Source organism: Sphaeramia orbicularis, chromosome 24 (assembly GCF_902148855.1).
Source record: "Sphaeramia orbicularis chromosome 24, fSphaOr1.1, whole genome shotgun sequence".
Classification (NCBI taxonomy): Eukaryota; Metazoa; Chordata; class Actinopteri; order Kurtiformes; family Apogonidae; genus Sphaeramia; species Sphaeramia orbicularis.
This window is the reverse complement of record NC_043979.1, coordinates 10,646,789-10,790,967: the sequence shown is the minus strand read 5'-3', so window position 1 is coordinate 10,790,967 and position 144,179 is coordinate 10,646,789. Positions and strand designations below refer to the sequence as shown.

The following is a 144,179-nucleotide window of genomic DNA, read 5'->3' as shown; positions in this document are numbered from 1 at the left end:
CTGTTGGCTCTGAAATAACATGGCTGGTCCCATACTAACCTGGTTGCAAATAAAATGTATCATCAGTTTTTTTTAGTGAATTACAGGGTGTCTATTTGCTGCCATCAAAAAATTTAAATGGCTGAAAAATGGGACTAAACAAGACATATAATCACTACTAATTTAAAAACGCTAACAGCTAAAGTCTTTCCTCTTGATCTTGGCAAGTATATGCTAAAAACATGCATTTGTACGTCATGCTGATTAGAGGTTGGGACATATTTCTTGCCATGTTCTGATCGTGCAACCTCAACACTGCTGCAGCACAGTTGAAATGATCGAGCCAGGCGGCTAATTCAGTCACTGGAGTGCAGTCCTTATTTGGCCTGAACAAATTAAAAAGGGCAAATAGCTGTCTTCATTATTTGGCATGAGGTTTGCTTTACAAGTATGAGTATTAGGCATTCAATCAAAGCCTTTGAGTGTGTGTCTGAATGCAGCAGAGGAGCTTTAACTGGGGATGCAGCTCCACTCTGTCGCCCTGTGCTGTCAGGATGCTGCTCGACAGGATCAGTGTGTTGTCTGATCACCTCTGCACGCATGTCACTCCTGCAAAAACACATGCATCTAAAGATATTCAACCACAAAAAAAGGCCGGTATGATGACAAGCACGTGCATAATACGTGGTTATAGTTTGTGCCCAATGCAGCCACACGCTAACCCACCATTCGCTGTCACTAGGCAAAGCTGGGATTCAGCATTCAGTGAGGGAACAAGGGAGGGGGCAGGGAGGGGAGAATATGAGGGTAGAGCGAACGGGAAAAAAGAGAGAGGAAGACAGGAGGACAGAGGAAGAAACGAAAAGGCAAGACAACAAGGGCAGAAAAAAAACAAGAGGTGTGCTGCATTGCAGACGAAGGAACAGAGGGAGAGAGCAATCTGAGCAGAGCGACAGCAACCTAAACAATGAGAGCAGGAGCAGACACACAACCGGACGGACAGACAGACACAGGGAGTCTGAATGGGGCGGGTGGTGCTGGTGGACAAAGAGACAGATCCGGCCTCATCTAAACAGCTGCTGTTCTCCCTAACATTGCACCTCAGCTCCAAATTCCACAGGCAGCCCAGCTATGAGGGGCTGGGGCCTGAGTCAGCACTTTCTCACACACACACACATACACACACACAAGCTCAAAGCAGCCAGAGGGATGCGGTCACTACAGCATCTACAGAGGAACATAAAGCAGCCATGTCTAGAGGTTTGGCCTTCACCTGAGCCTTTGCACACAAACTAAGGAAAAGTGATAGGATATACTTAAAAATATAAACAAGGAGCACACATCAATCCAAACAAACAATCAAATTTTATTTATATACCGCCAAATCATAAAAGTTATCTCATGACACTTTACATATAGGGCTGGTGGAAACCAGACTCTTAAGCCAATTTACAGAGACCCAGCAGAATCCTCCGGGAGCAAACACTTGGTGACAGTGGCAAGGAAAAACTTCCTTTTAACAAGCAGAAACCTTGAGCAGACCCCGACTCCTGGAAGATGGTCGTCCGTACATGTGGTACAAATAACCTGTACTACAAGTAAGGATCTAAATATACTTTTATGATATGTCTACTGCATCACATGCAGGTGTTAGCCATATCCTATCACAAATACAACATCTGCGTCTCCATGGAGCTTAATATCTCACTAGCAATCTGAATAACAGACCAATCAAAATGAAAACACTTTGTTTAATCACCTCATTTGGAAAAGACTGGCCTCAACAGGAAGAATTCCAAATCAGGTTGAGAAGGGTGGTGTAAACCTTTGCTAATCTGTTGAGCAGGAAAATATTAGCACCCAATAATAAATAAATACGTAATCCAATTGTATTTCTTTGGTTGGAGTAAATCTGTTCTTCTTGAGCATGTGTTTCCCACGTGAAGGTAAAATTGGGTGCTGGGTTGAGTTTACGGAAAGCCTACGTTGTCTGGCAAAGACCTTAAAAGATTTAAGGATTGTTGAAAACTTCCATGGTGAAAAGGCCCCAAACAAAGATCAATGCATTTGGGAAATGAAAGAAGCAGAATGCATCAAATACCAAGCAACTGAAAGAAAAATGCTGGAAAAGTTAGATGGTCATCTAACACTTACCAATATTTTTCTTCTGTTACAGGTCAAGAGTGACCAGAAAAATGTTGTCAAAAAGTTCTATTCTGATGAACTGGATCTAACCACACACCATGTCAGATCATTTAACTTCCAGGTAAGCATCCTGGTAAAGTAAGGTATTCAAGTTGGAATCTCAGTTATGTGGAAGAAATATTACTCACCAAACTGCAAAATTTGGTGTCAGTTTCTGTTTTAAAATGAACTGATTTCAGAACATGGTGAAACTTTCAATAAACCAGAAAAGGAGCACTGTAGAAGGATGACACAATGGCTGCAATTATGACTGTCCTCCTTGGTAAAGCTAATGCGTAACAAACAAAAACTAGCAGATGACATAAATTTAAACCCTGTTGCAACCACAAAAACTTATTCCAAAAGACTTCCAGTAAGTATTAAGTCTATTAAAAGATAAACATAATTTACATACTGAAACTAAACAAGTACATGAGGGCTAAACTAGATTCCTTGGCATCTCCCCATACCATATAACCACAGCTGGGAGAAACAGCCAAAAAGCCTCACGGTCTCTCTGTCAGAGAAACATCCTGCAACAGAAACATGCGAGAGGACAAAAGGAAGAAACACTAAAGGCCAAAGAAGACATACATGTTGCTGTTTCCCTGCATATTATTTATGAATCTGTGCACCGATAAGGCTCCTGAGGGCTCCACTTTTAAGAGCAGCTAACAGGTTTTATCCTAGGATCGGAGACAAGGGGAGAAGGGGGAGGGAGTCAACAGAACACACATATCGATGCAAATACATTAATATGACAAAAACATTCAACTCTCAAGCATTTTGCCTTTTCCAGAAATCTTCCACCCTCATCTCTAAAAGACTGCTGTAACAGAGAACATCAATTCCATATGAGAATACTACACAGATAATAGAATAGTATGTAAACACAGCCTGAATGGGATCCAGCAAAAACTATGTGGATGCCAACTGTGTCCATGGCTGCTGCCCAGAAAGTCTTAGATACCCGAAATCTCTAGAATTAACAGTGGCAGAATGCAATATTTTTAAACTTCTTTCCATATTAACAGGGTATTCCAATACAAAACACATGAAATACACCATTGTGACTATGTGCAGTACACTGGCCATGTTATAATAGTCTAATGTATAACACCATTTATGTTATTATGAGGAGTGTAAAAAATATTTTCCAGTTCATTATCACATAATAACCACAGTCTAAGCAATTAATGGGAAACATTCTCTGTCTTGATTATCCTTCGCATCATTCATTATTTCATTTCCCCAATAATGACCCACAGTGGAAATAGTGCTTTCATGTAATATTGTTTTGTCACTGTGCAAATAGATAAATCCATCATCTGTTTGTACTAGCAATTTCATTTTCAAGTTAAGTTTACCAATACCACCTAAGCCCCTGAGAAACCTGCCCTGGAAGTAGGGCTGTGCAGTAAAAGATTAAGAAAAAAAAAATGTTCCTTGGTTTTCAGGATTTGACTTGTCTATACCATCAGCTAAAACACTTACTAAATGTTTAGTGTTTAACTTTAATCTCTAGGTTTAATCGCTCAACAATCCATTCAGCTTTATTAGTGCAGAAGCAAAAGAAGTCAGCATTAATGATGTCTTTTTTGCTGTTCTGTTTTCTGTCAGTGAAGATGCACTCCCTTTTACTGACTTCCAGTTTAGTATAAAAGCACCTCTAGAGAACACATTCACCATTTGGCCGTGGGAACATCTTACCTGAAGCGGTCGCAAGGGGCAAACAGCTTTCCAAATTCACACTTTAACAACAGTGAAAGGAGCACAATGTTGCTCTGTCTGCTATGTGTGCATGTGTCTATCCCTGGTGTAGACTTTAGCTGGCAGACGAAAAGGAAGACCTGCTAATTGCTTCTGAGGGAGGGCCAGCAAGCATTTTTCTTTCAATGTGTACAAAAAAAAAGATGAATTATAAGATGGGAAAGAAGCACTTCAGCCTTTTGTGGTGTCCATGAGATTATATTAATGTAAAAGGAAAACACAAGGAGTCTGCTACTACAAAAGTAAACATTACATACTTAGGCTACGTCTACATGTAGACGGGTATCTGGAAAAACTGAGATTTTTCTCTGCATTTGTGCCTATTGTTTCAATGACAATGATGGCCACGCCCATCGAAAACAATGGTTTCTACAAACTGCAACCAAAGTGGAGATTTCGGCGAACCTCTGTTTTCACATTTGCTTGTAAACAGAGGGAAATAAAGATCTTGGATGGACGTAACAGTTTTCAATGGAAATACACTTGCATCACAAGTGTGACATGTGCGAAGTAACGGAAGTAACATTTTGTTCTGATTCTTTTCAGGATTGTGATTGGTTAATGGTACTCAATCGTCTCACCACACTGGCATCTACAGGTTTGGCATGCTCTTGACGGTGTAGATACACGGGGCCACGTAAATGAAGATTTTTCTGTAAAGGGTCACATGTGCACAGGGTTTTTTTTGTTTGTTTGTTTTTTTAATGGAGAGGGGGAAATATCCGTTTTCCAAAATATCCGGTTACATGTAAACGTAGCCTTAATCAAAGTCATGCCGATTCCTGATCAGGAAGAATTCATGAGACGCTTGACAATAGGTCATGCATCTTTTTTGTAAGTATGAGGTTCTATTGTGAACATCCAACAAGCTAAAGTAGGCAAAGAAAGACTGTAATGAGCAGAAAGCAGCCAACCCAGCAGCTTCATTTTCATTTTGTCTGTAAACAATGGGCGAAGTGGCGGACAGACAGCAGAGCAGAGAGGTCAGCCAAAGCCAACTCGCTGCAGGCACGGCTGAAGTAAAACAAAACAGAAAGAGGTAGAAAAGGAGAAAGACAAAAAGAAGATGAGAAAGAGACGGAAGGATGAAAAGAGAAGGTGGGGGGAAAAAAAAAGAAAGTAGTAGTGGGGAGAGCCATTTGCAGTCACATCCCGAGGGGTCCTGAGGGGCTGGCTAATGACCTGCCTGCGCTACAGTTTGTCCTCTGGGAGCTGGAGAAAAGGAAGTCAAGCCTTCCTCTGCCACGTTCTGATGACACATCACAATTAGCAGCAGGCATTTCATTGCCTACAAAAAGCCCCAGACACACTGACTGACTATGAAAATATTCACATGCTGAACATGCCGTGCACACTTTCACATGTGGTAGGCTGCTAAGCACCCCGGTCATCTTCAACATGATCAGCACTAATGCCACATTAGACACCACAATAAGAGGAACATAGTTTATCAGCTGATCTACTAACTCAGAGTCATAAGGACTTATAGTCACTCTATTTGGTAAAACAAAGCTGTAAATTACAAGTCAAATGATTTGTTTGTTTTTTTTCAAGCTGATATGAATATCATTCTAATTAATCAAGGAGACTACGAACTGACATTTGGATGCAAGACTGAGCAATACTGAATTAATTTGAGTTTTGTTTTGTGAAAATGTTTAATGTTTGGTCTTGGGACTATGTTTCTTCATTCATTTCCTACCAGTAATGTTCTGCTAAAAAAATACAACATATCTGGTGGCACTGATGCCCTTGCCAGTGCTGCTTTGGTTGTTATTGCTGCTTATTGAGAATGTCCATATTTTGCATCTAGATCAAATTAGGGATCACTAAAAAAAAAAAACGGTACTAAACTGGCCCCGGTATAACTACTTTTTCTAAGAGTACTGAAGAAAGAAAAAATAGAAAAATAGATCTCTTATCTATTACAGCAACATGACAGTTGTTTGGCTAAACTTTGTCATTAATTCAGGCTCTAAGACATTTATCTGTGATACATTTTAGTAATTTTCAGTCCAGATGAGAGACTTGGGTTCAGGTCATCTCCCTGTTACACACTGCAGCTTCAAGCAGTTCAAACACAGACATCATAGAGACAGCAGCCAGTGTTCACTGAACACAACATGGGACAGTGGACACTTCAGTCGCCGACACAGAGCAACAAGTCTTTTACATATTCAGGCAGGAACATGAACAATCCAAGTACAGGGTGGAGAAATGCAGTTTGATGTGTGACTCGTAGTTCATCTGCCCTGTTTATGTCATGTACCACTCTGCTAGCAGCCTGGAACACAAATATGAAGAAGAGTTAACGATTTAAAGTGACCAGCAGCTGCTAATTGCTTCTCTATGGGTCCATTCATAAATTTAACGTGAAATGGTCAGAATATCATTTGATGTTTTTCATAGATTCAGAGCAGAAGGAATTAGAGAAATGGAGGCTGCAGGAAAACCACTACATTGTCAAAATACTGACAGCACTGAATTCAGTTTTGTACTAAAAAATGATGAGTGAAAGACCTTTTTTTGCAGTAAATAATCACATTTGTTTCACACTACTCTTATCACAAAATCAGTCTAGAATAGTGATTTGTTCAAAATAATGCTGTCACACTTTCCTTTTGTAGAATATTAATAACATAATAACTGTAACCCTAACCAAAGACAGAACAGACTAGAATACTGTTAAAATTTCTGATCGATACGCAGTATTGATGAGTGTAGTAGTATTAATAAAATCTTAAAGATACCCATCCTCAGATTTAGCCTAATCAAGAAAAAGTACTTTTGAATTGTGTTTTCTCTTAAGTCAATGAGGACAATTGAAAAATCAATTTAAATGTCCATACCACAGGGGAAAATGATATTTAAGTCCCTACATTGGATTGTCTGTATTTTCTATTTTGTCACAAAAACTCTTTAATTCTTTTAAAAAAAATTATCTAAAACTGATCTCACTAATAATAGCCTGTTACTGTTGTTAATTATACCTGAATGTCCTCATCACAAGCTGAATGATCTCCTGTACTTAATGGTTTGTATTCTTCCTCTGGCAAGTCTGTCAGGCTATTGGTAAATTAAATATGGCAAGCCAAAAGAGTATAATAAAGTGGAAGTGGCTCAAGGCTTGCTCCCTTTGGGACACTTAACCATGTGCTATGAAGTAGTGACACTGGGGAAAGGAGAGGATCTATGTGGGCCCCTCTGCTATGTGAGATTGTTTGTGACTCCACTTAGGACAATGGAAAAAGCTGTGTGTGTGTGTTGCAGAGAGGGATGGGATGGGGGGTGGTGAGGCTAACTGTGTGACTGTGTGTTAAAGAGAGACAGAGAGCACTTATGAATGTTGGAGTGAGCAAACAGACATCTGCTGTATGTGAGTTGGTGTGAAAAGAGAATTCAACAGCAAGGAAGTAAACATGCCGTCCGCTGACCTTGTAACTTCTCAACAAAAACCCACAAGCTGGACACAAGTGAGCAGCCAATGACACAATGAGATACAGCTGTCCGACTTCCTCATATGACATCATGTGCCCGATGGGTCCGGAGTACCTCACCAAGTCCTTGTGGTTCCTTCCTGTTCCCAGTGCCCGCCTGCGCCACGGGACGGCCAGACAGGAAACGACAACCACAGTCCTAACAAGGATGTCCTGATCAGAGCCAGCACATATAGAACATGGACTGTGTTCAGAATGCCACACTGGGCAACACATGCCACAAACATATAAACATATACACCAGGCAATGTATTAGGCAGCGATCCGTGCGCCCATGATTTGCAGTTAATTTTCGAAAAGCACAGTCAAAAAAATGGTGCATGGCTTGCTAAAAGCCATGCTAATTATCAATATGTTGTTCTCTTCCCTTGTATTACCATGTTGAAATGCAAGTGGTTGGACTACCAGAATGTTTCTCAACAGGGGCGGTCCCCAGTGTAAAGACCCCATATAAGTGCAAATTTGTATTCAGCTGGGAATACTGTACACATGTACACACACACACACCCCTCTCTCTCTCGCAAATTTGTTTTCGGCCGGGAATACCATACCTCCACCAGCTATGACCATCGCTTTTACACCCGCTGGAATATTACATACCCTGTTTTGTTTTTGTTTTTCATACACCCTGTTCCTCCATTTCTGCCTAATACACTGACAACAAGGGTGTCAAACATGCGGCTCACAAAGGTTCCAATCCATCCCTTGCGATGAATTTGCGAAGTGCAAAAAATTAACTGAAAATCTTAGTAATCAAGGATGTCAAACTCATTTTAGTTCACGGGCCACATTCAGACCAGTATGATGTCAAGAAAAATAATAGCATAAAAACCTGCTAATAATGTCAACTCCAAATTTTCTTCTTGGTTTAATGTTAAAAAAATATTATGTTATAAAAATATTTACATTCACAAACTATTCTTTAACAATAAAATGTGAATAACTTGAACAAACATGAACAACCTGAAAATTACGTGTAATTTTATCAATATTCTGCTTGTTACTATATGTTTCATGTATTTGTGAATCGACTGTGATCTGTAAGTTGTGTTAATAAGCTGAGACGTAATATTGTAGAAATTGTTTTTATTTTAGTTCCATATTCCAAACCTCATAATTTTAACAATATTATGACTGTTACCAAATGTTTGTGTAACATTGTGTGCAATGCACATATGTACAAATATTAAGCTGAGGCATACTATTGTTAAAATTGAGCTTATTTTTCTTAAGAAATTTCAGGGGGTTTTGCAGGTTATTCACATCTTTTTTGTGAAAGGATAGTTTGTGTAAATGTTCTAATATTTTAATTTTTTTTTTTTTTTTTTTTGCACTAAAACAAAGAGTTGTCATTATTTATAGGCTATTATTCTACTGGTCTGACCCACCTGAGATCAAATTGGGCTGAATGTTACCCCTGAATTAAAATGAGTTTGACACCCCTGATACACACTTCTACATCACACTTTCCAGTGTAGCATAGAGGGCTGTATGCAGTAACTGAGATTCACCATCATGTAATCAAATGATCACCAGGCTTATCATTATTTGTATACAAATTTATCATAGCAAATTGTACCACAGCAGTTTCATGTGCTATATCTCCCCTGCAGGATATGGTGACTCCGTCCACACTAATACAGATATTTAGCAAAAATTCCCAAATTTCTCCCTGATGGCGTATGTCTATCACATGCAAACTGTGTTTTATGTCATAGAAACTAAGATTTTAATGAATCTTCTAAAGTGATTATTTTCTAATAGGTGTGTATTTGTGGTGACATAGATGGGAAAAGTTATGTCTCACCACAATTCATGCCAACTCTTGTATCATGAGCATTCACCGTAAACAACACAGATGTATAGGCTATGGATTCTTTACATCCATTAGATTTCATTCTTAATGAAAAAAAAAAAAAAAAATCTACATTAGTGTGGACATCCTGAAATGTCCTGAGCTCTATATTTAATGTAAATAATGAACTCTGCCCTATACTCTAGGAGAGCTGATGGCAATGAAGCCAGTTAAAAACGATGTTCACCCCATTATTTATCAAAAGAAAAGGATGACCATAATGTATTGATGGATGTAATAGACAGAATAGACAGATCTGACGCGTACTGGAGAATTTTTCAAGACAGCCTCAGTAGTTTTGGCACACTGGAAAGTTTCAGGCGTGTATATAGTATTTACTACATATTACTTTTTGTCCACCAGTAGTAGATACCATATACCAGATACCATACCATCATACCAGTAGTAGATAGTAAGATATTTTCCCACACAACCTTGGTCTGTTACTGGTAACTTTCCAGATGATTAGAACTTCTTCTGACACAGACTGCTGGTGATCTTATCTTGTACTTTTACTGCCTTGTCTGTACAACATGCTTCTAACCAGAGTAGTTTATACCATAGAGATTAGCTTTTGACATCAATGCAGAATTCAAAACCATGTGATCAAAAATCTCTTCTGACTGATATTCTTCTAGGTGTTGTGGCAGCTCTACTAGTCTTTTCAACAATAGGAATAACAGGGAGGGACCCCAGTCAGCTTACGGCGAGATAGCCTACTTAAGCAAAACCACCATAATAAGTCTGTTTAAATTTGTGTGTGTTTTTGTGTGTGTCTCCACTGTGAGTAGTGTTTGAGGCATGCTGCCAATGAAAGCCTTGTAGGGTGGAGCGCACATCAGCTGCAGCTGAACAGCTGGCCGCTGCAGGCTAACGCTGAGTGCGGATTGAGAAAAGGTCAGGCTGCCTCCCCCATGTTTGCCAACTGCGGCTGGCATGGCTGCCCATTTTCATTCAGCAGCCCAACAACCCCCATTTCCCGAAAGAGGAATGAGAATCAGATCAGTCTGAAACAAAAAGCAGGAAGTGAAGCAGGAAAACAGGATGTCTATAGGCTCAACACTTAAAGCGACTAAAAACAAAGAAACTGAAAAGGAATTTAGGTTTAGTAAGATTGATATCATGACAGCTGTGGATTTCATAAAAGTTCCCAATATGAGCTGTGAATCAATGTGAAACTGAAAGAATTGAACTAATTATTTGACTTCTGATAAAGATTCAGTTGTTTTACAGAAAAGAGAGTGGGTGTAGTTCACCTCTTCATGAAGAAAACTTCTTTGTGGGACGAAGGAAAAAGACATGATTATCCCTGGCTGCAGTGTAAAGTTACTATGAAGTGAGTTCGCTACTTTGTGATACTGTGAGAATTATTATACTGGAGTATCCACGGTAGCGGTGTGAAAGGTTGGTCCAGTTATTATAGCTTAAAAATGCTCATTATTTTTAACTGATTCTTTTAAGTGTAGTTTTTGATATCAATGTAGCTTTAGTTCATGTTAAAATTTAAGTCTTATTTTAAGCCACTGACTTGAATTTGTACAATGTTTTTGCTGCAACACAGCCTTGGTTGACGGAACCTGATGAAGACAGTTGCCAAATTAAACAGAATCCATAAAGTCTGTTATGTTTTACATTATTCTTTATTATAGATCACATATTGCACAATGCCATTTTATTCTTGTACAAAATGACCCATTAAGAGTGCTCAACCCACGGTAGAGATCCTTATTTAGCAACCAGCACCAAACTTTAAAAGGTGATTTTTACTGCAGCTCTATTTCCCTTTCACAGTGCTGCATTGTTTATTCTACTTTTTATATCATTTTCATTTTTCAGGACTTACTACTAGTTTTAGTCTTAGTCTTTTCCCTCCATAGCCTGTGCAAACAAATATATATAGCACTTTGATATTTCTCAAAAATATTTAACTTAATGGTATCTAAATCATCTGATAAAATTAAAAAAAATAGGCAAGATATTGACATAAACTGGTTATCACTGTAATTCACAAGCAATGCAGGAAAAGAATGAGTCCAAAAGCAGGCTGGAGCTGGTGAACTAGGTCCACACATAGTGACTGTGGTGGTGTATGTCAGGAATCAGGATACAGCGTACTTTCCCTGTGTTCGTTTCCCCCGTGGCTGCGGGTCACGAAGGGGTCTCTATTTCAGCTGAAATGAGGTCACCAAACAAGAAGAAAAGCAAACCCAATACAAATGTTTTTCTTCTTCTCTGGTTCATATACATCATCAGAAAGAAAAGGGAACATCGCTGCACCTTTGTCACGACTGTGCCGCTCCGTCAAAAAAGGGTGCAAATGCCAGCCCACAGACTCAGGTAATATGAGGTTTTCTGTGGGAGCGAGGCCCTCTCACCGACTGACAAAGGCAGATCACTCACATGCTAGAGATGTCTAAGGTTTCATGGGGCCCATCTTGAACCGTTTTCCTGCATGTAGGATTAAACTGTGTTTTGAGTGTGTGTTAACTCACTCTGTCTGATCCAATCTAGTTTTTATGAGCTACAATGGCATGCTGCTGGCATTTAGATGGAGGGAAGGTTTTTAACAGTTTAATATCATTATATAATTTCTGCAGCTAACAGGTGCAATTCTTCTTTTGACCCCTGTAATGATAAAAAACACAAACCTTTACCTGTATGTACCGTATTTTAATTGTTAAATAAATCCTGACTGTAACACTACAGTCAGTGCTGATACAAAAGCATCTGAATCTTTCCTCATCATATTTATCTCCATGGTCCAATGCTTAACTTAAGTTCTTCATCATGGTGACACACCTAACATTTCACAATAAAAACAGGACTGTGATAAAAATAAATAAATAAATAAAATTTAAAAAAAAAAAAAAAAAAGGAAAGGAAAGGAAAGGAAAGGAAAGGAAAGGAAAGGAAAGGAAAGGAAAGGAAAGGAAAGGAAAGGAGTGAACCTTCTTATCTATGAATTTTCACCAGCTGACAATGGTTGTGAAGTAGTGTTAAGATCTTTTTTCTGCTTTTTTTAAGCTGATCATTCACCATGAGACTACACGTTTAGACCGACAAAAACATGTCCATAAAGTAGGGAGTGACCAGCCCATTATCTGGAAGATTAGCACATCTGGCATTTTTATGTTTAACATTTCACAAATCCAATAGTCAATAAAATAAATGAACTTAGTTTTCTATCACTACATTTATTTACTCTTGCCTTTCTCATCCCGTTATAACTTTTTGTAATTTTAGATCTTAACCTCTCTGGATTTGTTTGCCCTTGCACTGTTGCGCTATTATACATTATCTTCTGAGTTTCCTATTTGTACTGTGTCTGTCAAAGCACTTTGTAAACGGCTGTTTAAGTTATAATTATTATTACTTTTGGCTTTAATGCAAATGCCTTTCTATGGTCTTAATCAACATCCTGCCCATGCCCATCTGATTGGTTAGACATTATGAGGAATAGACATTTCATTTATTTATCTACTGGTGTGTATTTATGTTCCCTCCAATTCAATATGAAAAGTCACAATAAAAATTGGTGAAAAGTTCCTGGATCGTAACTTCTTTGATTTGACAATCAGCTTTAAGTCAGGTTTATGTTGGGATTAGTCAGATCCAAATATCAATTATTGGTCACTTTGAATTCTAATAGTCACCACTGGCCCTGAAAAAACATTGGTTGACCACTATCATGCAAAAATGCATTGCCATTCTTCAATTGTACGGCACTAATTAAAATGGTGTATGTATAAACATGGTAAAGCCAGCCCTTTTTCTGCTGAGTCCAAATTCAGAGATCACAGATAATCCAATAAGTGACATACATTTTGTGGGGTGATACAGTTCTGTCTCAAGTTTATGGCGAGAGATCTTTAAATATAAGAAGAAACCCTTTCAAAAGAACTGACAAATACAGAAACACCTGAGCCTCTTGGATGATTTAACGCATTGTCAGTTTAACCATTCAGGGACAAACTGTACAGCTCATTTCAGTTCATTAATAATAACAGTAGAAGCTGTGGGATTCTCATACAAATCCCTCAGGACTACAGTACAATAACAAGCTGCGACATGGGACATCTTAGACACATCTGCATGTTGTGTGTTGTGTCTGGCCGAGCTCAGTCACTGAGTTTCTAGTGTCAACACAGGGAAATGTCAGGATGAAGTCACCACTTGGCACCAAAGTACAGGACACCTCTCTCTAAAGGCCAAGCCACACCAGCATTGTTGCAAGGACAGAGATAAATGGGCAAGTTTTGTGCAGCTGATCATGACGCAGCCGGGTACTAACAAAAACTGTGTGCTACAGGAAAAACATGGGTCAGTGACATGAAAACTTTGCAGAAAATGTTTGAGAACAAAGTGCAAAATGACAGCATTCTCAACAAAACATTCAGTGCAATTTGGCATAATATTACAGTATTATACATCCTAAAACAAAAATCTTCTCTATTCAGTATATGAAATACTGTCATAAATTCCAACACAATAGAGGTTAATAGCCCCACTGGAAACCAAATTTATCAAAAATTGCTCATAGTCAGAAATATGATAAAAAGTCAAATGTAACTCCACAACAACTACTAACAATAAAAATAAGGAAACAATCACTTGCATTTCAGGATCTGTGCTGAACTAAAAGCAAATACACAAGCCCAGAGTCTCGTTTTTTTGCAGAAATTGTCACATGACAGAGATGCAATGAATCAGGGAAGGGTGGCTAGCTGTCATTGTTTCAAAAAGTCTATTATTTTGCCCATCCACATCACAAAGAAGGTCAGAAGTATTTCCAGAAGTCTCCAGTTTAGAGAGGTTAACTTGCCAGAGTAGTAAGGACACTAGATGAAAATGTAGAGAAAGTTTTACAACTAATGCATATTATGGGGGGTTGGAGATGGGCAATATAGCCAAACAACTCTGTCTTTTTTTTTTTCAATGTTATGGACAATTTATCACCTTAATCTATTGTTTTCTGGCTACATGAACTGAACAACAAAACATGGTTCAAAAATGATCATTCTGAAAAACACATTAACAATTATTGTATTCCATGATGCAAAGAGGAAACATTCTGAATTTCTGTTGAGCACTAAAGATCTCTGGAGGAAAAAAAAAAAAATCAGAATATGCACTTTTTTTTTTTTAAATCAACATCTTAGAAATTATATGAACCCAGTATATATATTTTTTTTTAAAAATGTGTATAACAAGCCAGATTATACCAAACTGACTTCATTACACTTGACTGACCCATGTATATGTAATGACTAAATACAGCTGAGTATGGTAGGAAAGTACCTCTTTAAACTCATGAAGAGACCAAAAAAAAAATAAAAATCACCAAATCCAGCCACTTCCACTGTTTTACAGCCAGTATATCTCCACTTTTAGCACTTTGTAAAATAGGTTGTCCAGATGGTGGCTGGTGAAGTTGCCAAAACACACCACCATTTTACTGATTTCACTACCATCCTGTCTGCCTTTGACACTGCCACTCTGTAAACTGCAGCTACAGTGGAAAGACTGTAAAGAAAAAGGTGCCGGTGCACTTGACAAATGGCATTTTCCTTCCATTATACTCATGTTTCTTATCACTTGCTCTATTATTAATTCGTCTCAACCTGTGTTCCTGCCTGTGAGTGCAATGGTCTGTTCCTGCACTGCCTCAAAAGAAAAAAAAAAAAATACTGCAAACCTTCTTTTGGGGCTTTAAAAGACAAGCAGCAGGCCAAAGCCAGGCATGCTCCGGCAGCTAGCTGGGCCTCTGCGTCAGATAAAAAAGGTGAGTTGTTCACATTCCTGCTTCATGCACAAACCAAACCCCCTGTGTCACACACACACAGTCCTTCTGCACAAATGATTGAGTTGTTTGTGTGCGTTTGCGTGTGTGTGTGTGTGGTCCTCCTGTCTCCTGTGTTTTTCCTTTAACCAGGGGGGTGTGGAGAAGTTACAAAACTTTTAAACTCTTTGTTATAAACTAATCAAACTCCAGATAAACGCTTTCGAGGGAGTAAGGCGACTCTGCAACAAAACCCAGCTCTTTTCATTTTATGACTTTGTGCTGATAACACACAAACACACACAGACAGCTCGGCAGGTTATCAACAAGCTTTCAACTTACACACCCATGGGAAAAAGGAAAACAAACTGGTATTCAAAACAGTTTGGGAAACTCAACTGGACTGCAATGACAGACGTATGCGAAAATACATGTGCATGTTCAAGGGATTAAGTGGTAGCTAGCAGGACATCTTTATGAGATCTTTCCTGGATTCATATCAAAACTCTGAGTGGGTCTGTTTAAGCTCTTCCTCACTACTGTTAATGTCCTTCTGTGTGTTTGCTTATCCCTTCCCATTGTCAACCCGGTGCCACCTTTCTTAAAAACATATCTGTTTTTGGTAATGCCCTGTGTCTGTGTTTATTGTAGCGTGTGTTCTCCTGGTTGTCTTGCATAATACTTCCCCAAAAACATATAAAACATTTAAGTGCACAAGAATAAAAAAAGAGGGCCTTGCTTTTAGTTTCAGGGAGGGTTAGCTTGACAAGACAGCAGGCCAAGTGAGCCCCACTACTACTATAAAAGGAATCTGATGGGGAAGGGAGGGCCACTGCACCACCAACATTATAAGCCTATCATCTTACCAAAAAGACAGGCTGAATGCACAAGCCAAACAAGAGGCAATCAAAAAAAATAAGATCTCTTACCCCATTCCAAAAACTCCAGGATGTTTTTCTCTCTTCTGAGCGGGGAGTTGTTGCATTCATCGTAGAGGCAGACCAGGATATCCAGCAGCGTTTCCACACTCAGGCACTGGCCATTAGACTTAGCTGGTCCGTCCACGATCAGCTTTTCCAGCTTCTTCAAACGCACCTCTCCCGACATGATTACTCCGGATAGTTGGTTTCTGAACTAATGATGATTGAGAAGGTGAAGAACAGGAGCAGGAGGTGATGGTGGAGGTGGAATGAGCAAACACCTCCTCGGCCTGTTAGTTAGGACAGAGGGGCCTGTAAAAGAAGTTCTCTCACCTTGAATATGTCCCGAAAATAAGAAAACTTTAAGTAGAGGGCGAGCCGGGGCTAATTCCACGTTAAAACCGAGCTATTCATGATCTCCCTCTCGAGATCCAGTATCTGGGAGGTGGAAAAGACGTGCAGCACTTCCCCATTTTGTTATACCTATCCCCACAGGGCACATAAGAAAAGAAGTAGTCACAATTACAGACCCTGGCTGCCCCGGGCCGGCTGATTTTTATGAAATCCCAACGTTAGCTGGCAGTTTTCTGGTCTTCTCTGAGTGAAAATAGTCGTTAAAGCCGACTCGATGCGGTTCAACAGATCCCCCTGAGTTGTTGTGGCAGATATGTGGGATTCTCCATTCTTGCAGCAACCCAAAAATGCAAGGCAGATCTGCAATGCTACAAAGCCCCAGCGCCCCTCCTCTGCTCCAGGAATGGAAGGGCGACACAGGCTTAGTTAGCAGGCTGCTAGGTTAGCTATTTAGCTAGCCAGCGAGCTAATGTTAACGTTACTTTTCTCCGTTTCTTAAGCCCATTATTGCTTCTTTTCCCTAAGAGTTAACTTATTTAGTACAGTGTGCTAACAGGTATGGACTAATTTCGCCTCCTTTCGACTGTATGGTTATATTTCGTCCAAAGGGAAGATATCTCCTTGTTTTCCTAACTCAGTGCTGGCAGATATGTTCTTTAAATCCCATTCTTCGTTCACAAACCAAACGTCTGTTGAGTTTCTTCACAGTTCAAGGCGACGACTGGGTTTGTTAAACTCTAACAACCTTTAAGTCAGCCGTCACAAATGCAAATCCGTTTTCTGAAGGTTACAGAGGAGCTCGTTTCATGTCCAGAGAAAAGCTGTACTGTAGTCTTGCTTATTCCAAATACGGGACACAGCCTAAATTCCCCCTGTCCTCTCCTTGCCTTGCTGCCTCCCCCGCCGGTCGGTCGCTTCTTGCCGTCTTTGCTCAATCAAGCTACCAGCAGCTTGCTGCCAGATACCCTCGACGGGAGAGACTGGCATGAGTAGAACTCTTTCGGTAACATCGCGCTGGATTGTGGGAAGCAGGACTTGGTCGTAAAATATGAATGGGTCACATATGGATGCTCAACACAAGACGCCACAGAAAAACTTCAGAACAAAACTTTAACACCATTTTGTTCATGTACCACCTCTGCTTTTAATCATGAGTGGTTTGCCTACAATGTAAAACAGGTTGAGTCGCTCTTATGGAATACTTTTGAAAGAAGGTCGATTTTTGTCATTTGTCGCGCATGCGTACAGCACTAAACCCTCCAGTCAGCCATCTTTGCTGTGCAGAATCTCTGAGCTGTCGGTCTTTCTACGTCGAGATGCCACTCTTTTGCTGTTTTTACCATCTCTGGCTACTGCTGCTGCTGCAGGCAAAATCCCAGATCATCATCATGGCGCCCGTCACAGCATCTGCTGTGCGGAGCGGGTGGGGGTGTGTGGAGGAGGTGGGGGCTGTCAATATTGTGAATGGAAACTGCGGGCTATCTGTCAGTCTGTTGGTGGCGCGGTGCGGAGAGGGGACACATTTTTTTCCCAGACTGAAATAACAATGACAGGTGTCCCCTTTAACTGGCTGTGTATAGAGATACCTACGCAGCAATGTGCGTCAGTATAACTAATGCTGAGTCAAAATCATCGAGTATGTATTTAGAACTTTGCTTTTGTGCAGATTTAATTCTGAGGAGATATGGACAACGACAGCTGTATTTTACCCCCATTGGAATAGCTCTACACCCATATGTATCTAAACAAAAAGTGTGATAATGCCATCTGAAATATTACAACAGCCTGTCTCCAGAAGTCACTGGGATTTTGGCACTGTAGTGCATTTCCTAAAGTCTGTTCTGCCCCTGAGACACTGATCCTTGCAGGATCCTAACATCAGGATGTGTTTGTGCAGGGTTTTCTGTTTCTTGAACTGTTCCATCAGGTGACAGACGTTTAAGGCTGAGAGCAAACAGGCCTGAAGGCAGGAGTTACATGTTCAGATGACAACAAAGGCAGCTGCAAATCCACACTCAGAGGCAATGGGTTTTATATATTTGTCAAACCTTTACTGTTTTTCTTCACTATTGTCTTTTAGTGTGTTCTCATCATATGCACTCAGTATGTTGCATGACCTACCTGTTCTTAATAATACTGGAAAATTAAATTCTAGTTACTGTACTGTATTTTGCATTCACTTCATTTTTACTGTAGGGTAATTATTCTTATGACTTTATTTGTGGTGAAATGCCTTCATCATCTATTTTATTGTGTTTTGTTTTGTTGTTTTTTTTACTTAATTATACAGAGACAGAGCTGTTCTCCTTGATATGTTCTGCATATTAAAGTATAATTAAACACAGACAAAATATTTGTAAATAATGTCTGATTTGCAGTCGTTTGGCCATTAATGAGAAAAGATGCTTAAACTAGAATAGTCCTGCATAAAGAATTCAGTCAAAGGTTCTACGTGATAATAGTGTCTGACTATTTAAGAAAACATCTAAAGGGAAAATGCATGAGGTTTTTACACCGGGTGTCCCTCTGAACTAAGCCTTTTCTTTTGTTTGGAAGAGTCCCATTTCTCCCTTTGAAGTGAGGTGATTATCACCGCTCAAAGTACATCTATTAATGATTAATGATCCACATAACAGTATCTTAGGGGGTGGGGAGGGCACGTATAGAGTCCTGTCTGTGTCACATACTCTGGCAGAAATCACCTTCATGATTCTTAACTGCAAATCCTTTTTTTTCTGACAAATAGAGTAAATCTATAAATGTTAAAGTACACAAGAACATACAGAATGACTTAGCGTATAATATGTTAAGTCTTGCATGCTAAGTGACCAAGAGTAATGTGACACCTTTGGTTCGACAGTCAGTAAATTGTGTATTCTTCAATGTTAGCACCATTCCAATATATTCCAGTATATGAGCAACCATAACATAAAGACAAAGATTAAAATTGTACTGCTTGTCAGTCTTTTATGAGTCTGTCTGAAGTGCATGGCCCCAAAGAACCAGGTAAAATGCACTTAAAGTTTTGTGATTCTTTTTCTATATTTTGTGCAGGCTGGTATTATTCTGTGAATGTAGTTTACTGCAGATGGCCACACTGATGGTAATGTCTTGACAGTGAAAAATGATGCACATATTAAAACCACGGTAGAATTTTAACTTTGAATGCATTCTTTTGGTTAAAAATGTATCTATTTAGATATTTGACAGCTGTTAAAACACCCTAAATAGAAAAATAAAATAAAAATTAAAAATCTGCAAAGAGGAAAAGATTATTTTCTAATACTATTTTAAAATAAAAAATTTTTTTGCATATACTACACATTTTTGTACATTATGGCTGCTCTGAATAAAGTTTCAACAATTGTGAAAGAACTTTAGGCTTCAGTTTCAGTGAAATATATTTAATCATTACAGCTGTTACAGTTTCATGTTTTCATTAAAATAAGACAGCAATAATATTGTTCAATTGTAGATGGTTTTTTTTTAATTTCCAAAAACAAGTTGCGTATAACCTGAATAAAACACTCTTCTTGCTCTCTGAAGCATTAAATGCACACTAAACACCCATTTATTAATGGAAGACAACATATGTATATATTTTTAAAAGATGTGTAGATTGAAATATTGTATAGATGTTTGTTTTAAGGGGAATCTTGTTCAAATTAAAGATAGGGTTAAATATCTCTCTTGTCTGTTTTCAAATAAAGCTTGTATAATATATGCTGGAACCACATAAAGGTTCCTATATTCATGCTATGACTCCCTGTCATTTTTTGCAATTAAAACAGTCTACATAGCTGTATCTGAAATAATCTAGTGGGTCTGTTGGGTGATATATTATGTTTACCATATCAGCTGTAAACCTTTGCAACTGGAAAATGAATACAGGAAAATACAGGGAAAAAAAGAGAATGAATTAGAGTTGATGTAGCAGACGATAGAAACGGGTCATATTTACTTATCTCAGGAGTTTTTGTCTTTGCAGTTCTTTGCTTTTTTTTTTTATTACATTATATTTCATTTATTGTTTGGTTGCACTGCATTAACACTAATAAGATAATGCCTTACTTTAGCCTGTGCTGGTGATTGTTGCTTCACAGTTACATATTCACTTTTTTCATCTTGTATCCATTTGTCTTCATTCCTCTTGATAAACAGAAATTAATACAAACCTCAGTTTAATATTAAAAAAGGGGACAGTGATTGTAATATTGCCTTTGCATGAAACATCTCTGGAGCAAGTCTGGAACGAAAGAGAATAAATTGCATGCGGAACATAAAATGAAACAGAGGGCGACACAAAGAGAACGATGAGCTCAGCTCCTCTCTTCAGGCTTCTATCAATTTTTGGTATGAGCATATATCAGATTTGTGCATTCATTATATTCACATAATTCATCACATACCCCAGACATTCACTCTCAATCAACAAGATAAATAAGTTCCTACTCTATGGAAAAACCTACATCTTTATAATGCATTTATGCATTGTCCTTAATTAAAAACATGATTAAAAGGTCTCTAAATGGTGGCGATTAACACCCAAAAAGTTTAAAAACAGTCAATAAATTCCCATCAGATCTGAAAAAAGAGTAATTTAGTCAGTTTAGATACTCTTCAATTTGTTTTTACACGAATTCCGTTTAGATACAACACTGTAATGGTTATATAGGCAGGTAAAAAAAAAAAAAAAAAAAAAAAATCACGCATATGCAAAAATGTTGTTTTATTGAGTGATATCTAGATTTTTTTTTTTTTTTTTTTTTTTGACACAGGACATTATTTTAGAGTGGATGTATTCGTTAAAGCAAATGTAAAATGTTACCACAGCTCCCTCTGGTGTCTAAATCGTCTCCCTACAACACAATACTTCATAGGTTTTTATTTTTCCACATTTCGTTGCCGCTTTTGATCGTTTAAAAATCATATTTCGTGTGGATCAAACAATTCCCCATCTGTGTAATACTTTTATTTATAACCTTCTTATTCATGCGTGAAATCAGCCAAATTAACCATTTCTTCTACTTCTTTGTGAGTTATTTATCACTCTGTTTATGTTTATTTTTTCCCCTGCACACCAAAAGTCTTCATCTCATCCGTCGGGTAATTATAAGTGAAGGCCAATATTTCTCATTAGTCCTATCTAATCATGTCTGATCCTATTTGGTTAAGTCTACGCCGGGATTAAATCCTCCTGTGTGTCTGATGGAGCTGTGGGAAATGTAATTAGACTGTCCTGTACCATTGGGCAACAATTGTGTTGCTGTTGTCTGTTGTCTGTTGTCGTCCCTGCACAGGTCTAGCGCTTTCAACACGGACAATGATGACTGATAAATGATTATTGGGTGGACTGATGGAGGAGGACTGGGCTTCAAAAGAAAAAAAAAGAAAAAGAAAAAAAAAGCCGCACTGTATGGCCCATTAAGGTGCAAACTAGTGCGGTTCATTCATCCAAATATTTGATGTTAAGATAAAGTAGAGTAGATCAGGAAGTCGTGTGCATAATGAGGACTTTACCCTGACCACCAACACAAGTTCAATATTGACTTTCTCCGCCTCGTTTCTATGGAGACGCCCAAAATGAGACGCTTTCCCGCCGCATTAATGCAATAGAGAAAACTGCAGCTCTTTCCTCCCCCTAGAATATTTATTTTATTATTTTTATTTATTATCCAGTTCCATACTCATATAAAACTTCTGCAAACAGCAGCTCGAGAGAGAGAGAGAGAGAGAGAGAGAGAGAGAGAGAGAGAGAGAGAGAGAGAGAGAGAGAGAGAGAGGAGAAAAGAGGAGGGGGAAGGGGTCCATGTCTCACAAATGGAAGGGAATGGCCTATAAATTGGACCGCTTTTGAATGCAAATGGTTGGATGTTAATTAACACCTGTGTTGTGGATTGTAGGAGCTTATTGGCCTTTGATTGAAAAGAAATGGCACCTGAGAGCATGAGATGTAGCTTTGAACTAGGCAAGCTGTCTTTGACTGGCATGGGAAGGAAGGAAGACTGAGAAATGTGACACAAAGGGCATCTTAATTTAAGGGTTGTCATGTGAGGGAGGGGATGCCATATGTATTTCAGAATCAGAGACAGTTTAAACCATAAAGAGCCAATGTTACTTTTGTGGCAGTTCCCAAAAGAATTTTTCTCTCTGTTTAGCCTTTCTTAAGTGATTTATCACCATTTATTGTAATATTATCCTCTGTATTTTCTATTTTTCAGTGTAAATCATGTATTTCCCCCATATTTAATTAGCTGATCATGTAGATGTTCATGAAAGCTCGTAGTTAATTAAAAGGTTTTTATATCAAAACAGAAAACTGAAGAAAAAGTTACTTTTTCGGCAAATCTATCATTAACTGAACATAAACCCAGTGTACCCATCCACTGTCATTTATGGGTTTTACTGGAGGATTAATGTTGGAGAAGATGACGGCGTTTCCATGTTCATTACAGAGCCTCTGAATGTCCAAATTGGTCATATCTGATGATCATGAAAAGATGACAAACTGTGTTTTACACAAATTATTTTCATGTATTGATAGGATTAGTCGATCAACACTTATCAAATATTTTAGATCAGTAGATGTTTTTGGTCGCCAGTGGATGTTTGGGTGTTTATGGGTTAACAGTTGACTTTTGGCTGGACTGGACAACAGTTACACTCTGATACTGGACAATCTGAGGACTCACTTTAGACCTCAGTTGAAAGAAGTGTTGATAATTTTTGATTTGTCTATTTGTGTGTGACTAAACAGACCATATCTAACAGGGCAGGAGAGTTTTAAGCTTTTAGAATACCTATCCAGCAGTCACTGTTAACAAAAATGTGTTGGATATATTTTACACATACATGCATTATTACTATTTAATTAATTTAATTAATGACTAGATCATAAGAATAAAATGCAATTGCACATTTTCACTTAAATGCTTTTGTTTTTTGTGTGTTTTCAAGTATTTTTTATTCCATTTCAAGTATCTGATTTTTTTCATATTCTGTCTAACAGACTGTAACCTTCCTAAAATAATAAATAAGTTGTTTTTTTTTTGTTTTTTTTTTCAGATTTTTCAGGAAACACAAATCACCAAAACCAAAAACTGAGTATTTTTTAATTTAAGCAAAAAGTCATTTTTGTTAAAAAAAAAAAAAAAAAAAAAAAAAAAAAAATTAGTAAGGAAATTATTTTAGGAAGGTGATGATATGTTCCAGTCAGTTTATTAGTTTGTTTTCACTTGGAGAGGTAAAAAAAAAAAACAAAAAAACATAAAAGAAGAAATTATACAGTTTTATGTGTTCACCCAAATTCTTTTTTTTCTATTTATTTAAGCCCAATGCATCTCTGTATACAAAGATCTGAAGTACTGACTGAACTGATTTAAGAGGTTGATGAACTTACATACTTACATACTTTCATTAATTTAACCCATAAGGGCCCAGTGCTACTTTAATGTCAGTTCCCAAATGAAATTTTTCTCTATTTAACCTTCGTTAAGTGATTTATCACCATTTATTGTAACATTATCCTCTATATTTTGCATTTTTCACTATAAATCATGTGTTTTCCTACATTTAATTTCCTATATTTAATTTAGATGTTCATGAAAACTCATAGTTAATTCAAAGGTTATTATATCAAAACAGAGAAAACAGAAGAAAAGGTGACTTTTTCAGGAAAATATATCAACAACTGAACATAAACCAAGGGTGTCTATCTATTGTTATTTATCAGACTATACAGGTTTTACTGGTGAATCACTGTTGTAGAAGATGAGAGTGTTTCCACGTTCACTACGGAGCCACTGAATGTCTAAGTGGGTCATATCTGATGACCATGAAAAGATGACAAACTGTGTTTTACACCAATTATTTACATGTATTGATAGGATTAGTGGACCAACAAGAATTAAATAGTTTACATCAGTAGATGCTTTTGGTCACCAGTGGATGTTTGGGTCTTTATGGGTTACATACAGTTTTTTTTTTTTTTTTTTTTTTTTTTTTAATTAAATTTCATGTGTCTTTCGCTGGATTTTGCACACTGGAAAACCCCTGATGGTTTTACAAGTCACAGTCATCACAAACTTTAATTTTTCAGTACTTTGATAGAGTGAGGCAAGAACTGTTTCCACAGCTGTACATACTCTGAACTTAATAAATGGACTGTGCAACTGTACATCTTTTTTTAAAATTGTAATTATATAGTTAGTATTACACTGTTGCCCATACAGTTGGAATAATTTTTTTTAAAGACACATTCCTCTTTTTTTCCCTATTTATATACATCAGTGATCTCCTCTGTCCAGATGAAATGATTACATACAAAAAGTAGGTTTACGCTTCTCTATCAAGAATAAATTACACTGTCAGACTCACTGCGAGAGAAGATGTCAAAATATTTTTATTCTAACCTCATGGGCAACAGCGTAAAGTAAAAAGTAAAGTATCCTCAAAAGCAACACAGAAAAACTAATAAACTGACTGTGGTGCATATTAGTCAGTTAGACATAAATGACATCATGTTCAGTTGTTGATATATTTTGCTGAAAAACTTACTTTTTCTTCAAGTTTTCTCTGTTTGGATATAATAACCTTTGAATTGACTGTGAGTTCTCATGAACATCTCAATTAAATATAGGAAATTAAATTTAGGAAAACACATGATTTACAGTGAAAATGCAAACTATAGGGGATAATGTTACAATAAATGGTGATAAATCACTGAAGAAAGGCTAAATAGAGAGAAAAATTCATCTAGGAACTGACACAAAAGTAGCACTGGGTCCTTATGGGTTAAATTAATGATAACATGTAACAAATAAATGTGGAATAACGTCTAATGCTGAAAAAACAATGAGGGTGGCCTGAAAATGAGTCCCAAATCCATTTCTTATTATACATAGTTATTTCATTAATTAACAGAAATGACATAAATGATATCATTTTGTTTTAAAATTTTTCATATGATTGCCTAAGTATAGAAACATTTGTGAATTTTGATTAATTCTAGATTTTATTTTTGGTTAACTGTCAATGATCCACATGGATGGGAATATGGCACAAATGAAGCGATGGAAATTAAATCCATAAATTGGAGATATAGTGTGAGCTACATTGCTGCCACAGATTGAACTGTGTGTTGTCAGTTTTGCAGAACTAATTAATAAATGTACTGCCTTGTTAGAACCAGGCCCTGGCTCTTGTGTGCGTGGGTCTGGCAGTCATCTGTCATTTGCTCTTCCTGTGTGCCCCTTGAGTCTGTCTGACATCTCTGAGCAAACACAGCCCAATACACAACCAACCAGCAGCCAGCAAGAGGACCCCTCTTCTAATGTTTGTGTGACAAAAAAGGCAAGGCAAATCCTCGCAATGGAATCAGATAATCACCAACCTGTGAAGAGCCTGCCCCAATCCACATCCGTGCCAGCCCCTCCCCTGCCTGAACCCACCCATCCTGACCCACCCTTGGATTAACTGTCTGTTTGGTTAATAATTTTAATCTGCTGGAGAGGGCCAAGAATGAGGTGACAGGGGCTTCGAATAAACATCTAATCCTCTAGTCACCCCTCTATCTCCCTCAGCCGCTGCTGTATCCATACCTCTCTGTCCTCCTTGAACCCATGTTACACATATATACACATACATCCACCTCCTGATTACACAGTCCAGTCCTTCTGCTGGACTAAAACTTCTTTCCAGACAGTAGAAGTAAGGCCACTGTGTGACAGACTGTTGCCAGACTGCCCACTCCTGACATCGTCCAGTGGAATGTACACGGCTGAGTGTTGGGTGTGTAGACAAGAGTGCTACTGAAGAGAGGGCAGCACAGGTTCACAGGGTCAGGGGATGTCTGTCTGGGACAACATCTGCAAGAAGAGGGGAGGGGGGATTATTAACAATCAAGACAGTGACTTCAGTGAAATGAAATAACTGCTTAAATAAGACCATCATTGAATCACAGCCATCAATTAGGGTCACATTAGTTTATGTTTCAGCCACTTGTTAAACACAGAAACTAGGAACAGTCCGATACATGCATTTCTTTTGTTATAACCTTAACAGTTGCTGAGAGTTAGGCTTTCATGACATGAGTGGATGTTAAATGGCTCAAACTGCAAACAATGTAACCTCCTGAATATCAGGAATATCATCTTAATAATAATATTAATAATAACACCAGATAATGACTGCATTGTTCATTAGTGTTGTCTAGACACTGGCTTTTGACAGACTATGAAACACTTACACTTGCAGCCAGTCCTAGGTTTGAAGTTTTTTTTTTGTCCAGGCTGTCTGGTATTGCTTAATAAGTAACTGTAAAGTGGAAAAAAAAACTGGAAAAGTTTATCATTAAATCAATACATCAAACAAATCAGTGCATTTCAGAGTGATTTGCAAGCAATTGACAAAACTAAGCGAAACAAAATATAGTAAGAGAACTAGTGTTAAAGACTGGAATAGAACAGTTTCAACAGAAAATAAATAAAGAAAACAATACCCCTTGCCTGAGCGGGGTAATGAGGAATGAGGAATAAAAATAGAAACCCAAACTGATCAGACATGGGCTTCAGTTGAACATGTAGGCTCTTTAGATCATAATAAGATACTACTCGTCCCAAGAAACCCTCATTTTCTTGTCTGGCCTTCCTTATCAACTGGAATCACTGTCTAATTCATTTGGACCATTAAGACAACATCTTAGATCCTTGTTGTGGCATCAAATCCATCCCAGCCCACCGACATCAAGAGCAGTTTTAGTGGAACACTATGGCGAAATTACACCCACACAACACGGATGGCACTCGAGTCTAATTGTTGCTGTTTGAAGTATGGCCACTTAGATATCCTGTTCGGGATGGGGCTGTATGGTCGCACCTTTGTTCTGATAAGGGTCCCTGCCCCCATCGACAAAGTGCGAACGACTGGGAGGACCGCGACAATATAAGGGACCGAAGGAGTGTCATTCAGACTCTATCTGTCTGTGGATGACTTGTGCAACTGTTTTACTGCTGCTGCTTTATTTCTTTAAAAACAACACTCAATTTTGACTCATGGATTTTCTCCGGGTTTGCGCATTCCTGTGCGTCGTCTTCGTCGGTTTCGCCAAGGCTTTTACGCATGAGGATATGAAGGACGCGCTGCTGAAGAAACTGGGCTTGGATGAAGTTCCTACAATCCATAAAAGGGATTTGGAGAACCTTGTTATTCCGGCACACATCAGAAATAAGTACTCATCCATGCTGAAGATGCACCACAGCAGGAGACGCAGATCCCTGCCGAGTCTGGCGGGCATCCTCAGGGGAATCCCTGGCAATGCAGGTAAAAATATTTACTATTATTTTCGAAAACATAACATTTAATATGTATGGGAAGTGTACATAATCAGATATGACACCAGTTCAGCCGACAAGCGCCGTCATTCCTGTGCGTAAAATTGATTCGCTTTTACGCACGGCCAAACTCCTAAACGCTTCCAATGTGTTGTGTTGTTAGATATCTCCGGGGAGTACGTGTACTCTGACACAACTCGGCATCGCATGGTGTTCGACATGGAGGCGAGGATCCCTGATAACAGTGAGGTGACCATGGCGGAGCTCAAGCTCTACCAGAGGACGTCTTACCACAGGCGCTTCTCTGCGGAGAGGAAGCACCACCGGCCGGTCAATAACGCCAGGGTGAGCATCTACTGGGTGGAGGTGCTTCCGAACGGCTCCAACCGGACGTCGCTGGTCGATTCACGGTAAGAATCATTCTGTGACGATAAGAGGGTATGAGAAGAAAAAAGTTGTCTCTCACGCCACGGTTAATTATCCTAATTTTATTAAACTTTGTAACTAATTAATCGGCCCTAATGTTCACAGGTTGATTCCCATTCATGAGACCGGCTGGAAGAGCTTTGATGTGACACAGGCGGTGCATTATTGGTCCAAAACCCAACAGAAGACACCTATGCACCTGGAGGTGTGGATCGAGGGCGAGAGACCTGGCAGCTACGCGGCAGAGATGGCCAAGAGTGTCCGCTTTACCACCCAGGAGCAGACGGACAACACCTTGGGGAAGCCCGAGTTGGTCCTCTACACACTCAACCTCGAAGAGTACGGGTAAGGGCCCGAGCTTTGATATACAGGATATTGTGTCAGTGTGACAATTAGCCCAGACCCTGTCCTGTTTCTACCTGTCACCATTTGCACTGATAAGAGTAGGAGTAGTGTTGGCACAGGGGCGTCAGCTCACTTATACCCAGTTTGGAGAAATCTAGTGACATATGACTGCCTGGTGTTAGAATTTCAGTCCTTACTCCATGGGATGCAATAATTCTGATTTAATATTTTAGGCCCAGTATAAATTTATATATTGTAGTTGGATATTTGCATGTCTTGCAGGGGTGTAGCTAAAATATTCCAGGGCCCTAAAGGGACTGTCCAGGCCCCCTTTCCCCCCCTTGTTTTGTTACCTTTATTTGAAACTGACGTCAGTGTTCTGTTTCCTCTGCAGCTCTCGTGGCGATTGTGATGTCAGTCATAACAAAGACACCTGCTGCAGGGAACAGTACTTCATTAACTTCCGTGCACTCACCTGGACACAATACTGGATCATTGAGCCGGCGGGCTACCAGGCCTTCAGGTGCACCGGGGCCTGCAAGCAACCCAAGCGCAACTACGGTTACGGGGAGAGAAGGTGCACGGCATCAGAGAGCGCCCCTTTACCCATCATGTACCTGGTGAAGAAGGGGGACTACACGGAAATAGAAGTGGCAGAGTTCCCCAATATGATTGTAGAACGGTGTGCATGCACAATGGACAATGTCTCCATAGTATGATGGAAAAGAGCCATAGCAACTCCTGTAATGCATTATGGGAATATTTTAGTTTGGGTGTTGATATATTATTTACCCGTAATGCATTATGGGAATATTTTAGTTTGGGTGTTGATATATTTAATGATCATAAACAACACATAGAGTACTTTCTTTTTAAATGGATGCATAACGAGAGTGGTTCACACAACAGGCAGCATGCCAGTCCTGCTGCTATTAGCCTCCATTACTTTCCACAAGCACTTTTATATATTTTGTACATTTTTGATATGTTTTTTTTATCTGAATTTATATCAATTGTGCTGTTGATGCCAGTGATCAGATCAAATTCTGTCTGATGTGATTTCAGATGTGTAATATTTTCAGACTGTACATAAAAGGGATGAGTTTATGTTTGGGAAAAATAAAGTATTTTGTTTCACTTAAAGCTCCTACCGCTCTCCCTCCTTCCTTCCCATAGCTGTTGAACTCGCTACCTGAGCCCCATTCACATTCATGATCGCATTCACATGCAGTCGCATACAGCTGCATGCTTCCGTCACGTCTCTATTTGCAGTTATAGGAAATTGTAAAGCAGAGTAAATAATTTGCCTAATGACTTACCACACTTGTTGTACCACAGGGGCCACTGTCATTGACAGTGACGGTCAAACCTCCTGTGTATTTTACGCTTTAATGACAGAGGGGACACATACTGAGAAAACATGAAGCCAATTCACATTAACCCCGAATCGTGTGTTTACATCGGGCTTAGACTGAACCAAACATTGGTAATCAGGGCCAATACCTAATGTGCTGTTTGCTGTCTGAGTGGGGGGTCTTGTCATTTACTAATATGCTGTTGATGGAAGTAAACATGCGTCCCAGCAACAGACAAGCAGATGTCTGTCTGGGAGGGAAGTGGATTCCCATCATACACCTCCAGCACCACCAGGAGGCATGGAGTAGAATAGAAGAAACACAGGTGGTGCTTGAATGACAAAGAGGGGCATACATACAACTGGACTATTTAACATTCATTTAGAATTAGGGGTGGAAATCACAGACTCACGTTAAAATACTTACTGCCCACGATGGAGCAGTTCTGCCATATTTGATATGATACACTGCAGTCATCTATGATACATAATGATACCTGCAGAGGAAAATCACAAATAAATAGATGGGCTGGGGAATAAAAGTCTAATGTTTGATACAGCAATGTCACTTTCCATGATATAAATAAAACATGTTTAACCCATTAAGGCCCAGTGCTACTTTTGTGGCAGTTACAAATATTACGTTTTCTATCTATTTAACCTTTCTTCTGTGTTTTATCACAATTTATTATAATATTATGCTCTGCATTTTGCATTTTTTCAGTGTAAATCTAGTATTTTCCTGCATTTAATTTACTTATCATGTAGGCTAGATGTTCACTAACCATTTAACAATGGCAATCTCTCCAGCACTGCATGTAACTCCTGAAGTGTTTGCACTATCCACAAAACTAAAATTACATCAGAAAGCTGAGATCCTGACTTTTCCGACACAATATAACAATTTATGGCAGTAATGTGAGACTCTGTTACAAGTAGAAAAAAACTGTTTCAAAGACTTTCACACAGGCTCAAAAACACCTGGAAATAACAAAAATAGCTATATGAATGTTCAAGACCAAAAAGCATGCTTTAGCAGATGTCAAATAGTTGAAAGTTTATTTCTACAATATCAAAAAAGTTTTGTTATGGACATTTACAGTTGTTTCTGATGATAAATATGTTAAAAACTTCCAGTCCGTTTTGTTTGTTTGTTTGTTTTTACTAAAACACACTGCTCTAAGCATTTAGTATTTATAATAATGATAATTAATGGCCAGATATTGAAAGTTAAGTTCTTCCTGAAAACAAAGGTGCAAAAGAATTGGCAAAAAAGACATTTTCTGACACTTCTATTGCAAAGAAAATATGAACACACGTAGGTGGCCTATTATAATGGCAGTCTTAAAAGGGTTAAAGCTCAGATTACAGTTCTGGGTTATTATATCAGAAACAGAGAAAAACAAAGAAAAAGTGACTTTTCAGTAAAATATATCATCAACTGAACATAAACCCAGTGTGTCCATCCACTGCCATTGATCAATATCCATGGGTTTTACTGGTGAATCAGTGTTGTAGAACAGGGGTGTCAAACTCATTTTCGTTCTGGGGCCACATTCAGCCCAATTTGATCTCCAGTAAAATAATAACAGTGAAAAAAGTAAAATTATATTATGACAATGTTTACATCTACAAAGTTCCCTTAAAAATCTGAATAACATGAACAACTTGAATCATCTTAAGAAAAACAAGTGCAATTTTAACAATATTATGCCTCGGTTTATCAGTTTTTCATTTACACATGTGCGTAACAATCGCACAAAACATTTAGTAACAGGCAGAATATTGGTAAAATTGCATTTTCTTTTCTTAAGACATTTCCGTTTGTTCATATTTGTGCAGGTTATTCACGTTTTTTGTAAAAATATAGTTTGGTAATGTAAACATTTTTATGTAATTTTACTTTTTCACACCAAAAAACACAGAGAGAATTTGGGGTTGTCATTATTTATAGGTTATTGTGATAATATTTTACTGGTTCTGACCCACTTGAAATCTTATTGGACTGTATGTGTCTGTACAGTGGAATGTGAATTAAAATGATTTTGACACCATTGATTGTTAATATCTTCAGTGTAATTTTTGCATTTCACAAATTCATCCCGCGGGCCGGATTGGACCCTTTGGCGGGCTGGATTCGGCCCTCGGGCCGCATGTTTGACACCTGTGTTGTAGAAGATGATGGTGTTTCCACGCTCACTACAGAGCCTCTGAACACTCAAATGGATCATATCCAATGACCATGAAAAGATGACAAATTGCATTTTACACCAATTATTTCAACATATTGATAGGGTTAGTGGATCAGAAATTACTGAACATTTTAGATCAGCAGATGATTTTGGTCGACGGTGGCTCTTTGGGTCTTTATGGATTAATAAATCCTGTGGATAAGTTAATCATTTAGACCAGGGGTGTCAAACAAGCAGCCCCTGGACCAAAACTGGCCCACCAAAGGATGATTTTGCAAAGTGTAAAAATTACACTGAAGAAATTAACAGTCATAGATGTCAAACTCGTTTTAGTTCAGGTTCCACATACAGACCAGTTGCGATCTCATGTAAAATAATAGGATATTAACCTGTAAGTAACGACTCCAAATTTCATTCTTGGTTTAATGTGAATGTGAATATTACATTATGCCTATAAATAATGACAACTCCAAATTTTTGTCTTTTTATTTACTGAAAAAAACCCCATTGAATTATGAAAATATTTACATTAATAAACTATCCTTTAACAATAAAATGTGAGTAACCTGAACAAATACAATCAACCTAGAATGTTTAAAGAAAATTACATGTAATTTTAACAATATTCTGCCTGTTACTAAATGTTTGGTGCCTTTGTAAATCTGATCTGTAATACACATGTATGAATGATAAGTTCAGTGATAATATTGTTACAGTTGCACTTATTTTTCTTTAGAAATTTAAGTTTTTTCAGCTTACAAACATCTTGTTTGTTTGGATAGTTTGTAAATGTAAATATTTTCATAAGTTAATGGTAAATTTTTTTGTACTAAAACCAAAATTTAGATTAAAACTATAGCTAAAACCCACTTGAGATCAAATTGGACTGAATGTGGCATCTGAAAGAAAATGAGTTTGACACCCCTGATTTAGACACACAAATGTCCAGTGCAGTCCAGTAGAGGGTGGCAACATTGTAGTGTAACTTTCTGGACTGTTTCCTCTGGTTCCACTTGTCAAAAATTACTTTGCAATCCAAATCACAGCAGATCTTATTTATAAATTCTGAGATGAGAAAACTAACACATTTAGTTGTATTTGTATGTATCAACTTACAATATTATCTTGACAAGGAGCACAGTAATTGTGTTTTATGGATGAACTGATGAAAGCGTACTCATATAATTATACATTGTAAAGTTAGAATAAATGCTAGATTTTCATATGAAATTCATTGTTGCAAATAAGCTGCCTCTTCTTGCAAATTGGTGAAATGCAGATTTATTTAGTAAAATAAAATCTCCTGTAACCCACCACCTACATGTACGGTCTGATTATCCCACTAAGGAAAAAGAAGCAGGGAAAAGGTGACAAAGATGTTCTCAGAGGTAGAAATTTCAGCTTTAAAATGCAGAACTACATTGCAGTACCGATAAGGAACCTACTCTAAAAATAAGCTTTCCTATAGGTGAGGAAGTGGCATCGCTAGAATTTAAGTTCTATGACATCTTCAAAACTTTAAACAGGTTAAAAATGGATGTTAACCCATAAAGACCCAGTGCTACTTTTGTGGCAGTTCCCAAATGAATTTTTCTCTCTATTTGACCATTCTTAAGTGATTTATCATCATTTATTATATTATTCTCCTATGTATTTTGAATTTTTTTCCAGTGAAAAGTTGTAGAGGTGGGTCAGTTTGGTACAGCAGTGGCCGTTTTAACTAACATGGATTACAATAATCTGACTGCATGTCCACAGTTATTGTTTTTAGACTCAAGACTATACCCAAAAACCAGTGAAGCATGATGTGACTTCTGGTGTTGAGTGGTTAGAGTATTGAAAAATTGGAGACAAAAAAATTCTTATCTTGTTTTAACCTATAAAGACCCAAACAGCCACTGGTGACCAAAACCATCCACTGATCTAAAATGTTTAATAAATGTTGATCCACTAATTCTATCAATACATGTAAATAATTGGTGTAAAATGCAGTTTCTAATCTTTTTGTGGTTATCTGATATAACCCATTTGGACGTTCAGAGGCTCTGTAGTGAATGTGGAAACACTGCCATCCTCTACAACATTAATTCACCATGGAGTTTGATGAATGATGGGGGATGGAGACACTTGGTTTATGTTTTGTTAATGATAGATTTTGTTGAAAAAGTCTAGTTGCACTGGCTTCCTGTGGCTCAGAGAATAGACTTTAAAATAGCTCTGCTGGTCTATAAGTCTCTCCATTGTCTAGTACCAAAGTACATCTGTGACATGATGGTCCCATATGAACCATCTCAGACCCTGAGAACCTCAGGGACTGGTCTTTTGCTGCTGCCCAGAGTCAGGACTAAACATGGTGAAGCTGCGTTTCAGTTCTATGCAGCTAAACTCTGGAACAGTCTTCCTGATGATGTGAGACAGGCCTCTACTCTGACAATGTTTAAGTCCAGGCTGAAAACAGCTTTGTTCAACTGTGCACAGAACAACTGAAAGGGTTCTATCTGCACTCTTCTCTTTTACTTTGTTTTAATTGATTATTATTTAGGTTTTATTGATTATGTTTTATTTGTAATTGTGTGTTTTTAACCTGTCTCTTTTCCATTTTTGTAAAACACTGTGAATTGCCCTGTGTATGAATTGTGCTATACAAATAAATCTGCCTTGCCTAGTTTTCTTTATTTTTCTCTGTTTCTTATGTGATGACAATCCACTTTAATCAGAGCTTTTATGTACATCTACATGATCAGTAAATTAAATATGGTAAAATACCTGATTTTCATTGAAAAAATGCAAAATACATAGGATAATATTACAATAAATGGTAACAAATCACTTAAGAAAGATTAAATAGAAAGAAAAATTCATCTGGGAACTGCCACAAAGGTAGCACTGGGTCTTTAGGGGTTTAAATTCAAAATTGAGTTTTTAAACCTCATGAGCGTATATCAAATGAATCCATCATTCCTTGTGAGGACATGGGGCTGCCGGAGCCTATCCCAGCTCCCTATGGGCGAAGGTGGGGTACGCCCTGGACGTGTCACCATTGAATGAATCAAATCTTTTATTTCATTTCAAATGCCAAAGATTCAATCATACGGCAATGAAGTCTATCCCAGCTACCAACAGGAGAAGGTGGGGTACACCCTGGATATGTCCCCAGTTCATCATAGGGCTGACATACAGATGAACAACCATTCATTCTCACATTATATGGCTGATATAGATTGACCACCTACAGGTAACACAAACATGGGAAGAACATGCTAAGCCCATACAGAAAGGCCCTCACCAGTTGATGCCGGGATCAAATCCATAATATTAACCGCTGCTTGATCATGGGGCTGTATCACAAAAGATAACGTTTGGAATACTGGTGACAGGAAGTAATATTTTTACACGTGTATAGGACATATGAGGTTTCCAGTATGTGTAAAAAAGACACATTCAGCAACCGCCTAGCCTAGAAAGTGGAGTGCACTGTTGTCAACGATCAGTTTACACCTAAACACAAACACACACTTTGTGTAAGCACAGTCTTACATATTGAACCTTTAAAGTTGCTATGACTTATATTGTGATGATTGTTGTGTGTGATAGTGATAGTTTCTCTTTTATTATTATTATTATTATTATTATTATTATTATTATTATTATTAATAATAATAATAATAATAATAATAATAATAATAATAATAATAATAACAACCTTTATTTAACCAGGATAAAACATCATTGAGATTAAAAAAAAAAAATCTCTTTTTCAAGAGTGTCCTGGCCAAGACAGCAGCAACTGAAGTCACAGAAAACAGAAATCACAGCCATACATCCACACTAAAAATATACATAAAACACAATAAAAGTCAGTTCTAAAACCATATATGAATCACTAAACTAAGAACATACATATAAAACACCATCAACAATTTATAGATATTAAAAGTATACAACAATGTTCTTTAAAGGTATCTCAAAGCAGAATCTGATTAAATCAGTTAGAAAAACATCTACATCCAGATTTATCCTTTTCCCATATAAAAATGACTTTGAAGTTATTTAAATAGACCGGTTCCTTCAGTTTGATCTCCTTTTGTAGGTTGTTCCAGGCAGTAGGAGCAGAAAATTTAAAAGGTTTCTTTCCCAGTTCTGTTCTGACTTTCGGAACTTGTAGACATAAGACATTCTGGGACCGGAAACTGTAGTTATTTAAGTCATTTCAACAGATGTAGACCAGCAAATATGATGGAAGCAGACCTAACATACATTTATAAATAAAAGAATACCAGTGTTTTAGTCTGCATGTAAAAAGATCATTGGACAGTGCTGCTAAAAAGGCAAGGATTTAGGGATTTATTGTTGTATTGTGGTGTTGAAAAATGAGATTAAACAACGCACAAGGACATAGTCTTAGTTTAGTGCCTCTTTAACACGTGCATAAACTGTAAATCTAAAGTGTACCATTATTCTATGTAGTAGGCTCTAGTTTGGCCTGACACAAATATTACTTAAATTGTGTAACCGCAGTTATTTATTTATTTATTTTTAATTCAAGTTTTTATTTGGTTTACAATGCAAGATTCACATATTTTATACATTGATAGTTCTGTTTTTTATAAAACAAGACAAAAAAACAAACAAACAAAACAAACAAACAAACAAAGAGAACAATTGATAGCAAATGAACAATGGGCACCAAGTATGTTCTTTTTAAGTATTTATAAAGTCTATCCACGGTCTCCAGCATTCCTTGAATTTGTCATGGTCCAGTCTTAGTGTAAAGGTGAGTTCTTCCATTTGAGCGATTTCTTTAACAAGGTCCTTCCATTCGTCCAGCGAGGGTGTCTTGTCTGTCAACCATTTCCTAGTGATCACTTTTTTGCTGGCAATCAACAAGATATTCCACAGATATGTTTTACAAAATCCTTTTATACCACCTGGTTGTTTACCTAAGAACATATTCTCAAAATTTAAAGGCGTTTTTATTTTCATGACTTTGTCAATACTATTCCTGATTTTTTCCCCAAAGGGAGATAATTTGGGACAGCTCCAAAAAATATGACGGTGATAAGCTTTTTTCACCCCACACTGTCTCCAGCATGATGTATCTACATTTAAACCTTCTTGTGCAGGTGTTCTAAAAAAGCGAATCACACTTTTCCATGCAAATTCTCTCCAACTAAGTGAAGATGTACTTATCCATATATTTTCTTGTATTTTAGTCCATTCTTCCACAGTCAATTCAAAATTGCCCTCCTTTTCCCACTTCTCTTTGATACAAACCGTATTTTCGGCCCTAATGTTTTGTAATTCGGTGTACAGTCTTGATATTAGTTTGTTGTTTGGGTATGATTTATAGGATTTCAGTAAAATTGTCATTATTCCAGTAACCGCAGTTATTTTACAAAATTTTAGTGATCATTTCTATTGACTTGCATAAAAACTGATGGATGTCATATTTCAACATCATTTTCTACTGTTTGACTTTTCACTTCTACTATACAAGTGGAATATCGTGAATATATATCACATGTCAAAACACATTTCCATATCAATATTTTGGCCCACCTCTTAGTCAGAAATATAACAAGTGACATCCTCACTGTTTACCAGCTTCTTTAATAGAGTCGAGACAAAAAAAACAAAATACAATCCCAAATTCTTAACACAAATATCAAAAAGTGTCAGATAGAAAAGACAACAGATCTCAAAAAGTCTCAAAGCTTTTGCACTGTTGGTTTAATAATAAAAGACCTGATATACAACCTGCAACAAAAAGCGATAAAAATATAGTGTCTGTAGTATAGATTATACGGTAACTCAAAGCTTGCAGTCTGCTAGAGTTATGTATCCAGTACAATAAAAGAGGAGGGTAGAATCCCCTCCACACATTTAAATATAATAGACAATTCATCACACAGCAGTACTCGGGCAAACTAACACTTTCTTCATCACAACACAGTATTACTTGTAGTCAATTAATGAACATTCGTGCATGGTTGAAATAGCAGTGTAGTATTTACATGGTTATTAAATATGAACACAGGCAGGAAAAGAACAATGGGACATATTCTATACTGTTTTTTGTCTGATCTACCGTAATGGTGTTTTCCTAGTTTGGATATTAAGGAAATAATGAGATAAAACACTGTCAATGTCCTGCACCAGTGAAGCATCAGGACACATTAGGAAGCTGAAGAGCTGCCAGTATTGCAGGGCCACACAGTCACCAAGGTGAGCTCTGGAGTGCATCAAACTGAAACCAAAAGTACTTCTTTCTGCTAAGGTCTCAATGAACAGAGGGTGTTTTTTTTTTTTTTTTTGCAGATGTAGTGTGATGCTGTGTAGCCCTTTCGGTTTGCTGGTGAAAATGAGCAACCCTGCCTGCTCTCAACCATGTTTGTGCTCGAGCAGAATATGTTCATAAATCTAAAAACAGCGGCATCAACAGAGATTAAGTAGTACACATGCAAGGACGTCAAATGATATTGTGGTTCAGGATTCATTTCTTAATCAGTGCCAAGTGTTTTTCAGAAGTCTACTGCACTAAAGGAACTGTTCAGAGACAAGACAATCTAAAAACTACACTTCTTTCTGTCTTACGCCTGAGAACCAAGCGTAGTCAGTGCTCTAATTTAAGACAAATTAAAAAAAAATTCTTTAACACAAGTCAATTAAAGGCATAATGCTAAAAAAATGGCTTACTGAGAGTCTTAAAATGGCTTTGCCGGAATACTTTCTATGTGATGTACATTAGAATAGCTAAAGGCCTGGAATGATGCATCAAAGACGACAGAAGGGAACAGTTTTACTAATGAGGTGTCAACTGGGGCCGACGGCTTCGTTTGAAGTAGCAAACCGGCCGTCGCCCATTCAAAGGTCTGTTACACACCTTTGAACTGAATCAAAAGTCATAAGGCAGGAAGAGATGTAAAAAAGCCAACGAGTTGTTTATTGTAGCTCTATGAACTTTAGGTTACAAGTGTGATTGGGAACAAAAGACAAAATTTTTGCATTTTAATCTGCTTTGACAGTGGACCGACATGTCTAACAACAGAATCAGCTACCACGCTTCTCCTCAAGAAGCCAAGGTTCCTTTCAATCATTATCGTTTCTGAAACTTATTAAACAAACTACTCAAAACCAAATATTTACAATTTGTAATAAAAAAACAGAAAAAAAAAAACAGAAAAAAAAAAATCACAGCACAGACAAAATGCACAACCCTGAAAAACATCTTTCTGAACACTTGCCGTCTTTGGCAAAATGTTTCTGGTTCCTGATATTAAAAACATGATTTTTTTTCAAAGCACATCATTAAAAGTGGTAAAAAGGGATAATGAAATATACAGCAAAATTAAAAGCATGACTCAATGAGACAGAACCCACATAGTACATAATTATAAATTGATAAAGCTTCAGGATGCCTGGTCTCCTCTGTGATGTGGAATGTTGATCCATATCGCTTTAGCTTCAGCCGTCACTGTCGGTACATGGGTTACAGAGTGTTAAAAGTGGGTTCAACTTCAAATTAAAGAATCAAAAAGCAGGGTGAGGGGATGTTCCGTGGCTAGTGGTGGGTCTCACTGTGGGCCACCAGTCCGTTAGAACAAGTGTCTTAGTAATAACCGGGCTGATACTGCTGACTCCATGGCTTCTGGTTCCAGAACTGCAGAAAACAAATGAGACACAAAGTTAACAAGTGACTCACACGACTGCAGACCAGCTCCACAACAAGCACACCTCTGGACCTCTGATGGGAACAGATTTATATGCAACAGTTAAAGACTGAGTTTAAGTGTAAACATGCATTTAAGTTAAATTGTGCCCCAATGAGGGAAAAAAAACAAACGTGAAAAATTAAGCAGAGCTTACTTATATCGCCTCCTGCTCACTGAATCTTTTCAAAAACTTGCAAAAAATGCAAAAAGTGGGAGAAAGCATGTGTACAGACAGCATGAGAGAAATTTGGAGGGAACCCCCCCCAAAAAAAAAAATTCCAATGAACTGTGTCTGAGAAATTGGTTGGACAAACAGTCCAAGCTGAAATTTTCTAATATAAATAAATAAAAAAAAAAAAATAAATAAATAAATAAATGAATGAATGAATGAATGTGTGTGTTTAAAATAAATAAATAAATAAATAAATAAATTCAGCCATCAAACTGTGCCCTGCACCACTGCTAGTGGTAAAGAACAATTGTGACAATTTTGAGAAGAATTGAATGAACAGTGTCCGAGAAATGGGTTGGACAAAAATTTTGGATGGATGAAAGGAACAACTGTGATAATCTGCAGTTTATAATGATAATCTGTTTATGATCATTTTCTTATTGTATAACCGGTGCTTTTAATGACATGCCTTGTCTGATTCTGAGTTCACTGGAAAATAGCACTGTTGGTTTAATCTGATTTCATTCCTTGGTCATAAATGTTATGTTCACTTTTTTTGTAATAATAAAAGGCAGAGAAACAGAAATTTTTAGTGCAAATTTCTGAGCCAATATATGGCTCTCCACTGTATGTATGTGCATGATTAAACTGTTACATTTATGGGACAGTTGTGGCTCTAACTTAAAATCTGATTAAGCTGTTAAATTTCCCATTTCTGGTTCCCTTCGTCCCTCTGCATTCAATCTGCTGCGGTACTGTGTCCCAAAGTCCATAAAACACATCCAGTATTATTCTACCACTTAACATGTGATGATAAAGAGAAGAGGAAGTTTATGAAGCTTATGAGTTCAACTTCTTTAATCAATAGTGGAGAAATAAAAAAAAATTAAAACGGTGACATTTGCTGACTAATGTTGGTTTTTACGGCATCTGCCAAATGGATCTGGATCTTTATGGATTCCTCTGATACAGAATATGGGTTTTATATGGGAGGAGTTTCATATCTTCACACTCCAAGTTTCCTTTGGAGGTTGAGTAGGTTACTCAAATTAACTAGAATGGTTTTAGAGCTAGAAGTTCATTTGTGCAAACTACAATTAAACCATCTAATCAATAGAGACTGGCGTAGCCAAACTGAAATATTTGTAATTGAATAAAAGTAAAAACAAACAAAAAAAAAAACTTCTGTAGTATCATTAGACTCACTAACTTGAAACCTAACTTTTGTGCTGTACAACTTAAACCATGATTTAATTTTGTTTAAGAATGAATAATTGACAGTGTAATTCATCTCAAATCACCTCCAAAAATAAACTTGTATGTTGGGAATGTTGCATATAGAAACTTACTTGAAATACTAAGTGTAACAACTGTTTACTTATCACACTGTTACTTTAGTTTTGCTGGTCAGGGTTTAAAACTGAAATCATGAATGCCATTTAGGTTCTCATTACATTACCGTTAATGCTTGCTCTTGGCCAAGTCTCATTGAAAGAGCGTTTTCATCTGTTTAACAGTAAAGTTACAAATGTTACAAATACTGACCCCTTGCTGCCAGCTCTGGTTGAAGGCCTGGGCCTTGTCCATGCCATTCCTGTTTCCAAAATGGCCGCTATTCCTGTTGTTACCGAAGTTGCCATTTTTGTTGCCAAAGTTGCCACGGTTACCACCTCTTGGCTGAAACTGGAGGAGAGAAGAAGATAATCACCACAACACGCACTTCAACATGCATTAAGAGATGAAAAAGGACATGGTATCATGATTCAAACAGATGAATGATCTGTTTGAATGATGTGCAACTCACATGGCCAGGGTGTCCCCTGTTACCGCCGCGGTTCATATTGGCTCCGCCTCCTCTGCTCATGTTCCCCCTGTTCATTGGACCACCTCTATTCATGGGTCCACCTCTGGGTCCCATATTACCCCTCATTGGTCCACCCCTAGGTGACCCACCCAGGCTGGGAATGGGTCCACCACCCCGGTTAAAGTTTCCACGGTTGGGGAATCCACCTCTGAAGGCTGGGGGAGGCAGGAAGCCACGAGGTGGGCGGTTAAACCCGCCACGAGGACCAGGAACTGCAGGCAGAGCAGACAGTATTCAGGTCAAAAGGTTTTTGACATAGAATGAGGTGTTTATATAGTCACTGTTCCAGCTCATTCAGATTTGTTTGACTGATCTCATGTCATTCCTACCTCCTCTGAAGTTGCCTCTGTTCTGGAAGCCTCCACGACCACCACCTCTTTGGACAGGTCCACTTCCACGGCCAAAGTGGTTCTTGCCTCCCCTACTACCACCACGCACACCACCACCTCTTTTTGGTGTAGTGCTTCCCTGGTTGGGCTTCTTCTCAGCAGGCAGAGCCGTCTTGCTTTCCTCTTTGTACTGTTCAAGTAGCTTGGCAGCCTCCTCTTTCTGCAGCTCAGCGAAGGTGACCTCACTGAAGCTCTCCCCCTCCTCAGGCAGTGAGTAGAAGCCTTAATGGGCAAGAAACCAAACTGTGACGACAAATGTCAAAGGCAGGCAACCACATCAAACAAAGAAAAAGTCATCTGACTATCGGTTACCTTTCATTTTTAGGACAGCATGTTCAGGCACTTCTTTGCCATCGCTCTCAACCTTCTTCTGGACTCTCTGCTTGAAATCATCGTCTGAGGGGCAGACCACCACAGCCTTACGCTGGAAGCCTGCAAACAGACACATCTTCCTCTTCTGGCCTGGAGCAGACAGGTTGGTCTGTGGAGAGGATAAAGATGCTCAATTAAACTGTGATTAAATATGTTACAAATTACAATTTACAGGAGTACAAACAGTCAGATTAAAAACAAACTTACATGGTCCAGGATGTAATTTCTCTTCTTGCGGGCAGCAATCTCAATGAACTTTCCGAGGAAGAGTGGTGCGCGCTGGGAAATGGCAGTCAGTTTTGTGATGTCTTTTGACTGCCGTTTCAGGCTATTGATCTGCATTTAAAGTAAAATAGAAAATATGACATCAAAAAAGGAAAAATAAATACAGGATAAACAGTTTTTCAGAGGTTTAGGGTAATAAATGCAACAGTTACAAGATTAAAAAAAGATTGTGGGTAATAATCAGCTTAGTTCTGGACAACTTTTATTAAATTCTAAGTGCTAATTACTAAGCTGAAGGTGAGGCGGCAGTACTGGTTCATAGAAGAATGAAAGGCCTTTATTTATGCTCCCATATTATGCAATGTATGTTTTTTTCCTGAATCTTTTGATTTCATGCATTCATGCTATCACACTGCTTTTTTGTTATGTGTCCGTGTCAAATGTTTATTCAAAATTAAAATATATTTACCATCATCTTGTCCACAATGGTGTCACTGCCAAGGATATAGTATTTTCCAGGGTTTTCTTGGACATGGTTCTTCACCCAAGTGGTCTTCCCAGATCCAGGCAGCCCGACCATCACTATGATCTACATTAATACAGCCGAGATGACAAATTAACACTATGCCCAAGACGCCACTCAGTCTGTCCTTTATATGAAATAAGTCATTTGCACTGGACAAAGATTTTCACCTCGCAGTCGGCCTTGGTTTGTGGCCCTTTGAGCCCCCGGACCCGTTGGCTGACAGGAATCTGCTGCAGGAAGGTGTAACCCTGAGGCAGAGGGAAGTACGGAGTCTCCATTTGACCAAAGTTAAACTCCACGGCGCAGTTGTGGCAAATGACGTGAGGGAAGAGGGCCTGGCCTTGCAGGCTCGCCTTGCTGATCTGGAAAGCGACGGCTGGCTCTGCGCCGTTCTTGGAGAAGGACAGGACCACGTCTTCGTCTTCAAAGTTCTACATCACATGAAACATATACATACACACATTCTGAGCCATCTGAAGTAGATACTTTTAGCCTGTCATTTACTTTGTCATGCTTGACTAGTAAAATTAAAGTACTTCATCAGTATGTCTTACAATAAGGCAGCAGATGACATCATTCTCCTCATAGGTTTCTCCAAAGTCCTCTGTCACACAGTTGGTGGTCTTCTTCCCTTTACCAGAGTAGGCATAAGAATGCTCCTCCTCACCTACATGAAGAGATACATTACTTGACAGAACTTCCAACAGTTCACTGATGACATGCTATTTGTTAAGTAAAACATGTTAGTCATGGGTGTCTAATGATGTGAATCATCCACTGTGATAGGCCAGTCACCATTAATATGAGGCCACAAAAGGAGCCATTTTACATCAACATGTCATACTGCTTTTCAACCACTAGATGGCTCTCAGAGGACTTTGCAGAGGATCACACTGCCCTCATTTTATCATTGCCATCTAATTGTGGTATCATTTTATGGCAAGGTCTAGTTTCCAAATGCAATGTCTTAACTGGTCCCAAATACCGTGCGTGTACAGACTGTACGAGATCATTTAGAAAATTAATTAAATACAATGTTTCAATGAAGATGATAGTATTTTATGACACATAAAGTCAACATTACCAGAAAAAGATACTAACCAAGGAGGAGTGTGCCAGTAGCCAGGGACCAGCCAACCTGCACATCATGGATGTCCATGTTCTTACTTGAAATGTGTTTGACTGGGATCTTCTCGGTAATCTGTTAATAACAAAAACATCAGTCTCCATTGATACTACGCTATGTTCAGTATTTGACTCACATCAACAGTTTCCAAGATTTAAAATGTACATTTCATTCATGCACATTGAAGCTTCACCTTCATCTCAAAGCAGGCCTTGCCCTTGTTGACTCCATAGGTGGCTTTGCCGCCAGACCAGAGGTAAGCAAAACTCTCCATTGTAAGAGATGAGGCACTGTAACGATCCCGCGATACCTTGAAGTGCAGGTCGCAGTTGTCTAGAGTACAAATAAAACTTGTTAGAGATATCCATCTTGCAAATAAGAGATAACTGGTGAGGATAGGTTGTTGATTTAAGTTTGATGTCGAGTCATTCAAATTTATTTACGCATTTTAATTTCCCTTAGATGCTGGCCTTTCAAGAGCCACTATCCACCAATCTCCAATTGTAAAAAAGCATGATACAGCAACTGTCCAAATCACTTACAGGTATCCAGGCACACTTTTGTGTCATCAAACTCCTCATCCTCCTCTTCCAAAGGGGGAACAGGAGACTTAAAGGAGGCCCTGAAAAAAGAGACCAGAGCCGGTCAGTTTAAAGGTTTCACATGTCAGTGCAGCTGCATGGAACATGTAGATGCCTTAGGTGGAGAGAGGTAGAGGACAGGAGGGGGGAAAGTAAATAAATAAGAAATGGTAAAACTGGGCAAGGGGCCCACAAACATTTTGGACAGTCAGCTTTTCTGTGGGCTTTGGCAGTCAGCACTTACCTCCCAGTGTCCAGCGAAATCTAAAACATGAGAAATAGACAGGAGAAACACCTGTGCCAGCCTCAGCATGCAAGGCTGGCTATTGGTGAAAGTGATGAAATCAAACTGGACGTCTCCCCTTTCAGCCAAAGTGTGTTTATGGTCTCCAGGATCGCTGTGCGGTCAGTGAAAGGCACAGTGGGTGTAGTTATATTTAACTTTGCATGAGGAATTCTAAATGAAAAGGTCATGACTAACTATTCTGTGGATGAATATGCTATCATGTTCAGCTCCCTAAAATGAACAGATCTGTACTGAGAGCTGCAGCAACTTACCAACACTGTAGCTTCAAATTAGACAGTTAAATCACAGAATGTTGGAAACATGTCCAAATTTGCACACCCATGGGGAAAAAAAAAGGATGATATGGCAAAGGACCACAACAGCATTAATCCATATTAAAGAGAGACTTATTGCAATACATATAGTTTGATAATGCTGCTCATTTCAGCAGCTTTCTTAATGCTTGAGAAAAGAGGATTTGCTAACTAAACTTCAGAATATCAAGTCTCATTGCAATAAAGATGTAAGCTTATACATGTAAACCAGAGACAAAAATTCATTTTACAAAATTTGAGGCCAAATGAGCATATGAATAATGGAGGGGCACAGAAATTCAACATCACATCTGTGCCCACACATTTTGCTGTGCAAAGGGGATTTAAGAGTTCCTCAGATGCAGGCAATGTGGCAATTCTGTCAAACTGACATATATCAGCAAGTAAAGCAGCATGTCTGTAAATGAAGCCAAAATGCAGAATGGACATTTTCTATTTATAAATATCTGACTGACTTACTACCCAGAGGAAAATCTAGCTGCATGTACCACTTGTCACATCAATTTCTGTGTAAGATCTATGGATAATTAAAAGTGGATCATTACAGGTGAATTTTGAAACATGATTCTGTTTTGAGATCATTCAATTGCCAAGCCCCGTTTGTGGTCCACCATTTAATGTGCAAGAGCCCAATTAAAGAAATATCTGTAGTAACATTGTCCTTAAACTTGAGCAATGATCAAGCAGTTTGTTGTAGAGAGCTTTACAGCCGCAATGGAGAACATTCTGTCTCAACTGGAGCATTTAATGGGTCACACTAGCTGGAAAAAGGCCACTTATTTAACAGATTACTAAGTGGAGGAAAACACTTGAAATGGGCAAGAAAGAAAATACTAGGCTTTTCACTGGAATGAGGAGGGGAAAAACAGAATCCCATGCATCTTCTGTTGAAAAAAGTTGCCCTCAATAAATAAATAAATAAATAAATAAAAAACCTTCTAAATTGCTCATAGATTCTTTCGCTTTCAATAAAGCAATGAAAAAACAAAACACTGACCATAAGTAGGTACATGTATACACTAAACACACAAACCATGCATGATGTCACCTGTGCAAGGGTAAAGAGGAGCCTTGTAAACACACACACACACACACACACCCACCCTAACACACAAAAGACATGATATGAGACAGATATAGCATTTTGACGTCATACAACCAGTGGAGTAAAAAAACAAAACAAAAACAAAGTAGACCACTGCGAGGCAAACGATGGACGATCAATAGCGAGTTCCTCCTTGGACGTTCCAAAACACTGGGAATTTTGCTATGTCCTGGTGAACTACCCGGCAGCAGTGGACCCCTCCTCCCACGCCTCTCAGCTATTTCTCCCAACCCACCCATCATTCACAAGTGCACAGCTGCTACCCTCCTTTTAAATTCTGTTTGAGCAGCCTTAATTCAACCTTGAGGACACAACGGGCTTTTACAAACAGTAAGTGTCATGAGGAACAGATGTGAAAATTCATAGAAACTTCATAGATGCACTTCTGCTACAGAATGCAGTCCATCATCGATACAATGAGAGGGCACTGTAAAAGGTAAATGGTAAGGTTTTTAAAGTTGTCAGGGATGACCCTCAAAACATGTGTGAAAATAAGGTTATTAATAAATGAGAATACTTAAAAACTGAGGGTTTTCCTCTTGCTATGTATATGTGCATTGGCACTTAAAGCCAATACATTTTAACAAAGCTATGGATGGCGCTTCAGGGATGCTGAAGGCCATTTTTGCTCTGTCCCATCCTTACCAGCTGTATTTGTTCTCTTCAATAAATTCAAAGTAGCCCCTTCCATGTTCCTCCCGGCGTCTCTTAACACCCTTCTTATTCTTCTGATCAGCATTCGTGTCTTTGTCCGCATCCCCTTTGAAAATAGAACAAAGATATAGAATGAGGTGCTCCTTTTGTGTGAGAGAGGTCGGACTGGCAGTGGGATTCTGGCCCACAAAGCCCGTTCATTAGTTACATTGTGTCGACCATTACCATCAATATTAAGATAACTAAGAGGTAACACCTCATGATTACACTTACAACAATACAATCATAATCCATAAACTGTAACAGCTTAAATGACCAGATAGTAATTACAAAGTAGGGCTGGTCCATATAAAAACATTGTGAACAGTGTCTGCTGGGACTGAAATGTGTCTCTGCAAAAATAATGGGGTCATTAACCCTGCAACAAAGGGCTTTAAGTAAGAGATATGTTTATTACATCTGTAGAAATAGTATTCTGGCACAAATGCAACATGCAAGTAACCTACTTAGACCTGCACTGCCCCCCATCGCCATTATTTGTAAATACATGGGTAGTCATTACTTCCATCTATGTGGTCATCCAAGAAAAAGATCTCATTTTAAAAATGGAAAAAACCCACGAACAAACTAACCACGTGCTAGCTAGAAAAACAGCGCGGCGCCAGCCCAATCTTGTGCATAACTTTAGCGAGTTCAGGAATAACCGAAAAAATAACATTACACTACGGCTACTCTACTCCATCTGCAGGTTAGACACACCGACTAATTGCTACATAAAACGTTCGGATGTCCGGTTCTTTCAGTTTCTTTCAGCTTGGGTGACTTTTCTGAGTTCAACTGTGGGCTACAGGGTCACTATTATATTTTGCTCCACGTCATACCAATTATCATACGCAGGTTACATATTGTAGTAATTTTCTTAGTACACTACCACCCACACACACTCGGAAAACGGAACCAGTGAACTAGCTAACCGGCTTACCAGCTAGTTAGCATCGCACCACAGACACAAAGAAATGTTAGCTAGCAAGCTGATGTGCTAACCAAGTTAACCTAAGCGAAAATTCCTTACGGTACCTAACGTCGCCTATCAAAACTAAATGAGTTTTCCGCCTTTCATTCCCTGCTACAAACCAGTCGTAACAAAAAGTATACGAATAAGCTGAACTATCAATAAATGGTTCAAAATAAGTAGGTTACTGGAGGCGGTGACCGATGCTAGCGTTAACGTTAGCTTAGCGGCTATCTGAGTCAGTGTGAGGATAACGCTACCTAGCTTAGTGAGGTCACGCTATCTAGCGTTGATTCAACATGGACGCTGTGTTGTACGGTAACGCATTCAAATCAAACCATCCCCAGCCGGCTCCCTCCTGCGGTTGCATTGACGCTAAAGCAAAAAAAAAAAAAAAAAAAAAAACCCAGCCAGTCACTTTCTGTAACCAATCAAGCGGACTCACCCTCAGCAGCCTGGTCCCCTGGCTCACCGTCCTCTGCGTCTATTTTCTCCATGTCGTCCACATCTCCCTTGAGCATGGGGTCCATCTCATCGTCCTCATCCCCGTCCTCCTCACCCTCACCCATCTCTTCGTCGTCAGCGACACCGTCACCCTCGCCTCCGTTTTCCGTGTCATCTTCGTCTTCCTCGTTGGCTTCCATGCTTTCTTCTACCGGGCCTTCCTCCTCCTCTCCCATACCCTCCTGGTCGCCGGCCTGGCTGAAACCTTCGCCTGCCGCAGCCTCCTGGTCCAGTGGAGAATCACCGACAAGGGCCTCCTCATCCAACGCGGCCTGCAGGCGGTCCATCAGCTCGGCCTTCAGCCCCTTGTCGGAAAGATTACGCTTTTTCAGCTCGTCCTTCAGTTCGTTTACTTTCAGCTTTTTGACGTTGATGGAGCTCATTGTGATAGTTTGACAGCTAATATATTTTAAAAAATCCACAAAACGAAGCTAAATAAATAACTGGACGCCCTTTTGTTAACGGATGTCGCTAAAAACTGCGCCAAATGGCACCCGCTGTCCGACGAGTCTTTCACCGGCTGAAGCGCTGAGCTGAGCCTGCGGTGTGGGGGAGGAGGATGACGTCCTACCGTAATTACCCGAAGAGCACCGCGGCTTGTTTATGTAGGCGGCCATCTGTTACTGCCGTAATCACGCAAAACAAATCCCCCAAAAGGCATAGCAGCGAAAGAAGTAGGACAATTTTGGGTGGTGATTGATTAACAAAATAATAAAAAAGAAAACGAAAAAAAAAAGACTAAAAAAATAACAATCGAGATTTTATTTTTCATCCTGTTTCTGGACAAAACATCATTCTTCTTTGTATTTACGTGCAGCCAATACTTTGCTCACAACTGATGTTGGTGTTTATAGTCATCTTAGAAGTGGACATATCTTTTCAGTGTAAATTATATTTATTTGTTTGAATTTGAAATCTATTGGGGGAAATCTGAATAAACCATTTTTTTTTAGGTCTACTAACTTGAAAGAAGTTAACGCACAATGTTTACGAATGTAGGCGAGCTATGTATTTAATGAGTAATTTGTAAGTTTGATCTTACATTGACCATTGACACTACTGTGTTACACTAACAGGGACATTATTTTGAACATCAGCCTACAGATGCAAATACAGATCAACATTGTCCATCCCCAGGGGGAAATTCATTACAGGCACAAAGACTTAAAGAGTAAGCTGATATAAATTACATAGACCTAGCCATAAAATGTATGAAAAAAAAAAAAAAAACAGTAGAGAGATTTATACTTTGAAATTCACAAAAAACACCACCACATGACAAACACAGAAGTGAATGAATGATTGAATGAATGTATGTATGAATGAAGACAGAGATGCTTCTGTGCGTCTACATGACATAAAAAGTTGAGGATAATAAAGGTTAATTGTTGGAGAATCCATGGTATGTAACTATATTATCATGTCAACAGATGATGGCTGGATGTATTCTACACAAATGCAGCTTTATTCATTCTGTCCCAAGATTACTTCTGTAAGGTTTACATCTAAAATGTGGTCTCACTGGCGATCGAGCCTTTATGTGTAACATATGGATTTATGCTATTTTTTTTCTTTTTCATTGTGTATGTCTTTTTTATCTTATCCTGTGGACCTAGTTTTTGTGTCCTTAATAAAGCTTGAATGAATAAATGTAATACGTATTTAAATTTTGTCGAAATACTGCCTTTACACTATTATTATTATTATTATTATTATTATTATTATTATTATTATTATGGTGTGCCAGTGTGTGTGAGTCGTGGCTCATTGCTGCCTCCCTGAGGAGGTCATCATAAATAGCCAAGTACATTCATGAAGTGCTGTTCAGTGCGCTCAGCTCAGTCCGTCTCCACTCTGCCACTTTCATCTCTGCACCTCCTCAGACAGACTCTCCGGTTTCTTTTTTACTTTACTTTGTTTTTCATTTAGGCAAACGATGAATAGAATATTACTACTCACTTATGGAGTTTTGGATAAATTAAATAGGAATGGATGCTGCTGCCTTTGTTCGGATATCCTTTTAAATATTAACAAGTTGTCATGTCATCTCTGACTCGAAGAGGAGAAGACAGATTTGCTGCCTCAGTCAGAGGAACACACCGGGTAAGTTAGATTTATTCATTATGTGCAGAATTGGTTTATATGTGTAAAAAACAGCATGGTTACATTGAGTTAAATCTAAGAGTTATATTGTTGCACTGCTTGAGAAACACTTGGGTGTGGTTGTGTTGTCCATGTCGGTTGATATCTAATTTTCTACTGCCAAAGCCCACATGCATCCTTCTTTATCATGATTTATTCCTCAGAGCTCAGAAGTGCAGCATCACTCCGAGCCCGGTGGCTTTTCCTCGGGTGTGAAAGGCTTCAATAAGGAGCGCCCCACTCCTGAAGGTGCTGGAGGCTCCAGAGGCGACCCACATCGGAATATGTGTCAGAGAGCGGACGGTGTCCCGTCCTACAAGTCCCTCCCTGGATACGGAGGAGACCGCATCAGTACCACTATGTCCTACGGCAGCGGCACTCTGTGCAGAGGCACTTTATCACCGATTCCTGGATTTGGAAGACCGGATAGGAAAGTTGCGTGCTGCGAGAAGTGCTCCGCGACCCTAGTGGCTTTGAAGAAACAAGCTCTGAGCTTGGCTGTTCACCATCACTTCTCCTGCAAGGTCAGTAAGCATGATGCTTCGATAGGAGAGACTGGAAATCTACTCAGGCTCAGTCTAAAAGATACTAATCTTCATGGAGGAAATATTTACTGTCAAAAAGTGTGTGCAGTCTAATACTGGAATTGACAAAATGGAATTCAAACAGTTTGCATCAAGTAGTGATATATCACAAATGCCCAATAATAAAAGTATAAGTATACTTATAAAGTCAAGTAATTTTTAAGAGGGTTTCCAATGCTATAACTAACATTAATCTGAATTTTAACTTGTGTAGTCTCATTGAACATTTTTCTGCTACAGATAGATAGATAGATAGATAGATAGATAGATAGATAGATAGATAGATAGATAGATAGATAGATAACATTACAAAGACAATACATAGTAACAACATATAAGATAAAAATTCTAAAAATCCTAAAAATAAGATAAAAAAAAAATCCATTCACTTCCACTTCAAAAATCCAACATGTTTGCACCTTCACATGGGAGCAACAGTAATGCACACACACATACTGTTCGCATCCTTCTATACATTTGTCACCGCCAACATCCATTACACACTCCGATCGACAAGCCTGTGCCATTCCTGTGAGTGGTTTCAAATGGGCATGAATATTTCATCTTGACATTCCTGTGTCATCCCCACAGTCCTGTCCATTGAGGGAAAGACTATTTATTTTTGTCCTCTTAATACGGATGGGGTTGCAGCTCTCATCATGCATGTTTTTAGAGTGAGACCACAGGATAGCAGCACTGCACACATACACACACTCACACTGTGTGAGGAGATGGTATCTTGTGGCTACAGACAATGGTCAGTGGAAATCTGATAAGGCAGCTAGCTCCTTGCAGGTTTATTGATCCGCGCATGATTTCTCAAAAGCATCATGTCATCTTTTTATATGGACTTACAGTCTGGATAAGATGGAAAATCCACACACTATCTATACTTACTGTCTGGGTACTATAATATAAATTGTACTGTATACACAAGTTCCTTTTAACCAAGCATACAAGTTATACAATTTTCATCCGGGCTGTAGTTTATCAGATCTTTTTTTTTTTCATTTTATTTTTATTGAAAAAGGTGACAAAATACCTCCAACATTACCATTTATACAGATGTTATCTATTAGAGCCCTTTTTGTATTTCCTATTCTATACATACAAAAGAGTAAACAAACAAACAAACAAACAAGCAAACAAACAAACAAAAACCCTCAAACATATGAACTGGGAGTTTATCAGATCTTATCTGCTGGATGCATGATGTGTAGAGTTTTAAAAGGCTTAATTAAAACCTCTTAACATTCACCAGATCACTGATGACCCACTTTAGGTTTACGGTTACATTTGACATGTTAGTTCGATGCAGTTAAGGTTGTGTTTTAGTCACATTATACACAGAAAGTAGAAGATACTCCTTGACAAATGAAGTCTAACAGATTTTGACCTTACAGATCTTCTCTTGTAAACCTTCTATGGTGGAAGTTAAAAGCTTATCCCTGTCTGATGATACAGTTATTGTAAAGAATAGAGGGATATTCCTTAACTTAGCTTAATTTAACTTAACTTAAAGAAGAATTATTTATTAAGTCACACTTGTCCACCATTCTGGCACATTAAACTGTCCATGAGGTCTTGTCAGTTGCATGCTTCCTACAAATAGTGATGGGCTTTTCAGTCTAGTCACCTTTTACATCGCCAGCAACATTGACCTTTGACCTTTGTCCACCAACTCAGTTCAAATGAACATTTGTTTAATGTTTTTAGAAATTCCTCAAGTTGTTCCCAAGATAGTACACTCATTGGAATGGATAGGCCTTTGACCTTTGGCCACCAAAATCTTTTCATTTGAGTCCAAGAGAATGTCTGCACCGTATTTTGGCAAAATATCTTAACCTTAAATGTAATGAGGACTAGACAACAGATAGACAGAATTTTTTAAACAAAATTTTCAGAGACACCTCAATTGTCTTGTTATTGAACTAAAATCTAACTGTTTGTTGTTTATGGTATTACTGTGATCCTTACTCATCAAAACACCTTTTCTGTGTTGTAATGTTTGGATCAGGAGATGTAAAGCAAAATGCACATCTAAGTTATGGTGGAAAGTATGGCTGCCGTTAGGTGTTTTGGCAGTGGCTTCTTCCTTAAAATGTTCACAGTTCCAAACTACATTAATCTCATGCTTCTAAGAAATAGAGATCATTTGTACATATAAAACCTGCACACTGAACACAATTTGCTTCTAAATTTTTGAAGAATATTAGTTTTGTCAGTGATTTCTCCACACTATTGCAGCTTGAAAGACTTTCTTTGATAGATAAGTAAGAGTCAAACCTTACTCCTAATGTGGGAGTATCATCATGCTGACAGTGAGTAGGATAGATGGATGGACGTGGATGGATACTGAGAGGGAATGAGTCTACTTGATGTTGTAGATGTCAAGGGTTGACCAAACAAGATACGATAAGTGTCATTTGTCAGGATGAAAAGTGTTAGATGTCTTCACATGTCAAATGCATCCTTTTCAATAATATGAGTTGATCCTTTTCAAAGCATGTACTGTCAGCTGTTTCCAAATTTAATGTGATTATTATTTTATTATTTTCAGTTTCGATAGCAACAACTGTCTGTGGTGATTACACAGTTCATTCAGCATTTTAAAGACATTCTCTTTGGGGGAAAGTGAAAATAACATGCTCTCATAACCACTGCTGCCTTTTGCCATGTTTGTCTCAAGGGGGTTTGTGGTTAACAAACAAGATCAACAACACATTTCTTTAAAATAAAAAAAACAATAAGAGCATTTTTTTTTGCTTCCATCACTATAAAAATGGTATTTGTAGTTTGAATCAATACTACTGACTCTATGATTACTCTAAGTGCTCAGACTAGTTAATGTGCTTTCCCACGACTTCATTTTCATATGCTCCTGATTCGTCATGCAATTCTCAAACCATAAATTAGCACTGTTATTATGTTGTCATTAACCCTTTCATGCATAGCGGTCACTACAGTGGACAGCTATTCTACAGCTGTTCTCTTGTATAGTCATGGGTTTTGTTGTTTTAGTTGCATATCAGCCAACTCAGTGGACGCTAGTGCTCCATGTCATACACTGCAATTCATACAATTACTGTAACTTTACTGTTCTTGATAAACCTGATCTGCAGTAATATGTTTGAATGTAAATCAATTGCTAGCTGTTATTAGATTGTAATTAAGAGTTTTTGTAAACAAAAAGGTTTTTACAGTATTAGAGTATGCTAAAATGTGAGAAAACATCTGATTAGCTGCGTTAAAAATGTTTTTATTTCATAGTTTTCACACAGTTTATCACTTTCTGATATTGCATTTTAAATACATGTTTCTTTGCTTCAAAAATTAAATGCATGGTGTCCAGCTGAGTTGACATTTTTGTAACTCCATAAAAAATAGGTTCATTAAAAAATTTTCAATCACATTGTTTTTTTCATGTCTAAAGAGGAATAAAAGCACTCAGGAAAAAAATCTTGACTAAGGTTCTCATAATTCATGCATCAAAGGCTTAAAAGTTGTTGGATTATTTGTCTTATTTGAGCACAGTCCATAGGAATAAAAAAGGAAGTTCTTCAACATGTGCATATATCAAACTACATTCTAGTGAATTTTTATGCTACAACTTGTTTGTCTTCTGTATCAGTTGATGGTGGAAATGTATATGTGTGTCTATTCAATATGTAGAGGAAAACGAGACTCAAGTACAAGAAGACAGTTAAAATATAGTGCAATACAATGCTACAATGGGGTACACACATAAAAGTATGATTTAGTCTTGTGTCCTCTTTTGTGACTTGTGGCACTTATTCAAGCCTTGGACTTAAATAGCTCACATTTGTTTCAGGGTTTCAGCTCATGTTCAAATCTTTCTGCAGACTCATACTGACTTGGTTGTATTCTCAGTGAGTTACAAATTATTCTCACTGTTGAATTCTGTAGGACTCAAGTGACCTGTCAGCATTCCTCCAAGACAACCTACGTGTCCACAGTCGGTCCACTGCAGAATCCCGGGACAGAGAGAGGGATCAAGGCGAGTGTGGAACATGCGGATCAAACCTGAGCCAGCTGAAGCAAGAGGCCATCCATGTGGCTCTGAGCAGGGGCCAGTCATTAGCGAGGACTCCCTTTGAATCTGGCTTCAGTTCTAGCACACTGCTGGGACAAAAAGACACCAAGTACGATGATGGCAGGGCGTCCAGGGAAACCATCAGGTCTGTGCATCAGCTTCGCAGCCGGACCCACAGCCCTCACGGCACACAAAGCCCCAGGACACCCAGCAGCCCCAAGACACCTCAAAGGACCCCTCAAACCCTCAGACGGAGAGGGCCTAAATACCCCAACCCTGATATGGACCGCTGGGTAGAGGAGCAGAAACAGCTGGTCACCTCCACCGCTGACAGTCCCATTCCTTACCCTTGCAATCAGGTACCCTTAAAAGCCTCATCCTACCTCTAAATCACACATCCCCAAGTGTGCACCCCCCTTTTAATGAGCTATATGGGTAAAGTACATCTTTACGGGTTCACGTGTCAGCAAAGCAATGATTCATAGTGCTTAATCAGACCCTATTTAGATCCCATGGTTGTGGAACGTTGTTTAAAAGTACTTTTGCTAATGGAATGGAATTGGGTCATGATTTACCCTTGTCATAAAAGCCGACCAGTCAAAAAGCACTCGTGATCAATAGGGGGGTGGTCATATTTAACAGGGCTGCTGGTGAAATATGCATTACTGTGATGGAAGCCATGCTGGCTTGAGCCCGTCAACCCCCATTCCCCAATAAAAAAGAGTTACAAACCTGTACAAAGTGAATGAAAGCCATTATAGATTTTATATAATGTTCAACTTTGGTGGACATTATACTCCTGATGCGTCTTTGTGATGCCTTTGAGTATGTGTCTTCAGCATTAAACCAAATGCGTTCTTAAGAACATTAGTATAATTAACCTGATATCTTTAATGAAATCATCTAATCAAATTAAACAATGGCAATAAAGCATCTTGTGCATGGGTTGTGTGAGAGAATGCATAAGATGTCAGCCAGACTGGTCCAGTTTGAGAAAGGATCAATACTAGTTGATGCAGGCCGAAGTGAAAGAATAGACATTAGGGAAGAAAAATGAGAAAGAACAAGGAGACAAAAATCAGGGGAAAGCAAAGGAGAACGGCAAATTAAGTGGTTAAGATGGAAGGCAGGAGAAAGGGCTGGAGAAGTGGATTGATTTGGGGGAGTGAGGAGGAGAGGGGAAGGGAGGGGACAAGGAGAAGAAAATAAAGAAGACTAGGCTAAGAGATGAGAGGAAAAAAAATAGGTACTGTAATAAAACACCCTTGTGAATCAAATATAGAGAAATCAGAGCAGAGGGGAAGTGAAAAAATAAAAGGTGATGTCAGAAGATATGAGTCAACAAGAAGAGAGGAAAGCTGGGGAAGTACAGTATCTGTACGCTAAACATATGTATTACCTTTGGCTATGCTATTTATATTCTTTTCTCTCATCGTCTTCTTCTAAACCAAGGTCTCTAAAGGCAGTAATTGGCATTTTATGGGTGGATGCAAGAAAATAAAACAAACAAGAGGCAGTCAACATTGTTATCTTGCCCTGAAAACCTGAATCACTGAGCTTGAGATACACATATGCAGTACATGTTTTGGACAAGATGTTTGCCGTGTAGTTTAAACAAGCATGAACCTCTGGGGCTGAAAGATGAAGCCAACACAGAAGTGTCTACAGCAGTTTGAAGGACCACTTGAATGACCACCTCCACTTTTCACATATCCTAGATTAAAATGACCAACTTTACAGCAGAAATAAACATGTTCACAGCCTGATACAAAAAAATAATTCTGGTCTCCACAGCTAATTTTCATGTTTATATACAGAAAGCAATTATTTTTTATATAACTCCGGTGTTTAAATTATTAAGGCTTGACACTCATGTGGGATTTGATTGTCAGCTGGCTGGCTGCTCTTTTGGAGTTTTGGATCTCCTGTTTATTGAATAAAACACATCCCCCTGATAGGCAGCTCTGCCGTAGTTGTAACTAAGATGTTACACTAATAAGACTGCCATAGGATTCTGTCATCCATTTATCAGCCTTAATTACAATACTTAGCATATTAATGTCATTTAGTTACATGTGGGGTGGACATTAGGGGGCATGCCTCTCAGCAGGACTATGGGTAGGGGGGCGTGGTTTTATGCTCCCGAGTTTTCTGGTACACTTGTTCCTGTGTCAGTGTTGGTTTGGCGGTTAAGAAATAAAGGTCAGACTCACCTTCAGCTCCTGGCTTTTCCTTATCCTGTCACACTTTAACTAATGTTGGGGACTAATTTGTATTGGGTTATATGGACTGTCAGCTAGCTTGCTAATTTGGCCAACTAGTGCTGATTAGTGTGTTTTAAAATTACACCAAGTCATTTTTTCTCCATTACTCAAATAGAATCCAATCAAATAGAAGCGCTGATGTCTGCCTGTGTGGCTTTGACTGACAGGTTGGTTTGACAGCTCATTTGCTTGCCAACTTTTATAGTTTCAGTTTATTAAATAAAACATATTCTTTGGTAGAAAGCTCCACTGTAGCTGTGTTTAACAGGTTCCACTAACAAGACTGTAGAAAGACATGAGCAGAGCTTGAAGAAGTTCCGTGTTTTGCTGAGTCAGTAAGTTAGCACATAGCATAATCTCAACCAAGAAATCTTGCAGACGTCTCTGACCTCTCACATTTCTGAAAATCCAAGCCTGTCGTCCATATATGATCATTTCTGACTCCCCTGGCTCCAAAAAGCCAACATGATGACAGCCAAATCTCAAAATACTGACCTCAAAATGACTGTTCATAAATGAATGGGTGACGTCATTGACACTACATTCATTAATTATATACAGTCTATGACATTGACATTGCTGTTTTGAAACACAATAGCATGTGTTAAGTTAGCTTAGTGAGTTTCACACGTCACCCTTCCCAAGCTCCATCCTCTTAACTAAAATGTGTTCTTATGTTTCTAACAACTTATCGCTTCAAAATGACAGTCAACAAACTAATGAATGAAGTCACAGAGGTTTCATCAACTTTTAATATAGCTTTAAGGAGGATCTATGACCTGCAGCAGAGTAGCATGTTGAATAAATCCCATCTGCACTCACTCACACAGTCGTGGATGGGTTCAGAAAAGAGACCTTCAAGTGACTGCTGTGAGTGGAATTGTTGGATTCGCTTTACATAAAGAGACTCAACTGTAGCTGTGTGTGCCTGTCAGAGGCAATGACAGTATGTTTACCGCAACTCCCCATCCCTGAGTCACATCTTAAACTCAGACCGCAGTCACTACAGCAATCACAAACTGTTCCTCACTCTCCATATGCAGCAAGATGGAGCCATAATACGATCATACTATGCCTCCCTTGGCCTTGATGCCCCACTTAGACTCCATACAGATGCACCCTGCATTCCTCCCCAGTGTAATTCCTGTGATACAAGCCCCTTTGGGTGTGAGTGCTTTAGTGCAATTACAGATTTGGATTTTCATAATGAGCTCTCTCCTCTGGCAGGCTGCGGACAAAGTCACATTGGGCTGTGGTGATGCTGGGACTGTACAGATAAGCTCAAAGATCCCTCACATATCCAGAGTAGTCAACATTGCCAACTCTGCTGCCATGTCTTTTTTGGCCAAGTAAGTTTAAATGTCTGTCATTTTTCTTATCTAAAGTCTAATGGGTTTTATCTGCAGCTTCTCATTTTCAAGGGTTTAACATGCCACCTCCCTCCTTTCCTGTAGGGCAGCTGAAAAGCTCAATCTGACGCTGAGGAAAAAAGGCCAAGCTACTGATCCAGCTCCTGCTCATCTCTCCACCTGCTTCAGGGAGATGATCCAGAAAAACCCACCACCCGTCCCCTCCTGCCTGCTCCAAGCTGCCACCAAATCCAAAGACTCACCCAATGTTGGCAAGGTAGACCCATGGCTTCAAATTCTAACAGTGTTTTTTCTCTGTCATTTTTTCACTGGACCTTATTTGGACGTTGAGGGTAATATAGCATGCAACATACATCAGCACAAATATCAGGGAGGGAAGTAAGGAAATGTGTCCTTGAACTGACTTTTTCCAGTGCCAAGAGGAAGTCACTCGCTTATTTATGTCAAGCAGTCAGATGAAATGCCAAAGAAGTGAACCACAGTAAAAAGAAAGAAAAAAAAAAAAAAAAGGACACACAAAACTTCAATGCAGGGCTGTGTTAATCAGAATCCGGCTCATGTTTAACCTAGACTGAAGCAGAACCTGAAGAAAATGTTCTGCAACATTCAAGGGTGCAATTCAACTGCAAGTCCAAGATAAGCAACAACTTCAGTATGCAGTGATGTAAGTCATGTGTGTCCTAAAATGGCCACTTAAGAACACTCACAGGATATTCACACTACACTGTCTATACTGCTTACTTACTTGCTCACAGACATTGGTATTCTGGTATTTCTGATATAATAAAAAACTTTTATTCAAACTATATTTTTGATAAATTTTTACTGTAAAGTCAGTAGATTTTTACATGTATTAACTCAATGCAAGTCCAATTTTACCACATTAACACTAACCTACTTTTATGTGAGTAAAATAAAATTAACATTTAAGCTCTCTTCCTAGTCATAAAAAAAACAGGTCCACCCCAAAACTGTGGAGGACACACAACCTGTTTTTTTTGCTGCTACAAAGTGTGTTTTAAAGATTTTCTATGTAAGAGTAACATGTGCTTATGTGCTTGTGTGAAGTTTATGTTGAAGTCTGTTTTGTTGTGGGGTCCAGCCATTTGTTGACATCAGCTGTTATTAAAGCTAATGACCATCTACATTATGGTAACAACCACAATGCATTGATTTTTATGTACAGGGTTTGGTCAGATTTACCTAACAATCTTCAGTGTCTCCTTTGCTACCACTGCAGCATTGTGCAACATGTGAAATGGAGCCACTAAACATCTATGTTAAAGCGGTATACCACTAATGGCCACTAGATGCTGACTTCAAAAATCCCTGGCTTCCTTTGACTTGCATCAAACTTCTCTCTAAAAATGCTAAGTTAGAAATATTTTTTCAGAGTCATTATGGTTGGATTTGCTTTATTCGGATCCTCTGGTAAGTGCCCAGTCTTTTAATTATTACTATATTATTAAGATATTGAGCATGTCAAAACAAACAGGTGGTGTTACGGCACCTCTGTCAACTTCCTACACACAGACTAACATAAACCAGTTCCTGGCACAAGAGTCCAACACAAAACAAAGCTTACACAAATGTTACACAAAGACCCTTTAACTAAAATTTGCATGCATCACACACTGTGTAATTTCCTTACAAGTCTAGACAGCAGTTATGTATTGAATGTAAACATAACAATAGGTGAAGACTGTTGCAGTCACTTGGTAAAGATTCTTAGTTCCCTTCGACTACTTTAAGCCTTTAACCCCGACACATTATTTCAGTGAAATGAGCTGCTGTGAATTTGCATCTGTTTCAGTGTCATAAAAGCTGCTGTGAGTATGTGCTTGTGTTCCCTTTCTTCAGTGGTTTTGCTTTACTGTGTGTTTTAGGTGTCAAAACAGGGTGGAATAACAGAAAAAGACAGAGAGGAATTGAAATTTGACAGGTTTTTACTAAATAAGGCACTCAATAAGAGATTTAGGATGTTGAACATGAACTGTGAACTGGAAAACACTGAACAACAAGGATTTGAATTTTGTCCCAGTAGTTTTTGTTTTGGGGCTCTTTTTTTGTAAGTCTAGCTGCTTTTTGGGACCAGGTTGAACTCCATAATGCGGTTACACAGTCAAAAGTCGGCAAAAACACATTAAAAAAGAAAGGAAATTCATGACAACACCGCAAACAACAGTAGAAACAAAAAAGGACAAGGAAAATGGTGTAAAAAAAGAAGCAAAAATTGTCTATTTTTATAGCAAGTTGGTCTCACTCACTGCTCTGTGTTTTGCCCCCCATTACTCAGGTGGCAGAGAGTGCACTGAGCATACTCAGATGTCTATGAAAAGAACAAGGTCTATTCTGTCAGCAAATTTTGAATTTTTTCCTATTGAGCAAATGGTTGAATTTTTATGAATATTTAAAATAAATCATACATTCAGAATGCTCACCACAGACACGTCAGGGGCTAAAGGGTTAAGTCTTATTGCTGCACTGTGTAAACTCAAAGAGCAGGACTGGCAGTGTATCCTTGACAGAACGTTCTAACATTCTCGCCCACTAACAACACCTTGGAAGTGTTTCTTGCCGCCCATGTTGTGTAGTAAAGAGATCACAGTCAATTTGGTGGAGATCCTATATCACCACCTCCTTTACAATACACTGTAATGTGGTGCTAATGCCTCCATCTTGTTCCTTTCCTCCCTCTGCCCTCCCCTCCTTTGGGAGAAACTGGGTAGATCAATATGGCTGCTTGCCCTCCCCTCGCCTCATAGATGGACTCTTGGGTTTAGTCTAGAGTTACAGATGAGAGCTTGTATAGACCCCGCCGCCAGCCACACCTGCCTAAGCACTCAGCAAGAAAATAAGTGTAGTAGAACGGCAGAAGATTTTCCTCATTTGTAAATGGGTCTCCTGAATAATTGAACCTTCATAAATAGAATTTGACACATGTTCAATATGGTTACGGAGCCACCTCTTGCATAAGGTATGAAAATTATGAGGGCAGAGGGAAAAAAAACATGCGAACCTATTGTGTGGCAGATGGAATATGGCTCTCAGGTTTTCATATTGTCAATGCAGGATGATGTCATTGTGGTGTAATGCAGTCCTGCATGATTTAAAGGAAACCACATTTGTCACGGTATACTTGCAGCCTTGCAGACCTGAATCATGATTAAGAATAATTTTATTAAGACTTTATAAACCTTACTGCAGTTTATTGTCTTTTATGAAGGATATTGCCTTGTTTCCTATAAACCTTGTTAAATGGATGTCAGAGAACGAATGTAACTTAGTTTAAGACATCAAAGCATCTTAATCCCTAGGCTTCCTGTGGAGAGCTGCATTAAGGAATTAATGTCATGAAATGCGGAAATATAGCAGGAGGCATGCATCGCCATGCATTTGTAAGTGTAATGAACAGTCAGAGCAGTGTCCAAATTGGATGAACTGGCTGTCTACTTGAATCTTAAAGGAAACGTTCCCATCTCTGCTCTCCTGACAGACTGCCAAAGATTTCTACATGTGCGGTAGTGGGTGGACAGGACGGGTGCAGACAGATTTAACACATTTTGTTAAAGGGGTACTAAAAAATCTCTCCCTGGCACAATCATAACAGACCTAATCCTTTTTGACATTTACCAAATTGTTCAGCTAAAGCCTCTCCTTTTGCGACTCAGGTCTTTTAGTCTTAAGTCTGAATATCAATAATATTTGTTGTCAGGCTAAACCACTGTTCAGACGCAACGTATGTATATCAAGAATTCTCCTGCAACTGTCAGCACATTCAGTTACAGTATATTCAAAATCTTACCATTTTATACTACGTTATCTAATATGTTTTCAGGGACATAAAGATGGATATGGCCAAAAGGCACTGAATATTAAATTAAGATATTTTTGAACCTGGCTGTTCTTGAAACTCATTCTTTTTTTATAACTTTTTTTTAAGTGAAGCTGCTCATGTTCAATTAATCTTCCTCTAAAATCACATCCTATCTAGCCATGTAAAAACAATTCCCTCACTTTTTACATTTCATAAATAATGGAATTTTCTGCACATGTCCCAGAGTACTTTAAAATGTTTACCCTTCTCCTGGATATGTATATGTGTTGAGTATGTATAAAACTGTAAGTGAAAAGTGCGTGAAAAACACATTTAATCTCTCTAACCCTAAACCTAATTGGAATGGCTAGTATGCTCTATGCTAGCAAACAGATTATAAAAATTTACGCAGACAGCAAATGATCAATTATTCCTACAGTGGTTACAAATCATGAACATATTAATCCCAAAATCTGAGACATCCAAAAAAAATCATAAGAGCAAAATATTGATATAGGAACTTTAGATGTGTTTTTCTTGAGTACTATTATGACAACAGAATATTTCATATTTCTCCCAGAAAGTAACATGGTATTTACCAAGTAGTGATTAATTTGATAGTGAGCTAACTCCTAGTTAAACTTCTGAAAATACAGTAATAACATTGGTCTAAAGTAAAATGCCTCAAGAATAAAAGTAATGGAACTTTACCATGTTTTAATCACTAATAAAGGCTCTAATTCCCTCGATACAGTCTTGGGTCAATATTTAAAATCCTAAAAATTAACAAGAGAATGGGTTTTACTCAAATATACTCTGCACTTTATGATATACTCACTTTGCAGGATCTTTCTAGCAGAAGATTTATAAATCTACCGTATAAATGTACATAAACAAGTATATATGTGTAATAACACTCCTTCATATACATTCAAAACATCAGCTAACCAACACTTTTGTCATTTGTTTTCTATTGCATCTAATTAAAGTATGTAAGATTTATTTCTGAGGCAGATAATTTCTAAATAAATAAATAAATAAATAAATAGATAAATTATAGACTTGTGTAAGTAATGCATAGCTGTTCAAGGTTCAATTTATTGTCATTTGCATGTTTATACATGAAACGGAATTTGTTCTCAGGACCAGCAGTGTACAACATCTTAAAAAAAAAATCTATAATAATTAGTCCTGTATAAGAATAAATACCAGCAAACAAAAACCAAATAAATAAACACTACAGTGCAAGATTTAGTTTGACTTACGGAAATGTAGTAACCTAAAAGTGACATTTGGTATTTGACTAATGCCTGCTGCACACAAACACATACTGAGTGTTAGAACCCCACAGTTTTCCACTAAGAATAGTAAACAAATTCTATCGGCTCAAGTCTACCGAGGTTGAATTTAAAGGCTAATAATTCCAAAACTGGAAGTGTTTTATATGTAAATGTATCACATGTATGTTTGAAACATCCACTTGATTTTCATTAGGTATTAATATATTGTAAGTAATTGTCAACATGGCTGTATTCCATCTGCTCTGGTGTTCAGGTCAAAGTCGTGCTGAGGGTGAACCCAATGCTGTCAGAAAGCCATGGCCAACCACCTGTCCTCCGAATTGACCCATCCAGGAAAAGAATAACTATAATTGAACCCATCTACAAAAGCCAACCACATACTACAATGACGCTCAGCAGAGATGGAAGAAATCTACTGAAGACCTTCAACTTCGATGCCACTTATTCTCAAGATTCAATCCAGGTTTACTGTTTTATCCAGACTATCTGTGTAGTTATTCTTAGTCATTATTCACATACTGACTTCTATTCTGTATATACTGTACATCCTGTTTAAGCTATTTGATGCCACACAGAAATTTATAAAGTGTCTAGCCTCCTGTCTAACTCTACACACCTGTCACTAAAGGTGTTTTGGCTTAAGATGAAAGATTTTGTGAAAACTGTTGCCAAACTAGTTTGACTAAAGTCAAACTAATCAATGAAACCTATTGATCAACCATTGATTAGTTTTAGTAATCAATGAAACCTCTTGGCTCGTTGTTGAAACCCACTGATATGTTGTTGCAATAGATCTTTAATGACATTTTATTTACAGACTAGCAAATTACAACACCTATAGATAGGATCTTAAATTAACTAAATGTTTTGTGAGAAATGTGTGAGACAGTTTTTAACTACTGCAACAAACCAGGCCCATATACAGCATCTCAACATTTAGCTGAAGCAGAGCCCAAACACACATGGAATTTTCTGTTTCTTTTTTTTTTTTTTTTTTATTTAGCTGAAATGAAAGTTAAAAACAACCTGACTCACCCAAACATATCACTAATCTCACCCATCAAAGCGAAAATAGTGATAAGGGTGAGTCTGACTTAAGTTGTCTTGTTTGGTGACATTAGAGACCTGATACCATCGGCTTTAAGTTAGGTTAGCTGTTATGTTTTCATGAATGATGAAATGAATAGCCCTGTGATGAACTGGCGACTTGTCCAGGGTGTACCCCGCCTTCGCCCCTATGTAGCTGGGATAGGCTCCAAGCGACCCCCATGACCCTAGTGAGGATAAAGCGGGTTCAGAAAATGAATGAATGAATGAAATGAATAACATTCAAATCTTTTATCTTTTGTGTTAGTCAGAATATTTTTGTGGACAGATATTCCACATTTGTAATAAAAAATAATAAAATGTGTGAGCACACTTTATTTTGAAATGTTGGTGACAAGAAGCAGTATTTTGTTTTAACAAAAATTGTCACTACCTCTATCAGAAACCTGTTTTGTCCTGTATTTGGATAGCTATTTCTATTTCCTTAATTTTGTAAATATTTCCTTGTAATTACAGCAGTTCTTATGAAGGCAAATGATAATACATCTCAATATATAGAAGTACGAAGACATACTTGTCCAATAAGCTAACATTAGCTTTAGCATTAAAATTAACGATAGCTAGTGAGCTAAAGTTAGCTTATGCCTAAAGCTAGAAGTACCACTAGGCGGGCAAATTGCACAAGCATTCCAATGTTTTGTTTTTTTTTAAGTTTTTGAAATATTTATTATTTTTGAAATTTTCATGACAATAAGTTAAGTTGTATTTTATAGGTAGAAAAAATACTACCTAACCAACCTAAAGTAATTCTTGTATTTAGTAATGGCGCTTCCTTATCTAGGCAGATAGATAGATAGACAGACAGACAGATTGTTTTTGCCCTGTGTTTTCTCAAGTATTCAACATGCATTTATCCTCTCTGCCCACTTACACACTATGGTTGACTTGCTCTCTCTGTCTGATGACCTGAAAACTGATAGGGCCTATACAGGCACTACAATTACACAGTCCATCAATTATATTCAACTTTCTCTGAGCTCTGCTTACAATATCTAAGCCCAAGGGAATCTACTGAATATGCATCCCTCCTCTGCTTCGCTTCTTTCATTTCATTGGATGTACTTTTTCGGTGCAGAGATGAATCATAAGATGTTGGCTGTCCTTTTCTTCTCCTGACCAGGCCGAGGTATGTGCAGGCGTCTTGACTGACGTCATCCGCTGTGTGCTCAGTGGCAGCGATGGATGTGTTCTGGGTTTGGGATGCGCTGATGTGGGTGAGTAATGGGTCGTTGGGAGAGGCCATGGGTTAAAATCTTAAGATGAGAGTGGGACGCTTTTATCTATACTCAGGGGCCATCTATCCCCCCTCCTCCTGCACTTCTGTCCCAATATTGCTATCATTCACTCTTTCTTTATCACTTAAAATCCCCCCCTCCATTCTGTCTGTCCTCTTATCAATCTTGATATTCATCTCCAGCCACCTAATTCTTTTGTCTTCTCTCTTGTCGTGTTTGTGTTTGCTCCTTTTTAAACAGTAGTGACAGAAAAGTGTTGCAGTTTCCACTCTCTCTTTCCTACTTATTCATTCATCTTTCACCTGTTGTAAATAAAAGCCTATTCATCAATTATACAAAACGGTTGCTTTTTTAAAAGCTTCTCTACACTTGACAGACATTTTAGAATATGGTACACAAACACACAAGTATTTTATTTCATTTTACTGATGCTCAGAAGGGAGTGTAAACAAAATGGACTGTAATATGTTGCTATTAGAAAGATGGAACCCTGCACTTAGCGTCGCTGAAGGGTTTAATAGATTTGGAGTACACACACTCAAACACGCAGACATACACACACACACACAGGGTAAGGACAGGGTCTCCTTGGAGCTGCTTTTTCACATGACGCCACTCTCCGTAAATCTGATTGAATTAGTTGGCCGATACAGACTGCATGTGGCCCACAGCCAGTGGATATCAATCTCTTCCACAGAATACTATTCTCTCTGAATAACGGCAGGCAGCTTGGCCTCTAATTGGAGTAAACCAATTCTCTTATATTCATTCAATTAGAGTTTGGATACGGCCAGAGAGAGAGTAAAGCAGGCTCATATCTCAAAACTAATGTGGGGCAAAAGTGCACAGGGAGATATGTACAGTATGGCACAGATCCACGTTACGGTGTTTGTTGGACTGATTCTCTATATATATCTAATCTGCATTTATTTGAGCTCTGTCAGCATATGTACAGGTATTTCAGTTTTTCTTCTGCTTACACAAAAGCAACAAAACCTTTGATTTTGTCAAGACCAAAAGTACATTTTTATCCTTTTCACTTTGTTTACAATTCAACAATACACTTCTTGTTGAATAATACAAGTTTTTTTTTACACTCCATTCAAGAACAACATCTCTTTCTACTCTCATTTGTATTCAAAATGCAAGACATTCCTGCAGAGGCACTGAGGTGGGGTCATTTTCCCTGCTGTCTAGCCAGCGACGACATTGCTATGATGTAGATGTAGTGATGTGACCATAGCCAAACAGAGGTCGAATTCATAAACCATCCTCTCTATCCCTTACCATCCCGTAAAATATTGTTTTTTCTACCATTGCACCACAATTGTACAAAAGCTGTACTGGAATTCTACATTTCTTTGTGTGTTTTTATTGTTGTAAAAACCTGCAATAATGATTACAAAAACTCTGATTATTTTTCTGAAGCCAATCTACTTTTGTTTTTATTTTGAGTTGATCAGCAATACTGGAACAATTGTTTACTGGAGCTTGTATGAAAAAAGAAAAAAAATCTATACAGGTGCTTTGACAGACAAATGTAAATACATGCATGTATGTGTTTCTTGCATACATCTTAAAAGGATTTCAGTTTAGCCCCTTTGTTATGTCTAATTTTGCAATGAATCAAAATCCTAAATTGCAAAAAACTGTGAAAGCTTATAACAGGGTGATTATAAATACATATGTTTTGTGTATGTGCTTGCTGGATGTTGTAGTTTTTAGGCCAACTGTATGTGTATATATATGTATGTTTATATATAGTCTGCTGTTATCTGCCTCAGGGTCTTGGTCCAGCATGGTGGGAAGTGACAAGAGCACCCAGAGCCTCGGCCTGATTCCCTGTGCCATCTCCTGGCTGTACACTGCCATTGAGCGGCGGAGGGAGAAGACTTGGACGGATCTGTCGGTTTCAGTGTCCGCCATCGAGCTGTGCTGCGGAGAGGAGGACACTCTGAGGGATCTGCTGGGGGAGGTGGTCCCGTCGTTAGGCAGTATCCAGGACAGCCCAACCCACATTAGACTTCAAGAGGACCCTGTCTATGGCATACAGGTAGAAAGAAAAATGCCTGTTAGTGGAAACAAGGGGGATCATTAAAAAGACAGATTTCATCTAATTCTGTTGTTTTTACTGTCTGTCTCATTGGGAAACAGAAGCACATTAGGATCTCATTTTACATCTCCTTTGTAATAAAAATACACCACTGAACAATAGAATATAGTAGCTACTGCACTAACGTTTAGTGAAATTGAGCCTCTGGTCATGTTGCAATGAAATAACACAGGTGAAACAGACAATCCTGTTTTGTGTGCTGTTCCTGATTGATAAGTAAAATGATGCATGTGCCAATGACAAAAAGCTACTGTATTCCCTTGGAGAATATAACCAAAGACTCATATGAAGTGATTAAAAAGTAGGTATGTAACTGCTTCGTCAAGTCAGCCTCTGTAACATATAAACATAACGTATTGCACACTTTTAATCCCCCTTGGCCAAATATAGTGTAAGATTCTGTTGAAAGTTACTGCCCCATAATTTAGATTAGATTGTCTTAGTGTAAATTTAGTGCGGAAATCTCAATGCATTCTTCAGATAATGCAAATACGTTGTTGAAAGGACATGTCCCCATTTGACCCTGAAAAAGTAGGTCAAGGTGACCTATTTTCAATAGGCTTGTGCTCCACGCCAAGATGCATCCACAGTCTAAATTTGGTGCAGATATGTCAATGCATTCTTAAGACATGTTACGATTACATTGTTGAATGGACAGACAGACGGACAGATGACAAAATGATTACAATACCCCTTCAGCCTGAAGTTGGCCGAGGGGTAAAAACTGCTCTAATTCTGAAAAGTACACTACTAAGGCTGTACTTTTTCTTTCTGACAAATTAATAAGAAATGCTTGGCTCTGCTTCATTGGGAAACTTGAGATCAAAGTATTATTTTACAGTTGTTGGAGGAGCTGAGAATCTGAAAAGAAACGTATACAGTATATAATCTAAATTCATGTTTCACTATTTCCCAACAGTAAAGATTGGTCATGATCACAAAAGCATTTCCAATTATATAATAAATGGATCTCATCCATCCACATGAAATGGATTGCTTTCACTCACATTAGATTTGACTGTCCTTTCCACTCCTTGCAGATACGAAACCACAACCGGGTTAAGGCTCCCACTGCTGAACGTGCTGCTTCCCTCCTGGATGCTGCCATCACAGCACGTCGTCACACTGACTTTGTCACTTACCTGTCCCACAGTTCCATAATGTTCTTCACTCTACACGTCCAGCCCCCTCGTACAGAAAGCAGCACCATTGGCAAAGGTTGTAATGACTTACTTACTCTTCAAGAGTGGGATTTGGCATTAAATGATTTCTACAGTTAACCCTGATTTCACTGCTTATTTACTGCCATTCTCTAATGACTCCCTAAACATTTGCAGATTTTAAATGTAAAGTGTTTTGTGTTTACACTGTTTTCTTCTCTCTGATTTCTAGGTTCACGTGGCCCCACCAAACTGACCTTGATAGATGTGTGTAGGGGTATGAGTGGCGGGATTCAACACAGCAACTGCAAAACTAAATATCCATATTCTGAACTGGGCCCTATTGTCTTGTCTCTGCTGAGTGGACATAAAACCATCCCCAGCAAGTAAGAGTGTGGCTTCAAAGCCATAATATGTAACATTTTCACATTCACAGAAACACATTCTTCTATTTGACGTGTCCTTTGGTCGCTTGTCAAAAGCAAAAGATACCTTGTCTGCCAAAATGATGTCAGCTGCTACTTTATGATGCCATATATGAAACTGTGATGATCATTTTCATTTTGATTGAGTCCCCAGTAGCAGAAATTATGTACTGTGCCTTTAAGACAAAACTGGTACATATGTAAGGGATAATGGGCAGTGAGCAGGCCATTACTACAAAATAAACCAAACATATCCAGACATAAATCACCTTGAATGTGTATATTTTGCAGTATTGACTAGGATGTTGGACATTACCCCTTACTGCATGGCTATTTGTCATAGAAATCAATACATTATTAAAAAATATTGTTTAGACAATTATCTCATTAATGTTAAAATTATTTTATTGCTCTCACTAAATAGTAACAGTGTGCTGTCTGCTATTTATGGTATAATTACTGTATTTGTTCTACAGAAATAAAAGACTGCTAAACTCCTGTCCAATCAGAATCAAGAATCGAACAGTACAAATCAAACAATGAATAGTTATAAGATTGTGGTATTGTCAACTGCATTGATGTCTTGAGAGTAAGGCATTTCTCACACTTCATCCTAAAATCTGCCTCTCTACAGGAGCAACAAGTTATCTCTGCTTCTTCGAGAGTCCATGGGTCATGTAAATTGTCACACTGCAGTGATTGCTCAGGTCGCTGATTCACTGACGAACCTGCACGAGACCTTGTCCACAATCCAGTTGGCTTCTCGCATCCGCAGAACGCAAAAGAGGGAAAAGGTATTGTACATGTCTTGTAGTGACAGAAACATTTAGCCATATTTTGTTGTCTGTTTTGATGGTTCCTTTGTTCACTGATAGATAATTTGCATCCCAAACCCAGTCCACTTCTTGAACTAATACTAAAATCATCTTTGCTCAACAGCAGTCCACCTCATGTTCTCCTTGTGGAAGAAGTTTGACTAGAGAAAAGAGAGGGACTCCATCTTTGTCTCTTCGAGCATTCCACTCCACAGAAGAGGTAGATGTTGACACCCGTCCTTTTCGCCTACGCAATGAATTCGATGAGCGTTCCAGCAGTGACCAGTCCTGTGATACAGTCATCCAGATAGACTCAGATGGCTCGGTTCAGGCAAAAGCTGCCCCAAGACTAGCACAACCCAAATTTGTGCCTATCATTCCATCCTTGCACCCTAACAAGTCTGACATGGAAGACCCAGAGTTCACTGCTCTTCTCAAAGAGCTTCTGAAAATTCCTCAGCTGCAGGGAGAGAGGAAAAAAGAAGAACCTGTTACTGAAGCACTGAAATCAGAAATAAAGCCACCTGAAAGGGACTGTCTTAAATGTGACACATTTGCTGAGCTTCAAGAGCGTTTGGGTTGCATCGATGGAAGTGAAACAATGGATTTGCTCAAATCTTCTTTCAAAGGCCCTTCTGTTAACAATATTACTAAATCTGAGCCCCTGAAAGAAACACTGAAATTAGCTAATGAAACTTCAGAGGCTACACAGAAGCTGTTGAAACAGGGGTGCAGTAAGACATTTGTTGCAGAAAAGCAAACAGATGGTGCCTTCCCTGGAGACAGTTTTCAGAGAGAGGATTCAGGGTTGTATGACTGCGAGGAGTGTAGTGGAACCAGCTCTAGTGAAGAACTGCTGAATCAAACTCTTGGTCTGGCCTTTCGTTCTGAGTTGCCTGATACTGGAACACTTAAGTCTGATAATAAAGTAAAGTCTTCACAGCACTGTGATGTGGATGCTCAGCCTACAGGCATTACCAGTTCCCCTGCCTTTGGACTCCAATCCACAGGAAAACAGGAAACTGCTGAAGCTGCTGATTGGTTCAAACCAGACAAAAGAACCTCACCTGTTGGAAAGAGCTCTCCTATTTCTCCCTCTTCCACATGCTCATCTTCACAGTCGATAGTAAACAGTGTTATACTTGGGGATGTCTTACCTAATCTCCCCACAGTGGACAATAAGGAAATGAAGGCTACTATCACAGTGACTGTTCAACAGCCACTTGACCAGAAAGGTCAGGATGAACTTGTCTTCTCTATGGTAGAGGAAGTGACCATCAGTGGAGCCATAAGCACTGGGAGGACAGGTGGAAACATTATTTGTTTCAGAGATGCTGGACAGTCACCAGCACATGCTCAAGGTTCCACCAGTTCTCAGGCAATAAGAATTATCAGTAATGTCAGTGAGGAATCTGCAGCTCCAGAGAACACAACCAAAACCTCTGTAACCACAGAGGCTGACACTGAAAAGACCCAGTATCATTTCAGAAGGGAAAGAAGGGTTCTACCATCATTTATTAATCCAATGTTGATTAACACAGACATGGATTGTGATCTGGACTGTCCAAACAAACAAGAAAAACCAGTGGGCACTTTAACTGGTGTCAAGTCTAGGTGTGAGAACACAAGGATTGATGTCAAATGTCCAGAGCAAATGAAGTTTCTTGAGCAGAAGAATGAGATCTTTGCTCCTGAAACTCATGTTAAAAAGTTAGACAAGGTGTGTGATTCAGCATTTACTCAAATTGCATGTAAAACAGTAATTTTGGAGGATTCAACTTGTGGGGAGGAAATGGCTGAAAACAAGATGTGCAGAAAAAGACCAAAAAATACAGACAAGAGCCATTTTAGAGAGAGAGAACATGTTTGTTCCACTAACACTCCAAAGAGCGCAGTGGGGGGAGAGCTTGTTTGCCAAAGTGATGGGAATTCTCCCAAGAGAATTGGTGTTTCACCTGGTTGCCAAGAAACCTCCCCTTCTTCCTTTAAAACAAGTAGTTTGCCTGGAGGTTGGCAGAATGCCAAGTACAAGGATAGCTACAATGGCCGTCATATGGCCGACCACATTGACCCAGGAGGAATGACATCATCCACCCCATGCAGCCCAGGGGTAACCCTGGAGAGGAGGAAGGGCAGACAGTGCTCCCCAGCTAACCACAATGCCCATGTCTCATCTCCACTGAAGTATGTAACAGAGTATAAACAGGATGCTAGTTGCCCTCTTAAAAAAGGTGTGGCATCTTTGTTTGAAATGTCAAGTCTGAACATGAAACAGGATAATATCAGTGGGAGGCTGAAGTCACCCTTAGAGGACAGCAGCAGGCTCTTCAGTGTCAAACTTGAACAGCTTGCTAGCAGGACAAACTCCCTTGAGAGGACCCCCAGGGACTTGCCCATTTTTGATAGAAACAGCAGCAGCAACACCTCTATTAGCTCTAAAGGGAGTTCCAAAGCAAATACTGAGGCTGCTTGTAGGGGTACTAGTTACAAAGGATATAATGAGGGAGACTGTACTTTACCAAGGGCTAGTCGGAGCCCCCGCAAGAATCCTCGATTGGACCAGGGTCACCACTTCTTCCCTTCTGAAAACCATCCCTCTCAATCTGCAAGGCATTCCCAAACCAAACTCTCCGCTGTGGGTAAGCTTAAGATGTCTAGTCCCAAAGTTCGTCGCTCGTCTGCCCCCAGCATCAAGAACCTCAGTCTTCCCCACAAAAGCCTGCGACAGTCCATCAACCGCAGTGCCAGTCTCTCCCCAGACAGTAAAAGTGTTAACTTTGAGCGGACCTCTTCCTTTTTTTCCTCTTCCCCTCCACGCTCATCTCACTCCCTCAGTCGGACCCCAAGCCAGAGCTCCACATGCTCATCCACAAAATCTGCTATTCAGGGTTTTGTCAATGGCAGGATATCAGACCTGCTTAAGGAAAGGGCCGGCAGTCCTACATCAGGACTGGACCAAATGACCCCTCTTCCCTCTCCATACAGCCAAGTAACAGATCCCCGTACACCCAGTCACATGAGTGGTTATGCCAGTGACACCACAAGTGTGTTGAGTGGTGATTTACCACCAGCTATGGGGAAGACGTCTCTCCATTTCTCTAACAGGAACAGCATGGTGAGCAGTGGTTATGACAGCATGGTGAGGGACAGCGAGGCCACCGCCAGCAGCACCTCAAACAGAGATTCAGTCAGCGACCGGAGCAGTTCTCTCCTCAGTGTGGCTCGCAGCAGCCGCTCATCTCGCAAGAGAGGCAGCACAGGTAAAATAACAACAAATACTGGACTTTCATGAACACAATTTGGTTACTTTGTTTCTAGAAGCAAGAAGTAATCCTTCATGTTACTGGTATGTGTTCATTTAGTGAGTGTGATCTCAAAGTCAAAAGTTAGGGTAGACTTTGAACATCTTATACTCACAGCATTCACTATTTTAGATGAATGCATTCTTCTGTTAATCAAGTTACCCTTGGTTTCCTTGAATTTATTTGTGATACTATATTCATATCAAGTGGCAGAGGTTTAAACCTGGGATATTTACTCAAAGGACTTTTTGGAAATGTGATGAATCTGCATTGCCCCATCAATTTATAATAGTTTTACAGTTTTCATTCATTTTTGTTTTTGTTTACTCCCTCAGTTTATTTTTTGATTTTAGTTTAGCTTCATACTAGATACAGACATACTCAGACATGAATCAGTTTAGTTTTTGACTTTAGATTAGCTATAGTTAACACACAGGTAGTTGTATATTGTGGAAATTACTAGTTTTCACTTAGTTTCAGTTTTTTCAGCATTATGAGGAAAACCTTGATTTATTTTAAAAGTAGGATGAGAAAACACAAGAAATATAATATACTTGCACGTTGACCCGTGGGGAACCACATGTTCTAGATGTGGTAGTTTTTATGCTGGGTAAGTACTGATATAAGAATTATTTGGTAAATCATTCTTTAAAATTTAAATAACAATTAATATATTAATATCTAGGGACTGAAATGGGTAAATGCGTCTTTCCTGTTTTTAACTTCATTCCCTGTCATGCAGCGTGGTACTGTGCTTCCAGTCAACTGTCATGGGCATAGTAACGTGATTGTAAGGCTATTGCATTCCAAAATTATTAAAATCTCCTAAAATGTTGTTTCTATCAACTTGCCAAGATATTTAATGTGATGTGATTATTCCTCAACTGTAGGTAACAAATTGGCCAGTTAGAAACTTCTCAATTTCTCAGAACTGCATGGATACACACACAGATCCTCTGAGACCCTCCAGTATTATAATATAGATAGTAATTTTTTATATATAATAATTTTAACACTATTGTTTGCAGGTTTTGCAAAGGCATGTAGTGTTGTAAACCATCAACCATTAACACTGAAAAAATCACAAATATTTTATCTAAAATTTTTGTTAAATTTGAAATTGTGTTGCATTGTTAACTGTGGTTTTACTTGTACTTATCTCTTTTTTGTTATTACTTGAGTTAACAACCTCATTTTTCATTGTTAGTCATAGTTTTAGTCTTTTAAGAACCTTTTGGCACAGTCGTGTAAAGAAGACAATGATTCATTATTGTTATCACTCTATATTAGTAAAATTAACTGTATAAACTAGGCTAAAAATTAACAGTAGTCACCAGAAAATTTCCTAATCTAAATGTAAAGCTTTTAAAAAAAATAGAATGAGTACAAAAATATAACCTGTATAGAGATAAGGAAATGACACTTTTACTCTATACTGTCAGAAATGGCCACAAAACATTTGCTGACTTGTAATCTGACCATATAAAATGTTAATGTGACTATAATTGGACTTGACACACACCAATACAATGCCGTCAGACGTCATTTCTTTACTGGCATTAAAAGCCTGGTGGAGCTTCAGCTCACATCATTAATATATGAACCAAATGGCACCACTTACTAATGGAAGCATGAATACAGAAAATGAGGAGAGCTGATGAATTATATAGATGGGTGTGTGCACATAAACCAGTTGTGCTACTGGAATTATACACTGAGAAACATTTAACAACATTTCGATAAATAACGAGCATGTGAAAGAGCAATAAGACACAGGAGACAGGTCTGCTGGAGGATCATAAGAATTAAATGCCCGTCAGCATAATCTCTTGTTAATGAAGTTCAGTTCTGTAACTAGTGTTCCCTGATGTCATTTACTTATCTATGTTTTGATGAAAGCTCTGCACATACAATCTGAGAGTCTAACCTGTTGTTTTGAGTTCCAAACTTACTGACCAGGACAAAAACTATGTGACAACTAGGTGTGCTGATGAAAATATATTTGTATAAAACTGACCAAGGACCAAGGTTAACTGACTGTACTTATTGGTTCATATAAATTCTAAGTGTACCTACTACAATTATACAACTTTCATCATTATAATCTGTTGCAGCAAACTTTGTGTAACCACATTAGCACTTGAGCTTGTCAAACGTTAATATTTACCAAATTCAAAGATATACTCAACTAAATTAAAATAATCTAAAACATCAGAGACAAGACTTGCACATGTGAAGTTTATAGAAACAACTGGTCTGGTTGTTACTGGTCATTTTCGATGTTTAGCAACTGCATTTCTAACCCAACATTGGCAGGGAGTGAGAGCAAGTTTTTTTTAGAGAAAAATTACCTCTACAAACAGTTACAGTCAATGAATAAGCAGTTATCATGGATGGAGGCAACCAAGACAATTGTTTGCTTATAAACTGAGCTGACAACTAATGACTAACTCTCAGGGGAAAACAAACTCTAAATCTCCACATTTCATATCTAACCATAAGAGTTCAAAGTTGAGAAATGAGGAAAAGAAAAGAGCAGATAAGACATACGCCTCCTCCGACAGTTATCCTTTTTTTTCATAAGCGTCAAATACATATGAAGATGAGTGATCTTCAAGGTCTTCATGGTTCTCAAGTTGTGACTCCTTGACTCCTCACTTCAGCTTCTCTTCCTTCCCACTGGAGATGTTAGTGGAGGTGAGGAGAGAGGAGCTGAGACAACATGAGCCAACTTCACTTCAAAGATTTTAATTAGACATGGGTTAAATATGACATGTTGAACATCTGTCTGTTATTCAGTTCACAATGTACCATCAAATTTTATGACCTCTGACTGATGAGTGTTCATGTAAACTTGAACTTGAACACAATGTGGCATAATGTGCGTAGGTGATGTAGGGATCTCATATAATTTTTTATTTAACACACACGTTTGATTGCCCTTTTGATCATTTTAAATAACTAATATGACTTCATTAATATTTAAAGTCTTGCTCCTGTTGTAGTTTGTATAATTCAGAAGTGTGTCACACCACTGTTAACTGCCATGGGTTTGATTGCCACAACTTCCACAAAGCACTGACTGGGGATACACCTGTGAGGGAGAGAGAGGTCTTCCAGCCAACCCATGAGCCTCGGTCCTCGATGTGCATCTAAGTCAATTGTGACATCCTTCGAGATTGCACACCGAGATTGATTTCCAGGTCACAATCAAACATCAAGGAGTCAGAGTCGAGGGGTGTACAGTTGAGGACAAAATTATTAGCCCCCCTATGAAATTTTAAGTTTCTTCAAGATTTTCCTAAGTACTTTTTTAACAGAGCAAGGAATTTTCAACATAGCATTTCTGAACATACTAGTTTTCTTTAGAAGGCACAAATTATTTATATTTGCACACCAAAACAGCATTATTTAGAAAAAACCTAAAATAACCAGGGACATTATTATTAGCCCCCTTTAAGAAATGACCATATATTAAGTCATGGCACAAACCACTTTTGTGCAATGATGTGCTGTAACTTCACAGGTGATGTGTTTAAAAGTGACCAGGTGAATCAAGTGATTTCACTTAACATTTAAGTGAAAACATGGTATAAAAGCCTCAGTATGGCTCATTGAGCTGTCAGTTGAGAAAGCACCATGCCCAAAACTAGAGAAATCCGTTTGGACCCGAGAAAAATGATTATTGATGTAGACAAAGCAGGAGAGGGATGCACAAAGCAATCCAAGCATTTCCAAGTGTCAAGAACTGGAGTGAGAAGTATAATCCAGAAATTCAAAAGAGCCACACAGTACAGAACAAGCCTTGCAGAGATAGGAAGTGAAAGATTTCAAAGACCCTGGAAAGAAAACTAGTGAGAGATGGGTCTAAAGACCCCAGAACAACTGCCAAGACACTGGTGAATGACTTGGCCACATCAGGAATCATAGTCTCTAAGAAGACAGTCACTATAGCTCTGAACTGGAATGGACTGAGAGGATGCAGACCAAGAAAAACTCCACTTTTGAAGAAGAGACACCTTTAAGCCAGACTTAAATATGCTCAGGACAACCTGGAGAAACATTATGCATACTGGAAGTGTGTCCTATGATCTGATGAGACAAAACTAGAGCTCTTTGGCCATAGAGGCAGCGTTTATGTTTTGAGAAAAAAGGGAGAGGCATAGAACCCAAAGAACACCGTCCCTACAGTGAAACATGGTGGTGGGAGTATTGTGTTGTGGGGATGCTATAGTGCATCTGGAACTAGAAATCTGGTCAAGGTGGAAGGAATCATGAACAAAGAAAGATGTGGAGATTTTGAAAGAAAACCTTAAGCGGTCAGCAGTAACACTGGGTCTGGGTCATTGCTTCATCTCCCAATATGACAACAATCCAAAACATACATCTCTCTTGGTGAAGAGCTATCTTCAGAAGACCAAAGTGAATGTAACTGAGTGGCCTGCACAGAGCCCTGACTTAAATCCCATTGAAAATATTCGGGGTGACCTAAAAAAGAACATCCATGCCAGAAGGCCACCAAATCTGGAGGAGCTAGAAAGATTTGCCAGAGAAGAATGGGCTGGGATTCCTCAAAAAAAGTGTCAGAGACTTGTAATAAAAAAATACTGTGACTGCAGGCTGTTATCCAGCAAAAAGGATACACAATTGACTATTAGGATCAGGGGGGCTAATAATTTTGACACTGGTACTTTTTGGGTTTTTTTGGAATATTTTAATTTCTGTGTGCAAACTAAAATCATGTAAGCATCCAAAATAAAACTAGGATATCTAAAAAAGCTGTGTTAAAAATGTGTTGCTCTGTGTAAAAGCACTCGGGAAATACCTTTAAAACAATGACATTTTTGTAGGGGGGCTAATAATTTTGTCCTCAACTGTAAACATTGAAATATAAAGATGCTAGGGATCAAGTAGTAGAGTTGAAACAAAACTAGGTTTATTTCCCAAAAATATATATTTTAAGCATACAAACACATATTTAAATCATACAGTGTTGCCCACAAAGTTGAAATAATTTTGTTTTCAGACATATTCCTCTTTTTATTCCTGTTTATACACATCAGTAATCCCCTTTAACTTGGTGCAATGATTACATACTGAGTCCCAGTTACATTCAATCTATCAAGAATAAATCACACTGTCACAATCATTTTATGAGACGTAAAAATGTTTTATTCCAGCTGCAGCTACAGTATAGTAACAGAAACATGTATACTAACGGACAAAATCAGTACTAACTCATTATAATGAATCCTCAAATCTCTAAGCTCTGCAATATGTTTTCACCGGTTGAAGGAAGGATCTGCTCTAACTCAACGCAAAGAAAATATAATTAAAACAACTGAATCAAAGCAATTAGCAAATATGACAAATCAGTGTAAACTACATGTGTGTGCTACATCTAGAAACAGAGTTTGTCAGTTGTGCTAATAAATAAAATTATAAAGCAAACAGACTGATGTGGTGTGTGTCTTATAGAAGTTTTGAGTGACTACAACAAAATACACAGGGTGTTCAAAAAGTCTTTTTACAATTTAACTAATTTATTACATAAGAAAATGAGAATTGTCAAATCTGTGGAAATTACTACAAAAGGAAAATTAGATGTTGAAATTTTTTTTGCTGCATTTAATATATGGACACCATTAGTTGCAAGAAGCACATCAAGACTTTGCCGATTTCTTGCTATATTTGCTGTAGCATAGCCTTATCAATGGTGGCAGTGACATCAGTGATGTTTGACTTCAGGTCATTGATGTCCTATATCTTTGTTTGATACACAATATCTTTAACATAACCCCACAGAAAGAAATCCAGGGGAGCGATATATTGTGAATGAGGTGTCCAGGGAACTGGGTCATCCCTTCCAATCCACCGGTCTGGAAATATTTGATTTAAGAACCCACCAACATGTAGTCCCCAATGTGGTGGTGCACCATCTTGCTGGAAAATGATGGTTGGTTGAAGGTCATCCAGTTGTGGTGCCACACATTCAGTCAACAGGTCAAGGTAAACATCTGCAGTAACTGATCTCTCACTGAAGAAAAATGGACCAATGATTTGATTGCACATGATCCTACAATGTGACTAAAAACTTTGATAACCACTGAGTACATAGAATAAATCTAACATGTCTCATCAATTGCTTTTGTCATAATTTCTTTAAATTGTAAAGAGACGTTATGGACACCCTAGATAACTAAAATGTGTTAATGCAAGTATGATCTTTAAACCTGAGCAGCAGTGACGCATCAGATCCAGTCTTGATAACATCTGGTCAATAACAACTGTCAAAAAAGCACTTTTTTCTGGAAACACCTGTATTAGCTTTCACTGGCTAGAGTTTCTAAAGCATGAAAATTTAGCGAAGAGGAGGTTCAGGGGTCTAGTTTTGTCTTAGAATACATTTTACAAAATGCTAAAAGACAATTTTGTCATTTTGACCCATGATGGTTAAAAAAAAATCACCCACAGCAGCTTTAAATATTTTTTCTGTGGGTGAAATGCTCTCTCTTGGTCTCCCCCCTTGCTGTAGGCACCCACCAGCGCCATCCTCCCAATGATGCATCCACGTCTCTGAGGCGTTCCAACAGCGGCCTGCGGTCACGGTGGGCAGAACGAGGAATCCCAGAGGCTTACGAGATCAAGGTGTATGAAATCGACAATGTGCAGCGGATGCAGAAAAGAGCAGGTGCTGACAAACAGGTGCTGGGTTTATTTTGAATCTTTTTGCGGAGGTTAAAGAGGCAGAGTGTAATGTATGACCGCAACTGGCGACCGGTCGCAGTATCAGCATATTGACGATGGATGTTTGCGTCATCTAGGAGGAGTTAATGCATGTGAAATATATGAACGGTTACAAGAGCCAGTGACTGACCCTGGGTAAGTACAGGTTAAGAATAATCCTTCAAACAAAATATGGTGCATCTGGTGCATCTGGTGAAGTCATACCCCCATGATGTTTAGTCTGGCCTCATGAGACATTTCCCCACCCCCGCCAGTCTCAAGCACGCCAACTTTGATACAATTTTAATGACCACATGGGGAAATTGGGTCAATGCAGCAGCTAAGAACACAAAGAACAAAACTGATGCTTAACATGGAGCAGTAAAATATATTTATGATTATTAAAATCTATTTTAGGTATTGACAGAAACTATATATTACTCTTTTGTGTATGATTAAATTTTTCATTGGGTGGGTGAAAATTACATAATAACATATAGTTGTGTATTATAACAGTGTAGCACTGTGTTACGTGCTTCATATTTAAATGTCCTTTTTGTTTCTCTTTGAAAACGTCCCCTCTGTATAAAAAGGTTAATATAATCAGAGAGTAATTCTATTTAGGACCTTCCAGTCCTGTCTTGTTAAATTCCCCAGAGGTGTTGTCCCTGCCCTTACATGGTGTTTATAAGTGTGTGTGGAGGAGGGGGGTGCTGTTGTTCATCTAACCTCTAAAACAGCCAACATCTCAGTGTGCTTAGAAGCCAAACACTGTGTTACAGTCACTCTTGCCAGAGGTTTTTGTTGATGAGAAATGCAAATGACAGATAAAGGGGGTTTATCTAGAAAGATACACTGAGTTAAAGGATCTTCATTAATAATAATGTGCTGCATGAGGGTAAATGGGAGTAGTTAAATGCATGTATATGTTAATGTTTTTCAGGGGCCCGTGTGCTTCAGTGCCAAGCTGAAGTTTTTGGAGCACCGCCAACAGAGGATCTCCGAGGTCCGAGCCAAATACAACAACCTGAGGAGAGAGCTAGAGCAGGCCAAGCACAACCTCATGCTGGAGCCCACCAAGTGGAACCAAGAATGTTAGTGGCATTATTTATCACACTGTAAAATGTAATTTGGCCCATTTGTTGTGCTAACATGTTAATCTATGTTTGAACAACAACTGACTACTTGATTTGTTGTAATAACACAAAAAATACAAGTTAAAAATGTCTCATATCTTATCTTGAAAATCCTTGTCTAAATAACTTAGTAAATTCCGTCAACTTAACTTCAGTGTCAGTTCAGGAGAGTGGGTGGAGGAAAGCCCTGTGTCATCACGTTTTGGTGATGTAATGTCCAAATGCATCATGGACAACTGGCAGGTGCCTTTTCTGGTTGTGAACTTACTGTTGCTTTTTTGTGCCTTGTTTTGAGGCTGAGAATCCATTTTATAACGCACATTATGTATTTATTTTGTTTAAGAAATTGCCTCAACTGTATGCACGTCCATTGTTAGAAATTATGGAAGCAAAAAAGATTTTGAACTTAGTATTTTTTTTAACTGAAACCAGCGCAGTTATAACAATAATAATAATAATAATAATAATAATAATTCTTATTATTAATTACAAGTGATTATTAATTACAGGAAATTACAGTCAACCGAACTAGAAAACTGGTGTCTACACATTTAATTTTTTAAGTTCAACTGCCCTAAGAGTTCAGCTAACAAATTTATGTCCAAAAAACAAAGACACAGGTACACACAACAAGGCATATTTCATTGAGACAACATGGTGCATGTTAAGAGAACGTGTCGTTTATTTAACATGAAAATTTAAGGCAGCCCTTTTACTCATATTTTTAAGTTGAAACAACATGTTATATTTTACAGTGCAGAGTATATGTTAAAGACACCATTTACAGTCCTCATGAAATCCCATATGTTAGTTTTTGGTCTACATGTCAATAATATACCAGTGTCTCACCCATCTAAACCAGTATGTGTTTTTAGGTTTGGCATTTCCTGGAAAACAATTTTCAGCCTGTGATCCTGCATTAACCCTTTCATGCACTGTCCACTCCAGTGGACAGTTCTTCTCCAGCTGTTCTCTTGTATATTAATGGGTTTTATTGTTTTAGTTCCATATCAGCCAACAAAGTGGACGCTTATGCACCATCCCATACACTGTAATTCAGATCATTACTGTAACTTTGCTGTTCTTGATAAACCTGATCTGCACTAACATGTTTGAGTGTAAATCAATTGTTATTTGTTAGACAAGAAGGTTTTTTTTGCATATTATCTCCATGAAGTGAGTAATTACTAGCATTAAAATATGTTAAAATGTGAGAAGACATCAGATTAGCAGCATTAAAAATGTTTTTATTTCATTGTTTTCATATCACTCTCTGATATTGGGTTTTAAACACGTTTCTTTACTTCAGAAATTAAATGCATGGATATTTTTGTAACTCCATAGAAAAAAAAACTCGATCACATTGTTTTTTCCATGGCTAAACACTGAAGAAAAAAATCTTGACTAAGGTTCTCATAATTCGTGCATGAAAGGGTAAATGTAGTTAATTTTTGTAATTCTTAAATGCCCTGCAGAGGACCCACATGCCAGTAGCAGTTAGGACTCATCACAGGGTCATTATGGGTGTTTACTTCACATGAGGAGTCAACCAATCAGAGCAATTGGATGTTTTCATGTGGAAGATGATCCTTGTGTTTACAGGAAATGCTTACCTATGCAAAAACAAATAGCCATTAAGGCATTTCATGAGGACGTTACCATGTTTAATATTAGTCTGGGTGCCAAATTTGACTTGATATGTAATTTAAAAAAAAAAAAAAAAAATAAAAATATATATATATATATATATATATATTAAAGCTCTACATTTTGAACACCTAGACAGTTTGGGGCCCTGGTCATTTGCAAAACCATGGAGCAGGCATTTTACATTCTGTGATAATATATTTTGCATTATATGTCCTAAATCAAACATGCTCACAAAGTTATATTTTGATGTTATGGTGAAGGATTACAAGGGGAGGTGTTATTGTCTTGCTCCTATTTTAGCTTCTGTTCACTTGTTGGTCATCAATTTAAGAATATGTTTTGAAACTTTATTAGGGTCTATAGTTTTTTGCAGTTGAATTTGTGTTTTGTTAAGTTTTTAACCTTTTCTTTCATTCATTCATTCATTTATTTATTTATTCATTTATTTATTTAACCTTTATTTACCCAGGCAAGCAATTAAGAACATTTTCTTATTTACAAATGCAGCCTGATCAAAGAGCAGTGGCTCCTTGAGGGGAAAGGGATGAGGGGGCTAAAAGTAAAAACAAGGTTAAACAATTATAGAAACAAACAGTTACTAAATAAATACATTACAACAATAATGTATTTATTTATTAACTGTATATAGCACCTTTGTAGCATATTGTTCTTATACCAACAAAGTGCTATGTGAATAAAATGTCCATTACTTACTATTAACTATTATTAGTATGACACTATATACAATATCTAATCTGGTGACTTAAGTGTCATGCAGAGATGGACATGTGAGAACCTAAACAGTCATGTCTGTTGCATATATGTTGTGAAGAGTTTTAAGAAGCTTAATCCTTTGTGCTTGATTCTGAAAATACAGTGACCGTACTGACCTTTGAAACTTAGCAAAGCTGTTTAATCATTAACTATTCACCTGAAAAAATTATATTGTATATGGTCAGAAAATATGATACAAAACCATTTCTCAGTTATGGTGTAAAGTATAATGTCCAAGAGATGTTTTTTGCAACAGCTCCATTTCTAAAAATATTCAAGTTTGCAAAATGTATTTTGTTTGTTGTGTTTCAAGATTCATGCTTTTGTGAACCTTTTTACTCATTGCCTGGAAACTGTAGTGAGTTACAGAACATATTTTTGCTTCAGGTTTGTTTTCCTCAGCCCTACTGTGTAGATTTGGTTATTTGGGGAACAGGGCAGATAAACATGAATATCCCTTCACATTCAAGTAAATGTGGTTCAACTGCAAGAAAATCCTTTACTAAACCAATGGTTAAAGCCTTTATCTGACTTCTCCTTTTTTCAGTCGATCTGTGGCAGACGTTCGAAGTCGACTCCCTGGAGCACCTGGAGGCTCTTGAGGTGGTGACGTCTCGGCTGGAGAACCGGGTCAACGTCTGCAAAGCCAGTGTCATGGTGGTCACCTCCTTTGACGTCACTCCCAGGAGGCAGCAAAAGAAGCGACGGCGAAGAAGTGCCGGAGCAAAAATGGCTTCAAGGGCATCTGAGCTGAATTCTAGAAAGCATTGAAGCATTTATGTATCTATTATTTATTTTGAAGGACAAAGTGAAAATATGCACTTTTCTTTTCGTTAACCCACACTTTACCTCTTGTCCAGTTAATTTAACCTGGTGCCACGGTCTGGTCTGGTACGATACAGTAGGTACAGTACTTCCTGGACATGTTCACAATAACAGTTTAATCTGTTTTAAAACCTTAAAATCTACTCTTATTCCATTATGAGGCATTGATTACACCATGATGCAAGTTCCCAACTTAATAACGGCACAAAGCATTAATTTAATACTTTTTAAATATAGCTTGAAATAACTCTTGAAACCCCTCTTTTCTTGTTATTTCTTAATATGGAGTATAACAGACATTACAATGCTAACTTAAAGGTGATAAATTCAGACGCTCTATATTCTTATTTCCATGAAAAGGCTTTGAGACACTTCGTATCACTTCATGACAATAACGCAACTACTGTAGATACTTGTCATAACATATCGTAACATCAGTGCAGGGCTATTTACTATCAAAAGAAAGCACCTTTGTGAATTTCTTAACTCAGTTAAGTAATTTCAGGATGCGTACCTCAGCATCTTTAACACTTCAAGTATCCACTGTGACTCACAGAATAAACTTAGGGCAAAAAACATTTTTTTGTGTTATCTATAAAGATTAAAAAATGGTGAAAAAAACAAAACAAAAAAGAAACGTCACTACTGAAACTTGACTGTGCATCTTTTTTTGTTATTATTTTTGTGCAGAAAGTGAAAACACAAAGCTGTCTCAACCTAATGAAATGATTAATTTACCCAAAGATTATGCTTTTTTCATCTATGATTTTTAAGATATTTGACCATTGCTGTTACCTGTATTTTCCTACTGAGTGTCTAAAAGCCATGCTACGCTGATGTATATACATTTTGGTGCTGAATATCTTTTAAAACTCTTGAAAAAGTGTTTTTGGTAAATAATGCAGGATGTAAAGCAGGAAGCAAATTGGTTTTCCACTAACTGCCTGAGAGGTCCAGTGAAAGTTACAGCCGACTGGGACAACAGTGTGAATTTTTTACTCTCTTCAGATGATGGCGATTCATGATCAATAACAGGCCCCTAAAACACATTAGTAAATGATTGGGGGGCCCGAATAAAAAATGTGGATTCTCCTCTCAGTGTAATGGAGAAATAATTACATTAGAGAAATAACGTCATTGTGCCTGAAGAGCCTTGTGGCATCAATGTCACTGAGCCAATTGGAGAGAATGCGCTGAGTGTGCAGCGGACAGCGCTGCCATAGGTTTTCTACTTAGACAAATGCATTTTAAACACACATAAAACACTGGAGCTTTGTTTTGTGGTGTCTTATAAATCAGCATGTTGTGTGTCACTGTAAACATTTGACCACAGTTCAGTTGTATTCTGTGTTTGATTTTGTCAATAATAAAGACCATATACTGTTCCTGATTCAACCACACTTGTGTGTCTGTGACTGTCCATTTCTTCTCTTCTGCAAAGAGGTTGTTTTTTTTGTTTTTTTTACAACCCTAAATCCAAGCAGGTTGGGTCAGTGTTTAAATTAAAACTATGATTAGTTAATTGTCTTTGACCTGTATCACACTGAAAACAAGACAATAGATTATATTTCATTTCATGAAATCGTGTTTTCAAAATAAACACTTTTTGACACAATTTTGACACTTTTAGTGCATTTTTAAAAGAAGTACACGGTATAAAGAGACAGTAAAGCATTAATGAATTTGTTATATTGACATTTCTTTTAACCCTTTACCATGCAAATGACTATTTTCGGTCATTTCTGCATACATTATAAGACAGTGACAGTAACAATTCGAGTGAGGATAGTGAGGCAACACTCTTAGGTCCAATGTGGTCTACATGGTCTGTAAGGTCCACCTCTGCACGAACAGTGAGCGTAACTGCTTTGCTAAGTACCATGAAGTAATGGTACTAATGTAAGGAATGATGTTCAAAGTGTCATGTGTATGTTGAAAGGTGTCTGTATCAGCACTTACGTTGTAATGTTCTAAAAGTGATGTTCTAATGTTCAAAAATACACGTTCCTTTGACTTTACATGTGTTTGTCTTGTATTTTCTACATTTACTTCTTGGATTTTTTTGTGTGTTTTTTTGCCACTTGTGGGTAAGGAACTAAATATGGTAATTTCATTGACCTTGATTTTCTACATAATAAAAAACGTTGAAAAATTTCACAAAAGTAATAAAGTCTTGTTAGGTCACACTAAGGTTGAAATTTTGAATTTTAGAATATTTCTATGAGTGCCCTAGAAAGGGTTAAGGGCACCTAGTAATGAAGTCTTTCAGGAATCATTTTATCCTCTTCTTCCTCTTCTTTAGGTGTTCAACAGCATTCGGACTTTGTTGCTAGGACAATGACACAACCCCAAACCCTGACAGACCCTGGCTTCTGGACTATTGGTGGTAACAGTCTGATTGGTCCTTTTCATCTTTGGTTGTGCACATGGCATGCACTTCACCAAAGAAATTCAATTAATTTAAATTTTATTTATGTAACGCTGATCATAATAAATAATTATCTGAAGGCACTTTGCTAATTCAGACCAAACCCAACAAATTCTTCAGGAGTGAGCCAAGGTGAAAATGGGGAGGAAGAAAAAACATTTACAGAGGAAAAAACCTCCAGGCTCTGGGGAGGTTACAATCTGCCTCGACCAGGTGGACAATGTACGAGAAAGAACAACAAACGACACATACACAGGATGACACAGACAAACACTGGACAGGTTGTGCAACCTATCAGGAACGAATGTAAGAAAATAGAGAGTGAAAAGTACAAACTACAACAAAGGGAAGATCTGGATACTGATTGTTTTGAGCACAATCCACATTTATACTTAAAAAAAAAAAAAAAATTACTATCTAACCTTTATTTAACCAGGAAATATCCCATTGAGATTAAGAACCTCTTTTACAAGGGAGTCCTGGCCAAGATAGGTAGCAGCAAATACAACACACAGTTACAGGATTACACCATTAAAATCCATACAACAGACACAGTTGACAATAAACAGTTAGTAAAAATAACATTTATGAGCAGATTAAGAAAAACAAGTCCGGGTTATGGAGTTGGCCTCAAGAACTCTAAGTTTGGTCTTAAAAGCACTCAAAGAAATTAACTCAGATAGTTCCTTTCTGTAGCTGATTCTGTGTATAATGTGCAGAGTAAACAAAAGCCCTTCGACCCATTTTTGTACGTGTGAATGGAACAGGAAACAACTTGTGATTATTTTTACAGAGAGAATAGGTATCAGAATTTCTAATGTACAAATGTAGACAGGCAAGAGGCCAAGTATTGCCTTATATAAACTTCCTCAATGATGATCCATCTAAATTACCTCTGAACCAGGGAAGTCCATAATGCTTCTGGACATAGTTAAGATGAGGTTTCCTTGCAGTGTTCACTGTTCAGCTTAGGCTTGAACCCTTGCCATTTATAAAATGAAATACAACCGGATTTTTTAAACAATTTAATGGACTCTATGCACAGCCCCACTACTTCCTGAACTTCAGGCAGCTCCTTTACTTCCTGTCTTTCATTATTGGACGCAGTGATTAATCCAGGTGTGCCTGCTACTTCTTGTTGTGACTACTGTGGTAAGGCACACCTTGATTAATCAATGTATCCAATAATGAAACACAGGAAGTAAAGGAGCTGTCCGAAGTTCAGGAAGTAGTAGGGCTCTGCATAGAGCCTATTGCATCTTGCACTGTAGTGGGTGGAATATCCAAATCCCCTCGTATCTGTCTTTGAGCAACATTCTTTTGAAACATTCCAATACTTTTTTGTGCATTTGTTGACAAACTGGCCCGTCTTTGCTCCTAACAGACCAGACCTTTATTGGAAGACACTTGTGAGTTCACATCACCTGTTCCAAGCAGCCACATTATCATATAATTAACTCCTACTTACTATCAGCCCTAAAACACTCCTGTCCAACTCTATGTGTTGCAGGCTGAATTTAAGGAATGGCAGAGGTATATCTACAAATGGCAAATGCTGTGGTGATACAGTCTACAGTAAAATGTAATGTGCACTTTCTATACTGTCCCTACTGTTTATAATTAGGAGCTGAAATATATATATAGTATATATGCAGATTCATTCATGCAAATGTCAGCTAACAGGAAGGGAATGCCAAAATCCTTCCTTATAAGCTGCCTCAGCTGGTCAAAAGGTAACTGAAGCAAGAACAGTTCAGCCCTGGAGCGGCTCAGTAATAAAATGAGCAGAGAAATTAGGCTACAGGAGTAAATGCCAGAAATCTTAAACACACAGTTAATTCAAATTGGACAAAGGTAAGGTAAAAACTTAACTACAGTGATGTTTTTAGTCAAACCTCATTGTGACCAAAGGCAGCCCTGGCCTAGAAGGTTGGAGAAGGATTGCCAGTTCAATTCCTTGGACCAGCAAATAAACTGTTGGCTGATGTTCCCTTGAGCAAGGCACTTAACCCCCCCATTTGCTCCCCTAGCACCTGACATGGAAGCTCAGTGCTCCAAGTCTGCAGTGTGTGTTCTAGCATATTCAGCTGATGATGAGTTAAAAGCAGGTCAATTCCAGAATATGTTCCATGTCCACATGTATATTAATACTGACAAATACAGATTCTTTGAAGAAGAAGAAGAAAAAAAAAATAAAATCCAACAAATAACATTAAGAGAGGTTCATTTGCAGATTCACATAGCTAGGTGATAACTACAAATATTTAATCAAAACCAAAAAGGATACACAAAATACATAAACATCTGTTCTCCACATCTGTAAACAAAATGCTTCCAGATGAAGACCAGAACCCACCATGCTTACACTCTGCTTATGTAACAGTTACAATAAAACGTAAAGACGATGTACATTTCTCCTATTTCCCTTGTAATCCGAAACACAGTTTATCAGTTTAATACACCATAACACATCATATGACTGCTTCATCTGCTGTTACATAACCGATGACACACAGTCAGCGCCAGGCTTCAACATCTGCCAGAAGATGGCAGCCTTGGCTACAGGCTCCGGGAGAGGGAGAAATAAACCACTGCATGCACTAGGAATATATTCTTTTGCAGTGAGGGCAAGCGGCAAAAATCCCCGGATTGGACCGTAAACAAGAAGCATGAGAAAGTGTGAGAGACGGACAGATGACAGGCTGAGGCTGATGTGGACGCAGCTCCAGACCGACGAGGAGGAAATGAGTGCGAGGCTGTTTTCAGGGCGTTGATGTGGAGCAGAAACACGGCGAGACATCATCCAGCAGTGAGTACATCTCTGCATCCTCTCGCTCTGGTTTGTGTATGTCGTTTTAATACACCACTGATGACATTAACTTAAAAAAACACAAGCTACGTTGTGGGGGCTGTCGCGCTTTAAACCCTGCTTTAAACACGGAGAGAAATTAGCATGTATCCAATATTTTAAGCGTGTAATATTGTTCTAATTAAAAATATCAAGCGATACAAAAGACGGAATAGCTGCTGCGGACACGTTTTTTTTTTTTTTTTATTCCGGACAAAGTATCTTTAACCTGAATAGTTTTAACTTGAACATTAAATAGGGAAGAAATGTAAAAAAAATGTAAATGATCACTGGTAAGACATTTTCACCACGAATGCATGGAAGCCCTGGCGGCACACGCATACGACGCACGTGTCACTTTTAGAAACGTGCGCATGCATGCACGCACACGCGCTCGTCGGACTCGCGCCCGTTAATATTATCAGGAGATTAATTTAATTCGTTTTTTTAATGAATTTAATTCACTTAAGAATTAAATATCCAAAAGGTACTGTGTTAATGAAACTAAACGTCTGAACATTGTCCACATAACAATTACTGTTTTTTGTGAGTTGTAGACTCTAGTGTGTTAGCCTATCACTTCCTGTAAGCATTTATTTGATTTCTTTGAGAGATGTAACTATACTGAGAAAAAGAGCCAAGGACCTCAGCTCTAAAATGAACCCAGTGCTTAAATATATTAAATTTGTAATACCACTGAGGGCCACTGGGGTAGACCCCAAAGAACTCTGGATCCCACTTGCATTCCTGGGTTCTTTCTGGTGTCATCAGTTTGTTTGGACCCTCGTATGAGGGGGCCCATTGTGGACATTGTCCTCAATTACTCAGATCTCTGGTCAAATGGAACCTCTGATGTGTGCTGTGCCAAGCTGTGATTGACAGGTCTGTATGACAGCTTGGTCATCATTGAAAATAACTTGTAGAGTTGGAGTGTGCTTAACCCACTGAGGTCTAAGGGTATTTGCTCAATTTTTTTTTACATCCTTTCTTAAATTCAACTTTTAAAGTACTTGTAAATAACACAATACAATACACAAAGACAATATGTGGAATAGTGGAATATATGAATAAAATAATAGGTGAATGGGGGAAACATGTCTAAAATGAAATTTTATAGCATTGTTTTTTGAACATGATTGTTTGTCTTTCTACTTTCACCAAATGTCTCTAATGTGAGATAAATGAGGCTGAATAATGACTTCATATTAAATATCAAGCTTCATTAGATTTCTGCAAATGAATCAGGAGCAAAGTTTTTTTTTTTTCCAAGCCAAATATTTAGCAAGCCCACAATATTTACATAATGCATATGTCTCTCCCCATACATCTGCAGTTGAAACTGTGATAGGGAGGGCCTTAGTGATTCCTGAGAGTGAACTGATTGGAAAAAGTCAACAGACAATGCATTCAACTACTTATGCATAATAGGGGTGATATGTGCACATTGTTCTGTTATTGTCATTCTAACTCAGAAAACTGCAGTTTAGAAACTAATGGGTGGCATCACACTTCATATTTATATTCACCAAATATATACAGTTTGTGGTGCTTGCCAAAATTCATTACACATTTTTGTCCCTGAACACTGAAAAGATGGTTAATGTGATTTAGACAGGAAGTTTTACATTTGATTTACTGTCACAAAAAGGATACATAGAATAGTTATTGACATGAGGCTTAAATATACTAGTCAACATTTATCAATATGTAATGGGCTGCAAAATGCAAAGGCACCAGCAGGAAGTTTTCATAGAAGGAAATGGGCAGAAAGAATAATACTTGCATAGTATGCATCAGTCCCCAAGAGAAACCTCATGGTGGAGAAGCAAACCTTGTACTGTCACTAACTATTCTTCCTCCCTCTGCATCATATTTACTTTATGCTACACATCTTATGAGTCAGTCACTGCTTGCAGCGCTTGTACTTCGTGTCACATTCCATGTAGGAGAATTTGGAAAGTTCGCATGACCGCTAATATTCTGTGAGTACATAGTATCACGCAGCCTTCATGCCCTGAGATCCACTCAGGCTTGAACAGTTGGTTTCATGGGGTGGAACTGTGCTTCTATAGCATGCCAGCTATTACTCCTCCTTTCACTAACAATTTTACTCAGATCGGATCATATTTTGTGTAAAGTAATTTAACTGGGCCACTGCGATGTCTCTTATTTGTCTTTGGACTATTCTTTTGAATAGGGATGCACCGATCCGATGCCAGTATCGGGCATCAGCTCCGATACTCAGTGTGTGTACTTGTATTCGTAAAAGTAATCCGATACAAATGCACTGATACCACTTATGGCAATGTGACATTCACAGTTCAGTGCAGCAGGTGCACAGCGGTGGAGTAATGTGTGGGGAGTGTGAAGAGTGTGGAGATTTTTCAAAATAAATGACGGTGATAAAAGTAACGCTGACTGCAAGTAACGTTAAAGACACAGACAGATACGGACAGGGCGTTCTGTCCGTCCTCTGCGTATATTCCATCTGTTTTCCAGGTGCTCACGGATGCGCACCCAGACAGAGAATACCAGCGGGAACCGTGGAGGTAGAGGATCTGTTCAAAGAGTGACTGTGTGAGTTAGAGAAAAACTACTGACAGATTTATGACAACTACCCAGGGCTGGGCCGGTTTCCATCCTACTTTTAATAATATGGAAGTACGGAACGGTGCAGACCGCCGCCAGCGGAAGTGAAAACAAAACTTATTGCTCAGTTATCTTTTCTCTACCTCCTGAAGCTAAGCTTTTAAACCTTACTAGCGAAAACGCTGGAATTACAGTATCACATTAGTGTTACTTCTGTCGTCTCCATGTTTGTTATTACTGACTTTCTTCGTCTCAAAAAACTTTACTCTTCTCCATGGTGTTTGTCCAGTGTGGTTAATTCAGAGTGGCGTCCCCTAGTGGATTAATTGAGAAACACTCATTCCAACACAATAAATGTCAGTAGCAGCACCTTGTTCCAGTCAGGCTAATGACAATAACAATAAAGCACATTAACAAAAGGAACTAAGAACTGGAATGGGATTATTAAGTACTCGTATCAGTACTTGGTATCGGCAAGTACTCAAATGTAAGTACTCGTACTCGTACTTGGTCTGGGAAAAAAGTAGTATCGGTGCATCCCTACTTTTGAAGCCAGGAGTTTGAGCTCTGGCATCATCTTGGCTCTTTGGAGACGTGACTGTATTTGGACAAAAAGGCAGAATTGGGAGATGGTGAGCTAATGCTACATGTTAACTTACTAATAAACCTTAACTGCAAATTTTTTCAAGCATTTGTATAGCAGAATTGTTCAACAGTCTTTTTAGTGTAGCTTACTAATCACAACTACAGTTGAGCTGTCTATCAGGAAAGAAAGGTTTTCATACATAAACAGATCTGAACGTCTGACTTGGCAAAAGTCATAGCCTTATTTTCACTGTAATATTGTGTTAGTGGAATAATTTTAAAATAGACCACCAGAATGAAAAAAAAATCAAGACTAGAATGACTCCTTGGGGAAAAATGACTGAGTAGTTTATGAGAGAAGTCTAAGGGTAAGTCTATGGGAGCCAGACCTTTTTGGAACCTTAATATACTTTGACCCTTTAATACCAAGAACCAATTTTGTGGTGAAACACAAATAAAGTTTTCTCTTCAACTAAACTGTCCAAATTAATTTGTTGCCATTTGTTAGAATATTGTCCTCTGCACTATGCATTTTTTGGGTGAAAAATCTGGTATTTTTCTATATATATTTGATCAGTTAGATATATGTTTATTTTTTATTTTATTTTACCTTTATTTAAGCAGGTAAGTTAGTTGAGAACTGATTCTCAGTTTCAATAACAACCTGGACGTATAGAGACAAACAACCAAACACTCACACCTATAGGCAATTTAGTTTAACCAATTAACATATCAGTGCATGTCTTTGGAAGGTGGCTGGAGTACCTGGAGAAATCCCACACAAACTCCACACAGAAAGGTTCTTGGTGTTGGAATTGAACTCATGACCTTCTTGCTGTGAGGTGACAGTGCTAACCACTGCACGCCCTTATCATTCCTTTAAGTTAAGAGTAAATTCAAAGGTTACTATATGAAAACAGAGAAAAGTGAGAAAACCTGCCTTTTTTCAGGAAACTTTATCATTAACTTAACATATAACAAGCATCTACAAGCACTGTCATTTTTCAAATTAGATAAGTTTTACTAATAAACAATGTTGCAGACACTGACAGTGTTTCCACATTCACTACAGAGTGTCTGAATGTTAAAATGGGTCATATCTGATGATGATGAAAAGCTGAGAAACTGCATTTTACCTATGTAATTTTAATGTTTTGATTTTCAGTTATTTTTTGTGTTTTTAATTTTTTTTTGTAATTTTCAATATTCGGTTCTGGTACATAATGCTGTGGCCTCAGTTTTGGTCAATGGTTCTTGACCCTTGAAAACCATGTAATTTCATGGAAGCTTGTAGAGGAGCTTGTCTGCAAAATTTTAAAAATGTCACTTCTAGCTGCAACACAAGTGGATACCCACGAGTCAGCAAGTTAGCATAAAGAGAATCACAACAGCAGTATGAACTAGAGGTGACTGCCCCTAAGTTCACTCATTTTAATTCATTAGTAAACACTTCGGAGTTTTATGTAAAATGTTGTTCTATAAGCCACTTCATATGGAGGCAGTGATAATGTGGATATAACATAAGATAAAACAAATCAAATGTATGTAAATCAAGACTACCATTTGTTCTTCACAAACACCACATTTATTCAATTATTTGCGTAATGTACTTATGGTAATTATTCTACTCTGCAGACCACTATGACGTTATTTTTAACCATGGAGTTATTCAGAAAGGAGCACTCTTCCATGCCTCAATGGGCACTGATACTTAGATACAAAGACAACCCTTTCATTCAGTGACATAGCTGGCATTTCACTAGCCTCTATGCATTCAACTTTCTCTCTTTTTTTTTTTTTTCGCATGTTATTCCTCTACCTCTCTACTTGTGAATGAGCCACAAGATATACATACTGTTATTAGATATACAGTCTGTTATTCATGGGTAATACAAGCTGTTCATGGATAATACATACTGTTAATATACATACATACATAATATACATACTGTTATGAGATATACATACTGTTCATGGATAATACATACTGTTAATATTGTTCTTAAATATGCATACTGTCACGTACTGTTAATAACCTACTGTAAATTTGCATCTATTCATATTTTGTCCAGTTTGATTTTTTATTCTACTTAGCTCTATTCTTATGTTACTTTGTAAAATTGTAAAATTTATATTCTGTTTTGTTATTTTTTTTTTTTTTTTTTTTTTTAGTTTTTGTAATTTTATATTTGCTCTGTTCTTATTTTTGTAGCACTTGTGTTTTGTTAATATCGTTGCACTGGCTGGAGTAGCACTCTTAATGTCATTGAACACACAATGATAATGATAGGCTATTCTATTCTATTCTATTCTATTCTATTCTAGTCTAGTCTAGTCTAGTCTATTCTAACATACTCTCTTCTTTAAATGGATCTCACTTTTACAGGTTGCTGCAGACAAGAAAAAGAAGTTGCACCAGCACAGTGATGTAAGAAAGAAGAGAACAGCGCAATAAACTAAACAGGACTTGGAGGATTTTGCAACAACAGGGCATTTGGCCCCCAACAGTGGTCTAAGCTGTGTCCACAGACCATGGTGGACATGTCAGATCTTTTTTTTTTTTTTTTTTTCTTGTCATAGAGGATTAAATCACATGCTCCCTCAAGAAAGATCATAAACTGAACTTACCCGGACCTTAAGACACTGTTGAATCTTGTTTGGGAGCTTACAGCAACATAAACTTTGCCAAGTCATTTTCCTTATCTGACTCAAAGGAAGTGCTCTGATAAAAGTCAGAGACAGTTTATGTTTTTCCATTGAGGGCTCAGAGAAAAAGACCAACCACGGACCACGGCAGGGTCTCAGTGCAGCCTTTAGGAAGAGTTAAAGTGGAGGAGAAGATTGCAACGGTAATGGGTAACAAGAACACCAATATGCCCAAAAGTCCAGATACTGGGATGACACAGAGAGAGGAAGGAGCATCCATCAACAGTTTAACAGGTAGAACAATTCAGTTTTATCTAATGTCTAATGTTTGTGTATAATGGGCAAACCTTTTTCTGCTGTGCAAGATAATGTGAATGGAGATGAAATCATTACAGGTGATTCATTGAGCGGTGTCTTAGATACGGTTTATTATCTTTAAAACAATAATTCCCAACTGGTCAATTGCAAACCAAAAGTGGGTTGTTAACCCATTTTCAGTGGGTCGCAGGCCTTTGCCTGGACAAAAAATTATGTTAAGAAACACTAGTTGTAGTTTATTAATTGAATTCATTTTGCATGTTAAAAATTGCGGTTACTGAAATGTTCTGATTGTTATGTCAGCTTTATGATTAATGCTTGAAGAAGTTAATTTGTAATTTGAATTCACTTTTTGATTTTGGTTAAAATGTACCTAATTTAGTGTTAAAGGGAATATTTCCCTCTTCAGTACCACCACCTGATGGAGATTTTGGTTTATCATTAAACTTGTCTTTTATGTTGTCATACTGGGATATTTTGTATTATCTCAGGAATAAAACACACCATCTTTTCATTAAATAAATTTGAGACATTTAACTTTTATCAGTTTGGGACACAGCTGGTCATTGAGGGGTGATAGCGGGTACCAAAGTCAGACCAGTTGAGAACCACTGCTCTAAAGGATCTGAGACTGATTTTATAGTGATATTCCACCACAGACATGTAGTAAAGTGATTATTATTCTGTATAAAATTGCTCAATGAAAGTTTTGAACGCTTAACTGCTTACCATCCATCCGCTGGCCACAGTTTTCCCCACAAACCACTATAGTGCTCTGGAAAAAACAGAGCTTAAGATGGTCAGGATGATCCTAAGCTCTAAGGAAGCAAGGGTCAATACTCTTGGATGTGTATAATGCTCTATACAGCTGGCGTTGATAAGCTGCCTTACATAACAGTTGCACTGTATGGCCCCGGCTAATAGTGACTAATTGTCACAGTGATGGCTGTAAGCAAGGGCTTGACAGGCTGTCACTGACGGCAACCTGCTGAGGTAACAGTCTGTTTATCAGTCTGCTTCAGCATCTACCACATCAGCTGGGATTGTCATGACACAAACACACACTACAAACCAGCAGGCTGTGGCGCTGTGACTGACAGTGTTGTGATCGTATTTGCTGTTCTGCTTGCAGGTCTTTTGTGTGCTGCTTATGGAGCCTAGTTTAGTGTGATGTTGAGATGTAGACCCCTTATGAGGATCAAGTATGAATGTGTTATCAGAACTGGATGCTGGATACCAAGATAGCAGCTGCTCTTTACAACCAATAGGTCAATCACTGGCACAAGTGGGACATGCATCAAAATGTGTGCTCACTGCACATGTGGACCAACATTTCTCACTAGGCCCAATGGGCGCACAAGATGTATATCCTGATGTTACCTATATATCCTATATTACATGTATATATCCTTATTTGTTGTATATATTTCTTATATATAGTATAGAGTTAGCTTTTGTATATATCAATAGTTTTAGTTGTACTCCAGTAGCATATGTATATAATATTCAATCCAATAGCTTTTTGCACATGCCTACACTTTTAAGTATTTTGTGTGATATTTTTATATATTTTTTTTGCACTAAGTGTTTTTGCTGCTAAACAGAACAGAGCTGCTAAACTGATTTTCATGGTTTGTATGACACTGACAATATAGGTCTATTCTATTCTATTCTATTCTATTCTATTCTATTCTATTCTATTCTATTCTATTCTGCAGCAGTTTAACAGATTTCACGATCAGATAACAATTCAGAAGACTAAACACAGGTGAAACCTCTATATTATACCAACTCATAATAAGCAGTTAAACAGAGTAATAGCTGTTCTTTGCAGTTATTGTCCCGTCACCCTATTTACAGATGTCTGTCTTTGCAGCCTATGGGGACAATATTTTTCTGCTGCAGCAGGTTTTTTTTAGTTGCCACTGATAATAAAATAATCAGAAACATCTGTCTGATTTAAGGATCAACTGATTAGCATCCTGGCACATATTCTGTGCAGTACAAATGCTGGTATAAATATTTGATATTCATGTAATATTCACTGTAACTGAAGTAGACAATTCTGTTGTTGTTTCCCATCAAAAAATGTCTGAAGTTTATTTCATGGATGAGTGATGATGAGATGATGAGGAGTAATTCGGTCACCTGATGAAATATGCTATACCTGTTGTTACTTCTTGCCGTGTTTTAACCCATGAAGACCCAAACAGCCACTGGAAACCAAAATCAGCCACTGATGTAAAATATTTAATAACTTCTGATTCACTAATCCTATCAATACATCAAAATATTTGGTGTAAAATGCAGTTTGTCATCTTTTCATGGTCATTAGATATGACCCATTTTGACGTTCAGAGGCTCAGAGGCGTGAACATGGAAACACCGTCATCTTCATTGATTCACCAGTAAAACCCATGGAGATGGATCAATGACAGTGGATAGAGACACTGGGTTTATGTTTAGTTCTTGAGCTATTTTACTGAAAAAGTCACTTTTTCTTCCATTTTCTCTGTTTCTGATATAATAACCCTCAACTTTAATCTGAGCTTTCATGAACAGGCACATGATCAGTAAATGAAATATAGGAAAATACCTGATTTTCACTTCAAAAACGCAAAATACAGGGATAATATTATAATAAATGGTGATTAAACACTTTAGAAATGTTAAATAAAGAAAAAAATATTTTTGTGATTGCCACAAAAGTAGCACTGTGTCTTTATGGGTTAATACATTATGGGAATATCTGGGATGACACAGAACATCAGGGACCTTAGTTAAATATTCATCATGTCAGATATTATTCCAAAAAAGCGTTTCCATTTGCTATTTTACACAATAACTTAAGTAAATTAGATATAGCAAAACACCTGCTTTTTATTGAAAAATGCAAAATGCAGAGGATACTATTATAATTAATGGATAAAACACTTAAGAAAGCTTAAATGTAGAGAGAAATTTATTTGAAAGTCACCGCAAAAACAATTCTAGGTCTTTAAAGGTTAAAATCATAACATCATCAATGTTAGCATCAGAGTAGGAAAGCTCAAGATTTGGAACAACAAGTAATGTATTGAATCAGTTTCAACCATAAAATGCTGATATTTATACATTTGCAATATGATAATATAATTTTTTACTTTTGATTATAATTGTATATAGTACCCAATTTCTTAATTTTCTCTCATTTCATTTTTCACTTGTTTGTGGTTTTCCTGTCTGTCTTTTTCTCTGCACTTGCTTGTTGTATGTTGCTGCTGTTAAGTGTGAAATTTCCCCATGGTGGGATAAATAAAGTCTTATCTTATCTTATCTTATCTTTGCAGATTTTATGTGTATTATCACCAGCAGGGATGTTTTTTAGTTTAGAGTTTACAGCTCCAAAATCACGTTTTAGTATTTAACTGTTCTTACTACTTTAACTACTAGTATAAACTATTAAAATTGTTAAATAAGTCTTATTTGATAGCAGATACAGTCATTTCTCTAGTACTGATGCAGCTGTTATTGAAACACCTGAAGCGTTGTGTACATTTGATTGAAGTGTTTGTGTTGTATGTTTCTAGGAGGCGTCTCCAGAGATGGACCTCCGGGGCCAAGCCCAGAGCTACTGGCGTCCCTCCAGTCCCTTGGAGAAAACAATGACTACACACTCCTGCCACAGTCATTGCACCAGGTGTGTTTGTGTGCGCCTCCACGTACTGTATGTGTGAATGTAGTCTGAAAGAAAACTGGTGGTAGCAAGTGCAGCACAGGTTTTTTTTGCTTTAAATCTCAAGAGAATATGTGGCTTTATTTAGTCTGACAAAGCAGCTCTGTATGTGGGTGTTTTTGCATCTCCATAGGTTCGTCTACAGTAAGCTACTGTGACCTGGTTGCTATGTCTCTGTATTACCTCAGACGAGTAAAACCAACCCCGAAGCTTCTGTTCCCCAAACATACTGTAATTGTTAATTTTACCCACTAGCATCCAAATGCACTGAGGGATGGCTTGGTTTGTAATTAAAAAGGTCAGCTGTCTGAAAGTCTTTTAACACCCTGTGTCACTGCTTTGCTGAAGGAGACATCAGTGTGAGCCACTGAAGCAAAAGAGAACACTTATGCAACCATTCTACACTGCAGGTGCAGGGAATTGAACTGGCAACCCTACGTTCTTTTGTTCACTCGTGTGGTAATTCATCTCACTGCCTCAGACCACGATTACGGTGCTCAGACTTTCTAATTGGAAGTGTGATAAATATAGTCTGGTTCATTCTCTGTGTGTAGTTGAAAGGGATCAGTGGTTGCATCTGGCTCGTGCAATACTTCCCGACAACCCTTGCACTGTATGATTAATTGGGAGAGAGCCTTGCAGTTTACTTTTCTTCACTGCCAAGTTTGTAATCATGGAACAAAGGGAGAACTGTTGTGTTTTAGATCTAAAAGAGAGGGCAGTGCAATGCAAACAGGGCTCGGACTTATTTTTTTACTTTCCAGTCATTTTGTCAGGTACAGCTGTAATCTCAGTGACATGTGCACCCTGGACGTATTCATTCATTAGCATTTTTACTATATTAACTTACGTGTTCATACATTAATATTAAACAAGAACGTTTAGTTGGAATATGGTCTGGATCTGTTTGACAAAAAGGTCCATATTTGGCCATATCTGCTTTTTTGTTGTGTTGAATTTGTCAAGGAATTAATTCATCTGTCAAAAACTAAACTAAGCAAGTCAGAAAAAGAAAGGAAAACAAAAGAGTCATGGTAGATCTGCATGTTTTTATTGATAACCCTCTTAACATCCACCAGTGCAGGGTTAGGGATAGGGGTTAAGTGTAATGTGTGGTACTGATGTAGTTTAGAATGTTTGAATGAAATGAAATTTGAATGAAATTTCAGCTATATGTTACATAAAGAAACTAGAAAATGTTTTCTTTTACACAAAATAATAATAATAATAATAAATTTTATTTATAAGCGCCTTTCACAGCCCAATAAAGTATAATGCAAGCTCTTTGGCCTCACAGCTCTTTTCTTATCAGCCAGATGAAGGTTTAGAATTCCATGAAATGTATGGATGTTCAAATATTTCAATATCAAATAATTCTCAATAGCTACCATTTCACAGATGACAAATTTTAGGGTTTGAGTTATTGTGTTTTAGCCTCATGCTAAACACAAAAACTAGAAGATGCTCCCCTTTTTGGCTCATAGTTAAGTTACAAAGGCAGATAATATTGTTGGGTTGCTTTGAGTTTTGCCGGTGTATAAAACTGTGTAAAAGTCTCAATTTTGTCTTATTTTGTCAAGGTTATAGATAGATAGATAGATAGATAGATAGATAGATAGATAGATAGATAGATAGATAGATAGATAGATAGATAGATAGATCACACTAAATAGTGACTACAGCCTGTAGAAGCTATTTAGTTCTACTCTTTTGTGTTTTTAACACTGTGCACATATTTCCTGTATTTTCGACTTACTTCTTAATAAAGAGACTGAGAACTAAATATATCTACTCATTTTAACTCTGCAAAAAACAAAACAAAAACAAAACAAACCTAAAACACTAAAGTTAACCACCTTTAGTATTTGGCACAGTTCTGTATAGAGGAGCGGGGTTTACAAACCAAAGCTTGATTTCTGATTTTAGATCATCTAGATCAGGGGTGTCAAATATGTGGTTCATGGGCCAAAACCGGCCCGCGAAAGTGTCAAATTCGGCCCATGGGATGAATTTGCAAAGTGCAAAAATTACACGGAAGATATTAACAATCAAGGATGTTGATCTTGTTTTAGCTCAGGTTTCACATACAGACCAATATGATCTTCAAGTAAAATAATCGCATAATAACCTATAAATAATGATTCCACATTTTCTTTTTGGTTGAATGTGGAAAAAATAATATTACATTATGCCTATAAATAACAAAATTTTTTTTCTCTTTTTTTTAGTGCAAAATATTAAATTATGAAAATATTTACATTTAAAAACTATCCTTTAACATAAAAACATGAATAACCTGAACAAATATGAACAACCTGAAATGTCTAAAGACAGTTAAGTGCAATTTTAACAATCTTCTGCCTGTTACTAAATGTTTAGACATAATATTGTTAAAATTGCAGTTATTTTTCTTTTTTCAGGTTATTCACGTGTTTTTTGTTCGGAGAATTTGTAAATGTAAATATTTTCGTAATTTAATGTTATTTTTTTGCTCTAAAACAAAGAGAACAATTTTGAGTTATTATTCATTGGCCACTATGCTATTATTTTACTGGTCCGGCCCATATGAGATTACATTGGACTGTATGTGACTCTTGACAGAAAACAAGTTTGACACCCATGATCTAGATCATAGTAGTTGTGGAGATAAAGCTAAAAGCATGGATGGGAAAAAAGCAAAGACATGTTAATCCGGACCATAAGTAGATGCATATGACTTCTTGTCTCACAGTTTTCTACATGACTTTTGGCACAATGTCAACATGTGATCTAGATCTTTTTAGGAATTTGGTGAATTTCATAACAGAATCATCTACATTTGGCTGAGCAGCCTAATTAGTGTTCAACAGCATCATTTTAAGGGCACCGCAGTGTGGGTTTGACATCACATTTGGCTTTGACTCGTGGGTTAATGTTGATTTTTTACCTTGAAATGTGGTCACATGACTTGTTTCACAGTTATTTTGAGTCACAGAGCTGCACAAAAGCTATAAAAGCCAGTATGACACTGGTATAACTGAACATGTGAATTAGCATACTCTATTATAATTCCTGTCTTAACATTTTCTTTTCTGTTTTTTTTTTTTTTTTTGTTTGTTTCAGATTGCAGAGGCTTACTCACTTAAAGAGGACTGTATCCTTTCAAAGACCTAAATGTTCTTTTTTGAAGCATTGTGACATTTGTCGGTCAATGTCATTTCCCAGCTGAGCCATGATGGTACATCTTTTTACTCATAGACATTATATAAGAAGTATGTTGGGTTTGTTGGGTTTTGCAGCCAGAAGTGATCCTATTTGGGCATTTGGGGCAGAATATCTACATGACGGTATCCGTGGCACTGACAGGAAGGGGAGGTAGGCAGCAGGATCTCATTTGCATTTCAAGAAACAGACACTGAAACAGCTTTTTTGGAAATTGACTGAAAATCAAGAGTATACAGACAAAGACTGAGCTGAATCTGAAAATACACATTCTATAGACTAATGACTTGAGAAGAAGGGGCAGACTATTTCCTTTTTAACATGTGGGTCTGTTAGGCTTTATTTCACTTTTGGAGCCAGCTTCAATTGGCTGCTAAGTAACCACTAACACCAACTGGCTTCATTTGAGTCCTGGAGGTTGACACATTCTCTACATTGAGTTATATGTTTGGAAATGATCAACAAACAGAGCAGATGTGGGGCTTAACAAATCATATAATCTTAAATGTATAAATGTGATCTAACAAAAGGACTTTAATCTGTCTTTCTTCCAACTACTGCTGTATTTTTTTTTTATAGTTACTGTTTTCTATCTGTTCATTAGCTTCACAGTCACTGGGTGTTCCCCCTTCTTTGGCTCAAAGCCCTGAAGGTTTCCAGTAGTAGTTTCCTTTGGCTCTGTTTCTGCTGTTGGCCTGGTAACAGCTGTCAGGCTAGCTTGCTGCAAAGGGGGCAGAATTTGGTTACGTATTTATGTGTGAAAACAGAAAGGCAAGGCACAGAGAGGGAGGAGGTTTAATGTATGGGTTGGGTTGATTTTTGAGAGAGAAAATGCTGCAGACTGTGAATTCTGCCTGAGGAGTAAGGGTTATTGATTTATGGAAAATTCAGAAAATGAAAAAAGGCCTTTTCTTTTGTGTGTATTATGATGTCTTTAACTGGTGATGCTACCAGTCCAGTGGGCCATCCGGTTCCTAGAGTTGGAGAAACTCTACCATGAACGTCTACTCTCCAACCTCACTACCCTGCAGGAGAACTGGGGTACTGTATGCACTTGTCTCTCCCCTTTGTAAAATATTACCTGTAATTAAAATCCTAAATGCGATAGCATTTGGCCCCAAAACATCACATCATATGACTCAAGTACAATTTCAACCCACAACCCCCCCCCCACGACTGAATAACCTCCACCTTCAGTTTAATAAACGTTGCAATACTCACCCTACTTCAATGCAATAGTCAAGAATCATGCACCTTGTTTTTAACTTCACCTTATATATATTCTTCATTACCTGTATATATCCTTACATGTTGTATGTATTTCTAATCTATAGTATAGTGTTATAGTATGTGCTTTTTATATATTTCAGTAGTAATTAGTAGTATTTAATAGTATTTGTATATTTAATATTTTATCTCTGGAGTTTTTTTTTTTGTACATTGCCAATATTTCTCAGTATTTTGTGTGATATTTTTTTATACAGTCCTTTTTTATACTAATTGTTTTTGCTGCTAAACAGATTTTCATCATTCCTATAATGACAATAAATATCTATTGTATTGTATTGTATTGTATTGTATTGTATTGTATTCTATTCTATTCTATTCTATTCTATGCTTTTGCAGAGGGCCAGTGGAAGGAGAAGAATGCTGAGAGCAGTTTACCTGCTGAGACAGACAGCGTCAGTCAGAAACACATGGAGACCCTGAACCAGATTTGCAGGACACACCTCAGGTACATCAACCTAACACCCACGCTCAACCTTTAATAGATGAAACTTAAGGTGCATTCCTGTCTTGTGATGATGAGACCCTACAAATGCACGGGTAATGAATGAGGAATGGATGGGAAAATCAATATTTCTGACAGAGCAGGACAGATTTCCGCAAATGCCGCAGGTCTGCATGCCAGGTGCTGTTGTGTCCTGTCTATGCTGTGACATTCTTGGTATGTTATTGTGGCCTGCAGTCATTTGGAACAGGTGGATTTAATTCAGTGGAAGAACAGATGCTAACTCCTGCTTCAAAGCCGTGCAGAATATTTTAGTTTTTTAATTTAAGTCACCTGCTGCTGAATTTGTCTGACCTTTCTCCATGTCCCTGTCTGCCCCCCCCCCCCCACCACCCCCACCACCCTCTGTTTCTTCTCCCCTTTTTTCACTGTCTCTTCCTGTCTGTCTGGTCCTCCTCTATCTTTGCTCTCCTTTGTCTCCGTCCTCCTCTTTTCACATTGATCAGGCCATCTCTCAGTGTGGAACAGGTAAGGAATATGAACTGTGTATTCCTGTATTGACCTTAGATAAATGGGACATTTCTCTATAAGACCATCTAAAGAATCACTTAATGTTTGTTTCTGCAGAATACAGTGACAGTGAAAGGCATTCAGAGGAAGAATGAGACTCTACAATTCTGCCAAGATGAAGGTAAACACCTACTCCACTCAGAGATGGTAGTAATGTAAAGAGATCGTCTATTTTTACCTACATATAGTGTATGAGTCTGATAGACATGGATGTAAAGTTATACAACTGTGAGGCAGTAATTGTAAGCGACTTCTATAGACCACTTGAGCCTTTCACAAACACGTCTTTTCATAACTCTTTTGTAGTTCAGAAAAGTGTTTTACTTTCCGTTCTCTGTCTCCGGTTACACTTCTAGACTTCTAAAAGCTTATGTAGCTACGTTGCAGCTTAAAACGTATTAGTCTGTCTGTCTTTACATAGAAACTATTGCACCAATCTTCATTAAACTTGGTCAAATACTAGAGCATAGTCAAAGAGAAAGATCCTTGCATTTTGGTGTAGATCAGCTGAAAAGAAGCTGCTATTGTTTTTTCCATTTTAACACTGATGACATCTTTGAATGGTAAACTGAGCCCCAAAGAGTCTAGAGCAGCGGTTCTCAGCTGGTCTGGTTTTGTGACCCACTATCACCCCAGACAAGCCACACCCCAAACTGATAAAAGTTAAACTTCTCAAATTTATCTAAAAAAAGGATGGTGTGTTTCGAACCTGAGATAATACAGAATGTCACAGCATGCCAAAAGAGAATACAAGTTTAATGATAAACCAAAATGACCAGCAGGTGGTGATGCTAAAGAGGGAAATATTCCCTTTAATACTATACTAGTTACATTGTAACTAAAACCAAAAATGTGTGCTCAGTTAAAAATTAAAAGAGCATTCAATCACTTATTCAAGAATTACACACACTGAGGTTTTTGTCCTCAATATAGGTAAAACCATATCTGATGTAGTTGTTGTCATATCTGAGTTTTGCCATGATATGAATAGAAATGTTTGGGTTTACTTTGATGCTGTGAATTGTCTGGTGTTAAATTGTATTACAGCACATTACTACTACCTACTGTTGGGGAGTGTGAATGGACGGCGCTCAGCTCCATAAAAAATAAAGGATTTTTTTCTTAACATTATTTTTTGCTTAAAGGTGCTGGAGACTTTTGTGACCAATTTTTCATCAAATCTGTAAAACCTCAGTCATAGCCTAAGTATCATGAATCTGTAAGTCTTTCTGTGATTACTCACCTGAGTCTCTTGCATTATGGTGAACAATTTCGAAGTGCCATCCACCATAAATAAACTGTGTGTTTACATTCAGACCCGGGGTGGGAACTCGGGCATCTTCAGAATTTTTTGTCGCAACGTGCATTGTGGGAAACAGAGGCTCGCGCTGCTGCTGCAGGCAGCTGGGAGGTTCGCGCAGCACAAGCCTCCGTTTCCCACAATGCACGCCGCAACAAAAAATTCTGAAGATGCCCGAGTTCCCACCCCGGGTCTGAATGTAAACACACGGTTTGTTTATGGTGGATGGCACTTTGAAATTGTTCACCATAATGCAAGAGATTCAGGTGAGTAATCACAGAAAGATTCAAGATAAACTGCACAATCACTAAATTTGATTTAATTAAATGAATTTATTCCCTTCTAAATCCTGGGGCTTCATTAAAAAAATAAATTATAGTGTAGTTATAGTTATAGTATAATGTAGTATAGTTATGGTATAGTTATACTTATAGTATAATTATAATTATAATTATATTTATAGTATAGTCATAGTCAGGGTGTGATTTGTCAAAAAACAGAGGGGGGGGGGGGGGTACAGGGTCCATAACTAACGTAACTAATGCTGGTGTGAAACAAAAGTGAAACTTTACTTACTTTCAACGTCCAACTCCCGGGTTCTGTTCCTGTATTATACAGCAGATCTACACGAAATTTTCACTTCTAACTTGTATCCACTGGACCCCCTCCACTGCTTTGTGGCCCCCCCACAAATTCTGGGCCCCATGAATTTGTCACAGTTACCCCCCCTTTACGGCGCCCCTGGGCATGGGGATGTTCACAAATTCTGAGACTGCCAACTGACTGAGACTCTGAGACTGTTCATGTGAATGTTAGTGCCAGTAATGTAGATTATAGGTGTAAGAAAACTCAGTCACAACCTGCCTGTTATTTCAATTGGTTGGTTGTCCCCCCCGAGGATGAAATTCATTGAGCAGAAGTAGGGATGTAAAAACCAGAGGGGGGAGGGTTGCCCCCCACCCCCCCAACCCCCCCAACAAATTGCACCCTGGTCATATTTATAGTTATAGTATAGTTATAGTAAATTAGCCTACAGGCTTTTCCGTTGACTCTTGACCTTGGAATGAGTTTTATGGCACCATGAGCATCAGTGAATCTATCTGTGATACAGATACTCCTCTGATACGCCTTAAACTCACAGTATGGATGGAGGGATTATCAGTATTCATTACTCGTTTTGTGTTTCTTCCACTTCACAGCCACCAAACCTGAAATGCACCTGCACGATGACCAAAGCATGAGCTCAAAACCAGATCTCCCCTCACATCCAGGACACCAGACTAGAGGTGGGGTCGATGATGGAGAGGGAGAGGAAGTTGTGTATGAGGAAGGACAGGAAGTAGAAGAGGAGGAGGAGGAGCCGTGTGAGGAGACGCCAGAGGAGGAAGAGGTGAAGGTGGAGTGGCCCACAGGAGTCCCCCAGGCCTCAGACAAGGACCTGGCCAAGCTGTCCAACACAGAGGGGGTAGGGATTACACTTTATGTCTGTTGATCTGATGTCTGGTATTTAGAATAAACACTCACCTCACAGCATTTATAGAACAATGAACAAGTGCCAAGCAATTACACAGAAACAGATATGAAGATGCACTGAGATTAGGATCAAGTGACAAGTATAAACGCCCTCCCCTGCATCTCTTGATCTTTCTCATCTTTCCTTTCTCCTCTTCATGCATCCATCATCTCCTCTGCACATGTATCCATCTTTCCTTCCTTCCTTCCTTCCTTCTTTAGATGGTCACACTTTCCATGTGCAGAAAACAAGAGTGCCTTTATTTAAGATCGTCATCCTCTTTGTCTTTTCTGAGACACTCCCACTCATAATCGCTGTGGTCCCTTGGTGAGATCATCGCCAACTCCTCTATGTTCAAAAGCCTCCACCCATGTTCTCTGGTGTGGACTGACACTAGGGATATCTACCCTGCCAGATTTACTTGATTACTGAGCCAAGTCTCGGCTGAAATGCTGGCCTTAGGTTTTCCTAGAGGTGGGAATGTAATCTGAGCTATTTCAAAACAAATGCTACAGGCCGAAGGCGTTGCATTGATGGGTTAGAATCACGACTGTTATGTAATACAGTAGAGGTTTAACTGGGGTGGGGCTCCTTTCTCTTGCAATGGAAATATAATACGCAGATTTCAGAAGTTTTTTTTTTTTCTTTTCTGAAACACATTTACATTTTCCCTTTTTATACTAGGGAACAGCTCATATAACACATAACATGTATAACACATATAATTTTGCTCCCATTCTATTTCTGTCAGCCAGAAAATCAGTCAATCATTTCATGTTAAATCACTGGATAACAGACTGTAGTTTACAACAGTGATTACCAAAGTGTCATTTGCATCCCCCCTGGTGGGCAATACAGGTACTGCACGTGGTCCAAGTAATTTACAGTAAAAATACTATAGTTTAGAAGTACTGTACAATGTTTATGATTAAATGTTTACATTTCAAAAGTAATGAATCAAAGCTATGAGATTTTAGTGTTTTTTTCTTTAACATGTTTTTTCATTTGGCTCTTCACATTGTGTTATAAATGAGGATTGATTCCAGTGTGAACTGACCCACACATGTGAAAGAAAACCAAAAAAGATATCACTAATCGCATGCTGTTGTACTGGAGGCCTCGGTGGTTTTGTTTACAAGTTGTAAGACCCATTTGGCCATTTCTTTTAAATATGTTTTCCAGCACAAACCAGTAACAATACACTATATATAATATACAAAAAGTGCTAACCACTGCAACATGGTGTTGCCCCGACCGCAAAACAGTTGGATTTGTGTCTGATTCTTGCCCCAGTTAGAACTGAACATTCTGCTTTTCCTACTGTTATTTAAATAAAACAGTCACACATGTGTAAAAAAAACAAACAAACAAACAAAAAAAAAAAATCAGATTTGGACTATGGTGCTATTGTTGTAGAATGTACCTGCACATTCTGCCGATTGCAGGGAATTGTAATTGACAGAATCCCTCAACAGAATATTGGTCAAGAAAAATTGAAAAGGAAATAAGGCAGCTCAGATGGCAAAAGGAATGTGGATGTGAATGTACTAATAAAATGCAGTATGCCCATGTGTTTATGGAATAAAAATTACCCAGGTAATTAGACCTTGTGTTGATCAGAGGTGTGATTCTAGCTTTGGCTGGGCTATGGAAGATTTTCAGGTTTCAGACTAAACTGTGAGAAACTGTTCTACTCTTTCATAGCAAACAGGGCCAAGGTGATAAAAACATATGAAGCTGCAGAATCAGAAACAATGCACCAGCCAAAGTAGGTCTGGCAGCTCACTGCCCATTTAGTCCTCAGCTGGATGTTAATGCTGCTGCATAAACTGAGCATCAGGCAACAGCGTTATGGTAGCTTGGATAATATATCACTTTGTGTGATTTGTGAAAAGGCACTCTGTGTCTTGCAGATTCCCTGGGTCCACAGTGAAACACCAAGAATATATTAATGATGTTTTTTTCATTGCTGATGGTTCTTTAAATACTGCTTTGCATTTAAATAGTTTTCCTGGTTCAACTGTTTGTTTATAAAGTCTGTAAGTCTGCTGGGAATGCCTCAGTTTTCAGCTCTGCTTAGTTTCTGCCAAGCAATAGATAATGTACAGGAGCTGTCAATAATACAAAAAGAGGCCTGCCAGGCAATGACATGAAACAGACAGAAACAAATCAGTAATTTAACACACAATATTGATTTCATTTGTATCATTGCATTCAGTGGGTAAAATAGTCCTTTAGATTCTACAGTTGGATAAGATAAGATAAGATAAGATATTATTCCACCATATTTATTCCACCATGGGGAAAATTTCAGTTTAACAGCAGCAACAAGTGCAGAGAAAAGATATGTAGAAAAACAACAGAGTGAAAAATGAAACAGAGAGAAAAATAAGAAATTTGGTAGTTACGTAGAATAGAAATAGAATTAAAATTAAATATTATTTACATATAATATACAATATGTACAATATCAACAGTAAAATAAAGGTAAATAACTATATTAAAATTGTAATAGGTAGGGGTAAGACCAACTAAATAGTTAAGAACAGAAGATAAGAACAATATGTTCAAGGAAATGTAGACCGTCACATCAGTAACTGCACAATACCATCTCTTCTTAATCACAAATTCAACAATGTGTACAATAGACCTAACAGAGCGCTCATCCTTCTCAACATTTCATTTTTCACAGGGGTACTATGGCAGCGGATGTGATTAGAACGTCAAATGTGAAGTACTGAGCAGTTTTGTGCAGATTGGCCTGGATGTGACAACCACAGCAATACTTCACACACTGTCGACCCACTGACCTCACTGAGTAATTGACCTATAAATTATGGCAGCAGATAAGGCTGACAGCTTGAGTAATGACTCTATTTAACTCACCAACATATGACTGCGCTTCTCTGTGGTGTGTTAAGAGATTATGATCGGGTCAGAAGGTTTTCATTAGGGTGGGCGGTGCTTAAAGCTCTGCAAGTAATTTCTGCTCTTCTGGTAATTGTAACTGCCACTTTAATATCTGTCTTAAGGTCTTATTTACATTGCAAAATGCACAATGTATAATGTTACCTATATTTTAATGCATTTATCCCACTACCAAGCTCTTTACAGGGTGCAAAGACTTGAGATCTAAAATGAAGCCATTGTGGAAGTGCATTAAATTGCTGACAGCTATTGGCTCCAAAAGCCATTTTACATAGACTCACATTAAACTTGTCACTCATAGCGCAATAAAAAAGTCCATTGTTTTTCTAAGAATCATTTTGGTCTCACTTTATTTGACAAATAGAAAACTTATATACAGTCTCTAGTTTTTTTGGTTTTTTTTTATGGTTTTATTTAATTTAACAAAAGGCCTTACAGTGGCCTGGGAGGATAAGATAAAGGTCAAAGGTTAATTCACTTTATAAATCTCATATGGATATTCAGTCTCTGCATTTCACAGTAATACACATACAGTGCGTAGCATTAGCATTAGCACTAGCATTAGCATTAGCACACAGTAGATGCAGTGTGCTGCCACTGAAGGATCTCGGGGACCAACTTGTCATGACTTGTCTCCAGATTATATTATAGACCTTTCAACCCTTAAAGACCTAAAACTATTTTTGTGGTGACCCTTCCTAAGTGGTTTATCATCATATATTAGAACACTATCCTCTGCATTTTGTGTTTTTCATTGAAAATCAGGTCCTTTCCTCTATATAATTTACTGATCATGTATATGTTCATAAAAGTGTAGAATAAATTCAAAAGTTATTATATCAGAACAGAGAAACCTGCAGAAAAAGTGACGTTTTCAACAAAATAAATCCTTACCTGAATGTTAAAACCCCATGTCTCCAATCCAATTTCCTGTCATTTATCAAACTGCATGGATTTTACTGGTGAATCAATGCTCCAGAGGATGACGGTGTTTCCCCGTTCATTACAGAGCCTCTGAAATGTCCAAATAAGTCATGTCTGATGATGATGGAAAGCTGAGAAACGTGTTATGTGTTGATAGGATTAGTGGTTCAACAGTTATTAAACATTCTAGATCAGTAGAGGGTTTTGGTCACTGGTTTAGGTCTTTGCGGGATGATTCTGTATCTAATATAAGTCAAAGTTGTAGTTGTAGTAGTTGAGCTGTCTCTGCTCGTATTTCTTTCTTTTTTTTTTAAGGTTTTATTAGAAATAAGTGTACAAGTGATATAACTAGACAGCTTTTCGTCCTGTCTCATGTTGTCATATTATGATAAAAAAGAAAAGAAATGAAGGAAAGAAGAAAAAAAAAACTAATGGAAAGTACATCGATGAAAGTAATAATTATTTACAAACAATGCAAGTAAGGACCAAAGTAAAAAAACTGACAAAAATATGAAAAAAAATGGAGAGATTTAAGGGTAATAGATGTAAATGAAGAAATCACCTATATAGTAAATACAAAGTGAATAGTAACATACACTTAAAAAGAAGAGAAAATCCTAAAAAAGGTAGAGGAGGGAACACATGAGTAGTTCAACTAAGAGGAATTCATGGGTGAATTTAGTCTGTTACTTTACATAGAGTCTGATCTTAATATTCAATCCAAATGTAGTTTCTACATAAGAAAAAAATTATAAATCACATGAATCCAGTTTTTAAATGAAGAACTTCCATATGTCATCTGTTTCCTTGTCAGTGCTTTCTTATTTGCTATCAGGGGTATATTGGTACATTTGTATCAATACACGCAATATGCATGTATTTATTTTCCAAACCTTTGACAGCATCAGGTCTTAAACCCTAATATAAGGTCTTAAAGCATAAACAGGTTGTTTTTTTTCAATACTGTCTCCATTACAGGTTTTTCATTTGTCACTGCACATATTTCTGTTTCAGAGTTCCTCCCCAGATGGTCTGGTGTCCATTCTGAAGAGGAGAAGGGCATCGTTGGATGGACTGCCTCCGCCTAGCAACTCTGGTACTCAACAGAACCCAAAACGGAAAGTTCGCTTCAGTGAGCCAGATGATGGCATAGAACAAGGTCAGTACAATACATTATACACATTATATGGGTGCTTCTGTGAAACCGGTCCCTAAAAACAGGACATGGGAGCTAAAAATTCAAACCAGATGTAAACTAATGTTATTAAGCAAGTTTGGAAGCACTTTGGGTCTATTTTAAAAACAAATGTTTACTGAGGTAAAAGAGGAACTATTTTTCAGATATAACACATGTTTATATTTTTTATAGTATTTTTTTATACAAAAATCTGCATGTAACACAGTAAAAAGGACATGAAAATTACACGCTTCTATTTTATTGAATATCTTTTTGTTGTCTCACAGGTACATTTTGGGAATCAAACTAATTATGCAAGGCAAAGTGTTTCACAAAAATGACCGCTATTGCAAAATCCCTCAAAATTTATTTGTGTTTAAATGGGGATGCTCCGCATGTAGCACCAGTGGACACGTTGGGTTACATGCGAAACCTGGAATGAGACTGCCGATTCATGAAAAACCCGCATGCCTGGATTAGAAAAAACAATATTATTGTCAAATTTAAGACAGTGTCTTTATTTATAGTGATATATAAGACCATTTCAAGCCATGTTTTCCAGATCAAATACACTGACACCTAGGTAGCTTTTCCTGTCCCAATGTTGGTCCTATTTTTGGCCCCAATATTTGATTAAAAATCAATGAATTTTGGGATGGCTCCGAGTACTTTTTTTTTTGCATTTATCTGAAGGCATCGTTAGGTAAATCCTGGGTGGAAATATGTCTAAAGTTCTCTTTTACTATTGGGTCTAAAAAAGCTGGCAAAGTCCCAGGTACCAAAATGAGCACAGTTTCATACAAGAACCCATATACATTATATACATTAGAACAAAACAAACCCTGGGCTTATTGATTGTATTTACATCAAAATGCAAAAAAAGTCAGGGTTTCTTTTACAGACACCCATTACATTCCAGCCCTGTGTCTCTTCTGTAGATGAGGTGGGTGGAGACTCCTGCCTGATCCTGCTGCTGCTGTGTCTGGTAACCGTGGTGATCAGCATAGGAGGGACCGCTCTCTACTGCACCCTGGTGGATACTTATTCCAACATTTGCACCGACTTCACTCACAATGCTGACTTCTACATCACGTCCACACGGAGGTTCTTTGAGGGACTCAGACACTGGCTACCTTTCCGAACTTAGGAGCATTTGCGTTCATAGACGCTGTTTCACACACCTGTGACCCACTGCATGGTGTTGAGTTAAAAAAAAAGGGGGGATGGATGGTGATGCTAGGAAATGCTCGCATCTGGAGTTTAGAGCAGCACACATGGGACCTGGAGGCATTCATCTACATTGATTGGATTTGTGTGTATCTGAATTAACAAGCTCCCATTGTTTGGCTTACTGAGGTTTAGTGGACTACCAGTCTCAAGATCTATGTCTAATCGGGTGCTAAAAGCAACACAAAACAGTAAAAACTCAATGTACATTCCTTCAGCCTCAGAACAAAACCACAGTGATGTATGTACATCGATGGATGAGCGCCAAAACCCATTTACCACTGTTTGTGTGGACATTTGACCTGAAACTACACCTTGCAGTGAATTAAGAAGACAACTCACAACTCTCACATGAATTTAATTTATAGAAAGTAGTTGTCACATTTGCAACAACCGTAGCTATGGCTGATTTTACTTAGCCCTTTAACCCCTGAGGCAGTCTCATTCACTTCTTTGTGTGTCCCCCCATTCCACAGGTGCCAGGGGGTGCACTGAAAATGGTCAGATGTCCCTGGAAAGCACAAGGTCTATTTTATCTGCATGTTTTGAAATTTTTCATATTGGTTGAATGGTTGAATTTTAATGAATATTTAAAATAAATCATAATTCAGAACGCTCACCACAGACACATCAGGGGTTAAAGGATTAAGCAAAGAGAGGCTGTTTTTAAAATCATTACAATGCAGTGTTTTTTTCTGTTTTGTTGTTAATCATAAAAATTATTATTTCTGCAAAATATTCTATGTACGGTTATGTTTTTTGTCTATTAAAAAAACCAACGCAAACACTTATTCTAGATACAGATGAATTTTTGACGGTTATTTCAGACTAGCCTTTACCTCAATGCAAGTGACAACTCTCAACATTCCTCTTATTTATACATTCAGATAAGAATCATCACACAGAACATAGCTGGATGAGAAAAGTGCCCTATTACAAACAACACAGCGTCTTAAAACAGTGAACCACCTCATCACATTGCATTGCAGAGCAGTCTTCATTGTAATCGTTATGCAATACAGATTTAACAGCCAGTCCACAAACTCAGGCATTTTCCTCTGTGTTTATATTTTTGGTGCTTTGTGTTTTCTTTATGTTATTATTCCTGTTCTGTATTTGGACTCATGACCATATCCAAACAAATTGTGCAGCGTGTAACTGATGTGACTGACTCTGGGATTATTAGGTGTGCACTGGATCACATTCAGAAATGACACTGATGTCCTGGAATTTGATTTTCCTGATGATGAACTATACTATTACTGTAAACAAAACACTCCCCTGTGTCTTTCTTTAGAGTCCTCACCTTATTTACACCTGGCTCGGACCCCGATGTTAACTGTGGTTATATCATATGTATAATGTTACATCATTAAGAGTTCTATTAATACATTCGTGGCCCACAGACATATCTACAGTGCAGCTCTATGGCGTGACAGCAGTGTCTCGGAAACACTAGTTCCAACTGATGTCAGTGGAAAGTAGATTATCAACAAGTTGTGTCTCCTTAGAGCACATTTTCATTTTCTACTACATTCAGACCCCATTTGCACCTGACAGGAAAACGCAACAAACAATCTGATCTCGCCTTTACTGAGTTTACACCTGGTATTCATAATGAATTCTCATTCTCCTTGTTAGGATCGGATCTCTGTCTTCCAGAGCAAAACTTAAGTGTGAGAGATTTAAAGTGGAGGCAGAGTATGATATGATGTTGGAAACATGATGTTATAATAAAAGCCCATTTTAATGTCAGCATTAGCAGGATTGCTCACCTTTATTGTTTTAAGTTGAGTTCATGTCACTGTCGGTGAGATAATATCTTGCCCAGCTCCCCAAAGAATGGACAAGTTCATCTAATTATCTTCTGCCTGACCAGGAGACTCCTTTAGATGTTGTACTGTCCACTGACATGAGTTGGAAATATCCAGGTTTTCTTAGAAAGTACTGACACCCCATAAAGCTGAAGTGTATGTATGCGTATATATATATATATATATATATATATATATATATATATATATATATATATATATATATATATATATATATATATATATAATTTTCTTGCCCACCTGGGTGGTGTCTTCTTCAGACTTGGGTCCTCTACCAGAGGCCTAGGAGCCTGAGGGTTCTGTGCAGGATGTTAGCAGTTCCTAAGACTGCAGTCTTTTGGACAGAGATCTCTGGTGGTGTTCCTGGTATCTGCTGGAGCCATCCTCTCAGCTTGGGAGTCACTGTATGTATATATATATATATATATATATATATATATATATATATATATATATATATATATATATATATATATATATATATATATATGAACTGTGGATGTACGAATATAACTCTAGATATTGTTAGCCTTGTAGCATAATTGCCTAACTCATTCACAAATGGACAGCTGAGTGCTGAATTGCGGGTGTTTCTTTTCTAACAGGGGTCTGGGATACAAAACAATAATGACAAATCTCCTAATATTGTTTTATATTGTGATAAATATCAGTACATTGCATTAAAATCAGTTTGGTTTAAATTGTTATCCTGGCTTCCAAAATGCCTCAGAGATGGTTTTTACTTAATTTCTCCCAACACTGATTTATTTATTTTTTAATCCATGACTATGATTTTAAATGTTCTACCTCTAAATTTCTGAAATATTTTCCATGCTCTTGACTAAATAATAATTTTCTACCACAACTAACCATCTACTGTCTTCACATCTCATTTAGAAAGAAAAATCTCCTATTAAACTTCCTGAGTGTAGGATGTAGTGACAAAATATGTTGTTTTGGTGGAAGAGAGGGAAGTATTGATATTTATAAACTATATGGACAAAAATATAGGGACACATCATGGCTACAGCTTGGAAGATGTCCTGTTCAATCAATATGATATTTATCACAATATGAAACTATATTATCACATTTGTCATTATTGTTTTGTATCCCAGACCCTTGTTATAAAAGAAACACCTGAATTCAACGTGTCCCAATACTTTTGTCCATTTGTGTATGAGTAATGCTATGAGGCTAATGATATGTAGTATTGTACTCATGACGTGAGCACAGTCAAATATTTACACCTGCTACAATGTGAATCAGATTACCTCCAGATCCAATGAAAAGTAGATCAAAACATATTTTCACCCTCCCATTAATAAGTGTTTTTTTCTGTTCTGGACACACATACAGACTGAATTTTTAGTATCAGGTATGAATGGGGCCTTCATACCAAGTTCACAGCACAGTACAAACCTCTGGGATTTAACCGTCAGACCAACAGTGTCAGACTGGCACAAGTAGCAAAACAGAAAGTTTACCTGTAACATTTGGTTAAAATGAAGAAAAGGAAAATTTGGTGACTGTGTGTTTTTAACCTTTGTCCTGTACTGGCATTTACTCATTCCAACAAAATGTTATTTTTCTTTTTATCTCCTCTGGAAGTCAAGCGTTTTGCAAAGTGCTGAACGTGACCTCTCTACTGTTGCTGTGGATACTGTTTAATGACTAGTGTTGCATTATTCAGTCCACCTTTATACGTATCATTATTTATGTTGTGTTCACAAGGGAAACCTATTAAAGAGGAATGTTTTCCATGAAGTGTTTTTTACTGCTTTGTGAGTAAAGGAGTCAAAATACATACATAAATAAATAAATAATAATAAGAGATTGTCATTATACAGACAACATATACTATAGAGACACATTTTTTATAATGAGAGCAAACAGTACAATACATTCAAATACATCATGATGATTGCAAAGACACATAAGAAGTTGAAGGATGAGTCACATCCTGTTGTTTTGCATGTAAATACTGACAGACAGTAAACCTGCGCATTACTACGAGTTAACCACAAGATGGCAGTGTATGTCACCAAATCGGACGCCATTTTAAATACATCTGATAACCTGGTTGTATTTTGTCGAAGGCTGACCCCCCTATTGTATTTATTCTGTAGAAAAAATAGTCACATATTTTATTATTATACATCTATAATATTAAATGTCAATTTGAATAGAATCACTTGAAAAAACAGGTTTGGAGCTTTAATAATGATTAAACATCACTTGTTTAGTGTGTTCAGTACCTGCTGTTCTAGATATTGACCATTTACTGGAATATTAGTTAGTTGACTAAACAGTTAAAGTTACTAGTCAAATAAATAGAAAACAGTAACATGTATAGTTTAATCAGGGGTGTCAAACGTGCAACCTGTGGATTCAATCTGGCCCATGGCATGAATTTGCAAAAAAAATAAAAATAAAAATTACACTGAAAGCACTGACAGTTTAAGGGTGTCACTTAGTCTTAAAAAGTGGTTTTGATCATAAAGTTAAATGCAATATTTTAAAGTTCCAGATGCCTGTTACTGAATGGTTTATGCCTTTGTAGATCTACTGGGATCTGTAAGTTGTAATACACGTGTAAATTTGTGTAAAATTGTGATTATTTTTCTTAAGACATTTCAGGTTATTCACACTTTTTGTGTAAGGTTAGTTTGTAAATGTAAACTTTTCCATAATGTAATTTGACTTTTTTGCACTCAAACAAAGACAAAAGCTTGGAGTTGGCATTATTTATAGGTTATTATGCCCTTTTTTTTTTTGCTGGACTGTCCCACTTGAAGTCAAATTAGATTGTATGTGGCCCCTGAACTAAAATGAGTTTGACATCCCTGGTTTAGAGCCTCATAAATGTGTATTTTCAAGATAAAAGTGCACATTTCAGATTGTAAATGTAAGTGAGGGTAAGCTTATTTATATAGAGCATTTCATAGACAAAGGCTAGTCACTGTACTTTACATAAATTAAAGAAACATTCCAGAGGATAATGAAAACAAAGTGTTTAGACAATAAATGAACAGAATATTAAGACATAAATGGAAGAGAACACGGTTATTAATTTGATAAAACATATTTTAAAATGACTGTAGAATATATAGTCCTCCAGACATACATAGCAATAAGAATTAAGATTTAGAGTGAATAGAAAAGAATGCAATTAATAGTTCATTCATCGGCTCATGAAAAAGATTAATGTTTTCAACCTGGATATAAAAATGTCTACATTTGGGTTAAATCTAATTTCTATTGACACTTTGTTGCAGTTCTTTGCAGCTAACGGCCAAATGTTGCCTCTCTATGTTTAGTCTAAACTCAAACTCAATCCATTGATATAAGAGTCCTACTCAGTTTGTAGTCCGTAACCCTTAAAGATCTAGAACTAATTTTGTAGTGAATCCCCCAAAAAGTTTTGGCAGTACATAACTGCAAAGTTATTATGTATTGTATTGTTTATTACATTTAAAATGGCCAAAATTATTACTTTATGGCCAGATATTACATTATTGGACATTCCTTTACTGGTTACTACAGACACTGTTTAAAATGTATTAACAAAACTCTTGTGGGAGACAAACAAGATATCTGACATGTCTTTGGAAATCTGAACATGTTTGGCTTTTCTACAGCTTAAAAGAGTCTTGTGTTTGACCTTTTCACACACATGGGTCCTTTATATCGGTCTTGGATGTCTGGATGAATTTAAACACTACTTCTGTTGAACATGGAGTAGACACAACTTATTGAAGTTTCCATCTTGCATTTATCTCATCCTTTATCCTTTATTTGATGTCATTTGTGTATTTTAAAATTATACTTGGATTTTAATGCAAGTAGTTAACAAGATTTCTGTTTTTTGTATCCAAGTACTCCTCAGTCATTCTAGCAGTTAAAATGTCTGAATATGTTAATAGCCCATTAGTACGGAAGCGTATTGCATTCACAAAAAAAAATAATTTCAGCTCTGTTTTTCTGAATTAATGAGATAATTATCTCATGATTACGAGAAAAAATAAGTTTTAAAAAAAATCGGCGTTGTTTTTCTGAGTTTATGAGATACTGTTTCCTGAAAAAAAAAAAAAGCTCTGTTTTTCTGAGTTTACGAGATACTGTTTTCTGAAAAAAAATTAAAAAAAAAGCTCTGTTTTTCTGAGTTTACGAGATACTGTTTTCTGGAAAAAAAAAAAAAAAAAAGCTCTGTATTTCTGAGTTTATGAGATACTGATTTCTGGAAAAAAATAAATTTGCTCTGTTTTTCTGAGTTTACGAGATACTGTTTCCTGAAAAAAATAAAATTGGGCTCTGTTTCTCTGTGTCAGTGGGACAGTGGTCCCTGATCCAACAGGAGGTCCTTCTATCTGTGCTGCTGAAAGCCTCTCGGGGGAGCGTGAAGTTGTTTCCGTTCTCGTAACCGGTTCCGATTATGGATCATGGAACTAGTTTCGTTTACAGAAATCAGAACCAAGCTGTGCTCCGACCTCCAAGCCCAGCTTCATGCACGGATCAAGCCCTTCAAGCACACCGGCGCTCGGAGCCTGTAGCCTGGCTTCCTGGAGGGCACGACCGCGGTGATGGGAGTTGGCATTAATGAAGTCAAATAATCAGCACAGGTGGAACAATCAGGGCGGGGACAGGTAATCAGCACAGGTGGAACAATCAGGGCGGGGACAGGTAATCAGCACAGGTGGAACAATCAGGGAAGGGAAGCAAAGACACCAGACATGACACAAGAGGAGAACTTAACAAAATAAAACAGGAAATGACAGACAAGACAGACAAAACAGGCAGAAGTCCGAGGACTGATATGACAGAAAAACAGAGCTTTTTTTTTTTTTTTTTTCAGAAAATAGTATCTCGTAAACTCAAAAAAACAGAGCTTGTTATTTTTTTTTTTGTGAATGCAATACGCTTCCGTACATTAGAAACTTGGTTCATTGTTTTCTGTATGTTTGTTCATTTTTTGACAATTGCTGTTTTTCCATGAGGGTCCTGCACAGAACAAAATGTAATAATGCAATTAAATCAGCATTGAGTATCTTATTAGTCTAATCAAATCTGATGAATATAGCTACAGAAAATAGATATGAGAAAAATCTGAGACAGACATTAATGTTGTTATTTTAAAATATAGTGGATTAAAGAATCCACATTGACTAAGAAAATGTACATCTGAAAGTAACATTAACATTCATTTATAACTTACCCAAAAACCAAAAACAATTGAAAGTCTAGAGACCGTCCAAAAATGCTCAGTGTGTTTGACACAAATGTGCAGCTAATGCAGCGTTAAATGGATGCACATAATAATGTATATAAGGAAAACAGTTTATTGGAGATGAAGGTTGGCTTTTGAGTGAAAAATACTTTAACTACAACTAAACACGACACTCACGGTGGCTACAAGAGCAGTATTTGCCACTTCTGTTCGTTATGTGACACATAATATGACACATAAGGGATTCTTTCACTTCCACATAATTTGATCTACTTTTAATGTGGTTACCTTGTTTGATCAGCAGAGAGCGCTCTTGTACTCTCACAGTTTTCTTAATGATTTCTTATAGTTAACCATTCCACTTTTTTTCTGTGCTGTAAGACGAAGAATCTTTATTTGTCAGTATATTATACATGTGGACATGCAACACACACCAAAAAGAACCTGTGCTTTCAGCCCATCACTGTCTGAACATGCAGGAACACTCCACACACTGCAGGCTAGGAGTAGTGAGCTGCCATGTCAGGAGTCTGGGGAATTGAACCAGCAACCCTTCAGTTACAAGCTACTTCTCTGACCTTCTAGGCTCTCAGTGATTTAGCAGAGGATAGTTTCGATCCATTGATCTCTGATTTATGGGTCAAATGTGCTTCTACTGCACCACTCACTGTCCCCACACAGATGGGACTCGAAACCACAATCTCTGAATTAGGAGGCCAGTAATGTTATCCATCCTGATTGCTGACTACTGAAGTAAAATAAGCTTACTAAGTTCTAACAAAAAAGAAAAAGTTAGGAAAAGAAAAGACTGATGACTAGTGATAAAAAAAAAGCTGCTGATTCTGTTTAGTGTCTGTGAATTGGCTTATTAAGAGTCTGGTGTTGACCAGCTCTAAATGAAAAGCGTCATGAGATAACTTTTGTTATAATTTGGCACTACAGAAACAAAATTTGTTTGTGTGAGTGAGATAGATAGATAGATAGATAGATAGATAGATAGATAGATAGATAGATAGATAGATAGATAGATAGATAGATAGATAGATAGATAGATAGATAGATAGATAGATAGATAGATAGATAGATAGATAGATAGATAGATAGATAGATAGATAGATTGATTGCAATTGACCTTGCAGTGAAAGGATGGTGGGTTGGGCAGTATGTGTTGTCTGTCACTTAATTTTAATCTGTTTTAATTGCAAATCTCCAGAGACATGGTGTCATGTAATTATTATTATTACATGATTTAATACATGAATTCATTTTGTATTGAAGTTCTTGATAATAATGTTTCTTTTTACACTTTTTACGCTTACACACATATACATTGTGTCAATCGGTTTTGATATCACTAAGACTTACTTGTTTATCCTTGTCTATTCTTTACTGAGGATCCACATTAGCTGATGCACAAATGCCAGGCAAGTCTTCCTGGGGTCCTCTAAAACATAAGAAATAAAAAGGTTCAGGATGCAAAATCACAAAACACAGATCCAGTTACAATACATACAAAGACCCAGTTACAGTAAAAAGAAAGGAGAGGAAGAAAAGACAGAGAGAAAAAAAAAGATACTTACAGAGAGACATACATACCCTGTCCAAACCAATGCAGATATTTTATAAAATGAATATTTTTATCTATGTTTTGGACCTCTCATCCACATGCAATAGTGTTTTGAGTTGAGATTCATAGAAATTCTGTATAAAGTGAACATGAATAAAACTCCAGTTTGTGTGTATCTGTGTGTGGAGAGAATGGAAAACAATAATGTCTCCATTTTGTTCATGTCTGGAATTGCTTTGTGTCATGAAGCTGCATCTGAAACATCACATCTAGACGTAAAAATCAGGGTATGACCTGCAGTAGATCGAGGTCAACACGGATACCTTCAGGAGATGGACTGGACTGGTGTTATGGTGTTATATATCCACTTCTACAACCGCAGCCAACACATAAGGAAACTTAATTTCATAAATGAATTTGTTGATGCTGCCTCACCTTCATGACAGAATGACTGCCAAAGGACATGTTCTGGTATCCTATCTGTTTTGCTCACTTTGGATTTATTGTAAAAATAGGTGTGTAAGTAAAATGCATTAAAATTACGCCTGGAAAATAATTTTGGACCATGTTCAGTGATGCATGACTCAGTTGTTGAAGCAAAACAGTAATATCAAGCATCTCCAAAATAAATCCTTTTAGCATGATATTGTCTGTAACACTAAGTATGGAACTCTTTTGTATTAATAGTGACATGATTTACTCAACTGCAAAGGAGTTTCATTAAAGCAACAAATACTTATGATCATAAGTTTGCCTTAAAGTGAACATCTTGCCTTCCTCATAGATTCTAAAGCTTGATATATTTTATTTATAAATGTAGTATGTTTACCATATTTCAAGCAATAGAATCTACAAGGAGGGCAAGAATGTTATTTTAGATTTTAAAAGTCAAACCTCATGATTTTGCTGTATTTTCCAACATGATATTCAAATGAGTTCAGGTCAAAGGTAATTTTTAGTTATTATATGGAGCTGGATATGTATTAAACGCACTATTGAAGTAGTAAATGCATGAATGATATATAAGTTGATAAAATTGCATAAGAGCTTTGATGTGATTTTTGGGAAATATTACTGGTGCAAGGTGATGGTAAATGGGGGTGAGTTCAGCTGCTGCTGTAGCAGCATCTGGAGGTTTAGATAGTTGGAGAATATCAATATATGGCATCATAAGATGGATCCTTGGAATCAAAAATTCAACTGTTTCTGAGTAAGTCTATGAAAGTGGGCCAGGTAAGTACACAAAGGAGACCAAGCCATTAATTGTTCAGAAAAACACCCATGTTAGTGTGGACAGGACACAGCCTACCTTGTATACACTCTGTAAATGCATACATTTATATCTGTGTTCTGTAAATGTTGATAATTTATAAATACCTAATTGTATAAAATGGTATGTCCTGTCATAACTGAATGTTCTAATTCATTCAGTTACATAAGTAAAGGCAGATCTGATCCGGATGTTCAGGAAATGTTTGAACTTGCTGATGCTAAAGGAGGTTTCCAGGCTCGCTAACGTTTTCCATCCAACAGCGCTGTAAATGTTTAATAGCTCTGTAGACATAGAGAGGATTTGCATACTTTTTCTTTGCTCTGTACAAATAAAAGACGGTTGCCGTATAATTATTTAAATAATGATGTGCTTCTGCTGCTTTCTACACACACACACACACGCACACCCACACACACACACACACACACACACGCGCACACACACACACACACACACACACACACACACACACACACACACACACACACACTGAGTTGTCCTAGTTTTAATATCCTACAGGTATGGCTTCTGTTTTGTGGCTGATGTAATCTTGTTTGTTTGGATTGGATGGCAGGTGTTTTGGAGATTCCATTTGTCTTCAAAAGGTCATTTATAGTTTACATTAGTAATACTCACTTCACGACCACAGGCATTTATCTGTTTCAGCTCGATGGGATCCTCATGTTTCACCTCATTAGAGAAATGGTCCATATATATTATATATGCAGACATACTGTATACAGCATCTCCACTGAACTAATATTTGAATATACTGAAGTATAATTTTGCTTTTAAAAAGTATGTATGCACCAACAAGCATCAAACCTACATAAATACTCATTTAATCAATTTACTCTGGCTTTATTGCCTTATCTTCAATCCGCCTGTTGGTGCCATGTTTCCATACAGACTCTCTGGGGCCACAGTGTTACAGTGATGAACCAACGTCAGAGCATTATATGCATTAACACAAAGTGGATGAATAGACTATGAAAACCTAAAGTGCATTTTTTTTTACTTAGTAACATAATGTCTTATGATATACTGTAAATTCAAACCAAATGTGAAATAGTTGGAACAATATACAAAATGCAGTGATATTAAAAGCTACTTAAACACAACATATTTCATTTTTTCTTTGGTCAGCTTCATTTTCATTTGTAAATATACAGCCATTCCTTCACATTCAGGCTGAAAAACATTCAAGAAAAGTTGGGACAGTAACACAGTTACTACTTTGTAATGTTTCTGTTTCTCTACACAACCTTTAAAAGACAGCTAGAAACTGAAACCACAAAGTGATGAAGTGTTGTGGGTACAAGAAGGTGATAGACCAGTGTTTTTCAACCTTGGGGTCAGGACCCCATGTGGGGTTGCCTGAAATTCAAATGGGGTCACCTGAAATTTCTAGTAACTGATTAAAAAAAGAAAGAAAAAGCAAACAAAAAAACCTCACTAATAAACAATATATGATGAGTTGAGAGAGAAAATCCCAATACATTAAAGACATGACAAATTCTGAAGCTGAAACTGAAGCACTGTGATACTGTTTATCTTTCAAATGTTCATTGTGGTCAGTTTCAGATGCTGCAGCTCTTTCATAATTCATAGCTTGAGTTATTGTTTGTTCAGTATTAATTGTCAGCCTTGTAAATCCAAGCTGGACTGACTGTACATATTCTGACCAAGGAAAATAACATTCTCACTTTGTGCAGTAATCTACATCTGGCTTTTCTGCCTCCGTCCATAATAATATACATTAAATAGACTAATTGTCATCTAAAATTAATGTTTATTTGCAACATAGTATAGCAAACTATTACATGATCAAAAACAAATTAATTTTAGCAAAAAAATGGTTCAGTTTTGAATGTCTGGGGTTGCCAGAAATTTGTGATGTTAAAATGGGGTCACGAGCCAAAAAAGGTTGAGAACCACTGTGATAGACCATAATACTAGGGTTTCAGTCCATCTGATCAACAATTCAAAGAGCCAGGATTTGAGGAAAGGCTCATCCCATGTACTGCAAATGACTTTTGGCAATACAGTGTATATTTCAGTCAAGTCGCATTTGAATGGTTTCATCACAACAGATTCATTTAGTGTGGCTTCAAGGCTCAAGGATTGGGGGCATGTCTATGTACCACATGGGCCTGTGACCTCCACTTCATTTACAATACTTGGGATGAGCATTGTCTTAGACCTGGCTCTTTACATTGTTGATTGGATGGACTGAAATGATGATGATGGTCTACCACCATGCCCTTGGACTGCGTGAATTCTGCATTTTTTAGTGTCTCGCTTTCACTAAAAATGTTGTTGGAATTAAACTGTTCTTTCTGGCTTCCTTTGGGTGCTGCACATGGAATCCAATCAGTCTGATAACTGGATCCTCATTCTCAGGTTTGTATACCCTTTTGCTCTGATGAATCTTTTCACTCCTTGTTTTGTCCCAGTCGTGGAATATTATGTATCTAAGCAAATATGGTGGACCAATCAGCATCAAGGCAGGGTAGCCTCAGATCACAATAAAAATTTGAAGGGGTCTTACTTGCTACACATGTCCACCAAATTTAATGAAAATCCATGCAGTACCACCTATGGACAGATCATGGTCCACATGAGAAGTGTTCTTCCCCTTTCGAGCAATAGTGTTTGCATAATCCTGCTTCCAGAAAAAATCTTAAATATGTGGGAAAACAGGTCTGCGGGAACATAGGGATGATGTTGGCAAATTGGCCAGCAGTCACTGAACCCTCTGATCTGACTGATGTTACATTCTGTCAACCACAGATCAGGATATGCTCAGCCAATGAACTGTGCTGATTCTCTATGAAAATTTGGAGGTTGTCGGGACTTGACACAGTTTTCATTGTCAAAAAAAGTAAAGTACCAAAAAAATGCCTTCATAGGGCTGGTATGTATGCAAGTGACTAATAGACAAATATCAGCACGCACACGCACACACACGCACGCACACACACACACACACACACCTACACACACACACACATACACACACACACGCCCACATACACATTAGAGAGGAGGCTGATAATTTTTGCCACACAAAGAAGGAGACATGTTTTTAATGACTAAAGCCAAATTATTCCATGAAGGTCAGGACAGGTCTCATTATGCAGCACAATAGTCACTTTAATCAAACATCAAAGAAGAGCTGTGCTACCACAGCTGCTTTGGAATTCGCATCTGATTGTGTTTACGCTTCCTCTCTCACTCTCAACTAGATTCACAGACCTTAACCTGAATGTTTTGACGGAGGGAGAGGGAGAAGGAGAGGGAGAGGGAGAGAAGACTTCGCTTTTGACAAGGCTAATTGATTTTTTTAAGTCTCTTTGAAGTCAGGAGAGTGTGAAGTATAAAATAGCTGAGAATTTTTTTTTTTTGCCCTTGTGTTCACACTCACATTCCTTCATCCTCATCCATTCCCATGCATTTCCACTGTATAGAGATGGGAATATAAAGTGGTAAATAAAAAGCTAATAGCACCTCAGTTCTATTTCTCATTAGCAAATCAGCAAATGGGTTTGAAGAATCAAGAAAAGTGAACTTGTTTTGCAACTAAAAGAATGGATCTTTGTATCATATATTTTATGGGAGTGATTAAATGGGCTCTACGCACAGCCCCACTACTTCCTTAACTTAAGGCAGCTCCTTTATTTCCTGTCTATCATTACTAGACACACTGATTAATCCAGGTGTGCCTGACCACAGTAGTCGCAACAAGAAGTAGCAGGCACACCTGGATTAATCAGTGTGTCCAATAATAAAAGACAGGAAATGAAGGAGCTGCCTTAATTTCAGGAAGTTGACTCCTTGCTAACCTCCGCCCGCTTAGTAACTTGGAAATTCCTGTTTAAACAGATAAGAAATAGTACACAGAGGCATTGATATCAGACATATCTTCACAATATAGCATTAATCTACCAACAAAAGCTCTAAGGAACAGTGCTAACTAACATTAGCTTGGTTAGCACAGTTGGTAAACAAAGATGGCTGAGCTTTGAGTAGAAGAAACACCAATAACACACAGTTTTATTGTTTGCAAACAAATATGTGCTAAGTGGTCTAATGTTAGCCAGTGTCTTGCCATAAAGCAGGTAATTTAGTTGTACTATTTTGGTACCAAAACACTTGAATTAAAAGAATTTGGAGTTGTCATTATTTACATGTTATTACAATATACTATTATTTTGGTGGTCTTGCGCACTTGAGATCAAATTGGGGTCTATGTGGCCTCTGACCTAATATGTATTTGACATCCTTGACTACTAATGTCTTTGGGTGTAATTATTGCACCTCACAAATTCATCCCAATGGCTGTATTGGTTTTGCACAGTGGGCTGAATATTTGACGTCCCTGCCTGCTAGCAACACACCTAAAACATGTTTGCTTATTGCAAATGTTCTATAAAATTCTGACTTTAGGATATAAACAGTGGTGTAATGTTTCTAGCTGATCATTGGCAGACATTAAGTTACTAAATATACAAAAAATATTTTTTCTATGAGCTCCATTCACACACCACTTTATGCTGTGTCCACACCACAATGCTAAAATGACTACAAGCTGTAAATGCTCTGTCAAACTAGTCTTTGTGTTGGACTTAAAACTGCAGGCACCGTGGATACCTATGAAGCCATAGCAGACGAAAGGCTTTAATCTGTCATGAAGATGAGCAGCAACAACAAGTTCAGTCATAAACTTAAATGTTGGTAGGGGTGCAATGTCATCTTTTTCCAATCTCTCAGTTTTACCTGTTCACACAGGTACACACAAAAGTGAAGTTTTTAAAAATCTACAGTTAGGAAAGCATATGTGAAAATATCCATTTTAGTGACCAACAATGCTGTTTACATGTGGAAGAGAGGAATAAATGTTGAAAAAAATTGTTGGGAATGCTTGTCAAGCTTAGTTACGGCTGCTAGTAAATGATTAGAAAGTAGCCATTTTTGGGAGGGGTTTAGAAAAGGGTTAGTCATCACTACACTTCTATATTCTTAAAAGATATCACATAGACAAATTACTGCTGAGGACCACCTCATCCACCCCATAATGTCCTTAGATGACAAAGACAATGTTGTGGTCATGAATCTCAAGGAGAATGTCTACAATGAGTTTGTTCCGCTATTTAACTCTATTCCAACAAAGGGCAATGTCGACAGGGTGTCCCATAAGTCTCCATACATAGGAAAAATAAACGTTTCTTGACATAAACCATTTTTATTTATATAACATGCTCTATATGACTGCCATTTTGTCGGGAACACATTTCAATATGTGTCCTCCACTGCTGAAGAACTATAAAGAAGAAATATAAAGAAATACATGTTAGAACCATATATGTATGGAATGTATTATGTCTCCTATGTATGGAGACTTATGGGACACCCTGTGCATGTAGATTGTTGTGATGACATGGTGAGTCCTGTTTCTAGTAAATCCCATCCAGTTCATTTCGATGTGAAAAATGAATGTGATCACAGACCACAACAGATTCTTTTGACCTATCACCTAAATCAGGATTGAACCTATTTGTCACAAGTATTTTTCATCTTCTGAACATTGATATTTTAAAAGATATTTTTTTCAGTCTCTCAAAATTGCAGAAAAAGTGACTTTGTTTAAAGTCTGTCTCAGTAACACACTATGTGAGATCTACCAACACAAATCTCATTTAAAAGAGGTACAATCCAGTGGGAAATAGCAGTTATTATTATTAAATCTTTTATTCACCAGTAAAAACAGGATGTTCATGCATTATTATCTTATTTCAGCCTTTTTAATCTGCTTTCATCCATCCACAGGACACTCTCAACCCCTCTGATGCCGCTCTCTTCCACCTCTAGTGAAGCAGTCATGGGGGGCGGTCATGGCTCAGGTGGTAGAGCTGGTCGTCCAATAACCGAAGGGTTGGTGGTTCAAATCCCGCCCTATCCTTGTCAGTCTGTTGTGTCCTTGGGCAAGACACTTCACCCTCCTTGCCTCCAGTGCCACTCACACGGGTGTATGAATGCATATGAATGTTTGGTGGTGGTCGTAGGCGTGAAATGGCAGCCACGCTTCTGTCAGTCTGCCCCAGGGCAACTGTGGCTACGTACACTATATTGCCTAAAGTATTCGCTCACCCATCCAAATAATCAGAATCAGGTGTTCCAATCACTTCCATGGCCACAGGTGTATAAAATCAAGCACCTAGGCATGCAGACTGCTTTTACAAACATTTGTGAAAGAATGGGTTGCTCTCAGGAGCTCAGTGAATTCCAGTGTGGAACTGTGATAGGATGCCACCTGTGCAACAAATCCAGTTGTGAAATTTCCTCGCTCCTAAATATTTCACAGTCAACTGTCAGCTGTATTATAAGAAAGTGGAAGTGTTTGGGAACGACAGCAACTCAGCCACGAAGTGGTAGGCCATGTAAACTGATGGAGAGGGGGCAGCGGATGCTGAAGCGCATAGTGCGAAGAGGTCGCCAACTTTCTGCAGAGTCAATCGCTACAGACATCCAAACTTCATGTGGCCTTCAGATTAGCTCAAGAACAGTGCGCAGAGAGCTTCATGGAATGGGTTTCCATGGCCGAGCAGCTGCATCCAAGCCATACATCACCAAGTGCAATGCAAAGCGCCGGATGCAGTGGTGTAAAGCATGCCGCCACTGGACTCTAGAGCAGTGGAGGCGTGTTCTCTGGAGTGACCAATCGTGCTTCTCCATCTGGCAATCTGATGAACGGATCTGGGTTTGGCAGTCGCCAGGAGAACGATACTTGTCGGACCACATTGTGCCAAGTGTAAAGTTTGGTGGAGGGGGGACTATGGTGTGGGGTTGTTTTTCAGGAGCTGGGCTTGGCCCCTTAGTTCCAGTGAAAGGAACTGTGAATGCTTCAGCATACCAAGACATTATGGACAATTCCATGCTCCCAACTTTGTGGGAACAGTTTGGAGCTGGCCTCTTCCTCTTCCAACACGACTGTGCACCAGTGCAAAAAGCAAGGTCCATAAAGACATGGATGACAGAGTCTGGTGTGGATGAACTTGACTGGCCTGCACAGAGTCCTGACCTCAACCCCATAGAACACCTTTGGGATGAATTAGAGCGGAGACTGAGAGCCAGGCCTTCTCGTCCAACACTAGTGTTTGACCTCACAAATGCGCTTCTGGAAGAATGGTCAAAAATTCCCATGAACACACTCCTAAACCTTGTGGACAGCCTTCCCAGAAGAGTTGAAGCTGTTATAGCTGCAAAGGGTGGACTGACGTCATATTGAACCCCATAGACTAGGAATGGGATGTCACTTAAATTCATATGCGCATAAGCAGGTGAGCAAATACTTCTGGCAATATAGTGTATGTAGTTTACCACCACCAGAGAGAGGATGTGAGAGCAAATGAATAATGGATCAATAATGTAAAGCGCTTTGGGTGTCTAATCTAATCCATTATTATAATTATTATTAAGCACAAGCTTGTGATGTTTGATGCCATGGATTTCCTTTCTGATCCAATACCAAATAAAATTCAGGCTGGTGTCAGCAATACCGATCTGATACCGATACTTTGTACAAATAGACTTAATGTCTGGAAAATCTGAAAAAAAAAGTGAGAAATCAGACTAAGTATTGTTTAATTATTAAGAACTGTTGTAAAAATGAAAACTAGCATATTAATTCACGTTACATGAACGCATTAACATCAAACATGAACATGTAACACTTCAACAAAAGCATCCAACATTGATACTTTCCCTCATTCACAAGTTTTTGCTATTAAACAATCGCATATTTACTGTTTTCTCCTTTAGTGTTTTCCATTTTTCTCAGAATCTCTCCTGCCTTTGAAAAGACTCTCTCTGCTGGTACAGAAGTGGTAGTAATTCCCAGGTATCTCATTGCTAGGTTGCTTAGGGCTGGGAAAGACTGACTGAGAAGCGTGACACAATACACACTTACCCAAACGGAAGAAGAAGTAGTTCCCACCAATCGCGTATCATTTGGACAAGATCCCAAAAGTTTAGCTATTTTCCACTGTGTTCCTGATGTATATTACCTCAAATGACCGAAGTATCAAAAGTATCGATATTTTGATTTGTGAGTCAATTCTAGACTGTAAAGATCTAGTATTGGAGATACTGATATTTCAGTATCAATCTGCACATCACTAGCACAAGCTGCTTCACAGGATCTTTGATGGTATGTACGTATCAACAGTTGGACCAACAACTTATAAGGTTCTGGCCCTGGCTATTGCTGGCATGAAGGCATAAAAAGTCAGGGAGTTAAGGCTTTTTGAAACGACATCCTAGGCCTTGTGGCCTGGGAAACAGCTTTTGATTACTTTAGGAACCCTCTAGAAAATGCAGACTTTTGCTTTTGTAGCTGCAGGCTAACAGGTGGTCAAGCTCACATATATGTAAAAGGATCAAGAGTGTTAAGGCCTAATGAAAAAACACACAATTTATGCAGACCATTTTTCAGTCTGTCTTTGAAGAAAGAAGGCATGTCTTAGTCCACATTTGGCAGGAGTCAAAAATAATGAGTACTATGACTGCAGCTCTAGACCGACCGACACTGTCACCCACTGCTTGCAGGTCAGAAAAGCAAAATAGCAAAACCCACATCAGCATCTAAGCAGAAAATCTTTTACATTTGTTTACCAGGGAGATGATTCAGGAGTCAGCGGAAGGGCAGACTCAGTATTTAGCTCATAAATGTGTGTGTGTATGGATGGCAGAAATCACACAGAGAAAGGAAGTGCCGGAAAATGGCTTAGACGGGTTGCAAAAAGGCCTTCCCTGCTTTTAATCACACATGCAGATACATAAGCATGTGCACAACCACACAAACACAAGCTTAACATATACTCTAACATATACTCACCTCCTTCTCTGTCTCTCACACATACACTTGCTCACCCAGCAGATGGCACAATGAGCCTGCATCACGTTTGCCTTTTGAAGGCTAGATATCTGTGGTGTCAGCAAGCTGGATTTCACTGAATAATTTCACACAGAGGTTGGAATGATTCATCCTATAATGAGATGTTTGATGGACACATTGGTTACATAAGATGCAGAAGTGATCTGATTCTGTGTGATCTGAATTTCATGTGTTTGATGTAAGGACCTGATCTAAACATCTGTAAAAGCAAGATGAAGCCAAATAAAGCCAAGTAAATGTTTCAAACTTGTTCAGATAATTTCTTAAGGGCACAACCACACAGGGTTTCAACCAGTTTGTCTTACAAAAGGGTGCTATAACACTGCAAGTATGTTACATTTTGTTTCTGCTGTGTTTGTTTAAGCAACAATATTTTTAAGATATAGATCTCTTCTGTTAGGTGTTGGCCTGGCCATGGATTAAAACTGGATTGCTGATCTTAAATTTGCAGTCATCCTTTTGTGGGTAAAAAAAAAAGAAAAAAAGAAGTGTCTGCCTTCTATGATACATGGCTGATTGAACATATAGATCAGGACTGCTGCACATTCAGATTAGTGCATCACCTATTGTCCTGCTGACACCTTCCTCCTCGAGTCAGTGTGTTTTCAAACTATACACTAGGGTCAGTGAATCAGAAAATATCTTGTTTGGGTGTTAGTTCATTTATGTTGTAAAACCTAATACAAATTTATTTTCTATAATTTTACAATTTTAACATCGTTTTGAAGATAAAGGTTGATTTGGTAGCAAAACATCACAGTTTGTCATTGGAGTTTCATTTATTATATATAAAAATTACCAGAGCTAGCATAAAACACCGCCAAAGTTCACTGCTACATTTTTATTGGTCACCGTGTAAGGCCAGCATGCACAGCAGAAATATAGATAAATATAGATCAATTTCTGGGCCATGGCAGTCTATATAACCTCTCTTACTTTAACTCCCTATTAAAGGGTAAATATGTGATATTCAGTTGCATCTAGGAAACTGAACGCCCCTTGCCTCATCCTCATCTATGGCAGTGGCTTGAGACACAAAAAGCACTTATGCCAAAGGCACCAATGTGTTGAATTGTAGAGATACATGCTGAAACTATTCACACCAATGGGCTGGAGATTTGTGTGACCACTAGAGGAAGTAGTGAGTCTCTCTGCTGGTCTCCCATAGGGTTGAAAAATAATGCCACAGGGTCATTGACCAAAGTCGCACAAAGTGGGATGATGGGATGAGAACAAACACCACTGTACTGTAATGGCAGTGTTTCTTTTCCAGTGAGTTTGATGAGGCTTATTTATTTAAAACCTGATGTGTCATTGCTGACACAGTCTGCTCATATGCATTTTGGATGGCTGTAACTCTTTCACTGTTTGTGCAACTGGAAAAATTCCAATGGTTTCTGAAACCTGAGACGTTGCACTTTATAGACTTTATTGGGTCATTATGGAAATTTCACTGATGCCTGTACTAGAAGCTGGAGAAGAAGCTGTTTTAGCAGTATTTACGGTGGCCAACAGGTGCAAATGTGCGTCATATACAAAAACGACTTGCATATTCAAAGAACACATTGCATATAAGAAAACAAATGCTAGAGGAAAACACACAAAAAAAAAGAAAAAAACAGAAAAGTGCTGCAAATACGGAGACACGTTGTAAGAAAAGATTGCTGCAGAAATTAGAACAAATGCAAGAAGAAAATGCTGCATATCCACTCACACAACGGAAGTGCTCCAGGCCTCCAGGGGCAACGCTGAGTTGTCACCTGAGAAACAGACAACGGCGAGAATATGTACTTTTGCGTCTCTTTGTGCTCTCTCACGTCAAACATCACTTCAATCCTTCCACCATAAACTATTCTTCTCACCGCAGCACTTTTCTGTTTTTGCAGCACGCTTCTGTATTTGCAGCGTTTTCCTCTAGCATTTGTTTTCTTACATGCAGTGCATTCTTTTAATATGCAAGTCATTCCTGTATATGAAGTGCATTTGCACCTGTCAGCCACTGTAAGTGTTATATGTGTAACATGCAGTAAATTGTAACTGACTGCTAAATTGTGAAAGTTCAAAGTGCTCTGGAAAAATGGGCAACAGGACTCACAACATATTTTCTAGCCTATTTCTGGTCAAAATAAGAAAAAAAAGTCTAGATGGACCATTTTAGACTAAGGGTTTAAAGGGTTAATGTATAAATTTATTATGTGATGTTATTACCTTTACTAAGTTGCTGTTTGTTGAGCTGTAGTTCAGACTAAACTTTGACAGTTCTGACCTTGTTTGTTTGATTCCAAACAGATCATTAGTGCAACTACTGAAAACACAAACTGTACAGAAAGTGGAGGTGATTTTTGGTTTTCCTGTGTCTGTTTTCTGTCTAAAAACAGAGCTATACTGTAAACTATCAGCTGATGTAGCACATAAAGATTATACGATACAGATTTATTTTTGACTGGCAAGCAACATTTTTTTTTCAGGAGTTTTAGTTTAAAGAGGAAAGCTTGATGAAACCATAATATAGACATGTTTAAACAAAGAGCTTTATATTTATAATTCAGTGAGTGATGTAGTCTGTGGATACAAAGCTTTAATTTGTTGCAAAGGTCAAGGCAAATTTTTGAAGGTAGGCTGTGTTATTATTATCTGTTCACCTATCGATTAAACCATACAGGTCTTCCTCTATCCTGGCAATATGGTAAAGCCTTTTATATTTCATATAGAGAAACATTATTTACAGGAAATATAATCAAACAATTAAACACATTCATTCAGAATAAACCAAAACAAAGCATTTTTTGTTTCCTGAATTCTGAATTTTAGCTGAAATTCTGTTATTTCAGATATAATTACTGGATATAATATTTTTTTCTTAATTATAACAATACACCAGTACTTCTGAGCAAGGTAATACTAGGTTTTAATGCTTGCTAAAGTGAGAAGCTAAGGTCTACAGGATTGACTCACAATGTTATCTTAGAGTGTTTGACTGACCGCCAGACATTTTGAGAAGTATTATACACTTTCTATCAATAGGTGATGCTAGAGAGCTGTGGAAAACACATCTCTCCCAGTGTTCCCCATTACCATGGTGATGATGATGCGTATTCATTATGTTGTAGGGGAAACCCTGCAGGCTTAGTATTCCCACAGTTAACCTGGGAGGGGGCAGCACATAAAGGTCTAACGTGAAATGAGCCACTAGCCTGAAGGGAACAATCAAAGTCTCCCTTTAAATAGACAATGGTTGATTTGATTCATCCACTTTGAGCTGGTGCATGGGGAATAGGTGCTTTGGCTGGCCATAGCTCATTGAACATCATTACAGTCAACATCTGGCTGATGGAGAACCCTTCCAGAGGGCCTGTTGTTAGCATCCAAACCATCTCATCAGAAGCTTTTTTTCACAGCAGGTTCTAAGATCTTGAAGGCTTTTAGTCGAAATGAAGCTGTAAGACATAATAGTGTTGTTCTCGTACTTTATTTACTAACTTACACTTCACCAGTTTTCAGAGTACTTAAGAGTAATAGTATTACTGTAAACTCGGAAAGTAGAGCTCTTCTTTAAGATAAAATTAATGTGTTATATGATTACACAATGATCCGCCACGTTGCTTTGAGTTCTATAGTTTCTGCAACTGAATATACAACAATCTGCAATGTGTTCTATGTAGCTGTGTTCCTACTAAGCTGTGAGCAAAATTGACACTAAGATGCAGTGTGATGGAGTGATGTGTCCATTAACTCAGACATCTGGTCTGAATATTTTGCTCTAAAAAAATTGACAACCCTTCAGCAGCTGCTGGTGCATTTTACCCCTAAAACATACATCTGCTCCTTCTGGTGGAGTAAAAGGTATGTGATATTATGCTAATATTTTTGTGTCCTTGTGGTTTTGTTAAATTTCAGATTCATCTCAGCTCAATAGGACGTGGTGGAATGGAAGGTTTGCGTCATGGATGTGCAGTCAACAAAAACTTGCAGCAACTATTAAATAAACTAGACCAGTTTAATCGGATTTGTCATCCCCTTCAACTATATATTGATAACTCAACCTGAATATGATTAGAATTTATGCAGCCTCCCTTGGTGTGATACGTCATAAATCCTGGGATGGGGGGTGGATGAGGATTGTTAAAATGTGTGTCTGCTATGTTTGCTTTCCTCTGTTGTACTTTTGTTTTGTTCACTCTGTTTATTTTTCAAAATGTGGACAAATTGTAATAATGGATGTTTCCGTGACTAACTCTTGAATAAAAAGATTGACAATAAAAAAATATATTATTAAATAAATAAAAACTTGCAGCAAATACGGACGCTTTTATGTCACTACAGACCAACATATACAGGAACATATGCAGCACTTTGATGAATCTTAATGTACTTTAGAGATGCAGAATTAAAGTACTTCACATCACTTTTTATATTTAAGTGTGGACCAGTTTTTATCACCCTTAATGAGTAATCTTTATTTTTTTCAGCCTCCTTAGGGGAGGGTGAAATAGAGGTATGCCACTAGATGCCATCAATGCCCTCCACATACTAATACTAACACATCCACCTGTTTTCAGTGCTTTAGGTTACTAAAACACCCTCCACAGTAAATATATTTAGAATTCCTTTTGTGTGTCTATGTGGAAAGAGAAAGGAAAGAGATTAGAAAATGATGGGGGTCACACCTCAGTTCATGCCTATCATTGCTTTGTGTGATGAACATGTATGTAGATAGGTGTCCATACGTCATATACAGTAGATCAGTGGTGGCTGCTCGTCTTTCAGAGAGGGGAAGCTCATTGTCGGCTTGCATCAAAAAAATTGTCAAGTTATTTAAACATAAATTCGGCCCTGCGTTCCTTTTTAAGAAAATGGTCAGTGACCTTATCGTACCAAGTAGGCGTCTTTTCCAGAAAACGTTGAAATTATGTTAAATTGAAACAAGGAAGTACAATGAGTGTGTTTTATTTACAGTGCAAGAAATGAACAAATAATTTCATAATGGTTTCTCTCTTGATTTCACAAGCAGAATGCGCAACAGTATTAAACTGAACTCTGTCAAGTGAAGGAGTATATCTCAAAATAGCTGTCAATCAAACGGGATGCAGCCTTTCGACTGATCCTCCAAAAAAGCACATGGAAGCTCAACGTCCTGCCCAGCCAAGGTCCACCCACAGCTCCATTCACCCCCAGAGAGACCGAGTGTCCGGGGGTGGGACAACATTGTGGCATTTATCCAATTACCGTCCAGTTTTGAGGGAATGAAAAAAACTGTTCCACTCAGTCCCATTGAAGTGCATGGATGCTGAGCGTGTACGGGCAAATGCATTGCCCATAGACCATATGAGAAAACAGCGCAACGGAAATGTATGAGAAGTTAATGACATCAAGCCCGTTGATTTGTGATAAAGCTGATTCTGAATGAACTCGTCTTTGAGATGAACATCTTCTAACAAATTTGTAGTCAATGAAATGTCAACACAACTGTACATATTTGACCATTTAATTTTCGTAATTTTAGGGGAAGCCAAGCTTCCCTTGCAGTCTATGAGAAATCGCCTCTGCAGTAGATGTATAAGTCAGTATATTATCTGAAGTAGATCATAGTCAGCACTGACACATTTGGACACAGCACATGAATTGATGCTATGGGGAAATCTATTTAATATAAAGAATACACCCCATAAATACAAACTAGCTTAACTTATACCATTAGTTTATAACGTAAGCTTTCATTGCTGCTCAGATTCACGATCTGCTGCATACATTTGCATTTTGAAGCTGCCATTGATGAATGTTTCATTGACATATGAGAATGCTTGTGTGTGAATAGCTGATGCAGTGTAAAGCGCTTTGAGTTGTGTAAAGTTAATTATAAAAGCTAAGCTATAAAGCTAAAGGCTGTTGTATTTACATTTACCATCTATTATCTGAGGATCCATAGTGTTCACAGTTTCAACACAGTCTGACACACACTGGTTTGTTTTCTTAGCAGAAATATTCCACACTGAATCTTTCAGTCTTTAGGTATGTATGTGTGCACTTGTTTGTGTTGTTTTGGCTGCAGGAAAAAAAGAGGAAAAGGAATGTGAGCCTTTCTAGTGCTGACCACTCCTGATATTATCTTTCTGTCTCAGCACCAATCCTGACCTTGCCACAGTGTCCCTGAAAACTAGACATAATCTTTGTTTCTTTTCTCCTTAAAAATTTTTTTTAAATGTATATATATACAAATGTATAATGTTTGTTCCCTTTTTGCTCTCTGCTGCACCAGCTTGGTCTTCTTTTATCTTCGGTTCCTGTTGTACGACATCCATCATAGTGGCAGAGGGTCACAAATTGAGTGGCCATTGAGCTACACAAACAAACTGCACCCTTCACGTTGTTTCTCATTGATGTGTTTGTCACCCTAACCCATTTGTAAAATGTTAAATGTACATCACTTAGCTGAGGTGAAACCTTGCAAATTGAGTGTTTGTTTCAGTGTTTGACCTTTAGGTCTGTATGTAAAGCGTATTATAAAGCATACCGTCATAATGGCTCCTCTGGATGCTCTCAGAGACACACCTGATATTTCCTTAGAATCTATGGAGCTGTTCCAGGGGAAGATTATGTATAAGTGAACATACAGATAGAAACTTTTAATATAGGGGGTGAAAATGAGAAAATATGGTATGAAAGAGTTTATGGGATTTAAATTGAATGTAAAAAATGAAAGCCTGAATGAAACTTGAATGTCTAGAAAGAAACTCATAATTATACTGCATTAAAGTCAGAAAATCTGTTTTTGTTTTCTTTTTAATAGGAGAAAATGGAAGGAATTCAGAAAATGTGGAATCAAGTGTGAATTTATAGAAGGAAAGTCAAAATATATGGAATGACAGTAAAATCTGTTGGAAAAAGATAATATATGTAATTAATGTGAATAGAATATATGTAATTTATGTTGGAATAGATGGAATGAAACGTACATACCTGGAATGAAGGTTGAAATACATGGAATTGAAGTTAGAATATGGAAAACAATTTCTTATCAAGGCACAGGCACCATCTTCTGTTTTTGTTTTTTTTTTCCTATCTTGTGTTTTTGATGTCTGATAATATTGTAAACGGACGAGTGAGTCATAAATATCAGCCGTAGGAATACAAAGTGATGATAACATCTAAGTCAGTATTTATGTGGGCCATTATTTGTAATGGTTTTCAGTATTGTTCATGAAATGAAGAAAGAACTTTGCTTTAAAATGAAACATGTCCTCCAAATCATTGGACCCTCCCTTGTGTTTCTGACTTTCATTCCATATTTGTCGCTGTATTTATTCAAGGTTTTTTTTTTTTTTTTTTTTAATCTCTATCTATACAGATATCCTTTCTTATTATATTACATTAAATACACTCACTGGCCACTTTATTAGGTACACCTGTTCATCCAGTTGTCAACACAAATCACATTAGGTAACTCAATGCATTTCGGCATGTAGACATGGTCAAAATGATCTGTTCAAGGTCGAACTGAGCACCAGAATGGAGAAGAAAGATGATTTAAGTGACTTTAAATGTTGCATGGATGTAGCTTCTAGAGCAGGTTCCAGAGCAGACTCTCTGGGCATAAATGCCTCAATGATGCCAGAGCTCAGATGAGAATGCCATACAGATTTGAGCTGAAAGAAAAACAACAGAGACTCAAGTAAGAACTAATTACAACCATGGTGGTCAAAAACCCCCATCTCCGAATGGACATTGGGTGCTGCTCCTGTCAGGTAGGAAAAGGAAACAGTCTACAATTTGCACAGGCTCACTAAGACTGGACATCAGAAAATTGGAAAACCATTTTCTAGTCTGATGAGGGAATTTCTGCTTCAACATTTGGATGGTAGCGTTGGAATTTGGCGCAAACACCATGAAAGCATGGATCCATCCTGTCTTGTTTCAATGGATCAGGTTGGTGGTGGCGTAATGTGTGGGGGATATTTTCTTAGCACACTTCATTCTACTGAGCATTACACACAGCCTACCTATTGTTTCTGACCACATGTGTTTATGACTGTCTTCTGATGCTACCTCCAGCAGAATAAACACCATGTCACAAAGCTTACATCACCTCAAGGTTGTTGCTTGATAATGACAAGAAGTTTATTATACACAAAGGTCAAATTCTGTGGCATTGTTTTTGTGCCTTTATTCTGAGAGGAAAGTGGGACACTTTGAGTGCAGAAAAATATATTGAGCAAGCAAGCAAATTATATTTTGAGGAAAAATAAAACCTGAGCAAAAAAACTTTAAGTTGAGGAAACAAGAATCTATTCTGTGCTCTACAAATGTCTTTGCATGTTTGTTAACATCAACATGCCACCTTTCATTCAGTTTCACTCCAAGCTCTCTCACAAACTCTTCTTCCTTGTGCAGACAACCCGGTGCATGCTCACTCAGATTTCTCTCGTGCTCACCAAGGTTATAATCAATAACGAAAATTAACGAAATGACGAAAACTAAAATTGCATCAACATTTTCATTAACTGAAATAAATAAAAACTCTAATTAAAAGAAAAAAAGATAACCAACTGAAACTGTATTGTGAGCTTAAAAAAATAACTAAAACATTAAAATTATGGATAAAATTCCCTTCCTTTTTGTCTTCGTCAATGTCGGATTGATATCAAATTGATTTATTTCACGCCAGCAACTTTAGCTAGCAGCACCACACGGCACTTCACAGTCTGTCATGTCTGGTCACTTGTGGTTTCCAGTGGTCTTCTGGTCCCCACTCTACCTGGAACATGCAGACTAAAGCTGGGACAAAGCAGCAGAGACCTGTATGGGATTTACTTCATTGATGCGTGGGGTTGTTTTTTTTTTTTTTTTTTTTTGCGCTCACTGTGTGTGTGCCTGAGTGACAGAGACAGAGCGGAGCTAAATGACAGAGTCAGACAGGTGTTGAACTAGCATCCAGGTAAAAACTGGAGAGTTTATCACCATGAAAAAGCCTTCCAAGCCCTTAACTGCACAGTTTAGAAGAGGAGAAAAGAGGAGGATGAAAAGTAATCCAATTACAGAGGTATGTAACCTGTTATAATGTTAAAAAACATTTGATGTTACTAGCTACAGCTCGCTGAACTGAAATGAAGCAAAATTGGTGAATAATGGAACTGTGGATGATTAAGATATGAGATATCTGCTAAGGTGTCTGGTTTACTGATGATGAACTGGGTTATATATGTTTATAAGTGGTTTATATATGTTTCTATATGGTTTATATATGTTTGTATGCTGTTTACTGCTGGTTAGCTGGTTTATATATGTTTCTATCTGGTTTACTGCTGGCTGCTTTGTGCATCTCCTCTCACACTTTGCACATCTTTGCATTGTTTTCACATAAGTGATGTTGTGTATGGATCACTCCCCCACCTACATTACCCCCCCCCCCCTCCCCAACCTGCTATAGGGAATTTATACATTGTACTGTACATGTGTTTGTGTCTCTGCTCAGTCAATGAGCCACCCTAACCCGACCCCCAAATAAAGTGTCCAGGGTAACCCATATCTGCGCCTCACTAATTTCTTTGAATAGGATGGTGAGGAAGATCAAATATATGAAATAACTAAAACTAATACTAAAACTAAACTAAACTAAACTAAACTAAACTAAACTAAACTAAAACTAAGCATTCAGAAAAAAACGATAACTAATAAAAACTAGCAAACCTGCTCTAAAAACTAATTAAAACTAACTGAATTAGAGAAAAAAAGTCAAAACTAATTAAAACTAAACTATAATTAAAAATCCAAAACTATTATAACCTTGGTGCTCACGCAATTATCAACCGATCAGAAAATTCAGGGGGAGATAAATTCTCATTGGCTACAGCAGCTCCAATTAGATTGCATCATCGCTGAAGTGTATTCACATATTTTTTTACTGTCATTGGGGAAGTAATATGTTACATGAAAATATATCTTCTTTAAGTATTATATGGTAAATAACATTAATTT

General features: G+C 37.9%; 5 protein-coding genes across 16 annotated transcripts in view; 3 read left to right on the top strand and 2 right to left on the bottom strand.

Annotated features, from left to right (window-relative positions):
- The window catches only part of cdc42bpab (CDC42 binding protein kinase alpha (DMPK-like) b), a 100,119-nt gene extending 82,820 nt beyond the window's left edge, over nucleotides 1-17,299 (bottom strand). For all 11 annotated transcript variants that reach the window (XM_030129018.1, XM_030129025.1, XM_030129021.1 and 8 more), the window contains exon 1: nucleotides 15,994-17,299. In XM_030129018.1, coding sequence (XP_029984878.1) covers nucleotides 15,994-16,171 — 178 coding nt within the window. In that variant the 5' untranslated portion in view covers nucleotides 16,172-17,299. The remainder of the gene's footprint in view (nucleotides 1-15,993) is intronic.
- A 10,028-nt stretch (nucleotides 17,300-27,327) lies between these two features.
- lft1 (lefty1) lies at nucleotides 27,328-29,194 on the top strand. Its single transcript, XM_030128907.1, has 4 exons — nucleotides 27,328-27,657; nucleotides 27,832-28,078; nucleotides 28,200-28,439; nucleotides 28,834-29,194. The coding sequence occupies exons 1-4, from the start codon at nucleotides 27,390-27,392 to the stop codon at nucleotides 29,156-29,158; spliced, it is 1,080 nt and encodes a 359-aa protein (XP_029984767.1). The 5' UTR covers nucleotides 27,328-27,389; the 3' UTR covers nucleotides 29,159-29,194.
- An 8,381-nt stretch (nucleotides 29,195-37,575) lies between these two features.
- On the bottom strand, nucleotides 37,576-49,393 carry hnrnpub (heterogeneous nuclear ribonucleoprotein Ub). The gene is made up of 14 exons (XM_030127771.1): nucleotides 48,790-49,393; nucleotides 47,324-47,438; nucleotides 44,914-44,993; nucleotides 44,565-44,704; nucleotides 44,347-44,446; nucleotides 43,800-43,912; nucleotides 43,413-43,676; nucleotides 43,189-43,308; nucleotides 42,702-42,830; nucleotides 42,435-42,603; nucleotides 42,063-42,344; nucleotides 41,674-41,945; nucleotides 41,415-41,552; nucleotides 37,576-39,645 (listed from the first exon to the last, which is right to left on the bottom strand). Exons 1-14 carry the CDS (start codon nucleotides 49,229-49,231, stop codon nucleotides 39,595-39,597), a joined length of 2,415 nt encoding a protein of 804 aa, XP_029983631.1. The 5' UTR covers nucleotides 49,232-49,393; the 3' UTR covers nucleotides 37,576-39,594.
- Nucleotides 49,394-50,682: 1,289 nt separating this feature from the next.
- Nucleotides 50,683-87,033, top strand: kif26bb (kinesin family member 26Bb). 2 transcript variants are annotated; one of them, XM_030129047.1, is made up of 15 exons: nucleotides 50,683-50,951; nucleotides 51,155-51,514; nucleotides 55,502-55,987; nucleotides 59,120-59,241; nucleotides 59,347-59,518; nucleotides 64,634-64,843; nucleotides 66,608-66,701; nucleotides 68,507-68,775; nucleotides 69,876-70,053; nucleotides 70,228-70,381; nucleotides 71,055-71,214; nucleotides 71,360-74,495; nucleotides 81,073-81,242; nucleotides 82,207-82,357; nucleotides 85,371-87,033. In XM_030129047.1, exons 1-15 carry the CDS (start codon nucleotides 50,889-50,891, stop codon nucleotides 85,592-85,594), a joined length of 5,949 nt encoding a protein of 1,982 aa, XP_029984907.1. In that variant the 5' UTR covers nucleotides 50,683-50,888; the 3' UTR covers nucleotides 85,595-87,033. The 2 variants fall into 2 exon arrangements, with proteins under 2 accessions (XP_029984907.1, XP_029984908.1); XM_030129048.1 differs by having other exon boundaries at nucleotides 81,073-81,228; nucleotides 85,371-85,538.
- A 3,591-nt stretch (nucleotides 87,034-90,624) lies between these two features.
- On the top strand, nucleotides 90,625-117,108 carry cnstb (consortin, connexin sorting protein b). The gene is made up of 11 exons (XM_030128877.1): nucleotides 90,625-90,885; nucleotides 96,485-97,038; nucleotides 100,632-100,741; nucleotides 103,880-103,910; nucleotides 104,933-105,019; nucleotides 105,605-105,713; nucleotides 106,217-106,238; nucleotides 106,338-106,401; nucleotides 108,780-109,045; nucleotides 113,960-114,104; nucleotides 115,061-117,108. The coding sequence occupies exons 2-11, from the start codon at nucleotides 96,951-96,953 to the stop codon at nucleotides 115,267-115,269; spliced, it is 1,131 nt and encodes a 376-aa protein (XP_029984737.1). The 5' UTR covers nucleotides 90,625-90,885; nucleotides 96,485-96,950; the 3' UTR covers nucleotides 115,270-117,108.
- The last annotated feature ends 27,071 nt before the right edge of the window (nucleotides 117,109-144,179 follow it).

Excerpts from the sequence above, each read along its gene's own strand:
- cnstb (XM_030128877.1), top strand. The coding sequence starts at position 96,951 with ATGGGTAACAAGAACACCAATATGCCCAAAAGTCCAGATACTGGGATG. Across the intron at positions 106,402-108,779 it reads ACAATTCTGCCAAGATGAAG|CCACCAAACCTGAAATGCAC; the intron begins GTAAACACCTAC and ends TCCACTTCACAG. Across the intron at positions 114,105-115,060 it reads AGATGATGGCATAGAACAAG|ATGAGGTGGGTGGAGACTCC; the intron begins GTCAGTACAATA and ends TCTCTTCTGTAG.
- hnrnpub (XM_030127771.1), bottom strand. The coding sequence starts at position 49,231 with ATGAGCTCCATCAACGTCAAAAAGCTGAAAGTAAACGAACTGAAGGAC. Across the intron at positions 43,309-43,412 it reads AAACCAAGGCCGACTGCGAG|ATCATAGTGATGGTCGGGCT; the intron begins GTGAAAATCTTT and ends GTATTAATGTAG. Across the intron at positions 42,831-43,188 it reads CCATTGTGGACAAGATGATG|ATCAATAGCCTGAAACGGCA; the intron begins GTAAATATATTT and ends CTTTAAATGCAG.
- lft1 (XM_030128907.1), top strand. The coding sequence starts at position 27,390 with ATGGATTTTCTCCGGGTTTGCGCATTCCTGTGCGTCGTCTTCGTCGGT. Across the intron at positions 27,658-27,831 it reads GGGAATCCCTGGCAATGCAG|ATATCTCCGGGGAGTACGTG; the intron begins GTAAAAATATTT and ends TTGTGTTGTTAG. Across the intron at positions 28,440-28,833 it reads CTCAACCTCGAAGAGTACGG|CTCTCGTGGCGATTGTGATG; the intron begins GTAAGGGCCCGA and ends TTTCCTCTGCAG.
- kif26bb (XM_030129047.1), top strand. The coding sequence starts at position 50,889 with ATGTCATCTCTGACTCGAAGAGGAGAAGACAGATTTGCTGCCTCAGTC. Across the intron at positions 51,515-55,501 it reads ACCATCACTTCTCCTGCAAG|GACTCAAGTGACCTGTCAGC; the intron begins GTCAGTAAGCAT and ends TGAATTCTGTAG. Across the intron at positions 66,702-68,506 it reads TTTGGGATGCGCTGATGTGG|GGTCTTGGTCCAGCATGGTG; the intron begins GTGAGTAATGGG and ends TATCTGCCTCAG.